At 42.8% G+C, this 144179-nt stretch overlaps 5 protein-coding genes across 8 annotated transcripts; 3 read left to right on the top strand and 2 right to left on the bottom strand.

The window, feature by feature from the left end:
• The first annotated feature begins 13898 nt into the window (after nucleotides 1–13898).
• pom121 (POM121 transmembrane nucleoporin) lies at nucleotides 13899–22687 on the top strand. 2 transcript variants are annotated; one of them, XM_046325106.1, is made up of 13 exons: nucleotides 13899–14031; nucleotides 15585–15800; nucleotides 16002–16169; nucleotides 16301–16381; nucleotides 16571–16742; nucleotides 17003–17094; nucleotides 17200–17279; nucleotides 17425–17537; nucleotides 17632–17731; nucleotides 17818–18093; nucleotides 18210–19649; nucleotides 19864–19971; nucleotides 20126–22687. In XM_046325106.1, exons 2-13 carry the CDS (start codon nucleotides 15598–15600, stop codon nucleotides 20224–20226), a joined length of 2934 nt encoding a protein of 977 aa, XP_046181062.1. In that variant the 5' UTR covers nucleotides 13899–14031; nucleotides 15585–15597; the 3' UTR covers nucleotides 20227–22687. The 2 variants fall into 2 exon arrangements, with proteins under 2 accessions (XP_046181062.1, XP_046181054.1); XM_046325098.1 differs by lacking the exon at nucleotides 13899–14031 and adding an exon at nucleotides 14081–14839.
• Nucleotides 22688–27417: 4730 nt separating this feature from the next.
• Nucleotides 27418–31888, bottom strand: LOC123990731 (28S rRNA (cytosine-C(5))-methyltransferase-like). The gene is made up of 7 exons (XM_046291554.1): nucleotides 31850–31888; nucleotides 30900–31071; nucleotides 30558–30672; nucleotides 30295–30431; nucleotides 29993–30107; nucleotides 28164–28204; nucleotides 27418–28057 (listed from the first exon to the last, which is right to left on the bottom strand). Exons 1-7 carry the CDS (start codon nucleotides 31886–31888, stop codon nucleotides 28053–28055), a joined length of 624 nt encoding a protein of 207 aa, XP_046147510.1. The 3' UTR covers nucleotides 27418–28052.
• On the top strand, nucleotides 31850–37736 carry LOC124011629 (transducin beta-like protein 2). Its single transcript, XM_046325089.1, has 7 exons — nucleotides 31850–32512; nucleotides 33591–33706; nucleotides 35720–35904; nucleotides 36286–36437; nucleotides 36600–36726; nucleotides 36817–36969; nucleotides 37099–37736. The coding sequence occupies exons 1-7, from the start codon at nucleotides 32383–32385 to the stop codon at nucleotides 37556–37558; spliced, it is 1323 nt and encodes a 440-aa protein (XP_046181045.1). The 5' UTR covers nucleotides 31850–32382; the 3' UTR covers nucleotides 37559–37736.
• A 1821-nt stretch (nucleotides 37737–39557) lies between these two features.
• LOC123994650 (B-cell CLL/lymphoma 7 protein family member B-A-like) lies at nucleotides 39558–46558 on the top strand. Of its 2 annotated transcripts, none has more exons than XM_046297506.1 (6): nucleotides 39558–39734; nucleotides 40259–40334; nucleotides 40402–40504; nucleotides 42375–42539; nucleotides 42707–42783; nucleotides 45997–46558. In XM_046297506.1, the coding sequence occupies exons 1-6, from the start codon at nucleotides 39643–39645 to the stop codon at nucleotides 46084–46086; spliced, it is 603 nt and encodes a 200-aa protein (XP_046153462.1). In that variant the 5' UTR covers nucleotides 39558–39642; the 3' UTR covers nucleotides 46087–46558. The 2 variants fall into 2 exon arrangements, with proteins under 2 accessions (XP_046153462.1, XP_046153471.1); XM_046297515.1 differs by lacking the exon at nucleotides 39558–39734 and adding an exon at nucleotides 39974–40134.
• A 4202-nt stretch (nucleotides 46559–50760) lies between these two features.
• Nucleotides 50761–134970, bottom strand: LOC124011620. 2 transcript variants are annotated; one of them, XM_046325074.1, is made up of 22 exons: nucleotides 134694–134970; nucleotides 123734–123824; nucleotides 112919–113469; nucleotides 79865–83231; nucleotides 79702–79746; nucleotides 76108–76223; nucleotides 71508–71667; nucleotides 70720–70859; nucleotides 69282–69408; nucleotides 69008–69043; nucleotides 68706–68827; nucleotides 67794–67923; nucleotides 66680–66825; nucleotides 64188–64314; nucleotides 63958–63993; nucleotides 63724–63833; nucleotides 63383–63509; nucleotides 62041–62168; nucleotides 61654–61777; nucleotides 52256–52414; nucleotides 51873–52032; nucleotides 50761–51511 (listed from the first exon to the last, which is right to left on the bottom strand). In XM_046325074.1, exons 1-22 carry the CDS (start codon nucleotides 134807–134809, stop codon nucleotides 51411–51413), a joined length of 6219 nt encoding a protein of 2072 aa, XP_046181030.1. In that variant the 5' UTR covers nucleotides 134810–134970; the 3' UTR covers nucleotides 50761–51410. The 2 variants fall into 2 exon arrangements, 1 of the variants encoding a protein (XP_046181030.1); XR_006834598.1 differs by lacking the exons at nucleotides 50761–51511; nucleotides 51873–52032; nucleotides 62041–62168 and having other exon boundaries at nucleotides 52278–52414.
• Nucleotides 134971–144179: the final 9209 nt, after the last annotated feature.

Here is a 144179-nt window from a genome sequence, read left to right as displayed (position 1 = left end):
GGCCGTGACCGGGAGACCCATGGGGCGGCGCACAATTGGCCCAGCATCGTCCGGGTTAGGGGAGGGCTTGGCCGGCAGGGATGACCTTATCCCATCGCACACTAGCGGCTCCTGTGGCTGGCCAGGCGCAGTACACACTGACAAGGTCGCCAAGTGTACGCTGTTTCCTCCGACACATTGGTGCGGCTGGCTTCCGAGTTAAATGGGCATTGTGTCAAGAAGCTGGTTGGGTTGTGTTTCAGAAGACTCACAGCTCTCAACCTTCGCCTATCCCGAGTCCGTACGGGAGTTGCAGCGATGAGACAAGACTGTAACTACCAATTGGATACCACGAAATTGGGGAGCAAAAAATAAATAATGAATCGAATGTAATAATATAAAAATATAAAAGCATTATTCGACTTTGACATTATGGGGTATTGTGTGTAGGCCAGTGACATGAAATCTCAATTTAATCAATTTTAAATTCATACTGTAACACCATTTTTTTGGGAAAAGGGGTGTGAATACTTTCTGAAGGCACTGTATGCTTTCACTTTCCAGCTGCTAGGATAGCACCATTAAGATGGATTCAGAGAAACTTGCATAACTGACAACTGTTCATGCATGCATTTATTATCCCATGAGACAAAATAATTTGTCCCAACATCTGCTGGACTCTCTAAGGCTGGTACATAATGTGTAAAAATAGATGCAGTTAGACATTTTGTACATTGGATGTCTGAAGAGGGTATTAGCCTCAGCTGGTTATCATCACCGGGCTCTCGGATGTGCCTGGACCTCCTGCTCTATTTCAATAGCAGCAGATGGTGGGACAGGGTCTCCTAGCAACTGGGTTTCAGGGGCAACAGTATGAATGGTTGGCATTAGTGTTCCCTGACTGGTACTCTGCATCATGGTACAATGCCACAGTAGAATTCTGGGTTGCCATCCCTCCCTAATATATTATTTTGCGTGGTTTTATTAGGGATAGAAATGCTTAGTTGGGATATGTGTGCATGACTTGTTCTTGAGCCAAGATAAGAGCATTGAAAGCAATGGAAGAAAAGCATTCAAGTTGGAGTTGCATGTGAATATTCAATTACAGGTCAGTTGCTGTAATGGTAGCATCACACATTCAAATAGAACTTAATTCATACCGTATTCAACGTTAAGCTATGTAGCAGTGGAACAGGGTTACTAAAATGCCCGACGCCACTTGCTAACCACTACATCAACAAAAAATGTATATACACTGAACAAAAAGATAAAGGCAACATGTAAAGTGTTGGTTCCATGTTTCATGAGCTGAAAAAAAAAGATGAAAAATCACGGAAATGTTCCATACGCACAAAAAGCTTTATTTCTCTAAAAATGTTTTGCACTTGGCTCCTTTCCATCCACCTGACAGGTGTGGCATATCAAGAAGCTGATTAAACGGCATGATCATTGCACAGGTGCACCTTGTGCTGGCGACAATAAAAGGTCACTTTAAAATGTGCAGTTTTGTCACACAACACAATGCCACAGATGTCTTAAGTTTTGAGGGAGTGTGCAATTGGCATGATGCCTGCAGGAATGTCCACCAGAGCTGTTTCCAGAGAATTGACTGTTCATTTAACTACCATAAACATCGGTGCTGAGGAGTATTTCTGTCTGTAATACACCCTTTTGTGGGGAAAAACTAATTCTGATTGAAACTGGGGAGCCAGGCCCAGCCAGTCTCTTAGTCCCAAAGCCATAACATTACTTGCTATAGATAGGGCCATTGTACATGACTCTGAATGCACAGTGCTGGCCTTGTCACATACTCCTTCTGTATGAGAGTCCTTCATGAACAGTGAGAGCAGCGTTTCCTCTCCTGCAGCTGCTGCTCCATTTTCTTTGGTCCTGGCCTCAGGAACCACATGCTCTATTTAGTCTGCGGGGCCAATGGGTGTGGAGTGGAGTTTTTGGAAAGAGTGAACATATGTATGAAAGGGATTTGCTTGGGGGACTGGGGTTAGGGGGGGTACACTTGTAATTCAGTACAGCCTTAAGGTGTCTGTGTGTCATCTTTAATTAGCAGTGGTGAGTGGTTTTGACATTGTGTACGTGTGTTTGTAAAGCTGTAATTAGACATGTGTGAGGCTGGATACTGGTTGAGGCTGGGTTGGGTGGTGGGTTAGGGCGGGACGCCCATAGTGGTTGTGGATCGAAGAAAGAGTGGTTAGTGCTGGAAGACTCAGAGTTATTACTTTGACCCGCAGTTGCTAAAAATAACAGAGCCCTATACAGCTTTCCCTCCCAGCCACACACACTTCCTTGTGTGTTTAAACAGCAACTTAAAAGACACACAAACACCATACAAGACATACACTGGCACACACACAAAGACCGGGTTAAAACACACACACAAAGACCGGGTTAAAACACACACACAAAGACTGGGTTAAAACACACACACAAAGACCGGGTTAAAACACACACACAAAGACTGGGTTAAAACACACACACAAAGACCGGGTTAAAACACACACACAAAGACCGGGTTAAAACACACACACAAAGACCGGGTTAAAACACACACACAAAGACCGGGTTAAAACACACACACAAAGACTGGGTTAAAACACACACACAAAGACTGGGTTAAAACACACACACAAAGACTGGGTTAAAACACACACACAAAGACTGGGTTAAAACACACACACAAAGACTGGGTTAAAACACACACACAAAGACTGGGTTAAAAACACACACAAAGACACACACAAAGACTGGGTTAAAAACACACACAAAGACTGGGTTAAAAGACACACACAAAGACTGGACACACAAAGTTAAAAGACACACACAAAGACTAAAAGACACACACAAAGACTGGGTTAAAAGACACACAAAGACTGGGTTAAAAGACACACAAAGACTGGGTTAAAAGACACACAAAGACTGGGTTAAAAGACACACAAAGACTGGGTTAAAAGACACACACAAAGACTGGGTTAAAAGACACACAAAGACTGGGTTAAAAGACACACAAAGACTGGGTTAAAAGACACACAAAGACTGGGTTAAAGACACACAAAGACTGGGTTAAAAGACACACAAAGAGTTAAAACACACAAAGACTGGGTTAAAAGACACACAAAGACTGGGTTAAAAGACACACAAAGACTGGGTTAAAAGACACACAAAGACTGGGTTAAAAGACACACAAAGACACACAAAGGGTTAAAAGACACACAAAGACTGGGTTAAAAGACACACAAAGACTGGGTTAAAAGACACACATAAAGACTGGGTTAAAAGACACACAAAGACTGGGTTAAAAGACACATAAAGACTGGGTTAAAAGATACATAAAGACTGGGTTAAAAGACACAAAGACTGGGTTAAAAGACACACACAAAGACTGGGTTAAAAGACACATAAAGACTGGGTTAAAAGACACATAAAGACTGGGTTAAAAAACACATAAAGACTGGGTTAAAAGACACACAAAGACTGGGTTAAAGATACACAAAGACTGGGTTAAAAGACACATAAAGACTGGGTTAAAAGACACATAAAGACTGGGTTAAAAGATACATAAAGACTGGGTTAAAAGATACATAAAGACTGGGTTAAAAGATACATAAAGACTGGGTTAAAAGACACACACAAAGACTGGGTTAAAAGACACATAAAGACTGGGTTAAAAGATACATAAAGACTGGGTTAAAAGACACATAAAGACTGGGTTAAAAGACACAAAGACTGGGTTAAAAGATACATAAAGACTGGGTTAAAAGACACATAAAGACTGGGTTAAAAGATACATAAAGACTGGGTTAAAAGATACATAAAGACTGGGTTAAAAGACACAAAGACTGGGTTAAAAGACACAAAAGACACATAAAGACTGGGTTAAAAGATACATAAAGACTGGGTTAAAAGTTAAAATACATAAAGACTGGGTTAAAAGACACAAAGACTGGGTTAAAAGACACATAAAGACTGGGTTAAAAGATACATAAAGACTGGGTTAAAAGACACACACAAAGACTGGGTTAAAAGACATAAAGACTGGGTTAAAAGATACATAAAGACTGGGTTAAAAGACACATAAAGACTGGGTTAAAAGATACATAAAGACTGGGTTAAAAGACACACACAAAGACTGGGTTAAAAGACACATAAAGACTGGGTTAAAAGATACATAAAGACTGGGTTAAAAGACACACAAAGACTGGGTTAAAAGACACAAAGACTGGGTTAAAAGATACATAAAGACTGGGTTAAAAGACACATAAAGACTGGGTTAAAAGACACAAAGACTGGGTTAAAAGATACATAAAGACTGGGTTAAAAGACACAAAGACTGGGTTAAAAGATACATAAAGACTGGGTTAAAAGACACATAAAGACTGGGTTAAAAGATACATAAAGACTGGGTTAAAAGACACACACAAAGACTGGGTTAAAAGACACATAAAGACTGGGTTAAAAGATACATAAAGACTGGGTTAAAAGACACACACAAAGACTGGGTTAAAAGACACAAAGACTGGGTTAAAAGATACATAAAGACTGGGTTAAAAGACACATAAAGACTGGGTTAAAAGATACATAAAGACTGGGTTAAAAGACACATAAAGACTGGGTTAAAAGATACATAAAGACTGGGTTAAAAGACACATAAAGACTGGGTTAAAAGATACATAAAGACTGGGTTAAAAGATACATAAAGACTGGGTTAAAAGACACACACAAAGACTGGGTTAAAAGACACACACAAAGACTGGGTTAAAAGACACAAAGACTGGGTTAAAAGATACATAAAGACTGGGTTAAAAGACACACACAAAGACTGGGTTAAAAGACACAAAGACTGGGTTAAAAGACACAAAGACTGGGTTAAAAGACACACACAAAGACTGGGTTAAAAGACACACACAAAGACTGGGTTAAAAGACACATAAAGACTGGGTTAAAAGATACATAAAGACTGGGTTAAAAGACACACACAAAGACTGGGTTAAAAGACACAAAGACTGGGTTAAAAGACACAAAGACTGGGTTAAAAGACACACACAAAGACTGGGTTAAAAGACACACAAAGACTGGGTTAAAAGACACACACAAAGGTTAAAAGACACACACAAAGACTGGGTTAAAAGACACACACAAAGACTGGGTTAAAAGACACACACAAAGACTGGGTTAAAAGACACACACAAAGACTGGGTTAAAAGACACACACAAAGACTGGGTTAAAAGACACACAAAGACTGGGTTAAAAGACACACACAAAGACTGGGTTAAAAGACACACACAAAGACTGGGTTAAAAGACACACAAAGACTGGTTAAAAGTTAAAAGACACACAAAGACTGGGTTAAAAGACACACAAAGACTGGGTTAAAAGACACACACAAAGACTGGGTTAAAAGACACACACAAAGACTGGGACACACACAAAGACTGGGTTAAAAGACACACAAAGACTGGGTTAAAAGACACACAAAGACTGGGTTAAAAGACACACACAAAGACTGGGTTAAAAGACACACACAAAGACTGGGTTAAAAGACACACAAAGACTGAGTTAAAAGACACACAAAGACTGGGTTAAAAGACACACAAAGACTGGGTTAAAAGACACACAAAGACTGGGTTAAAAGACACACAAAGACTGGGTTAAAAGACACACATAAAGACCGGGTTAAAAGACACACAAAGACTGGGTTAAAAGACACATAAAGACTGGGTTAAAAGATACATAAAGACTGGGTTAAAAGACACACAAAGACTGGGTTAAAAGACACACATAAAGACCGGGTTAAAAGACACACATAAAGACTGGGTTAAAAGACACATAAAGACTGGGTTAAAAGATACATAAAGACTGGGTTAAAAGACACAAAGACTGGGTTAAAAGACACACACAAAGACTGGGTTAAAAGACACAAAGACTGGGTTAAAAGACACATAAAGACTGGGTTAAAAGACACATAAAGACTGGGTTAAAAGATACATAAAGACTGGGTTAAAAGATACATAAAGACTGGGTTAAAAGACACAAAGACTGGGTTAAAAGATACATAAAGACTGGGTTAAAAGACACATAAAGACTGGGTTAAAAGACACAAAGACTGGGTTAAAAGATACATAAAGACTGGGTTAAAAGACACACACAAAGACTGGGTTAAAAGACACAAAGACTGGGTTAAAAGATACATAAAGACTGGGTTAAAAGACACATAAAGACTGGGTTAAAAGATACATAAAGACTGGGTTAAAAGACACACACAAAGACTGGGTTAAAAGACACAAAGACTGGGTTAAAAGATACATAAAGACTGGGTTAAAAGATACATAAAGACTGGGTTAAAAGACACACACAAAGACTGGGTTAAAAGACACATAAAGACTGGGTTAAAAGACACATAAAGACTGGGTTAAAAGACACACACAAAGACTGGGTTAAAAGACACACACAAAGACTGGGTTAAAAGACACACACAAAGACTGGGTTAAAAGACACACACAAAGACTGGGTTAAAAGACACACACAAAGACTGGGTTAAAAGACACACACAAAGACTGGGTTAAAAGACACACACAAAGACTGGGTTAAAAGACACACACAAAGACTGGGTTAAAAGACACACACAAAGACTGGGTTAAAAGACACACACAAAGACTGGGTTAAAAGACACACACAAAGACTGGGTTAAAAGACACACAAAGACTGGGTTAAAAGACACACAAAGACTGGGTTAAAAGACACACACAAAGACTGGGTTAAAAGACACACAAAGACTGGGTTAAAAGACACACACAAAGACTGGGTTAAAAGACACACAAAGACTGGGTTAAAAGACACACACAAAGACTGGGTTAAAAGACACACAAAGACTGGGTTAAAAGACACACAAAGACTGGGTTAAAAGACACACACAAAGACTGGGTTAAAAGACACACACAAAGACTGGGTTAAAAGACACACAAAGACTGGGTTAAAAGACACACAAAGACTGGGTTAAAAGACACACAAAGACTGGGTTAAAAGACACACAAAGACTGGGTTAAAAGACACACAAAGACTGGGTTAAAAGATACATAAAGACTGGGTTAAAAGACACACAAAGACTGGGTTAAAAGACACACATAAAGACCGGGTTAAAAGACACACAAAGACTGGGTTAAAAGACACATAAAGACTGGGTTAAAAGATACATAAAGACTGGGTTAAAAGACACACAAAGACTGGGTTAAAAGACACACATAAAGACCGGGTTAAAAGACACACATAAAGACTGGGTTAAAAGACACATAAAGACTGGGTTAAAAGACACACACAAAGACTGGGTTAAAAGACACAAAGACTGGGTTAAAAGACACATAAAGACTGGGTTAAAAGACACATAAAGACTGGGTTAAAAGATACATAAAGACTGGGTTAAAAGATACATAAAGACTGGGTTAAAAGACACAAAGACTGGGTTAAAAGATACATAAAGACTGGGTTAAAAGACACATAAAGACTGGGTTAAAAGACACATAAAGACTGGGTTAAAAGATACATAAAGACTGGGTTAAAAGACACATAAAGACTGGGTTAAAAGACACATAAAGACTGGGTTAAAAGATACATAAAGACTGGGTTAAAAGATACATAAAGACTGGGTTAAAAGATACATAAAGACTGGGTTAAAAGACACATAAAGACTGGGTTAAAAGACACATAAAGACTGGGTTAAAAGATACATAAAGACCGGGTTAAAAGACACAGATGAATGAAATCAAATCCAGATCTCAATACAGTTAAAACTACGATATGTTATGAACAGAGTGCACTACGTTTTGTAGACATCACCCAAAGCCAAAGTTTCAAAAAATGTACATGTTTACAATGAGTGCATGGCCAAATTGTGTTATTGCACACCCACACTTCACAGACCAGGCGTTCCTTAACGGAAATATGCAAATACATGCTAGAATGCACCAATAGGATCTCACTTGCTCATGCTTGGCTCTGCCCAACTTCTTGCTTGTTCTGCCCACTATGCTTCATTTGCTGCCATTGAAACGATAAAGGTGAACTATTTGGTTAGTTGTAAATATCTTTGGTGCTGTATATGTGTTTTTATAAGTGAACGAGCTGCTGATATTTTAGAGAATAATTCCTTTGTTCATACAGACTTACATCGAATGCTTTGCTTCTGATAACAGGGGTGGCAGGTAGCAGGTAGCCTAGTGGTTAGAGTGTTGGGCCAGTAACCGAAAGGTTGTTAGATCGAATACCCGAGCTAACAAGGTAAAAATATGTCATTCTGCCCCTGAACAAGGCAGTTAACCCACTGTTCCTAGGCTGTCGTTGTAAATAAGAAAGTGTTCTTAACCGACTCGCCTAGTTAAATTAAGGTAAATAAATAACACACACTGAAGAAATGGGGTTGTTGAATGTTAAACAACAAATAAAGCCTGACTAACAATATGCTTCATTATAACTTATAGTAAAGATGATTATCCTGGTTGAGGCTGTCAAAGTATGACAAAGAACATCCTGCTTTACTGTACCAAGTACCAAGGACATACAATAAGTCCTCTCATCATGTTATCAACATCTGTTAATACAAACACATGGTGACTAAACCAGACTGTTATCACTGGCCCAACGCAAGTGAATGTCTATTTATTCAAAGATTTAATGCACTGTGAAACTGCACCACAGTGGCTCAAGGTCTTCTACAATTATCATTGCTTGTCCCCATAATGGCTCCAACTGCACTGGCCAACATTAGGAGAATGGATCCACAGGACATAAACAAGTCTAATTACGATTGACATGGTTGACTCTGTTCACAGGCACTGGCCCTGGCCTACACTAAGCTGATCAGTGTGCTCAGGAGGCGCTCAGGCCATCTGCTGTCTGTAAGTACACACATACACAGAGAAATACCTACAGCACGCACAAACACAGTGAGAGAGAGAAAACACATACAGTGCACACACTCAGGGTGATTTGAGGTGTCCGGCTGGCAGATGACAAGTATGTCACTGTAAAGAGTGGCCTGTTCCATTTAAATGGCATTGATGCCAGGAAGGATGCATGGCCGTTATATGGACCTGCAAGTTACCAAGGCCAGTACAGAACAGGGTAGAATCAGACAAAATAGAAGGGGGCCTTTACGTTTGGGGGGCTAGAATCGGGACCCATCAAGGCAAGAAAGGGGTAGCTGATTGGGCTGGGGGTTGGGCTGGTCTGTGTTTTGTAATTACCCTGCACTCTGTAGCAGACAGGCGGTTCATGTAAGTACCAGAGCCACAGCTCAGGGCAACCCTGCATTTAGTTTACGACCCTCTTGAATATGAAACGTATGTATGAGAGACTCTTAGAACAGACAGTGACACAAAGAATTTGACGGCAAGACTGACCAACAAAAAGAGAGAAACAAGAGAATGTTGCCTACAATTCGCACATCCTCACATCTACATATACCTTCCAACACAAAAAGAAACACACATAAAGACTGTTAAACTTTCAGACCCAAAACACCAGCACCATCCGATACACCATAAAAAAGACTCTTTGAAGACCACATGTGTTGACACAATGGTAATTGAGGAGTGAGACAAAAAGAGGGAGTAATCAGTGAAAGAGGTGGTTCCCTCACCCCCACCCCACCAGGCCCCTCCTTTAAGATTAGGATTGGTAATTGGTCTGGCCGTCCCCTCCTGTGGGTGCTGGGTGGGTGTCTGGCAGCAGAATGTTAATCCAAGCAGCCATTAACCTAGTGGTTAGCCCAGCGCCATCTGCACAGAGCTGATCATGGCTAATGAGTGAGAGCCTGGCCAATTGAGGTGGCTTTGTTCTCCGAAAGTACCAGACCAGGGGGAGAGGAAAGGGTTGTGTGTGACTGTGTGAGTGGGTGGTTGAGTGAGAGAGGGGGGTTATAGGACAACAGAGTCTCGCTCAGAGGCATCATCACCCCCATCATGTCTTTTATGTTGCCTTATTCCCCAAGCGTCATGGGCCTACTGATTTAGGGGGTAACCTCTGACCCGTGACTAAATGGAGATGAGCTTTGGGGAGAGGAAAGTGATGGGGAAGGGGGGGGGGGGGGGCGTTACACACCTGCCCCTAAAAACCTGTATTAGGACAGCTGGTACTCCATTAACCCCTAAATCAACCCTCTTCCACACACACACACACACACACACACACACACACACACACACACACACACACACACACACACACACACACACACACACACACACACACACACACACACACACACACACACACACACTAAAATGAACAGAGAGAAAGAAAGACTAAAACATTTACTTCTTTGAAAATAATAGGCATGTCATTAACACTGCATACCGAGAGCTTGCTGAAATTCACCAAACTCTCCATATTTTCGACAAATTGTACCGGTGGTATTTTAAGATCCAACAACATTGGGAACGGGAAAGAGAGGGGATTTCATTCCCAAAGGGAAAAAGTACATTTTACACAAAGATGAGATTTTCAGTGAAGAATCAAATAAAAGGGTTGAGACTGACATCTGCTGGACATATGTGGAGGTGCAGCTTTAAGAACAAAACCCCCACTATCCATGGAAGTTGGTCTGAATGACACATGCACTAAAGGCAACTATACATGGAACAAATAGTTTGACATGTTTTTAGGGTTGAATGGAAGACCATAAACAGTTGCATCACCCTGACTAGGAATCGTAGGAAATTCCTTTCCTTACGGAATGACTGGCGACTCTGGCATTGACTGACTGGCTTATTAAATAAAAGCACATTTTATTGGTCACATACACGTGTTTAGCAGATGTTATTCTGAGAAATGTGTCACATTGTCGAAGGCCAAACATGCTCTGTTTATAGCTTTGGGAGACAAACTGTGTCAACCATATATATATATTTTATTTAACCAGGAAGATCTCATTGAGATTTTAAATCTTTTTCAAGATCGTCCTGGCCAAGATAGGCAGCACCAAGTCATTGCACAATTACAGACAGACAACATGAAAAACTACAGGCAATTTAGTAAAGAAGCATAGAATTCACAGGAGTATAACAAAATCATAAAAGAGCAAATTAAAAACATTGACAGGTCAAGGAATCATCCTCAAAATCCTTCATCAATGATTTAAAAACACCAATCGGGTCAAGTTCCTCCAGTTTAAAAGCATGTTGTAAGGCGTTCCAAATTCAGTTTGGACATTTGGAACGTTGAGATCAGATTAAGATTGCCTAGTTAAATTAAGGTTACATTTTTTTTACATTTAAACGCTACATTGCAGTACCGAAATCTGTACAAAATGTTGAATTCCAGAAGGATTGTGTCATCTGGCTTGGGCTGTAGCTTTAGCTAAAACAAGGCCAAATAAAGCTGAATCGCTGAAATAATAGCCTTTGGCGAAGATGTGAAAGGAAATTCCTGTGCAGCTCTGATGTCCTTCCTGGCTGGCATTGCCGTTTCCTCTGAATACATTCCACAATCTGCCTGGCAGAAAGAGAAACACCATAACAGGGTTAATTGGCTTTGTCTGGTTGGCAAACCTCAGCACTTTTCAAACTTCTTTGCATTGTAAAGACTTCTGGATGTTTATGTGACCTCCAAAACAAAAACCATCCAGCATTTCTTACCCACTATCTGGAGGTATAAGTCAACTATATTTTTGGGGATAAATAAATCATCATGGCAATATTTCTCTTCTCTCAGAACTGGGGTTAGCTTTAGTGGGAGTGTTGACGAGGACAAGGCTGGAGATGACTGTCATAATGATTGAGTTCGAATAACAGACTGGAAGCTTCTAAAGGAGGGTGGTGCTTGGAATCATTGTTCTTCCTCTGTCAACCATGGTTACCTGCAAGGCAACACGTGCCGTCATCATTGCTTTGCACAAAAAGGGCTTCACAGGCAAGGATATTACTGCCAGTAAGATTGCACTTAAATCAACCATTTATCAGATCGTCAAGAACTTCAAGGAGAGCAGTTCAATTCTTGTAAAGAAGACTTCAGGGCGCCCAAGAAAGTCCAGCAAGCGCCAGGACCATCTCTTAAAGTTGATTCAGTTGCGGGATCACCAGTACAGAGCTTGCTCAGGAATGGCAGCAGGCAGGTGTGAGTGCATCTGCATGCACAGTGAGGTGAAGCCTTTTGGAGGATGGCCTGGTGTCAAGAAGGGCAGCAAAGGAGCCACTTCTCTCCAGGAAAAACATCAGGGACAGACTGATATTCTGCAAAAGGTACAGGGATTGGACTTCTGAGGACTGGGGTAAAGTCATTTCTCTGATGAATCCCCTTTTCGATTGTTTGGGGCATCCGGAAAAAAGCTTGTCCAGACAAGATAAGGTGAGCGCTACCATCAGTCCTGTGTCATGCCAACAGTAAAGCATCCTGAGACCATTCATGTGTGGGGTTGCTTCTCAGCCAAGGGAGTGGGCTCACTCACAATTTTGTCTAAAAACACAGCCATGAATAAAGAATGGTACCAACACATCCTCCGAGAGGTACTTCTCCCAACCATCCAGGAAGTTTGGTGACGAACAATGCCTTTTCCAGCATGACGGAGCACCTTGCCATAAGGCAAAAGTGATAACTAAGTGGCTCGGGGAACAAAACATGAATATTTTGGGTCCATGGCCAGGAAACTCCCAGACCTTAATCCCATTGAGAAATTGTGGTCAATCCTCAAGAGGCAGGTGGACAAACAAAAACCCACAAATTCTGACAAACTCCAAGCATTGATTATGCAAGAATGGGCTAACATCAATCAGGATGCAGCCCAGAAGTTAATTGACAGCATGCCAGGGCAGATTGCAGAGGTCTTGAAAAAGAAAGGTCAACACTGCAAATATTGACTCTTTGCATCAACTACATTTAATTGTCAATAAAAAGCCTTTGGCACTTATGAAATGCTTGTAATTATACTTCAGTATTCCATAGTAACATCTGACAAAAATACCTAAAGACACTGAAGCAGCAAACTTTGTGAAAAATTAATATTTGTGTCATTCTCAAAACTTTTGGCCACGACTGTACAGGTGTCATTGTTCACAAAGCAGTATGGGGGGCTGTCTAGCTCCAACCTATCCTTTCTTTTGATTGGTGTTTACATCTCATTATTGTAATCCTTTTTTGAATATTCGATGAGGGTTGTTGACGTCAACTGCATGTAGTCAATGAAGAGAGATGCTATGCTTAACTAGACTAATTTTCCCACCATTTATTTTTCCCCATAGGAAATTTTAGAAACACAAAATAAGGGCTGTGTTTTGTGTAGGTTTACCCTGGCATGATGTTTTGATAACCATGTAAATCTCTCCCGGACAAGGTGACTTTTATCAATATATTCAGCTCTATTTGCTCAGATTCGAAAATTCTAATTAGCGTAAAAGTAGACAACATGTAAGACTACACATCTCTGCAAGCTCTTGAATGTCATCTCTAACTGACCTTTGCTAACAGGTATTTTGTTAATTTAAAAGTTGCACAGGACAGTTCACAAAATTGTCCATTTAAATAAATGTAGCCAATTGATACATTACTACATTTAGTTAACATTAGATCATTAATTCTTACCTTTTCCTCGATTCGGGAGTCTCGTCTAGATCATCATTGCATTTGTAGTTCTTTATGATAGCCACATTAGAAGCTATTTAGAATTTCATTTTTAGGGGTAAATACAGTCGAATATATTGCCAAGTCAGCTTGTCGTAGAGAGATTTACATGGTTATCAAAACGTCACGCCAGGGTAAGCGTACAAGAAACACAGTCCTTATTTGAAGTGTTGTTGTTTTTACTATGGGAAAAATGAATGGTGGAAAAACGATTGGAACCATTTCATTGTTTGACCGCTGGGTTTTGTGGGTATTATGACTCATACTGTGGTACTCCATAAAGCCATTCATTTTTTTTTGTCCACACTCTCTCATTAGCCTCCAAAAACTCCTTGCTTGGTGGGAGAAACAACGTCACTTGCTGGAGGGAGACAGATCTTCCGCCGAGTTCAGCCTCTCTCCTCCTCACTGAGTTTATTCACTAATCATAAGTATGATTGGCTAAGTAATCATGATTTTTAAATTCCGGCCGGTGAAAAACCCAAGTTAGAGCAATTTATCTCGTCTGATTCTTTTAGGATTCGTGTATTTATTTTCGCAATAAAGTAATGTCAACAGTAAAACATTGTTTTTGCACAGAATATGCGCTGATTGGGGTTTGCGAATAAATTATGGAAAATGTTGACGCGCGGCATTATGGGATATCAAAGTCCTCCGGCGGCGCGGTGCCGCCATGTCTCCAAGAGAGAAGCGGTTCACAGCGTTTAGCTCTCTCGTGTTTTGTTCTATCGTAATATTCTGTCTAGTTGTGTATTATATTCCAACCTTTTTTTATATAGTTTTCATTCTTGGAGTTTGTTGCGTTGCCTGTATTTATCACAGCGGAGAATCACTCAACGCTAGGTTAGGCCCTCATCCACGCCATGGTCTGACTATTCCACCCGTGCTGCGACGCTGGTTGCCAGAGATTGCGAACGGATTACCCACAGCGGGGAGAGTCAGAAGTCGCACGGTCAAGGGTGATGTTAGGGAACCGCTAGTATTTACCGACCAAAGACGTTCCGAGAGCGCTATTTATCGGAAAGTCGCGGGACAAAGCGACTCATTTCTGTTCAGTCCTCGGGATATACTAATGGGAAGTTACATTGGGAAGGCAGAAAGTCCTCCCTCAGTTGTTGGGAGGCCGCGAGCCGATGCGAATTTGCGTGTTAACCCAAACGCACGAGAACAACTGCGCGAAATATTGGCGCGACCCAACCACGCTGTTTATACTCCGAACAAAAGACTGTCATTTGGGAGGTGAGTACTGAAATGTTTAACTTGCTAACTTTAGCATTAAAGTTCTTAGGCAAGCTAACAATGACTAGGTAGTTAGCCTAGCATTGTCAGCTAACGTAGCTAGCTGGTTTGCAGCTGTCAGTAGCCAATGTGTTAACCGTAGTTAAATAAAAGTCCGAAACAAAATTGCGCCTACGGATCATGTTGCACACATGGTGCAATTGTCACACGATTTTAAACTATTCCAATGTTGCTACGGTTCGTGTCCTAGGTCGTCATCATTAAATAGGAAAACGGCTTGTTTTTAAATGTATTGAGAAGACGTGCTGCTTCGCCGCAACACACTCGCATTCCCTCCAATATTTGAAAATGTGGGAGTTTCTATCAGCTCAATTCTCTACAAGGAAATGTTCATTCCCACCTCAGTTCGTGCTCGAGATGTATATCGTTCTTCTTTGGATGACAGTATGGCACGAGACAAACGATAACAATGTTTTGAACATGCATTATAGGAAGTTTTACAGTAAGAATCTTTTCCACTGTAATGATTTCAGCATTTACAATAGCTTTCACTATCATTTTCAAAACATTGATAGCTATTAAAGTAGCTATTTAAACAAATGGTTGGTCAGCTCAGGCTCCTGACAGATAGAATGTCCCCTATTTTGTTTAAATTCCCGTTTGTGGAATATAAAATCAGTTTATAAATGATCTACGTCAGACAGCTTCCCGCAATGACCTAATCTTGTGGTCACATTGTGTGCAGGGAGCCCCTTGGCATGATGGGCAGGTTCACCATAACTCCCCAACGCCACTACCCCCTCCAGCAGACCGGCACATCCTCTGTGGGCATCCTGCCACCTGCCCAGTGGGACAGCTTCAAAAAGAAGAACATTCTCACCTCTCGAAAATCCCCAGCAGTCCACAGTCCAGTCACAGTGAAGATTGCTAGGCCAGATCGCAACACTTCTCAATCCCCTTTGTAAGTCATATTGGCCCTGTCTTGCCACATCTTAATTTTTCTATCAACATTTTTGTAGGTCTGTTGGTGATAATGCAAGCAACTTGTACTTCTGTGATCATTCTGTGGCACATTATTTGAGTGTCCATATGCAGTTTGAAAACATCCTTAGTAGTTGGGTGGCCCTTCTGACATTTGTTTTGCAATTGATGTTGTCTGCAGCTTTGATCATTTGAACTCCCCGGGAATCCTTGGTTCTCCAGACCTGGGGGCCCCTGCAGACCCTTGCTCCAGGGAGACTGTTCTGAGCATGCTCAAAGAGAGCCGCAAGAGAGAGGTGGACAATGAAGATGACAGGAGCTTCACTGCAGGGCAAAAGAGCAAAAGGAGGTATGTGACTACCACAGGATGCAATCCCTTTGTATACAACATACTGTTCTTCTCACACTTCAGTGTCTCTCTTGGTATTGTGTGGCTCTTGAAGACTGTTTACAACGTACACCTGCTTTTTGTTCACTTAGGCGTCATGACAGCAGTGGGAGTGCTCACTCGGCATTTGAGCCACTGCTGCCCAATGGGGCTCCTACACAGCCGGTGCCCAAGTAAGTGTGAGGAATGCCTGTACAAAAAGTTTTTCTCTGTAATTAAAGTTCTGATATTACATTTGAATGCGACTTTGCTTTCATTCAGTGTGTTATATAGATATGTTTAGTTATATCTAAGTAATTAATTATTCAAATACTGTATCTCCTCTTCCAATGTCTCCTGAAATCCTGTTTCCACTCCTATAGGCCTGGTACGCTGAAGCGAGGACTGAACGCTATGACTGAGGAGTCAATGATGAAGAAGTCGCGCACCTCTTCCATCAGTTCTGTGAGCTGTGGCCTGACCCCCAGCGGCACCCTGGGCTCGGTCCGCAACTCCATCCGCAGCTCCCTCAGCTCCTCACAAGGCTTTGCTCAGGTACTTTTCATAATTTGGATGGACAGTACTCCTCTGATTGGGTATTCCTCTTGTTGGGATCGACAGCCAGGAGTTCAGTTGACAGAGCTGACCTACACAGAGCAGTATTGTCAGAAAACCGGGGGGTGGCAACTGAGTCAGTTGCTCAACTGAATGCATTGAACTGAAATGTCTTCCACATTTAACCCAACCCCTCTGAATCAGAGAGCTGTGTGTGATGCCCTTTAACCTAACCCTCACTTTCACGTTTGTTTTTCAAGCGGAAAAAGGCCTCCACCCGCAGCCTCTCCCCTCTCTCCAGCCCTGGGTCATCCCGCTCCCAGACCCCAGAGAGAGCCTCTAAAAAGCCCAGGTATTCACCCTTCTAGACATTTCTAGGTTCACATCATGTCCTGTGATGAAATGAGAACTGCCATTGTTGCATGCATTTTATGACCTTGCTTTTTCTGTCTGCCAGGGAAGAGGATGCTCGCTCCCCCAGCTCTGCATCCTCGACTAGGTCTGACAAGACCTTGATGGACCCAGCACCCACCACTGGTTAGAGCATGTTTATGATGTTATTCCAGATCAGGCTCAGTGCTTTTGGTGTTGTCCCAAAATGGACTTATGTTTTGATTATAAGTAATTGAAAATAACTGGAGCCGCCACATTAATGTTCAATGCACTATATTTCCTGTTACAGAAAAACTGACTCTAGCCCCAGAGGTCCATGTGGCGTCAGACTCTGCCGGTAGTGGGAAACGGAAACGCAAGATTCCGCTGGTGTCGAGTCGTAGAGGAGACCAAATATCTCTAGTGAGAAATTCTGCGTAATAGAACATGTACTCAAATGGGACATGTAGCTAATCATCTGACAGATGGAGTCTTAACATTGATGTTGTCTTTGCAGCCTCCACCTCCTGAGCTGGGCTACACCATCACTGTGAAAGACCTGGATCAGGAGAAAAAAGCTGCTCTCAGCCAGATCAACACAGTCCTCGAAGAGTGTGGTGCGTATTCCCAGATCACAACTTTTATAAAACAGTTTGTCAACAACAACAAAGTATGGGATATTGATGTTGTGGTCATTTTTTAGTACCAGAGAAATCTGTGCCAGCTCCAGTAGTGACCACATCTTCTCAACCTCCTGTGTCAAGCGACCCCACACCCACCCTGGCCACCCTGCTGGCCAGCCCTCTTTCCATATCGACATCTGCCAGTGTGGTGGCTCCTATCTCTGTGATCAACCTGGATCCTGTCCCCTCAAGCACAGCTGCACCTGTCACCACCACCCCCGCGGCCAACCCTCTCCTGGAGTCTCTTAAAATGATGAGGAACAACTCCCTCGCCAGTGCTGCTGCCACCACTCCAGGTCTGTTAATCACATATCAATCATTTAAAGTTGGAAGACACTTCTTTTTGGTGGTCTTTGAATGAAGATGATACTCAAAAACCTGTTTTTCACTTCTTCTTTTTTCTCCCTTCCAGCCCCGGCTGTCTCCTTGGTGAAAGTATTGATGACTCCTGCACCACTGGTGACTTCTGCTCTGCAGGCAGAGACCAGCTTGACTGCTCCTCAGCCCACACCAGCTTCTTCCTTCCAGCCTGCCCCAACCTCCCTCTCCCAGCCTGCCAGCACCATGTCCTCTGCTTTCATCCAGGTGCTGAGCCAAGTCACCAAGGCCCCCAGCAGTGTCCCCAGCCTGGGTGGAGCTAGCTTGTTTGGCCTGGCCAACACACTGAAAGCCCCTTCCTCCTCACTGGCCCCCACCGCCACCACAGAAACAACAAGCAGTAATAATCCCCTCCTGGCCTCTGTGTTCAAGCCCATCTTCGGGCCTGCGACCCCAGCCTCCCCAGCCACAGAGAGCACACCTGCTGTCCCAACCTTTAAGCCCATATTTGGAAGTGCCACAGCCACCAGTGCTTTTGGACAGCCAGCTGCTACCTCAGCCCCCTCCACAGCCAGCGCATCTGCTTCATTGCTCAGCGGGCTCACCAACAGCAGTACAGTGGCCCCTGCTGCCTCCCTGTTCACTGGGGTGTCCAGCAGCACCGCTCCTGCCCCAGTCCCCTCCGCAGTCCCAGCCGCCCCGCCATCTGTCAAGTCTCTGTTTGGAAACTGGAGTGCGCCGCCTGCAATGACCTCTGCCACGACCATTGCCCCTGCCACAGGAAGTACTTTCCAGTTCGGCTCCACCACAGCTCCTGCACCCACCCTCAGCTCCACTGCAGCCGCCACCACTAGCAACAACAGCTTTTCGTTTGGTGCCATGACCACCACCTCTGCTGCCACTCAACTCGCCCCCCCAGCCACCGCCCAGGGGGGATTTACCTTTGGCCAGGCTGCAGCCACCCAAAACTCTACCACCGCATCCTTCAGTGGCTTTGGCATGGCCACTGCAGTCACTACTACTGCTGCAGCACCTGCAATCCAGTCCACGTTCACGTTTGGGAAGTCATCATTCGACGCCTCCACAGCATCAGCGTTCCCTAGCGCGACTCAGGCCCCGGCTGCTGCTTCCGCAGCAGCTAATCCTTTCACATTTGGGTCAGCTGGGGCCACCCCTGCCCCCTTCGCTTTTGGTGCAGCTGCCACTACGGCAGCTTCTACATTTGGGACCGCCACTAAGCTGGCATTTGGAGCCAGCTCTACAGGTTTTGCATTTGGAAACACTGTGGCTGTCCCAGCAGCCCCTGCCTTTGGCTCTGCCACTCAGACTGCCGGCACACTCCCAGCCTCTGCCCCAACCTTCTCGTTTGGTGGTGTGTCTGCACAGCAGGCCCCCGCTACCCCTGTCCAGCCAACCACCGGAGGATTCAACTTCGGCGCAGCAATTTCAGGCACTCCGTTTGGAACACCCAACCTCACAACACAGACACCAGGCTTCAACTTCGGGGCTGCTGTTAGTGACAAGCCAGCCTTCGGTCAGTAGATTATAATATAACACACTTTTACTGATTTTTGTTTTCATCCACAACAGATTTTTATTATTTAAAATAAATCAGATGTTGGTCAATGTTGCATTTTGGTGGCAGTGAAATTTTACAGTATTGGCCAATTTTTAAAGTCCAGTTCAATCCAAAACCAATGTTTAATAGATGTATTTTATTCTACTCTAATTGTTCATTTATTGTACAGGGACGTCTACCCCTACTTTTGGCCAGAGCACAGCTGCAGGTCCTATCGCCTTTGGAAGCCCAGGAACTCCAGTCCAAGGATTCAGTGCTTTGGCACCCTCAGCATTCGGTAAGAAAATAACTAGAGCTTGATTCTGATTCTCTAGCGTTCTGCCTGAAGCGTGCAGCAAAAAGCATAGGCTGTGTTTCTTCCTGAAGCTGTAATGGTTATAGTCAACAGCCAGGTGCATCTTTATGTTGACATGTTTTTTGTTGTTGACCAGGTTCTCCATCAACTCCCTCGTTCTCCATTGGTGCTGGCTCCAAAACATCAGGGGCACGCCAGAGGCTACAGGCCCGAAGGCAGCACCCCAGGAAGAAATAGCCTAGCCAAGGCCGGTAGCGCATGGCTTGGAAGCCCTTACCCATTCAGCACCGCTATCGATGACACCCATTACACCCTCCAGAGGAGCTGAACTGCTGCTATGGCTAACACAGCTTTCCATTGTAAGCCCTGTTGTTCCCCTGGGCTGGCCTGCTTTGTGGTACAAGGCTAGCAGAGGCGCACACGGCCCTCCTAGGATGCCTACTGCTCTGACAGTGTAGCCACTCTCCCAGGGAGGATCAGAAAAGGGGATAGGAGGCAGAACGAAACAATGTATTATACTTAAAAAACAAACGACTATTGAAATCCATTTGACTTTAAGTGTAGCATATCCAATTCAAACAACCCCCCCCCCCCTGCTTTTTGAGTTTTCCCTACTAGACCTGTTTATGAGCCGTTTTTGATTTGCTAATAGAGCAGGATTTGTTCAGATCCGACGCGCTTCTCACTCACTTTGTTTTTGTATAAAATTCTAAGTAGGACTGTGTGTTAACGCCTATACAAGGGCTGAACTGTTTTTTTTTTTTGACGTATGCCCACGGTCAAAATAGGGTTGACGTCAGTATGATCTGCATGGACATATCCAGTTGTACATGGCAACCATAATGTATAGGAGATGTTGACAGTTTTTAGATAATGAATTGTGTTTATTTTACATGTAAAGTTTCAATTTGGATTCCTAATGGCTGTTTCACTCGGTTAATGAAGACTTGTATGTGGCATCTTGGCACTTAAAAGGGCAAACTAATTAGGCCTACCTGTGTTTTGAATGAGTGCTTAGTGTAGTTGTCTCAGATATGCCCTTGTATTATTGTGCAGTGTCACAGGCACTGGGAAGCATTCCTACAATGGAATTTGTTCTACTCGTTTGATCCTTAATGACAGAATAAGGTGAACAATAAAATCCTTTTGATATACATAATTTATGTTTAACTGATCTGGGGATGGCATTATGATCATGTGGAGTCCCAGGGTAGTAGTCATTCGTGTGTCGATATTGTGTTTGTGTAAATGGGCTACCCTGGACTTGCGCTAAAAACCAAAGGTCTGACCTACAAAATATTCTCTCTTCTACCACCGCTTAAGTCCTTTTCTCTACTCCTGCTATCGCCATAGTGAAGATGGGAGGTGGGGACATTCAAGACCGATCGGGGAACTGTTTGAGAATGTTAACAAAACCTTCCTCCTTCCCTTGAAGTACCGTCTGTGGATAGTATTCCGTTGGATGGAAAAAAGCAAGTTACTGCAGCTTCCATGTATCCTAACCTAGTGAATTACTTCAAGGCAGAGGACGTAAGGATGCGTTTTGAATGTGGTCAGAGCAGTTGTGCTATGGGAGGGGTGGGTATGGTGGTCCTGGCGAGCCATAGGAGATGCAGGGTTTTCGCCCAGCACTGGAACACCAGATTCAACTAGTCACAGTCTTGATTAAAGACCCTGTTTGATCAATTAAATACAGCGTTGTAAGTGTTCCCCACCAACATTGCACAGAACAATGTATGTCTTGAAAGCCAGCCCCCACCTTCACACAGAGCCCCCATAAGATCTATCATAGAGTTCTGACTGGCCATGATAGAAACATCTGGGGACTGTACCACAATACCCCTGCATTTGTATACTACCAAGACAAAGCTGAGTGCATTTATAAAATTAACTGAGCTTGGTGCTCACATGCTCCCCTCTTATGCATTGATGATGGACATACTTGCGCCTTCAGCAGTCAAACCGCTTTCCCCTCCCTTGTATGATTCCCTTCAAGTCTTTTCTGGTGTTTTTTTGCTTGTTACTGTTTTTGCCTCGGTGAGCCTGGCTTGGAGGAAATAATGTGGTGAATGGCGGCATATTGGTAGTGCCGGACATGGGTTTTATCTGCACATTCAATGGATGAGGTTAAGAGTTTTTGTTTACTTTTTAACAATTTAATGATGGATGTGTTTGGGTGTGACTATACAACTAGATTCACAAATGTGCACAGCAGGAGAGGTGTTCTTGTCATTAATGCTGGATTGAAACTCAGGACTAAAGGAACTGGAGGGGAATTGTCTTCTTTCATGTCAAACTTAACCTCTTTGTTGTGCGCAAAACATTTTACTAACGATGTAGGTTACAAAAATTACCTCGGGTGTTGAATCGGTTATTAATTGGTCCACCCCTCTTGAGACAGAACTAGGATTTTGAATACTAATTTTTAATCAGAACTTCTCCTGTTCGAGCCAGTTAGTGTTTGGAAGAGGTGTGTGTGTGTGTGTGTGTGTGTGGCATGATTTGACTAAATAGTGGCAATGAATGAACATTTTTTTTTAAACGCACAAACTTTATTTTTGTATTAAAGCAGGTTGCCTTTTAGAATTCCTTCAAGCTTGGCTCACTGGCGCAATTGGTCTATAGTTATTGAATTTAATTTGTTAATCTTTCCTCAACCGTATTGCAATGGTGGAATAAAAGCGTCTAAAAGTTTCAATTTGGAAGAGCCCCACTTTTTTTATACACGAGCGTACTGGGTATGCTAGTGTATGTGAATGCTGTTTTGTCTGATCATTGTGTACAGTACAAGCCTCTGACACATGTGAATTGTCACTTTAGAGAGCGAGACTGGCTTTGCGTGTGGCTGAGTGTATAGAAAAATACTGACGTTAATGTTTTTTTGTGCTGGGACACTCAAGTACCCTGTTCATTTTTAAAAGCATAATCTATTTCAATATGCAGCATTAACTCAAACCACAAATGGCCTGGCCACCTTTTTGTTGAAGTGTTTGTTCCCATAGATAGGGCTTAATTATTGTCTTGTTTTTTTGTTTTTTTTACCCCTTTTTCTCCCCAATTTCGCGGTATCCAATTAGTTTTTTTTTAGTAGCTACTATCTTGCCTTATCGCTACAACTCCCGTACGGGCTCCGGAGAGACGAAGGTTGAAAGGCATGCGTCCTCCGATACACAACCCAACCAAGCCGCACTGCTTCTTAACACAGCGCGCATCCAACCCGGAAGCCAGCCGCACCAATGTGTCGGAGAAAACACCGTACACCTGGCAACCTTGGTTAGCGCGCACTGCGCTGGCGCTGCAGTACAGCGCCCTTAACCACTGTGCCACCCGGGAAGGCTGTCTTGTGTTATTGTTAGGGATTTCCGGTATGTACAATTGAAAAGCACATTGAATGTAGTATAATATTTTGTACGATTTGCAATTTTCTGTTCATAATTGGACTTTTTGTGCTTTACCCATTTTAGTACAACATTGATGTCCTTCAGTAGATCACCAAATCCGCATACACATTTGTAAATTGAACATGGTCGGTCATTCAGCCTTGTGCAGAGCTGTGTAAATAAGTATAGGTGTTTTAATTGGACTTATTGTGGCCATATTTAACCGTATGGATTTAACCAAGGGCTCAGGCTATTTAATGTGTTTTATTTTTGTTGTCGAGGAGGCACCAAAATGACTTATCTGAAATGTAGACTTTTGATAATATGACAGTGTTTTTAGAGGGTTAGATGTCTTAACGGTTGCCTTGGACCTTTATATCTCTATCATTTCAGGGCAGGCCAAAATTCCATCCCACCCAAACAGACTGAAATTCCAGGTGGTCCTTTTGAAGATTCTGTGTTTAACCCATAAGTCTAAGACCTGTAAATAAAATGTTGAAGCAATTATTTTTATATCACCCCCCCAAAAAAAGTTTAATTCTGAAGTCCTTTATCTGAGCGATCTAAGATCAGGGGGAAAAAACAAGTCACATGTATTACAGTCCTTATTTTTGGTACTATACAGTCCATTTATACTTCAATTAATTTCCCCATCTAGTGTAGAGGGGACCTACAAGTGAGGCCTGTGGGAGTCCTAAAGAAAAACGACATGTTCAGGAGTTTCACCTTTTCATAGAAAGGGTCATAGTAGTTTGTATGCCAAAACCGTTCCAATGCTAGACAATTTTGTGAGAACTGTTTTTTAGATTGATGTGGGGGCGTGGACATAAACCTTTGGGGGTTTAGTCACATGTACAGGGTTGCAGGTGTGAATGTAAGGTATAGTGAATCTTTTCACTGTACATTTATTTATTTAACCTTTAACTAGGCAAGTCCAACATGCAGGACTAAGTGAAATAAAATTATGAAAATGGTAATAAACTATAGAAAAAGCATTATATACATAACTCTGATGAATCAATAATGTATTTTGGGGTGGAGGCAGGGTAAAGATTCTAGGGGTGGGGTGGAATGTCAACTGGGAGAGCAGCATGTAGGGTAAATGGTGGTGGGAGGGGTCCATAGGGGGATCAGCAGGGGAAGCAGGTAGCTGGTGGTTATTCAGCTGCCTACTCCCCCTATGGACATTCCCCCCCTCTTATAGCTCTTGCACTAAATAGACATTTTTACAGTATTATTCCCATCTCAGCGTGGAAATATAAAACACAGGAAAGTCATGTTTTTGACTGAGTTTAATTTATGACTGATGTGGCTATATCATCTACTGTATGGAGGGATGTTTGTGTGACAGTAACCACGTTTTTATCTGAGTAAAGTCACATAGGCATATATTAAAAACATGACTGCTGTGATGTAAACACACTTTCAGTACAATTACATAAATACTTAAGGCTATAATTTAACCTACAATATTTCTTAAGTTATTTTGCGCATTTTGATATTGCCTATAACATGCAACATTTCTGGTATTTGTATTATATTATACATTTTGAAAATGTAATATATTGTATATTTTGCTAATTCTAAACAAATAATAACTTGTAATTTAGTAAAATATCATAAATGGATGATGGACATCCATAAATTAATACATACCATATGAAATGTAACATACTGAATGTTCAGAATGCTCTGAGACCATGTTAGAACACGGCACAGCCAAGCTTCGATGTTGACTTGCGATAAGGCGAAATATGGCTTGTCCAAATAACAGCCACAGTTGACTACCAAGGCACCCTAAACCAGTGTCCCTTTGAAGGGTCATTCTCATTCCACTTTAGCAACATTGTTTTTCTTACTCCTCTTTCCTCCTGTTATCTGTCTGTTCCTTAGTGGTGTTAGGCTCCTCAGCCATATCCTCAGTCCCATCTTTTTCTTCCTCCTCGCTCCTCCTGATGTTTGTCTTTTCCTCAGTAGGGTTGGCTTTCTCAGCCACATCCTGAACCTCATCCTTATCTTCTGTGATCTCAGCCTCATACTTGTCCTCACTGGCAGAAGGACTACTTGGACTCATCTCAGCAGCAACTGGATTGCTACACTAGTTAAGACGAGCATTAACAATGTTGCATTTTTGTTGGTGATTAAAACTTCATGCAGCAAACAGTATAATCTAGATGTTTTTTCTATAAATATCCTCTTTCAATTAATGAGTTTCATTGAATGTGATGTAATTCAAATGGGCTCTCGAGTGGCGCAGTGGTTTAAGGCACTGCATCTTAGGGCAAGAGGTGTCACTACTCGAGGTTGACCGATTATGATTTTAACGCCGATACCGATTATTGGAGGACAAAAAAATGTTTTGCCGATTAATCGGCAGATTAAAAATTTTAAAAAACATTATTTTGTTGTAATAATGACAATTACAACAATACTGAATGAACACTTATTTTAACTTAATATAATACATAAAAATCAATTTAGCCTTATAAATAATGAAACATGTTCAATTTGGTTTAAATAATGCAAAAAAAGTGTTGGAGAAGAAAGTAAAAGTGCAATATGTTCCATGTAAGAAAGCTAACGTTTAAGTTCCTTGCTCAGAACATGAGAACATATCAAAGCTGGTGGTTCCTTTTAACATGAGTCTTCAATATTCCCAGGTAAGAAGTTTTAGGTTGTAGTTATTTTATGAATTATAGGACTATTTCTCTCTATACCCTTTGTATTTCATTTGACTATTGCATGTTCTTATAGGCACTTTAGTATTGCTAGTGTAACAGTATAGCTTCCGTACCTCTCCTCGCTCCTACCTGGGCTCGAACCAGGAACACAACGACAACAGCCACCCTCGAAGCAGCGTTACCCATGCAGAGCAAGGGGAACAACTACTCCAAGTCTCAGAGCGAGTGACATTTGAAACGCTATTAGCGCGCACCCCGCTAACTAGCTAGCCATTTCACATTGTTACAACAGCCTAATCTCGGGAGTTGATAGGCTTGAAGTCATAAACAGCGTAGCTGCTGGCAAAACGCACGAAAGTGCTGTTTGAATGAATGCTTATGAGCCTGCTGGTGCCTACCATTCCTCAGTCAGACTGCTCTATCAAATCATAGACTTAATTATCACATAATAACACACAGAAATACGAGCCTTAGGTCATTAATATGGTAGAATCCGGAAACAATCATCTCGAAAACAAGACTATTATTCTTTCAGTGAAATACAGAACCGTTCTGTATTTTATCTAACGGGTGGCATCCATTAGTCTAAATATTCCTGTTACATTGCACAACCTTCAATGTTATGTCATAATTACGTAAAATTCTGGAAAATTTGTTTGCAATGAGCCAGGCGGCCCTAACTTGCATATACGCTGACTCTGTGTGCAATGAACGCAAGAGAAGTGACACAATTTCACCTGGTTAATATTGCCTGATAACCTGGATTTATTTTAGCTAAATATGCAGATTTAAAAGTATATACTTATGTGTATTGATTTTAAGGAAGGCATTTGTGTTTATGGTTAGGTACACGTTGGAGCAACGACAGTCCTTTTTCGCAAATGCGCACTGCATCGATTATATGCAATGCAGGACACGCTAGGTAAACTAGTAATATCATCAACCATGTGTAGTTATAACTAGTGATTATGATTGATTAAGTTTAATGCTAGCTAGCAACTTACCTTGGCTTCTTACTGCATTTGCGTAACAGGCAGGCTCCTCGTGGAATGCAATGAGAGGCAGGTGGTTAGAGCGTTGGACTAGTTAACCGTAAGGTTGCAAGATTGAATCCCTGAGCTGACAAGGTAAAAATCTGTCATTCTGCCCCTGAACAAGGCAGTTAACCCACTGTTCCTAGGCCGTCATTGAAAATAAGAATGTGTTCTTAACTGACTTGCCTAGTTAAATAAAGATTAAATAAAGGTGTAAAAAAAAAAATTTGAAATCGGCCCTAATTAATCAGCCATTCCGATTAATCAGTCGACCTCTAGTCACTACAGTCCCTGTTTCGAATCCAGGCTATATCACATCCGGCTGTGATTGGGAGTCCCATAGGGCGGTGCACAATTGGTCCTGCGTCGCCAGGGTAGGCCGTCATTGTAAATAAGAATTTGTTCTTAACTGACTTGCCTAGTTAATTTTTTTTTAAAAATATGACTGCTACTCAAAGTGTTTGAGAGGCCGGCTGTTCTAGACTCTGTGCTGTTTGTCACTCCAGCAGGACCACAAAGAAGCTGTGGGTGAGGGCTTTGGTGGTGCTGGCTTGGTGACACTGCGAGGGTAGCCAGAGCAACACTCTGGCCACTTTTGGAGCAGAGGAACCAGCCTGCATTAACAAAGGGTGGAAACAGAGCTGGTGTCTCAGATCAAAGGTTGCCACAAGACAATGCTTTACTGTTCTTACAATCACAGAAACCCAGATAGGTAAAATACTTATTCAGTTCCATGATAATCTCTATTCAATTTGGGAATTGATCATTAGATTAATATTTGTTTCCTAACTGAAGCCTGGGTTCTGCTGCAGGCAGGCGGCAACCACTTGCTCATTCCTCTGTGTGAATGGAGCCGGTGGAGTCGCTGCAGACGAAGGAAGTGCCTGGCGTGGTTGAGACAGTGCAGCTGGAACACTGCCAGGGCCTTCAGACGAGGACTGTCGTGCTCCTTTTGGGATGCCGGCGTCTCATCCTGCAGGCCCACCATCCCAGAGAGAAACACACAAATATACTCATTTGGCTCAACAATGACATTGAGAGTACAAAGAAGTTACATGTTTTAGAGGTCATACATATACCTTGACTTGTGAGTCCTTCTGAGTCATTGAGGTGCATCTTTCTGGAGACATAAACAAGCCCTAAACATTGTTATTTTGTTTTGAGGACATCAGAGCAGTATACCGGTACTACAAAGCAGGGTCAATGAGTTAACCTCTAACTTAATATTCAGAAATAACTTTTTTTAAAGGATATGCTTGAAATGGGCATGGTCTAATTGATACAATTAAAAACATGTCTAAGTTTTGCTTTTAATAAACTCAGCAAAAAAAATAAACTTTTCCCTTTTTCAGGACCCTGTATTTCAAAGATAATTCGTAAAAATCTAAATAACTTCACAGATCTTCATTGTAGTGGGTTTAAACACTGTTTCTCATGCTTTTTTAATGAACCATAAACAATTCATGAACATGCACCTGTGGAATGGTCGTTAAGACACTAACAGCTTACAGACAGTAGGCAATTAAGGTTACAGTTATGAAAACTTAGGACACTAAAGAAGCCTTTCTACTGACTCTGGAAAACACCAAAAGAAAGATGCCCAGGATCCCTGCTCATCTGTCTGAACGTGCCTTAGGCATGCTGCAAGGAGGCGTGAGGACTGCAGATGTGGCCAGGGTAATAAATTGAGACGCCTAAGACAGCGCTACAGGGAGACAGGACGGACAGCTGATTGTCCTCGCAGTGGCAGACCACGTGTAACAACACCTGCACAGGATCAGTACATCCGAACATCACAACTGCCCAAGTTACACCAGGAACGCACAATCCCTCCATCAGTGCTGAGACTGTCCACAATAGGCTGATAGAGGCTGGACTGAGGGCTTGTAGGCCTGTTGTAAGGCAGGTCCTCACCAGACATCACCGGCAACAACGTCGCCTATGGGCACAAACCCACCGTCACTGTACCAGACAGGACTGGCAAAAAGTGCTCTTCACTGACGAGTCGCGGTTTTGTCTCACCAGGGGTGATGGTCGGATTTGTGTTTATCGTCGAAGGAATGAGCGTTACACCGAGGCCTGTACTCTGGAGTGGGATCGATTTGGAGGTGGAGGGTCACAGCCTCATCGGACTGAGCTTGTTGTCATTGCAGTTAATCTCAACGCTGCGCGTTACAGGGAAGAAATCCTCCTCCCTCATATGGTACCCTTCCTACAGGCTCATCCTGACATGACCCTCCAGCACGACAATGCCACCAACCATACTGCTCGTACTGTGCGTGATTTCTTGCAAGACAGCAATGTCAGTGTTGTGCCATGGCCAGTGAAGAGCCCGGATCTCAATCCCATTGAGCACGCCTGGGACCTGTTGGATCAAAGGGTGAGGGCTAGGGCCATTCCCCCCAGAAATGTCTGGGAACTTACAGGTACCTTGGTGGAAGAGTGGGGTAACATCTCACAGCAAGAACTGGCAAATCTGGTGCAGTCCAAGAGGAGGAGATGCACTTCTATAATTAATGCAGCTGGTGGCCACACCAGATACTGACTGTTACTTTTGATTTTGACCCCCCTTTTGTTCTGGGACACATTATTATATTATAGTGGACATTGTGGAGAGATGCTTGGCATCCAGGTCAAAGGCAAACCGTTTCCTTCAACACAGGCCAGAAAGGAGGTTTTGGTCAAAGGTGTGAGGTGAGACAAGTAACCCTTACAATGTGCTATGAAATCTGATCAAAAGAGCTATCATTTTGTAACCTTAACTTTTTTCAGGATTAACATCACAGGACATAAGTTTCTCTAACCAAGAATAAGTCTATTTCTGGACTATTAAACATGGTATTTAGTCCAGGAGTATGCTTAGTCTGGGTCTGGGAAATTGACCCTCCATATTTCAATCAAGCTTTACCCTTTGTTATTCATGATGGCGGAGAGGTGGTTGGTTTTGTTCCCCGGCGCTGTACAGGAGCCAGGACATGGCTGCCTGTAAGAGGGTTCACGAAGTATGCAGGGAGACAGCTGGCCTGTTGGGATATAAGGGAGACAGTAGTAGACATGCAAGTCCATGGGCCTTGTTTGAAATGCATCTTAGCTTCTTACTTTTATCAGAATAGATCTTACAAGGTAACCTCATCCAATCATGTACAGATCAGTGATGACCTCAAGGAAGGAAGGAAGGAAAGGATGGAAGGACGCATTTAGAATCCATACCTTGTACCTTGTCTTGTAGAATGATGTGGCCAGCCTTGTAGAGATTGTGGTCATGGAAGTCTGTCTTCGCAGAGACAACCAGCAGGTCTGAAAGTTGCAGGTCACCCAGATTCCCCTTCAGATTCAGGTCATTGAGCCTGGACATCAGAAACACACATTTTGGTTTTAATTTGCCTAATGTCAACCTCGATCACTAGAATGAGTCCATGCTCAGTCAATATAATTAACAGGGCATGAAGAAACATCCAAGGCTTGTCACTGACTGACTTTGTAGGCCTGTCCCAGGAAGGCGAAAGACCTCTCTCTTTAGGTAATCGATGGCGTCCTCCACCGTGGTCTTTAATATGTTCACACGCACATACCTTGGGAGCTGATAGCCTGAGGAAGTAATATTTAACATATTTCCAGTGAAGTATCCCAGACAGTGTGAATAATACAAAAAAGTTGACCAGCTGTACAGACTTCAGAAGCATGTTACTAAGCCAGTAATATTCGTGTACATACATTTCCTATCTAAGACTACTATGCCACTCCATATTTTTGCAGCTAAAATGACTTATTTTCTAAAATTTCTAACACGAGTAATAAGGATCAATCAATCCAACCTTCAGGCTGCTGGGGACTGGAGGAGAGTAGGTCCTGGTTGCAGCTGACCTTCTGATTGATCTTCATGCCGGCCAGGGCAGCCTGCAGTCTGGAGCAGTGCTTCATCATCAGAGCCTTCCAGGCCCCGCCACACTGCAGCCCCTTACCAACAACTAGGTCATACACCAGAACCTGTGTAATGGAGAGGACCAAACAAGAGGTAAGTGACCAGCCATGGTGTTGGGGCAGTGTTCTTCAATCTATGTCCATGGGGATCTGATCCACAGGGTGTGCAGCTTTTGTTCTATCCATGTTCTAGCACGCCTGAATCAATTACAGTACATAATCAGGTGTGTTCGTCTGGGTCAAAACAAATGCCTGCATATTAAATATCAGGCTTGAAGAACTATATGTTGGAGGGACTGTGATTGGTAGTCCCATAGGGCAGCGCTCAATTGGTCACTGTAAAAAATAATTTGTTCTTAACTGACTTGCCTAGTTTTGAAAAAATAAGCTTTTTGTTCAAAAAGGCAGGACGGGGGGGGGGAGAATTGTCCAATGTGTTTCACATTACCTGGTCCTTGGCAAGATACCATTTAAAAAAAAATCTTAAGTTTGTTTGAGGAGCTTTGTGGACTCAATGATCTCTTGGAGGATAGATGAAAACTTCTGTGTCTCACATCAGGGCAAACAGATGCTTGATATTCTGGTGAGGTGAGAGCATTATTGTTAACAATATTAACACCCACAGTACTGCTGTAAAGTTCATCTTTGCTGAAAATATCTTTAGCTTCTAGGCATGAACAGCAAGGTGTTGCCTGTGTTATTTGATATTTACTGGTTAGCTACGTGATAAATGTTGACAGAGCAAGGCGTTAGCTAGCTAGCTACTGTACTCAGTACACTGTAGCAAATTACCTGAAATGTACTGTCGTAAACCAGTCTATAAAGCAGCCTGCTTCCTCTCCACTTTCTCGATAATCTCGGCAGCTTTCACGTACAAAGCCATTGTTAGAAAACTAGTTTAGAGTAAGTTTTTTTATTTTTTTATTTTTACAGAGAATGTGTTTTCATTATGTACAACTACATGAATATATCTCCACGACACCCACGTTTGTGCAATATGCTTTGCTGCCAAAAAAAACAACTTTACTGCCGAATGAAAAATGTAGGTATCGATTTACGTTAGAACTCAAAGTGCCTACGACCGTGCGACAGTTACATACTGTACTGTCTTTGACCGTGCTCTGCTACTGACTTCAGAAACTGAATGAAGACGAATGTTTATGCATTTGTAAAGCAAGTTAGAGTAGTCGTTTTTGCATGTCATACAGTTAATAACTACAACAATATTTATATTTAAATACACCGATATTGCTAGCTGAGCAAAGCTGCATGCACAGCAAGTAGCTAACGTTACCTAGGCTAGCTTCTCAGAGTTTGCTAGTTAGCTTTAGTTAGCTATAATTTTAGCCAGTGCTAACGTGGCACAACTGTGCAAAGATGGAGTTTGCTGCTCTTATTGCCTTGACCGTATTAATAGGAATGCTGATAATTTTGGTCGCAATCGCTGTGGGAAAGCAGAAAGGAGAAATAAGTGATCAACTAGAGCAGAAAGAAGATGACTCGGTTGGTAAGTTGCTCCTCTTGCTTGTTTGCATGTCTTGTTGCTATGGATTGCTATTGTACTAACGTTAGCTAGCTGTCTCAAACAGGTGCAAGTTACACAATGTAATATAAGCCAGTGGCCCTTGATGACAGTTAGAATAGATATATTCATTTATAAGTATTGGCACCAGGTCAACATTCTCTACATGTCCCGAAGCCAGCCATAAACTTGTTGCTGGAAGAAAGATTGAATTAAATGGTGACCAATGCCATACAATTAGAATACTAGAAGGGACTTTAATCTTCTTATGATGGTATAAAGGGCAGTCCTTAGAGATCCTATTAAATTACTTTATTACATTAATTAGAATTCTAATTCATACTTCTGTGGGTCAGGGAGTTGGTCAACCATGGTTTGCCAGTTCTGTGATAAGATATTGTGTAAAATAATTCATTTAAAGAATGTATCTGCACTGTTTGTTAGCTAACTAGGCAGCCAGTTTTAGAATTGTTATAATTAACTGCCAATATGCCAACATTCCATTCAAACAATGCAGTCAATCATGTACCATAGACTGGCTGAAATCAGTTGATGATAAGACTTAGACAAGTTGTAAATGCAACAAATACCAATATTGTATCATATCTCCCAAAGCTTTCCAAGGAAACAAAAATGTAGACATTTATGGTCTGTTTACATATATTTTAGAGGCTATTTGTACAGCACATTGGTATAAAACCCTTATAAACTGTATTTATAATTATTTGACTATTTTAGTTTGACAATCATTATATTACACAATTTCTAATATCAAACTCCTTTTATTTTCCTGCATTAGTAATATAAGGATTATGCCTCTACTACCATTAATTCCAATTACACCGGATTTCTCTTAGACCAATATGGCTGCTGTTTTTGCCCGTCTAGCAATTTAATAGACCTAAACATTGTTTTGTTACAGAATTGTAAGATGTTGATTCAAAACATTTACCGCTTCCAGAGGAAAAAGCAACCAGAAGTTTGAACATTTTGATAATGGAAGTTACTAGAAAGTGTCATATTGAACGTCTTGTGTAACAAGATGCCAATTCATCCCCTGCAGCAGAGGAAAGTGCAGTGAAGGCTTCCACTGCCAAGAAACAGAAACAACAGCGTCCTCGCAAGGAGAAAGCCCAGCAGCAAACCTTCAGCCATCCTCTCCTGGCATCCTCCTTGAAGGTGGGCCATGCTTCACATACTGTGAAACCCATATTACGCCTTGTCAAAGATGATCTATTATATAGACAAGATAGTTGAGTGACCGCTCTAACAATGGAAATGCATGTTCTCGAAGATGGGAGGCGATCAGGTGGGACCATTCTAGCCAATGAGGGCAGATACATGTGTGAACAACAGTTTTTTTTCAAAGTTGCCAGAATGCCACATGTACCCACTTATATCAGTACATTTTGTCAAAGCCTAAACGTTACAAAACCTCTCTTCAGTCAAATAAGCCTCACGTAATTCAACACTCTCTCATAGTCCTCCATACAAAATATCCCAACTTGGTCTGCTTATCTCACGCTTTCAGATTTTGGGCAGAGTAATCCTCTCGTTTCACCTTTTCCTCTCTGGACATATTTAGGCATTTACTAGTGAATGATGTCATTGCCAAGGGTTGCTAAGAACCAACCCACAAGCCAGCTGTTTAATGCATGATAAGCTGCACCAACCAGGCACAAGTACTTGGGAGTATGGCTAGATGGTACATTGTCCTTCTCTCAGCACACAAAGCTGCAGGCTCTCTCAGCACACAAAGCTGCAGGCTGAAGTTAAATCTAGACTTGGTTTCCTCTATTGTAATCACTCCTCTTTCACCCCAGCTGCTAAACTAACCCTGATTCAGATGACCATCCTACCCATGCTAGATTATAAAGACTTAATTTATAGATCGGAAAGTAAGGGTGCTCTTCAGCGGCTAGATGTTCTTTACCATTCGGGCATCAGATTTACCACCAATGCTCCTTATAAGACACATCACTGCACTCTATACTCTTCTGTAAACTGGTAATCTCTGTATACCCGTCGCAAGACCCACAGGTTGATGCTTAAAACCCTCTTAGCCCCTCCCCCGCCTATCTGAGATATCTACTGCAGCTCTCATCCTCCACATACAACACCCGTTCTGCCAGTCACATTCTGTTAAAGGTCCCCAAAGTACACACATCCCTGGGTCACTCGTCTTTTCAGTTCGTTGCAGCTAGCAACTGGAACGAGCTGCAACAAACACTCAAACTGGACAGTTTCATCTAAATCTCTTCATTCAAAGACTCAATCATGGACACTCTTACTGACAGTTGTGGCTGCTTTTTTGTGATGTATTTTTGTCTCTACCTTCTTACCCTTTTGTGCTGTTGTCTGCGCCCAATAATGTTTGTACCATGTTTTGTGCAGCTGCCATGTTGCGTTGCTACCATGTTGTTGTCATGTTGTGTTGCTACCATGTTGTTGTTGTTGCTACCATGCTATGTTGTCATGTTGCTGCCATGCTATGTTGTCTTAGGTCTCTCTTTATGTAGTGTTGTATTGTCTCTCTTGTTGCGATGTGTGTTTTTGTTCTATATTTTTTTATCCCAGCCCCCGTCCCCGCAGAAGGCCTTTTGCCTTTTTTTAGGCCGTCATAGTTAAGAACAAATTATTATTTACAAACTTGCCAAGTTAAATAATGGTAAAATAAAAAAATGATGTAATGACAGGGGTGTGTGACGAGGTTACAGAATTATCTGATGCTTGATCATCGATTGTGTAAAAACTGATTAGAGTTTAGGTTGCTGGTTTGAGTTGGGGCAATCATGGTGGTATCTATTAAAGCACAGAGATGGAGGTTGCAGTTTAAAAGGATGATGCCCACTCATTCACAATGGTTGGAGATGATTAACTGGAAAAACAAGGAAGGGAAATAATAACAGTAAATGTTCTCCAATCAAATGATAATATAAATCAAGAAATAAGAACACACTTATCATAAACGCATCCAAAAACACGAAAGGTATTGCAAAAGACACTTCTGCAAACTGTAAAGTTTGGTCTGCACATTGATTAGTGACAGGTGAGTGTTTAACCTGGTGGATTGGCTGAAGTCCTTCCTTTGCTGGAGGGGGATTGGACAGGTGGTTGGAGGAGAGGACTGGCAGTCAGTGTAGGGGAAATTCAACAACAGCTTGGCTGACTCGTCTCTGTCTTTCTCCCCAGAGTCACAGTGGCAATGTGACGTCCCTGGACTTCAGCAGCAACGGGAAGTACCTAGCTACTTGTGCTGATGACCGCACTGTCAGGATATGGAGTACCAAGGACTTCCTGGACAGAGACCATAAATGTCTGAGGGCCAACGTAGAGCTGGACCACGCCACGCTGGTCCGCTTCAGCCCTGACTCAAAGTACACACACACCCACGCATGTCCAGAACAAAGGGTATAGATACAGTACATTTGGAAAGTATTCAGACCCCTTGACTTTTTCCACATTTTGTTATGTTACAGCCTTATTATAAATGGGATTAAATGTTTTTCCCACATCAATATACACACAATACCCCACAAAGCAAAAATTGTTTTTTAGAAACGTTAGCGAATGTATTAAATAAAAAATATTTACACAAGTATTCAGACCTTTTGCTATGAGACACCAAATTGAGCTCAGGTGCAACGTAACAAAATGTGGGAAAAGTCAAAGGGTCTGAATACTTTCCGAATGCACTGTAGATGGATAGAGAGCCTATAGTCTTTCTATACCTATTTTCACTCTGTCTTGCTTTGCAGGGCCTTCATTACTTGGCTGGCTAACGGAGATACTATTCGCATCTTCAAGATGACCAAGAAGGATGATGGTAGCTTCACTTTCAAAGCTGCCCCTGAAGACTTCCCTCAGAAACACAAGACCAATGTCATCAACATCGGCATCGCAGAGACGGGTATGACTGCTAAATGTATTCAGACTGAATGTCTAAAAGGCAGGAAGATGTGAATGTGTGATATGCTAATTTTTATGATTATTGACTGTTAGAAGTTATGAAAGAGACCCTTGTTCCAGTCTAAAATTTAATCCGTCTCCCTTTTGGTTTTCTGTGTTCCAGGCAAGTTCATCATGAGTGCCTCCACTGACACCAACATCCTCATCTGGGACCTGAAAGGAGAGGTACTGGCCTCTGTCATCACCAACCAGATGACCAACTCCTACGCTGCCATCTCACCATGTGGCAGGTCAGTACCCTAAACGAGTCTGTGCGGGTTTTATAGCTAATGTAATAGCACTCTCAGGTAGATCATTTCTGGATGGTTTTCTGTCTTGAGGTTTGTTGCCTCCTGTGGCTTCACTCCTGACGTGAAGGTGTGGGAGGTGTGCTTCGGGAAGGGTGGCGAGTTCAAAGAGGTGGCCCGCGCCTTCGACCTAAAGGGCCATTCAGCTGGAGTCCACTCCTTTGCGTTCTCTAACGACTCACGCAGGTAAGGCATGCATTGTGTGGTATCCTTTCAAAACAGTGATGCTTGATTTTCATGGAGGACATTATGATAACTTTCATAAGGAAGATTTCCCCCATTGAGGTATGTGGAACTGTCTTTCGTTTCCCCCAGAATGGCCACTGTGTCCAAGGATGGCACATGGCGACTGTGGGACACGGATGTGGAGTACAAGAAGCAACAGGACCCCTACCTACTAAAGTCAGTGCCTTGCCAGTCGTCGGAGGGAAGCCGTGTGGCCCTGTCGCCGGACGCCCGCGTGGTGGCCATCTCCAACAGCTGCAGCGTGGCCATGTACAGCACCTCCACGGGTCAGCTGGAGGAGGAGTTCCACGGAGTCCACAGCGAGGAGATCACTGATCTGAGGTTTGACATCAACAGCCGCTACCTGGTGTGCAGCGGGGACCGGGCGGTGCGTGTGTTCCACAATGCGCCGGGCTACCGTGCGGCCATCCAGGACATGCAAGCCATGCTGAAGAAGGCCCAGAACGAGGGCATGAAACAAAGGCTAAAACAGCAGATACAGGAGGCGCAGAGCGCGCTGGACACTGTGCTCACAGCACCCAAGGATTAAAGAACTAAAGCCCCCCTCCACCCTAGGCTTGGTGTGTAGACCCCTATTTCGATCTCTCTCTTCCTCCCCTTCTCTCACACACTGCCTCCACAGAATGGCATGCAATTTGACTCCTATCAGGGATGTGACATTTGCATGCTGGTTTTAATAAATAAATCATGATATGTTTCTATAGAAATATGGCTCTGTTTTGTTTTGTGAATGCTCTGCCTGCCTCGAAGTCAGGAATACTATGTTCTCTGACTTCTTGGACCAGTAATCCTACTACTATAGAAGAGCTTGCTTTGCTTTGGCAACACAAACATTTGTTGTATAATAGGACCAGTATTCAGCTGGGGTGCCTCGTGTTTCTACAGTTCCTCTGTAGAAACATACTAAACTAACAATAATTTCCATGACATCCTATCCAGGTGAAAGCTATGATCCCAATGACATTGCATGTTAAATCCACTTCAATTAGTGTTGATGAAGGGGAGGAGAAATGTTAAAGAAGGATCTTTAAGCCTTGAGACAATTGAGACATGGATTGTGTATATGTGCCATTCAGAGCGTGAATGGGCAAGACAAAAGATTGAAGTGCCTTTGAATGGGGTATGGTAGTAGGTACCAGGCGCACCAGTTTGAGTGTGTCAAGAACTGCAATCTTGCTGGGTTTTTCACGCTCAACAGTTTTTCATGTGTATAAAGAATGGTCCACGGTCTAAGGCACTGCATCTCAGGGTTAGAGGTGTCACTACAGACCCTGGTTCGATTCCAGGCTGTATCACAACCGGCTGTGATTGGGAGTCCCATAGGGCGACGCACAATTGGCCAAGCGTAGTCCAGGTTAGAGTTTGGCCGGGGATGCAGTCATTGTAAATAAGAATTTGTTCTTAATTGACTTGCCTAGATAAATTTTAAAAAATGTCTACTGTGCCCACATTGTGTCTGGATTCCCTTTTGCCTGCAACATATTCAAATGCCAGTATGCATTTGGCAAACGGTGGAAGCACCTAAATCTAACACAACAACAACTTGATGGCAGTAACCAACTACTGGTGGTCAGGGTTTCTCTTCACTCTGGATGCAAGACATCGCATACAGTGGCCGACGTCTTCAGCAATTCGCCTACAGCTCTCCATAAAACGTATGTTTTGGGAGCGAGAGGCTAGGAAATATCACTGGTGAGGAAATACGTTCCTGGTTTTAATGATTAAAAAAACATTTTTTTTTTTTTTTGCAGAAACACCAGTAATGTAAAATGCTATTAATTTACTGCTAGAATTCCTCATAGAAAACATTGAAGTGTTTTTTTATTAGTGAATGTACATATATGAAAATGTTCCATTAGCACAAGATTCATGAGGTAAAATAGTTTTTCCTCTATCCTTATTATAGTTAAGGAAACCGAGCAACAAATTCTCCCATAATAAACAAAGGTCATCAGGAATATAACAATTATAAAACTAATTTCTTTACATGTTGACAATGACAAAATAAATGCAAAACTGTTTCTGGATGATCAACATAAAAAGTACAGTTAATGTTAGTCTTTTTTTAGTTTCTTCAGGTAATGTTTCGCAGGGTAATACTTATGGATCATTTTGAAAGATACCTCTTTTGACCTTGTTAACTAGCAGGTATTTGTGTGGGGGAAAAAACTGACTTTTCAAACAGATATTATTGACAAATGTATTCCTATAAGTTGTGACATAAGGAATAGACACAATATCCCTTTGAAATAAAACACTTATGTTGTCCTGAGGGAGCAAGAAGAAACACATTTTTCCTATTGGAGAGACACGGTAGATACATTTAAATGTAGGTGTAGACGCATGACGAGATCGGAATCCATGATAAGAACAAGAAAGCTGCATGAACTGTCAAGTCTAGGCACGGCTTTCGTGATGCCAGTGTAACTACAATGTAACAAGTGACCCCAGATGGTTTCTTCATGTAAACACATGCACATTTAGTGAGGGCGTTCTGTGAGAACAAGAAGTGAATGGGTCCCGAAAGCTCGCGAGATTCGGTGGGCAGGACGGAGAGCTAGCTAAAGCTAAACAGTCTGTCGGAGGCAAATAAAACTAAAACCAAGCACAAATATGTCTGGACGCTCGGTTCGCGCTGAGACACGAAGCCGCGCTAAAGATGACATGAAGAAGGTGATGGCGGCCATTGAGAGGGTCAGAAGATGGTAAGTACAACACTATTTATTTGTGTGAAAGATCATTAAAGATTGCCGATACAGAAAGTTCAGCGACATGGAGGCGTGGTTTGAGACAGAATGACAGTGAAAGACCGAGAGCACAGCCAATGATTATCACTGTGAAGCTTTCTCCCTCGAGACAAGTGGCTTTTCAACAAGAGGCGGGACCCAAAAGTACACTTGTGTGAAGCTCGTTAGCTAGCTTGCTTATAATTGGGGAATGGACAGACAGGCTAGCAAGCGAACTGTGCAGTGACTGTCGTGTAGTAATCAGTAAGATACTAGCCAACCATAGCCAGTGAGGTATCCTCGCATATTTGTAGCAGCTTCCACTAATAGCATTGCATTCATTGGTATAAGTCCACCATATGGAAGGGATATGTAAACGGTGTGTGCAATCTGGGATCCTTGGGACGTCCCTACCCTTTATCATTTTCCATTTCAACCTCAATGGGTGCACTTGACCCTTGAACTATCTGAATGTGAAGAAGCTCACTCATTGTTTTCTACAGGGAGAAGAAATGGGTCACTGTCGGAGACACATCTTTGAGGATATTCAAATGGGTACCAGTGGTGGATACAAAAGAAGTAAGTTATTTTCTTATTTATCAACCTAAGTAGCAATGTCAGTTTGTAATGCTTTGTCTTCTTGTAGGAGAAGAGTAAGGTGGTCCCGGCTGGGGAAGTCAGGGAGCTGAATAGCTTCTCCACAGATCCAGCCTCAGAAAACACACATTCAAGTCATCTGGATTTTCATGGTGAGGATGGAGGACTGTTTTGAGTGACATACAGTGCATTTGGAAAGTATTCTATCCCCTTCCCCTTTTCCACATTTGGTACGTTACAGCCGTATTCTAAAATGAGTTCAATTATTTTCCCCTCCTCATCAATCTAGACACAATACCCCACAATGACAAAGCAAAAACAGGTTTTTGGAATTTTTTTCAAATTTCTTACAAATAACAACAGATGCCTTATTGACTTAAGTATTCAGACCCTTTGCTATGAGACTCAAAATTGAGCTCAAGTGCATCCTGTTTCTTCTCAGTTAACCTAGTGGTTAGAGCGTTGGGCCAGTAACTGAAAGGTTGCTGGATCGAATCCCTAAGCTGACAAGGTAAACATCTGTTGTTCTGCCCCTGAACAAGGCCCACTATTCCCCGGGCGCCGTGGATATCGATTTAATGCAGCACCCCACAGCTCTCTTGATTCAGATGGGTTGGGTTAAATGCGGAAGACACATTTCAGTTGAATGCATTCAGTTGTACAACTGACTAGGTATTCCCCTTTCCTTGATTGGAGTCCACCTGTGTTAATTCAATTGAATGGACATGATTTGGAAAGGCGCACACACCTGTGTATATAAGGTCCCACAGTTGACAGTGCTTGTCAGAGCAAAAACCAAGCCATGAGGTTGAATGAATTGTCCGTAGAGACTGGATTTTGTTGAAGCACAGATTTGTGGAATGGTATCAAAAAATGTCTGCAGCATTGAAGGTCCCAAAGAACACAGTGACCTCCATCATTCTAAAATGGAATAAGTTTGTAACCACTAAGACTCTTCCTAGAGCTGGCTGCCAGGCCAAACTGAGAAATCTGGGGAGAAGGGCCTTGGTCAGGGAGGTGATCAAGAACCCGATGGTCACTCTGACAGCTCCAGAGTTCCTCTGGAGATGGGAGAACCTTCCATAAGGACAACCATCTCTGCAGCACTCCACCAATCAGGACTTTATGGTAGTGTGGCCAGACGGAAGCCACTCCTCAGTAAAAGGCTCATCACAGGCCACTTGGAGTTTGCCAAAAGGCACAAGATTCTCTGGTGTGATGAAACCAAGATTAAATTTTTTGGCCTAAATGCCAAGTGCCACGTCTGGAGGAAACCTGGCACCATCCCTACGGTGAAGCATGGTGGTGGCAGCATGCTATAGGGATGTTTTTAAGTGGCAGGGACTGGGAGACTAGTCAGGATTGAGCAGAAGATGAATGGAGCAAAGTACACAGAGATCCTTGATGATAACCTGCTACAGAGCGCTACCCTTCCAACTGGTTCACCTTCCAACAGGACAACGACCCTAAGCACACAGCCAAGACAATGCAGGAGTGGCTTTGGGACTTGTCTCTGAATGTCCTTGAGTGGCCCATCCAGAGCCCAGACTTGTACCCGATTGAAGATATCTGGAGAGACCTGAAAATAGCTGTGCAGTGACGCTCCACATCCAACCTGACAGAGCTTGAGAGGATCTGCAGAGAAGAATGGGAGAAATGCCCCAAAAACAGGTGTGTTAAGCTTGTAGCATCAAACCCAAGAAGAATCGTGCCTGTAATCGCTGCCAAAGGAGTAACCGGTCTGAATACTTATGTAAATGTGATTATTATTATTTAAAAAATAAAAATGTAATTGATTTTTAATACATTTGCAAACATGTTTTTGCTTTGTCATTATGGGGTATTGTGTGTAGATTCATGAGTATTTTTAAAATAATGTTTTAAAATCCATTTTAGAATATGGCTGTAATGTAACAAAATGTGAAAAAGTCAAGTGGTCTGAATACTTTCCGAATGCACTGTATGACCTCACCATAAGCTCTTTCCATTTCCTCATATTCCCTGTACTCTCTTCCTCCCCAGATGAGAACAGTAACCAGAGCTCTCTGTCTGATGCGTACCAGCCCAAAGTGGACAGCAGCAGTAACTCTAGCCCCCAGCCTAGTGAACCTCTGAGCCCCAAGAACCTGTGTGACTTCCGCACAGATGACTCACAGCCCCCGACTCTGGGCCAGGAGATCATGGAGGGTAAGACGGACAGACAGATGTACACACACACACTTACCTCTACACGGGAACATTAACTGAAGATCTTTTTCAATTATTCTGATGTCAACTAATTAGGTCAAATATATCTTCAGATTCTTTGAGGTTTTAAGGAAATGTTTATTTATTTGACTCTTCTTTTTTTTCAGAGCCGTCATTGCCAAGTGAACTGGCTGACGAACCTCCGTTACTAATTAAAGAGGACTTGTTGCCCCTCACTACTCCGGTAAAGCGCATCTAACATCTCAATGATCATTCCACTTCGACACCACAGCTTTGTCACTCAACCGATTTACACTGAACAAAATTATAAATACAACAATTTCAAAGATTTTGCTGCGTTACAGTTCATATAAGAAAATCAGTCAATTGAAATGAACTCTGCCCTAATCTATGGATTTCACATGACTGGGAATACATATATGCGTTTGTTGATCACATATACCTTAACGATAGGGGCATTGATCAGAAAACCAGTCAGTATTTGTGGTGACCACCATTTGCCTCATGCAGCACAACACATCTCCTTCCCATAGAGTTGATCAGGCTGTTGATTGTGACCTGTGGAATGTTATCCCACTCCTCTTCAATGGCTGTGCAAAGTTGTTAGATATTGGTGGGAACTGGAACACGTAGATCCAGAGCATCCCAAACATGCTCAATGGGAGACATGTCTGGTGAGTATGTAGGCCATGGAATAATTGGGACATTTTCAGCTTCCAGGAATTGTGTACAGATCCTTGCGACATGGGGCCGTGAATTATCGTGCTGAAACTTGAGGTGATGGTGGCGGATGATTGGCACGACGATGGGCCTCAGGATCGCGTCACGATATCTCTGTGCATTCAAATTGCCATTGATAAAATGCAGTTGTGTTTGTTGTCCGTAGCTTATGCCTGCTCATACCATAACCCCATAGTGGCAGTGGGGTTATCTGTTCAATGTTGGCATCAGCAAACCGCTCGCCCACACAAAGCCATACACAGTGTCTCTAATCTGCCCGGTACAGTTGAAACAGGGATTAATCCGTGAAGAGCACACTTCTCCAGCATGCCAGTGGCCATCGAAGGTGAACATTTGCCCACTGAAGTCGGTTACGACGCCAAACCTCAGTCAAGTCAAGACCCTGGTGAGGAAAATGAGCACGCAGATGCTCTTCCCTGAGGTGGTTTCTGACAGTTTGTGCAGAATTTCTTTGGGTGTGCAAACACCGTTTCATCAGCTGTCCGGGTGGCTGGTCTCAGACCATCCAACAGGTGAAGAAGACTGATGTGGAAGTCCTGGGCTGGCATGGTTACATGTGGTCTGCGGTTGTAGGGCCTGTTGGATGTACTGACAAATTCTCTAAAATTACATTGGAGGCGGCTTATGGTAGAGAAATGAACATTCAATCCTTTGGTAACAGCTCTGGTGGACAGTCCTGCAGGCAGCATGCCAATTCCACGCTCCATCAAAACTTGAGACATCTGTGGCACATTTTAGAGGGGCCTTTTAAGGTGCACCTGTGCAATGATGATGCTGATTAATCAGCTTCTTGATGTGCCCCACTTGTCAGGTGGATGGATTATCTCGGCAAATGAGAAATGCCCTCTAACAGGGGTGTTAAATACATTTGTGCACAATTTGAGAGGAGCAAGCTTATTGTGTGGATGGAACAGTTCTGGGATCTTTTATTTCAGCTCATGGGACCAACATTTTACATGTTGCGCTTTATATTTTTGTTCAATATACACTACCATTCAACAGTTTGGGGTCACTTAGAAATGTCCTTGTTTTTGAAAGAAAGGCTACTTTTTTTTGTCCATTTAAAATAACATCAAATTGATCAGAAATACAGTGTAGACATTGTTAATGTTGTAAATTACTTTAGGAGCCCGATACGACTGACTAAAAAAATGCAGATCCACAGGTCTACAGAGGCCCATTATCAGCAACCATCACTCCTGTCTTCCAATGGAACATTGTGTTAGCTAATCCATGTTTATCATTTTACAAGGCTAATTGATCGTTAGAAAACCATTTTGCAATTATGTTAGCACAGCTGAAAACTGTTATTCTGATTAAAGAAGCAATAAAACGGGCCTTCTTTAGTTGAATATCTAGAGCATCAGCATTTGTGGGTTCAATTACAGGCTCAAAATGGCCAGAAATAAAGCACTTTCTTCTCAAACTCGTCAGTCTATTCTTGTTCTGAGAAATGAAGGCTATTCCAAGCGAGAAATTGCCAAGAAGAATTGCCATGAAGATCTCGTACAGCGATTGTGTACTGCTCCCATCACAGAACCGCGCAAACCGGCCCTAACCAGAATAGAAAGAGGATGGGAGGCCCCGGTGCTCAACTGAGCACGAGGACAAGTACATTAGTGTCTCACAAGTCCTCAATTGGCAGCTTGATTAAATTAGTATGCGCAAAACACCAGACTCGACGTCAACAGTGAAGAGGCGACTCCGGGATGCTGACCTTCCAGGCAGAGTTCCTCTGTCCAGTGTCGGTGTTCTTTTGCCCATCTTAATCTTTTCTTTTTATTGGCCAGTCTGAGATATCGCTTTTTCTTTGCAACTCTGCCTAGATGGCCAGCATCCTGGAGTCGCCACTTCACTATTGTCGTTGAGACGGGTGTTTTGCGGGTACTATTTAATGAAGCTGCCAGTTGAGGACTTGTGAGGCGTCTGTTTCTCAAACTAGACACTCTAATGTACTTGTCCTCTTGCTCAGTTGTGCACTGGGGCCTCCTACTCCTTTCTATTCTGGTTAGAGACAGTTTTTGCTGTTCTTTGATGGGAGTAGTACAGTGTTGTATGAGATCTTCAGTTTCTTGGCAATTTTTAGCATGGAATAGCCTTCATTTCTCAGAACAATAATAGACTGACGAGTTTCAGAAGAAAGGTCTTTGTTTCTGGCCATTTTGAGCCTGTAATCGAACCCACAAATGCTGATGCTCCAGATATTCAACTAGTCTGAAGGTCAGTTTTATTGTTTCTTTAATCAGAACAATAGTTTTTAGCTTTGCTAACATAATTGCAAAAGAGTTTTCTAATGATCAATTAGCCTTTTAAAATTATAAACTTGGATTAGCTAACACAACGTGCCATTGGAAGACAGGAGTGATGGTTGCTGATAATGGGCCTATGTAGATATTCCATAAAAATAAATGAAATCTGCCGTTTCCAGCTAGAATAGTCATTTACAACATTAACAATGTCTACACTGTATTTCTAATCAATTTGATGTTATTTTAATGGACAAAAAAGTTGCTTTTCTTTCAAAAACAAGGACATCTCTAAGTGACCCCAAACCTTTGAACGGTAGTGCACTTACAAGACTATTTAAAACAGCACATCAAATTCCTAGTTTGTCCAACAATCTACTCATTATACATTATGCATAAAACTGATAAAACATGGATTCAAACAAACCTGGCTGTATTTCCCCACACAGGAGGAAGAGGAGTGTTCTGGAGCTCCACCACTGAAGAGGGTGTGTTCTGAGCAGAACTCTGTCCTGCAGAGCTCCTCAATGATGAGCTAACACACTGCACATAGCATCAGACTCGGACCCAATTCACTTCAGGCACTTTGTTGAATCTCATTTTTTGATTTGGATACTATCATTTTCAATGACAGACATTTCTGGTTCATAAATTGAACAAAACATTTCAAACAAATTGAACTCTCAACTAATTTGCTGATTTTAAAATAAAAAATGCTTTGAACCAGGCCCTGCTTAGCTTTTAGTCAGCAAGTTGCACGACTGCAAGTCTATCCTCCGATGACTGCAATGGATACATTTTAAGGACCAGACATATAGAAGGACCACCATACTTGTTATGATTTTATATTGAATCTCTTTCAAAGTGATTTCATTTTCCCCTTAAAGGACCCATGAATATGTATTTTTTTATTTTATTTTTTATTTCACCTTTATTTAACCAGGTAGGCTAGTTGAGAACAAGTTCTCATTTGCAACTGCAACCTGGCCAAGATAAAGCATAGCAGTGTGAACAGACAACACAGAGTTACACATGGAGTAAACAATTAACAAGTCAATAACACAGTAGAAAAAAAGGGGGGTCTATATACAATGTGTGCAGAAGGCATGAGGAGGTAGGCGAATAATTACAATTTTGCAGATTAACACTGAAGTGATAAATGATCAGATGGTCATGTACAGGTAGAGATATTGGTGTGCAAAAGAGCAGAAAAGTAAATAAATAAAAACGGTGTGGGGATGAGGTAGGTGAAAATGGGTGGGCTATTTACCAATAGACTATGTACAGCTGCAGCGATCGGTTAGCTGCTCAGATAGCTGATGTTTGAAGTTGGTGAGGGAGATGAAAGTCTCCAACTTCAGCGATTTTTGCAATTCGTTCCAGTCACAGGCAGCAGAGTACTGGAACGAAAGGCGGCCAAATGAGGTGTTGGCTTTAGGGATGATCAGTGAGATACACCTGAAAAACATCTCAGTTGACACTATTTAGTTTCAATGGATTAACAGCGGAATACAAAACCAAAGCACTCTACCACCACTCTCCCGAGGTAGTGCAGTCTGGTAGGTTACATGTATGCCCTTTTTTTAAATGTTCTTTGATTTGGGAGATAACGTTTTCTGTCTACAAAATATAACTTTTCATGTAAACTATTTATTGCAAGGCAATGACAGAAAATGTATGAAGTAATAGTTGAATTAAGCTATGGTCAGTGGTGTAGGTTTTAAGTCTGATTGGCTCTATTTTGAATGCAGCTTCATATTGTGCCATTGACACTTGTTTACTCAATGCTAGCTGTCAGGATCTTTTGTCAGTTTTGACGATTTCTAAGTCGAGTGTTATATCCGTCCATCCAGGACACGCTGGTGTGCAAATCAAACGCACTAAGTTTAACATTGTAGAATGTTTCAAAAGTACAAGTACTGTATGTGATGTTTCTCAAGTTACTTAAATGATGCTACTAGGTCCTTATTTTTCTGTTATTTATATCTTAAAGATGATGTCTCAGTTATTTAAGAGTTAATTTGTAAAATGAACACAGATTGTCTAAAATCTGTCTTGAGTTATCGTCCTTAGTAACCCAAGGAAGCACTTGTCTTTCTCGGAGATATGTTTTATCTCATATTTTACTTGAGTGAAATTAGGAAATTTAATTTATCAGGTTAGCATGTACACTGACTATTTTATGTTATTTTGGAATGATTGTAATACTTAATAGTAACCATTTATAGTACCAGTCAAAAGTTTGGACACCTACCCATTCAAGGGTTTTTCTTAATTTGTACTATTTTCTACATTGTAGAATAATAGTGAAGACATCAAAATGATGAAATAACACATGGAATCATGTAGTAACCAAAAAAAAGTGTTAAACAAGTTTAAATATATTTTAGATTCTTCAAAGTAGCCACCCTTTGCCTTGATGACAGCCTTGCTCACTCTTTGCATTCTCTCAACCAGCTTCATGAGGTAGTCACCTGGAATGCTTTTCCAACAGTCTTGAAGGAGTTCCTACAAATGCTGAGCACTTGTTGGTTGCTTTTCCTTCACTCTGCGGTCCAACTCATTCCAAACCTTCTCAATTGGGTTGAGGTCGGGTGATTGTGGAGGCCAGGTCATCTGATGCAGCACTCCCATCACTCTCCTTCTTGGTAAAATATACCTTACACAGCCTGGAGGTGTGTTTTGGGTCATTGTCCTGTTGAAAAACAAATGATAGTCCCACTAAGCGCAAACAAGATGGAATGGCGTATCACTACAGAATGCTATGGTAGCCATGCTGGTTAGGCGTGCTTTGAATTCTAAATAAATCGCAGTGTACCCAACAAAGCAACCCCACACCATCACACCACCTCCATGCATCACGTTGGGAACCAGATTTCCACCGGTTTAATGTCCATTGCTCGTGTTTTTTGGCCAAAGCAAGTCTCTTATTCTTATTGGTGTCCTTTAGTAGTGGTTTCTTTGCAGCAGTTTGACCATGAAGGCCTGATTCACACAGTCTCATCTGAACGGTTGAGATATCTGTTACTTGAACTCTGTGAAGCATTTATTTGGGCTGCAATCTGAGGTGTAGTTAATTGCCAATTTCTGAGGCTGGTAACTAATGAACTTATCCTCTGCAGCAGAGGTAACTCTTGGTCTTCCTTTCCTGTTGCGGTCCTCATGAGAGCCAATTTCATCATAGCGGTTGATGGTTTTTGCGACTGCTTTGAACTTTGGAAGTTCTTGAAATTTTACGAATTGGCTGACCTTTATGGCTTGAAGTAATGATGGACTGTCATGTCTCTTTTGCTTATTTGAGCTGTTCTTTCCATTTAATATGGACTTAGCCCGATTTGGTAAAAGACTATCTTCTGTATACCAACCCAACCTTATCACAACACAACTGATTGGCTCAAATGCATTAAGAAGGAAAGAGATTCCACAAATGTACTTTTAAGAAGGCACACTTGTTAATTGAAAGGCATTCTAGGTGACTACCTCATGAAGCTGGTTGAGAGAATGCCAAGAGTGTGCAAAGCTGTCAAAGGCAAAGGGTGGCTACTTTAAATAATCTAAAATAGAAAATGTTTTGATTTAACACTTTTTTGGGTTACTAAATGATTCCATATGTGTTATTTCATAGTTTGTCTTAACTATTATTCTACAATGTAGAAAACAGTTTAAAAAAAGCCTGGAATGAGTAGGTGTGTCCAAACGTTTGACTGGAACTATATACACAACAAAAATATATTTATTTTTTTCTCTGACAATCGACAGCAATTACACTCAAGTTTGACAAATAGATCAGTGTGTTGCGTTGTGGTTCGCCATTTATGAAAGAAATGCTGTAATATTTGGGACTGGGCGACAAAAGTTAACTCCCACAATATCGCTAGTTATTACCAATTTGTAACAGTTATCATTTTCAGTCTTATTACTTCATTGTACTGTTAGTCTCTTGATAAGACATGATTATTTCAAGTGATGCCAGTATGTTGAATGGGCCACTAAAATTAAGGCATTTACAATCTGATGACTTCTGTATGCACATTTAAATGACCACCTTGCAGATTCATGTTGGATGTTAGGCCTATTCTGCTAATGGATTATTTTATTTTTTAAGAAGGATGTTTTGAGATGTTTGTAAGGAGTACTTTGTATTTTATTGTAATTTTCCAAGTACAAATGTATTTTATAAAGGAGTATGGATATGGAAATCTGCAGATTCTATTGTTTGAATTTCTGTTTGAATACACATATACCATGTGTTTTAGTGAAGTGTTATATTTCTTAAGAAATGTGTTGTACATCAGTTCTACGCCATAAAGGGATCTTTCCAATAGATGGAGCTAGAGTGCACACAACCAATTCCATCAGTTGACAGTCTACCTTGCTCTGGTGTGCTTACATTTTTGAAATTTAAATATTACACACAAGCATGTACGGGTAAATAAGTGATCGTGGCAAACCAGAACCAAATATTGCGTGAGCGCTGTGTTTTCGTCCATCACAAGAGATGTGTGACAAATGAATCTATGTTTACAGATCGGATAGTACTGTAAGGACTCTATTAAATCCGTATCGTGGAAGTTTAGCGTTACATTTAAAGGTAATGTTCCCAGCGTTAGTGGAGACTGCGTATGTCGGCTCAATCGGAAATTACCGTTACAGATTTAATAGAGCCCTAGATCTAATCATGTCATATTTCATCAACTGGTGGCACTACTCAAAAAGGTTCTGAGAAATTGAGCTGATTGGGAGAAAAGGATTGACAGGTACAGCATTCAATACATTTTCAGAGGATACACTCCAAAGTAATGCAAGATTAAGATAATTTAATGGCTTTAATTCTTCATGCATTACTTTGGAATTCATCTTCTGAAAATATAATGAACGCTATACCTGTCAATGATCAAAAAATGTCCATAGTTCAGTTCATGGTGCACACGCATAGGCTTTTTATGTTTCTGATGGAGATTCATCATTTGCCAGTGTGAGTCAGTAGTCAGGCGGTTTTCCCATAGGCCTGGATGACTACAGTAACTTCCACAGTAGTCACAATACAGTACAGACATTTGGCTAGGCTGATCTTACTGTGCACCTCATTGTCCTGGAAGAATACTGTATCACAGACCAACCATGTGCCATCTAACTTAAGTGTGTTTATTTAGTCAATTGTGTACAGCCAGGCACATGTATCATAATCCATTTGAATAACAACCCACAGCAAGTGAACAGATATGACATTGACCTTTAATATTAATCACAGATTTAAAACAAAACATCTTTATTAATATACCATCAGTTTGCCTGAACTGTACACTGTCATCTTATCTTTATGGACATCCATTTTTGTATTTGAATACAGCTATTCCTGAATATCATACATATATATTAAGGTTCTGTGTTTACTTCAGTGAAATAACCAGATGCTCATTTAAAACACTCCCACTGAACACATTTGTAGCGGGCCAGTGACGAACCTTGGGCTAGCGGCAGTTAGTGGTGACATGACATCATGATGTTTTAAGGACGAGGGTAGCTTACAGCAACATTTCTTGACATCAGCAAAAAAAAAACGTTCCTCTAATTTGACATTTAATTCTTCCTCTGTGAGTTCTCAACTGTCTACAAATTAAGTGCCACACTGACATGTTCAAGTAGATAAAGACAATTGGATTCTGTATCGCTACTCCGTATCAGCACTGCTGCAATGGTTTCTGGGTCCTGAGATCAAACAGAAAAAGACAGGAAATGAACACGATGCTTCTTGCTCTGTCGTCATGGACACGTGGGCCAGATAGCTGGGAGAAGTGCTCTGCCAGGATAGAAACAAACACTACATCTCCCATACTGTGCTGGGACACTTTGGCCGGACTTTTTATGAGTCTTTGAAATATTCTTCTATGTCCCAGAACTGTGTGGCCTGATCAGTGGCAAATTCATTGACGACCAGGTGGTCCCTCTTGAAACCCGTTCCACCTGAAAGACATTTCACAAATGGTTCCTTTTAGGCAATAATATTTCTTCTACTGTGTCTTGGAGACAACTGCAAATAGGTTACAACCATGCTTTTTCCCCCTAATGTATTTGTATAACTGGAAATACAGCATTTCATGATTCTGGGAATAACCAATTATATAACAATACAATTTCTAGCTCTTTTCTGAGATGGCTCTGTGAATATGGTTGTTATGATCTCAAAATAGATCCTCCACTAAGTATAGCATACGGTAGTTGAGTTCAGCAGCAGTACACAACAGAAACCTGCTCTCCACTATTACAGTAGGCTCCTCTGTGTTTATCAAAGACCATACATTATAGTGGATCTCTATGGTCTCACCTCTGAAGTCCAGCACTAGTTTGTGGTTGAGATGGGAAGAGATGGTTCCGTTGTGGTTCAGGCTCCATCTCTGGTGTGTGCGTCCATGCTCCGCCCACAGGGCCACTCTGGCCCCAACTGTTGCCTTCCCCCCGATCACTGAAAGACACGCCTTACTGGCCTACAGGCAACACACACCGTGTCAATATTACACACAGATACTGCATATTACACACACATACACACATTCTACAGTACACACACACACATGCACAGATACTTACCATAGCATAACATAGGGAAGAGGATTGCATATTTCCCAGAATATTCCCATTCTAGTTTTGCTTAAATGTTGAGACTTTACCTTTTTCTCTCCCCTAATGCACGCACAGGCACACACACACCTTGCAGCGGAGCAGCCCTCCAGTGAAGAGCCAGCGCTGGGTGTCCAGAGAGCAGGCCGGGGACAGGATCACTCCGGCTGGGGAGGAGTCGTCCTTGACACTCTCAGAGGTCAGCAGTGAGCCCAGAGCACGGCTCTTCACCTGTACATACAGCCTGGGCTGGAGGGAGATCACACAAAAAGCACACTGTACAGACTGAATGAGGATCAACAACTTTCACAGTATTTTATATAAACCCTAGGCAATGCTGCAGGGAAACTACATTGTTCACAAAAGGGAAAAACTAACTTATAACTTAAAATAACTGAAGTGGTTACCTAGCATTGGTTGTGTAGGTTTCACCATTTGTATTGTACTCAAACTACACTGAACAAAAATATAAAAGTTTGTATAAGGAAATCAGTCATTTGAAAAATTCATTAGGCCCTAATCTATGGATTTCACATGACTGGGAATACAGATATGCATCTGCACGATATAAGTAAGTAGTAAGTAAGTATATGCCATTTAGCAGACGCTTTTATCCAAAGCGACTTACAGTCATGTGTGCATACATTCCACGTATGGGTGGTCCCGGGGATCGAACCCACTACCCTGGCGTTACAAGCGCCATGCTCTACCAACTGAGCTACAGAAGAATTGCCATTGATAAAATGCAATTATGTTTGTTGTCCATATCTTATGCCTGCTCATACCATAACCCCTCCGCCACCATGCGGCACTCTGTTCACAACGTTGATATCAGCAAACCGCTCACCCACACAACGCCATACACGGTGTCTGCCATCTGCCCGGTACAGTTGAAACAGGGATTAATCTGTGATGAGCACACTTCTCCAGCATGCCAGTGGCCATCAAAGGTGAACATTTGCCCACTGATGTCGGTTGCGACGCCAAACTGCAGTCAGGTCATGACCCTGGTAAGGACAATGAGCATGCAGATGCTCTTCCCTGAGACGGGTTAACAGTTTGTGCAGAAATTCTTCAGTTGTGCAAACCCACAGACTCATCAGCTGTCAGGGTGGCTGGTCTCAAATGATCCCGCAGGTGAAGCTAGATGTGGGGGTCCTGGGCTGGCATGGTTACACGTGGTCTGCGGTTGTGAGGCCGGAGAGGTGAGGACGTAATGCCAAATTCTCAAAAACAACATTGGAGGCAGCTTATGGTAGAGAAATTAACATTCAATTCTGGCAACACGTCTGGTGGACATTCCTGCATTCAGCATGCCTACTGCACGTGGCATTGTGTTGTGTGACAAAACTGGTCTTTTATTGTCCCCAGCACAAGGTGCACCTGTGGAATGATCATGCTGTTGAATCAGCTTCTTGATATGCCACAGCTGTCAGGTGGATGGATTATCTTGGCAAAGGTGAAATGCTCACTAACAGGGATGTGAACAAATTTGTGTACAACATTTGATAGAAATAAGCTTTTTGTCCGCATGGAACATTTCTGGGATCTTTTATCTTTTATTTCACTTCATGAAAAATGGGACCAACACTTACACGTTGCGTTTTATATTTTTGTTCAGTGTACTTACTTTTGCAACAAAGTAATAATAACAGGTGCTATCCTACTGGTAGTTCCTCTAAGGACTGTGTAATGTGAAAACCACCATGTAACACAAGAGAGACAGTCCAGTCTAGAACTCTACATACTGTAGAGCTACATCAGTAATTTAGCACTGCCATCCATGTTACACCGCATAGATGCATGCATGCACACACACAGCTTCAATAATAATACTGTGCCAGTCACACAACCCACTAACACAGTTACACTACAACAGTGTTTCCCAACTCTAGTCCTCAAGTACCCCCAACAGTACAAAAACACACACAAATCGGAGGTTGTTTTATTTGGCCACCAACTTGCTAGAATCAATATTGTAAATAACCTTTGTCATTTGTCCACCAATGTAAAGCTTATGGCCAGAAACCATGGTGTCTTCTTTGACCCTGACCTAAACCTTGGTATCTTCTTTGACCCTGACCTAAACCTTGGTGTCTTCTTTGACCCTGACCTAAACCTTGGTGTCTTCTTTGACCCTGACCTAAACCTTGGTGTCTTCTTTAACCCTGACCTAAACCTTGGTGTCTTCTTTAACCCTGACCTAAACCTTGGTATCTTCTTTGACCCTGACCTAAACCTTGGTGTCTTCTTTGACCCTGACCTAAACCTTGGTGTCTTCTTTGACCCTGACCTAAACCTTGGTGTCTTCTTTAACCCTGACCTAAACCTTGGTGTCTTCTTTGGCCCTGACCTAAACCTTGGTGTCTTCTTTGACCCTGACCTAAACCTTGGTCTCTTCTTTGACCCTGACCTAAACCTTGGTGTCTTCTTTGACCCTGACCTAAACCTTGGTGTCTTCTTTGACCCTGACCTAAACCTTGGTGTCTTCTTTGACCCTGACCTAAACCTTGGTGTCTTCTTTGACCCTGACCTAAACCTTGGTGTCTTCTTTAACCCTGACCTAAACTTTGAGCTGCATGTAAAGAAGGTTGTCCAGTCCTGCTTTTATCATCTTAGAAATATAGCTAAAGTCAAGCATTTTATTTCATTCACTGATCTGGAGAAAGTTATACATGCTTTTATTTCCTCACATCTAGATTTCTTGTAACTCTTTCTATACATGACTCAGTCAGAAATCACTCCATCATCTACAGTAAGATCAAAATGGCATGGGCTACTAGTCACTTTTAGAATAGATTTTAAAATTGTAGTAATCACGTTTAAGGCAAGGCATGGTTTAGCCCATCCTATTTTTCTGATTTTTTTATCTCCCTACGAGCCAGAACATAACCTGAGATCCTCTGGCAGGGCACTGTTGACCATTCCTAAGTCTAGGTATTTTATTAGGATCCCCATTAGCTGTTGCGAAAGCAGCAGCTACTCTTCCTGGGGACCACACAAAACATGAAGCATGACATAATACAGAACATTAGCAGACAAGAACAGCTCAAGGACAAAACTACATCAATTTTAAAATGGAACACGTGGCCTAGGTTGAAAATGAAGCCTAGGTTGAAAACTAAAGGAGACCGTGCATTTACCATTCGGTCCCTAGACTTTGGAATGGTCTGCCAGAGGAGATCAGGCTTGCAGATTCAGTGCCTCTTTTTAAATTCCTGCAGAAGATACAGCTTTATAAAGATGATTTCAATGTATGATTTTAATTAGCTATCTTTTTTCATTCTCCTTTCTCCCGTCATTGTTTTTCTGTTAGTACTTTATTATTTTATGATGTGAAGTACTTTCTTAATTGTATTGAATAGCACTATACAAATAAAGTTATTATTATTATGATATTATATATTATTATTTGATGATTAGTTGACAAGTTGAATCAGGTGTGTTTGTCCCGGACTACAATCAGAATGTGTACTGTTGGAGGTACTCGAGGACTGGAGTTGGGAAACACTGCACCACCACCTCCCACATGCACAAACCCCAATGGAATGTGAACATATAGATCTAGTGTTACTCACTATTTTTGTAAGGGGGCCACTTTAGGTTGAGCCAATCATTCAGAGGGCCGCATAGATCTGTAATTTGTTATACTTTTTCTTCCAATATTATCAATTTAGAGCAAAATCAGAGCAATAGAGCACATGCAATTGATCTTATGTATAGCACATCACAAATATATACTGAATATACACTACCGGTCAAAAGATTAGCACACCTACTCATTCAAGGGTTTTTCTTTATTTTGAGGATTTTCTACATTGTAGAATAATAGTGAAGACATAAAACTATGAAATAACACATATAGAATCATGTAGTAACCAAAAAAAGTGTTAAACAACTCTAAATATATTTTATATTTGAGATTCTTCAAATAGCCACCATTTGCCTTGATGACAGCTTTGCACATTCTTGGCATTCTCTCAACCAGCTTCATGAGGTAGTCACCTGGAATGCATTTCAATTAACGGGTGTGCCTTCTTAAAATACAATCTGTAGGGGGGTAAACAGAAGATAGCCCTATTTGGTAAAAGACCAAGTACATATTATGGACCAAGCTCAAATAAGCAAAGAGAAATGTCAGTTCATCATTACTTTAAGACATGAAGGTCAGTCAATACGGAAAATTTCAAGAACTTTGAAAGTTTCTTCAAGTGCAGTCGCAAAAACCATCAAGCGTTGTGATGAAAGCACGTACCACTGCATTTAATCATGGCAAGGCAACTGGGAATATGGCCGAATACAAACAGTCTAGATATTCCCTCCATAAGGCAATCAAATAAGCAAAGTGTTAGTATAGAGAATGTGGAGTCACAATTCAACGGCTCAAACACGAGACTTATGTGGCAGGGTCTACAGACAATCACGGATTTCAAAAAGAAAACCAACTCCATCGCAGACATCGAAGTCTTGCTTCCAGACAAATTAAACAACTTCTTTGCGAGCTTTGGGGACAATACAGTGCCACCAACGCGGCCGGCTACCAAAGACTGTGGGCTCTTCTTCTCCAAGGCCGACGTGAGTAAAACATGTAAACATGTTAACCCTAGCAAGAATGCCGGCCCAGACGGCATCCCTAGCCGCGTCCTCAGAGCATGCGCAGACTAGCTGGTTGGTGTGTTTACAGACATATTCAATCAATCCCTATCCCAGTCCTCTGTCCCCACATGCTTCAAGATGGCCACCACTGTTCCTGTTCCCAAGAAAGCCAAGGTAACTTAACTAAATGACTACGCCCCATAGCACTCACTTCTTTCATCATGAAGTGCTTTGAGAGACGAGTCAATGATTATATCACCTCCACCCTACCTGTCACCATAGACCCACTTCAATTTGCTTACCGCCCGAATAGGTCCACAGACGATGCAATCGCCATCACACTGCCCTATCCCATCTGGACAAGCGGAATACCTATGTAAGAATGCTGTTCATTGACTACAGCTCAGCATTTTTTAAATATTTGTTTTATTTCACCTTTATTAAACCAGGTAGGCTAGTTGAGAACAAGTTCTCATTTACAACTGCGGCCTGGCCAAGATAAAGCAAAGCAGTGCGACACATACAACAACACAGAGTTACACATGGAATAAACACACATACAGTCAATAATACAATAGAAAAAGTAAGGCAATAAATAGGCCATAGTGGCAAAATAATTACAATATAGCAATTAAACACTGGACTGATAGATCACGCTCAGCAGAAGATAAGTGTGCAAGTAGAGTTACCGGGGTGCAAAGGAGCAAAATAAATAACAGTATGGGGATGAGGTAGTTAGATGGCCGATTTACAGATGGGCTAAGTACAGGTGCAGTGATCTGTGAGCTGCTCTGACAGCTGGTGCTTAAAGTTAGTGAGGGAGATATGAGTCTTCAGCTTCAGTGATTTTTTCAGTTTGTTCCAGTCATTGGCAGCAGAGAACTGGAAGGAAAGGTGGCCAAAGTAGGAATTGGTTTTGGGGGTGACCTGTGAAATATACCTGCTGGAGCGCGTGATACGAGTGGGTGCTGCTATGGTGACCAGTGAGCTGAGATAAGGTGGTGCTTTACCTAGCAAAGACTTAGAGATGACCTGGACCCAGTGGGTTTGGCGACAAATATGTAATGAGGGCCAGCTGACGAGAGCATACAGGTCACGGTGGTGGGTGGTATATGGGGCTTTGGTGACAAAACGGATGGCACTGTGATAGACTGCATCCAATTTGCTGAGTAGAGTGTCGGAGGCTATTTTGGAAATGACATCGCCGAAGTCAAGGATCGGTAGGATAGTCAGTTTTACGAGGGTATGTTTGGCAGCATGAGTGAAGGATGCTTTGTTGAGAAATAGGAAGCCGATTCTAGATTTAATTTTGGATTGGAGATGCTTAATGTGCGTCTGGAAGGAGAGTTTACAGTATAACCAGACACCTAGGTATTTGTAGTTGTCCACATATTCTAAGTCAGAACCGTCCAGAGTAGTGATGCTGGACGGGCGGGCAGGTGTGGGCAGTGATCGGTTGAAGAGCATGCATTTAGTTTTACTTGCATTTAAGAGCATTTGGAGGCCACAGAAGGAGAGGTATATGGCATTGAAGCTTGCCTGGAGGGTTGTTAACACAGTGTCCAAGGAGGGGCCAGAAGTATACAGAATGGTGTCGTCTGCGTAGAGGTGGATCAGAGAATCACCAGCAGCAAGAGAGACATCATTGATGTATACAGAGAAAAGAGTCGGCCCGAGAATTGAACCCTGTGGCACCCCCATAGAGACTGCCAGAGGTCAGGACAACAGGCCCTGCGATTTGACACACTGAACTCTGTTTGAGAAGTTGTTGGTGAACCAGGCGAGGGAGTCATTTGAGAAACCAAGGCTGTTGAGTCTGCGGATAAGAATGTGGTGATTGACAGAGTCGAAAGCCTTGGCCAGGTCGATGAATACAGCTGCACGGTGTTGTCTCTTATCGATGGCAGTTATGATATCGTTTAGGACTTTGAGCGTGGCTGAGATGCACCCATGACCAGCTAGGAAACCAGACTGCATAGCGGAGAAGGTACGGTGGGATTCCAAATGTTCGGTGATCTGTTTGTTAACTTGGCTTTCAAAGACCTTAGAAAGGCAGGGTAGATATAGGTATGTAGCAGTTTGGGTCTAGAGTGTCTCCTGACGAGGGGGATGACCGCTGCAGCTTTTCAATCTTTGGGGATCTCAGACGATACGAAAGAGTTTGAATAGGCTAGTAATAGGGGTTGCAACAATTTCGGCAGATAATTTTAGAAAGAGAGGGTCCAGATTGTCTAGCCCGGCTGGTTTATAGGGGTACAGATTTTGCAGCATTCAACACTAGAGTACCCTCAACTCATCATCAAGCTTGAGGCCCTGGGTCTTGACCCTACCCTGTGCAACTGGGTCCTGGACTTCCTGACGGCCACCCCCAGGTGGTGAAGGTAGGAAACAACATCTCCACTCCGCTGATCCTCAACACTGGGGCAAGAGTGCGTTCTCAGTCCCCTCATGTGCTCCCTGTTCACCCATGACTGCGTGGCCATGCACGCCTCCAACTCAATCATCAACTTTGCAGACGACACAACAGTGGTAAGCTTCATTACCAACAAAGGCGAGACAGCCTACAGGGTGGAGGTGAGGGCCTTCGGAGTGTGGTGTCAGGAAAATAGCTTCTCACTCAATGTCGGCAAAACAAAAGAGATGATTGTGGACTTCAGGAAACAGCAAAGGGAGAAAATATGTTTTGATTTGTTGAACACATTTTTGGTTACTACATGATTCCATATGTGTTATTTCAAAGTTTTGATGTCTTCACAATAATTAGTAAAAAATAAAAACCTTGAATGAGGAATCAGCAAAAAAATATACGTCCTCTCACTGTCAACTGCGTTTATTTTCAGCAAACTTAACATGTGTAAATATTTGTATAAACATAACAAGATTCAACAACTGAGACATAAACTGAACAAGTTCCATAGACATGTGACTAACAGAAATGGAATAATGTGTCCCTGAACAAAGGGGGGGTCAAAGTCAAAAGTAACAGTCAGTATCTGGTGTGGCCACCAGCTGTATTAAGTACTGCAGTGCATCTCCTCCTCATGGACTGTACCAGATTAGCCAGTTCTTGGTGTGAGATGTTACCCCACTCTTCCATCAAGGCACCTGCAAGTTCCTGGACAATTCTGGGGGGAATGGCCCTAGCCCTCACCCTTCGATCCAACAGGTCGCAGACGTGTTCAATGGGATTGAGATCCGGGCTCTTCGCTGGCCATAGCAGAACACTGACAGTCCTGTCTTGCAGGAAATCACGCACAGAACGAGCAGTATGGCTGGTGGGATTGTCATGTCAGGATGAGCCTGCAGGAAGGGTACCACATGAGGGAGGAGGATGTCTTCCCTGTATTGCATAGCATTGAGATTGCCTGCAGTGACAACAAGCTCAGTCAGATGATGCTGTGACACTCTGACCCAGACCATGATGGACCCTCCACCTCCAAATCGATCCCAGTACAGAGTACAGGCCTCAGTGTAACGCTCATTCCTTCAACGATAAACACAAATCCGACCATCACCCCTGGTGAGACAAAACCGTGACTCGTCAGTGAAGAGCACTTTTTGCCAGTCCTGTCTGGTCCAGCGACGGTGGGTTTGTGCCCATATGCGACGTTGTTGCCGGTGATGTCTGGTGAGGACCTGCCTTACAACAGGCCTACAAGCCCTCAGTCCAGCCTCGCTCAGCCTATTGCAGACAGTCTGAGCACTGATGGAGGGATTGTGCATTCCTGGTGTAATTTGGGCAGTTGTTGTTACCATCATGTACCTGACCTGCAGGTGTGATGTTCGGATGTACCGATTCTGTGCAGGTGTTGTTAAACGTGGTCTGCCACTGCGAGCACGATCAGCTGTCTGTCCGGTCTCCCTGTAGCACTGTCTTTGGCGACTCACAGTACGGACATTGCAATTTATTTCCCTGGCCACATCTGCAATCCTCATGCCTCCTTGCAGCATGCCTAAGGCACGTTCACGCATATGAGCAGGGACCCTGGGCATCTTTCTTTTGATGTTTTTCAGAGTCAGTAGAAAGTTCTCTTTAGTGTCCTAAGTTTTCATAACTGTGACCTTAATTGCCTACCGACTGTAAGCTGTCAGTGTCTTAATGACCGTTCCACAGGTGCATGTTCATTAATTGTTTATGGTTCATTGAACAAGCATTAACTGTGAAGTTATTTGGATTTTTACGAATTACCTTGAAAGACAGGGTCCTGAAAAAGGGACGTTCCTTTTTTTGCTGAGTTTATATATATATATATTTTTTTACAAATGTTAGCATTATTCTTCCACTTTGACATTAGGGTATTTTGTGTAGATCATTGACAAAAAAACACAATTAAATCCATTTTAATCCCACTTTGTAACAATAAAATGTGGAAAAATTAAAGGCGTTCGAATCTCACTGATGCCGTGCCACAGTAAAAAATACATCTGTTTGCATGATTAATGCCTAGGCAAATACATTTTCCTGTGTCCTATCTGGGTTTGGATTTCAAAACAGTTAACTTAAACTAAGTTAGCAGTGTTATTAAAAGTCTTATTGAAACATTCACTGAAGGTTTTAAGGAAGTTATTCCAAAACCTCAAAATAACCTAGAATTTCTGTTCACAAAATGTTAATAAAACTTCCCAGGAAAACTTTCAAGGAACTACAGTAAAATGTTCTCAGAAAATCCCTGCAGCATAAAAATGCATGTTCCCAGAACAGGCAACATTTTCACTTCCGTTCTCAGAACATTTAAAAAACCTTCAGTTGTACAGGTCAGGAAACATATAGCTTTATTTCCAGAACCAATAGGAAATGAAAAACATACGTTCCCACAACTTCCAAGGAACCAAATGTGCTAGATGGGAAATTACACTTAAGAGTGATTGTCAATTTTGTGTGTGTGTTTTACCTGTTTGAGGGGCCGTAAGGAGCCAATGGTGTCCCAGCCACTGTGCTCTCCCCACACAGGAAGCTCCCCTGGCTGCAGCAGCATCTGACAGCCCTTATAGTTACTGTATTCATACACCACCCACCTGCCAAAGACACACACATTCAGCTGAAACAGGGCCATATTCATTAGGGCGCAATGCAGAGAAACATCTTAAAAACGGAAAACAAAAATTAGCCTTCTTATTGGACAAGTTCAGGTCGTACCTCCCTGTTTCCCTTGTTTTCTTACTGAACATGACACATGTCTAAGGCCAAAGAAACCTAAGTTCCTTCTCTATGTAGAGTGTCTGGCAGTAATGTTAGCTGTTCAGTGACATAAGAGATGACAGGCTATCTCTCTACTCACAGTCCACTGTGGACCTGCAGAGACTGGGTGAAGAAGTCCTTCATGTGCTCTGTGGGTGTCACAACAACCATCTTGAGGCCCTCATAGGAACCCAGAGAAAACAGGCTGATGGACGGGTCGGAGAAACTCTACAGAGGTAACAGGAAGGGAAGGGAGCCATCTTAGATGAGAATGCCATTGGATTTACTTTATTTATATGTTCTGACCTTTTTCAATAAGTGCCTGCATTGAACTTTATTAGGACAAAATACACAATACATCCTTTATACCTATATTTGTAAAGCAGTCCACACCCTTTGGCTGGAGTCATACTAAGACTAGGACAAAAGTAGGACATTATGGGGAAAAGGTTGTCATTTGTGACACTCCAATGGTGGCTGAACGGAAACTACATTATTCTACACTACATTACCAAAAGTATATGGACACCGGCTTGTCGTACATCTCATTCCAAAATCATGGGAATTAATATGGAGTTGCCCCCCCCCCCTTTTGCTGCTAGAACAGCCTCCAGTCTTCTGGGAATGCTTTCCACTAGATGTTGGAACATTGCTGCGGGGACTTGCTTCCATTTAGCCACAAGAACATTAGTGAGGTCGAGCACTGATTCTGGGTGAGTAGGCCTGGCTCGCAGTCTGCTTTCCAATTCATCCCAAAGGTGTTCGATGGGGTTGAGGTCAGGGCTCTGTGCAGCCCAGTCAAGTTCTTCCACACTGATCTCAACAAACCATTTCTGTATGGACCTCGCTTGGTGCATGGGGCATTGTCATGCTGAAATAGGAAAGAACCTTCCCCAAACTGTTGCCTCAGTGTTGGAAGCACAGAATCATGTATGTCATTGTGTGCTGTTCCGTTAAGATTTCCCTTCACTGGAACTAAGGGGCCTAGCTCGAACCATGAAAAACAGCCCCAGACTATTATTTCTCCTCCACCTAACTTTACAGTGGGCACTATGTATTTGGGCAGGTAGCGTTCTCCTGGAAATGTGGCATCCTTTGACGGTGCTACTTTGAAAGTCACTGAGCTCTTCAGTAAGGCCATTCCACTGACAATTTTTACATTTAAGTCATTTAGCAGACGCTCTTATCCAGAGCGACTTACAAATTGGTGCATCCATGTTTGTCTATGGAGATTGCATGGCTATGTGCTCGATTTTATATACCTGTCAGCAATGGGTGTGGCTGAAATAGCAGAATCCACTCATTTGAAGGAGTGTTCACATACCTTTGTATATATAGTGTATTTATCACCATCTATTTACCATGGCATATAATACTGTTAAAACTGAATGTGTGCGCACATGTCTCATTTAGCTTGTTGAGGTCATGCCAGGTACACTCACATAGGGAATGGGCCTCAGTGATTTGACAGAAGTGGCCACACAGCCACAGGAAATGAGGTCGGGATAAAGGCCCTCTCCCAGGATGTACTGGTTTCCACAGCAACCCTCCTCATCAAAAAGCAGCCAGCTGGACGGGGCAAGAAGACCAGTGAGCGTGAGTAAGACAATAAGCATCATAGACATTGTTCAATGCCTCCCGTGACAACTACAATTAAAGATACATTGTGGCATGCCTACAGTAGAATACTGACAATCCATAATTAGCAACCTGTAAGTCAAAAGGGGACATAACTCCACCTCTAGGATCAATACAGATCAAATAGTAGTCCTCCAGTACTCACCTTCCCCTGATGACTCTGAAGGACATGGGGGAGGCAGAGCCACAGTGCCCTGCCTCCCCCATGTACCCCTCACTCACTCCCCTGTAGTGGGGCTGGCTGTAGGCCCACAGCTGGAGACACAAAAGCACGACTTAGTACACACTTCACGGCTGGGTATCAATTCTCAGATTGCCCCTTTCCCTAGTATCTTTTTGACAGGTGAACATAATGTTGTGTGTAATGATATATACATACCATGAACTTTGGTTCTCTGAGGCCATAAAGGTCCTGCTGTAATAATAAAAGTGTTTTGACATATTTTCCCAAGTCATATTTTCCAACATCTACACCATATATTTTCAAAGAGCCACATAGAACTACAAAGAAGAGACATAGGAGTGATTTCATCTGCATGTCACGCCTTTTGTCACTCTTATGTCAGTCTTATGGTCTATTCCTCTAATAGGCTACGATATGGAGCTCACCAATCGTATGGGTCGGATAGACTTGGCTGCTCCATGGTTGCCACCCCAGTGCAGAGTGGCAGGATGTTTGCCTTTCTCCAGTATGCACTGCTCTCCACCGAAGCATTTCTCACTGTACGCCACCCATCTGAAACAGACCAGCCCAGAGACCATCAGCACCAGAGAGGCACAGTGAATAGTGAATGACAAAGTCATGTGAAACTTTGTGAACTTTAGTTTGTTGGGATTAGGGTTTCAAAGGGAGGGTATATTATGGGAAACTACCAGAAGGTTGGTAACTTTCAAGTTTCTTCGGAATTTGAACTGATGACATCTAGTGGCCTCTTTGGGTACTTAAACCATCAATTTAGTGAATATCATTGGGGTTAATATGAGGGTTTCAGCATGAAATATCCTTTATATATTTTTTAAAAACTCTTATTTGACTATATCTTTATTGTAAATGTTTTGGTGCCAAACTGGTAGCAGTGGTGAAAAAAGTCAATAGTTGGAAGAGATGCAGAGTTAATTTCAAATTACACCTTTGTTGATTAGATACTTTTAAAATTCATTATTTAACCATATGGTCTATCCACTAGAAACTAATGGACAATATGGACAAATATTTAAAAAATGAATACAAGTTATTCAAGATAAAATTACCAAAGTTACCATAGATTACCTCTTAATTACTAAAATTACAGAAGTTTCTGGTAACTTTGGTAAATTAATGGTAGCTTTGCAATAATAGTTGGGATGCACCTCTATTAAGATGTTATTATGACTGGTCTTCTGCAAAGTTGTGGTGATTTCCATTTAACCCTTTACACTCGTGGGAATTGTCCATATGGAATTGGCCTATATTTCTTACAGAAGAAATATGAAAAGCATATGCATAAACATTGTAGCAATTGAAAGTGAACAGTTTGGAGATTATGGGAAAAATATTAGACCAAAGTTGAGGACACAACAGTTCACCTGACAAGACTAAATGCAAACATTACACTGCTGATTTATGTGCATTTTAGATTTACTGTAATTTTTGCAGCATTTGTTGATAACAAAATCTGAAAACACGCTGTATACATTCAGTAACAGCATAAGAATATTTGTGGGAAATTTGGGGTAGGTGTAACGTAAGCAAAAACAATACAAGGGTTTGAGTGAGAGGACTAACTGGTGTCTCCAAGTCAATACACACCTCTCCAAAGTGTGCACAGTTCCTACGAAACGTCAATGCACTTTTATGACAAAGAAGTCTGTTTTTGTGAGCTCTCCTAGCTGTGCTGTTGAGGAACTAAAACAAGCACACTTATAGTTGTTTTGTTTGGAACACAATCCTGCATCCCCGCCATCACACAATTACTATTGCTGTTAACGCAATTCAAAACGTCCCATTTTAAATCTCAATCTGGGTCAGGTGGGCATCATTTGAATTATTGTTCTATTGCCAACATGACTAGCTAAGTTATAAAATACGATCTTACACAGTGTTAGGTTTCACAAGGCAAATCAGAGAAATAGATGGTAATTTTGGTGTGCATAGAAAGGAGCCATGAGTGCATTCAGGTGCATGTTCCGCTGCTAATTTTCCACACAATAAACAAACATAGGCTCATTCAGTTCAGAACAACCCAGGGTATGAAGCCATGTCATCTTGTAGCTGTACATCAAACATAGTGATCATAAACTTTGACACTGTACACTGAGTGTACAAAAATGAAATAGACCGATCAGATGAATCCAGGCTATTACTATGATCCTGTATTGATGTCACTTGTTTAATCCACTTCAATCAGTGTAGATGAAGGGGAGGAGACAGGTTGAAGAAGGATTTTTAAGCCTTGAGACAATTGAGACATGGATTGTGTATGTGTGCCATTCAGTGGACGAATGGGAAAGACAAAATATTTAAGTGCCATTGAATGGGGTATGGTAGTAGGTGCCAGGTGCATCATTTTGAGTGTGTCAAGAATAGCAACGCTGCTGGGTATTTCACGCTCAACAGTTTCCTTTGTGTATCAAGAATGGTCCACAACCCAAAGGACATCCAGACAAATTGACAACAGTGAGAAGCATTGGAGTCAACATGGGCCAGCATCCCTGTGGAATGCTTTCGAAGCCTTGTAGAGTCCATGCCCTGACAATTTGAGGCTGTGCAACTCAATATTAGGAAGGTGTTCCTAATGTTTTGTACACTCAGTTTTCTGATTTGGAAAAGTGAAGTACACATTTGGACTCACGGGTGTTGGGCTTCCTTTTATAACATCCAAGCTGTATTTATTATAATCCTCAACATCCCATCTTTCAAAATACATAGAGTCCTCTTCATTTACAGCATTTCGCTAACTCAGAAATGTGCAAAAGTTTCCCAATTAGCGGGAGGGATGGGGGCAACTTCTTGTCGCATGCGGTGCTCAAGTTCAGAACGGCTGTCAGTCAAACCCCATACAGAACTGTGAAGCGCAGAGTTCCTGAATTGACCCCAACCTGGTCCTCTAATTGATACTCACACTCCACTCTTCACACAGAAGGCGGTGGTCTTTTCAGTGGCTCCATCCTTCTCCAGATCAGGGACGTCCAGATCCAAAATGTCCCTTCTCCCGGCTCCAGGAGACCCAGTTTCCTCCTGCAGTGAGACTGAAGGCTCTATGAAGTCCTAACAATGGGAACCATGCAGAAGAGCTCACTGAGTAAGACTGCTTTATAAAATAGCTACAACAACTCTTACACTAATGTAGCCTAGTACAAAAACAGAGCTTACATGAAGAAATGTAGGCTGGTTAACTGTATAGAAACTAGCACCACTGTACAAACCACTTTTATCCAAATCCTATGAAGTTTCCCTTTCTCTTGTTCTTTCATGTTCAAGTAGCCTCAAACTGAAAAACTCTACAAGCTGCATTTACATAGCTGCTGCATTTAGCTCAGGTAGTTCATTCCGTAAGCACTATCCGTAGTGGGAGCTTTACAGAATGGCTGCTGGTGGCTGGTGATTACACAACAGTGTATAGTTGATCAAAAGAGTGGTGCTGCTAACAGCCAGAGGGCACTAGGGGTGGAGGAAACTGGAATGCTAATGAACCTGCGGTATGGTAGACAGTTAGCAATTAACTCTACCTGTTTAATCCTATTAGAAGCGTAGCCTATCCTAGCCAGGAGTTCGCTGTTAGAGCGTTTCTACTAGCTAATGCTTCTGACTGATATCAGGAGGCTAAAATAGACACTTAGACAGTGGTGAGGTGATGGAAAGGGAGTGGAATGGAGGTCTGCTGGGTGTCAACTGCGTCATACCGATGGTTAATATAAAACATTTGGTCTGGTTTCAAACAAAATGACTCTGCCATGCACACACACACACACACACACACACACACACACACACACACACACACACACACACACACACACACACACACACACACACACACACACACACACACACACACACACACACACACACACACACACACACACACACACACACCCCAACACATTTCATTGACTTCCCTCATTCTTTCAAATCAATAGTATGCTTTCAGGATTTGCACAGGTACACATACCCACATATGTCACATATACTGAATGCATTGTAAATAACCATATTATTAAAATCCCGTTACTTACTGCCTGTAAGAAACGGAAAGAAAGCAGCAGAGGGTGATCGGCTCCACCCAGATCTGCACAGTCACTGTATTCTCCCTCCTCCAGTAAATACTGCCGTCCTGTGAAGTCCTCTCCAGTGTAGCCCACCCATCTGTCAAACACAGAGGTCACAGGTCAAACCACAGCTAAATACTCCTACCAACACAGCTTGAATAGGAGCCTGGGTGTCAATGATACGTTGGTGCTGATAACAGTGTCTGAGCGGTGGATATGCCACTTGAGTTAGTGCTAAGGAATGTTTGATTGATTTATTGTTTGGGTTTTTTGTGGTGTTACAATTGAAATGTTATCAGATGTCATGCGTACCAACCCTCTCTGTAACCAAACACCACACCAAAGCATGCGTACACACACACACACACACACACACACACACACACACACACACACACACACACACACACACACACACACACACACACACACACACACACACACACACACACACACACACACACACACACACACACACACACTTCCTGTTCTACATGGCATATGTTTGCACAGGGAGGTGAGCTACATTTGCTCCATATGGCAGTAGAGGGAGCATTCCTGAGGAATTACATGACCAGTAGATTGTGAAACTGTTTGCAGCAGAATGACACACCTTGTAAAAACCTCAGTACAGGTAGCATTCCAGAGTAAGTATGCAGCTTGGCATGAATGCACTTCCTTTCTCCCTACCTCACTCTGTCCCTCACTCACTCACAAAAAACAAACCTTATTTTCTCCAAACAAATTGGAATGACATTTAACTAAGAGGGTCTAGAGATGCTCATTAATCTGAGTCTATGAGTGAGTCCTCATCTGTCTCCATCAGCTGTGGATGACAGGTAGGCGCAGACAGGAGGGAGGGCATTAACATGGACTCACACTCCACCAATGACCCGTAGCGACGACGCCCCCTTCAGCCCAGCCACAGCTCCCAGACTGGGGGTGTGGCCTCCCAGCTCTCTGCCCCGCCCCTGGAAGAGGGGCTGCTCAAACACCAACATCTAAAAAAAAAACACACACAAACAAAAAACTATATCTCATGCACTTTCTAAATGAATTTACTTTCATTATCATTAATCATCATTGTGCAAATTGAAGGGATTATTTAACTGAATGAGATCGGCTGTTTACTGCAGGGGATAGTGGTTTATGCTGTACTTTCAATATTGATAATGTCTTACCTTAGGATCCAGAGGTCTCCTCACTCTGAGCCCACTCTGTCAGAAAGACACAGAACATAAGAAACCAAACCTTGATGAAAATGAGGCCCAGACGTACATATTTCTGAGACTTTGAGACATAGGATTTCTTAAATTAAATGGGCTATGGGCCAATTTGGAAATCAATATAAACTCCTTTCCGCAGTGTACAGCATTGAAATGTAATTGGGCCCAAAACTGACCACAACCAAGCAGTGTCAGCCACCTCAGTGATGCCACCGTGGTGAACCCTTACCATTCTGAGGGGTCTCAGTGACCTCACAGTGGTGACCTGGGGATGACCAACGCCAGGTGTTGTGGAGCCGCCTGCTTCCATAACCGCATAGTTCCCATGGAAACCAGGACTACAGTAGGCAAGCCAACTAAGGTGGAAAAACAAGACGAAGGCATTATCAATGAGAGGCCCAGGTAATCTAATCTCAATTGTTTGCTAAGCAGACTTTTGTGTTACAAGCATCGGGCGTCGCTGATATTGTTTTTAATTTACAGGTAAACATTGTCTATTCATGTGGCACCACATTTATGGAGGCTGCTCAGTTCATTACTTTATGCATGAAATGTATGCATGGTTGAATGCCTGATCAAACACAAATACTTCGTCCACAGTCATACTGTCAGTGTCACTAATCTCCACTACAATAGAAACCACTCATCTTCTCTGTGAGAAGAAAAATATTGTATTGAAAACCTGTAACTATGGAACAACAAAGGAAAATCCCTAACGGAAAAACATTGTTTTTCCACACAAAATTTAAGTCACAGTATAGATGGCCTGCATGCTCTTTCTCTTTGCCAATGACACAAGTGTGTGTTCAGTCTGTTGCGTGTAGAATATCCTAGTTTATTCTTTGATGATAGGCAAGACATTGCAAGACAATGCAAGTCAATAAATTGCGAGATACAGCTTTTGATTGCAGACAGATGGGCCTAATGCACAGTTCTGACTGTCTGTGGCCCTCCCCTCTCTCTCCTTCCCTCACTAGATCGCCCGGCCCGTCCTTGCCCGGCCCTAGTGGTCATACACATGTAATAGGTCCATTATTCTGCATTGTGAATTGAGGTGGAATTTTGTAATTTTTTGAATCGTTTTAATGGAAAACGGATTTAAAAAATGGCTGTTTAAATGTTAAGAAAAACTGTACATTTGTCACTTCCCTAATTGCATCATACTTTGGCAGTCAGATTCCAATCCTAACTGTGGCTTTCTTCAACTATCAATATGGGTGTGTTAGTAAATAGATTTTACAGAGTCTGGTGACAAGGTCTTTATTGAAGAGTTACCACATTAACTACCTCACTACCTCCACCCTGAAGTGAGACATTATGAAACTTAATTTTAAGTGTTAATTCTGTCACTTCTATTACCACCCATAAACATTCCTGTACCGAATGTGTGTGCTTTATAAACACACCTGGAAATAACAGTTTAAGCAGGAAACTAGAGAGCTGGAGCTCAATGACTCAGCTGAGAACAATCCACCCAAATTGGACAATATGGACGTTGGTTGGCAAGGACACATCTCCTCAATGAGTCATTCCCCCCTGTTGTTTTAGCATTGTAAGTGCTTCCTATTTCAGTCTATATAGCCTGTAGCTACTGAAGCGCCCCCTCAGACAATGGCATTGAGATCCTCTACAGTTACAGTTACCACTAACAGGATAGGCCTCCTCACCAGCCAGACTTGACAGTCAGGTTTGAGAGGTGGATAGGTCCACCACGTGTTCCCAAGCTGTCTGCTTCCGAGTTGAGACGGTCCGTGGCTCCTCCTGGCGCTCCAGCTGGAAGCAGATGGATTTCAGGACTGCAGTCATCCTGAAGGGTGAAAGAGACACAACAACATTCCCTCAATATGTGGAGAGATTCCACTACACACAGCTCTATCAATCCTTCTCTATCAGGCCCCATTATAATGACTAAGGCTGAGAAATGGGAAGATAGAGGGGGGAATTGAGAGAAAAGGGGGAGCAGAGAGAGGATAACAGAGAGACTGACAAAGTCAGAGAAGAATAGGGGAGAATGAGAGAGAGAGAGAGACAGACAGACAGAGAGGATAACAGAGAGACTGACAAAGTCAGAGAAGAATAGGGGAGAATGAGAGAGAGAGAGAGACAGACAGAGAGAGGATAACAGAGAGACTGACAAAGTCAGAGAAGAATAGGGGAGAATGAGAGAGAGAGTGAGAGAGTGAGAGAGAGAGAGAGAGAGAGAGAGAGAGAGAGAGAGAGAGAGAGAGAGAGAGAGAGAGAGAGAGAGAGAGAGAGTGAGAGAGAGAGAGAGTGAGAGAGAGAGAGAGAGAGAGAGAGAGAGAGACCCTGGCCCTCTGCCAAAGCTTCTCAGAGAGGGAGTGATAGTCAGCCCTGGTAGGTCTAAATAAATGAACCATAGTCTCCCAATAGAAATGTTGGAGGGAAATCACTAATGGCGCATGGCACTGTAATGTCATGGTTTAAATATGCCAACCTTCACTAGTCTTCTGATGGAGCCGATGGTGATTGTGGTGGGCTTGTCCTCTGTCCCCTGGCTGGCCTGCTGCTGACCTGGTTGGTGGCTCAGTACTGTCTCCCCTTCTTCCAGCAGCATCCCGGGGCCCAGGAACCCCGGCTCCAGGTATAACAGCCAGCTACGACACAAACACACTGTGTGAGCACCCTCTTCCATCTCTCCGTCGCTCTCATACACAGACTCTTTCTCTGTCTTTTTTTCTCTCCCACCCACTCAGCATAATAAGAGACGCCAGCCACCAACTGACTGCACAGAGTACACACAAACAGAGCAAGGGCATTGCCATGGAAACCAGGCCCCACCTTCCCTACTCCTTGGTGACAAAAAAAAAAAAAATGTATAAAATGACCCCATACCAGTACACACACACACCCAACACATGAACTATAACAGTTGATGATTAAATGCACATGTTGAAGAGAAGATTACAGCACTGTGCTGACAGTAATGTAAATCAATCTGGCTCTCACCAATGTTTTTTTGTGTTTAAATATTAAACGCTGCTTTACTAATGCCCCTGACCTACAGGCCCACAGCACACAGTTGGGGGCTTCAATACTTCAATATCCCTGCTGAGACCTGGCCAGAATACTGCCTTTTATCTGAGGATAAACATGGCAACAGTCGACAAATATTGTAGATCCTGAAAATAACACAGCGGTGTGATATGTGCAGTGTAAACACCACTATTGTGTGTGTGTGTGTGTCGCCAATATTCCATAAATAATCTATGTGGATGGTCAGGAACTGCATCGAAGAGGTAAGAGTCTGTCTATGTTCACTCAGACAAACAGCCAGGGCTCTCCTAAATGGTTTAGTGCCTGGTTTTACCGATTATACATCCACCATGAGAGACACAGATCAATATCTCCTAATAGGATAGGCTGCTCGGGATGACGCCCAAGGAGGGAGGAAGCATCTCACGAGAAAGTCAAATCCCTCATAATTAGCATGTAAGAGAGTCTTTTTGTGGCTCACGGCATCAATGATGAGCTTGAACTGAATTTTTTGAATGACCATCACTCTGGTTGTCCAGAATAGAGGTCGACCGATTAATCAGAATGGCCGATTAATTAGGGCTCATTTCAAGTTTTCATAACAATCGGAAATCGGTATTTTTGGGCGCCGATTTTTCGTTTATAAAAAAAAAAAAAATCATACCTTTATTTAACTAGGCAAGTCAGTTAAGAACACATTCTTATTTTCAATGACTGCCTAGGAACTGTGGGTTAACTGCCTTGTTCAGGGGCAGAACGACTGCCCAGCTCAGGGGATTCAATCTTGCAACCGCACAGTTAACTAGTCCAACGCTCTAACCATTGCACTCCACGAGTAGCCTGCCTGTTACGCAAATGCAGTAGAAGCCAAAGTCAATTGCTAACTAGCGTTAAACTTATGTTATAAAAAACAATCAATTATAATCACTAGTTATAACTACTAATCCAGTTTAGCAGGCAATATTAACCAGGTGGAATTGTGTCATTCTCTTGCGTTCATTGCACACAGAGTCAGGGTATATGCAACAGTTTGGGCTGCCTGGCTCATTGCGAACTAATTTACCAGAATTTTACGTAATTATGACATAACATTGAAGGTTGTGCAATGTAACAAGAATATTTACACTTAGGGATGCCACCCGTTAGATAAAATACCGAACGGTTTCGTATTTCACTGAAATAATAAACGTTTTGTTTTCGAAATGATAGTTTCTGGATTCGACCATATTAATGACCAAAGGCTCGCATTTCTGTGTGTTATTATGTTATAATTAAGTCTGATTTGATAGAGCAGTCTGACTGAGCAGCAGCAGGCCCGTAATCATTCATTCAAACAGCACTTTCGTGCGTTTTGCCAGCAGCTCTTCGCAAGCACAGCGCTGTTTATGACATCAAGCCTATCAGCCTAATGGCTGGTGTAACCAATGTGAAATGGCTAGCTAGTTAGCTGGGTGTGCGCTAATACTGTTTCAAATGTCACTCGCTTTTAGATTTGGAGTAGTTATTCCACTTGCGCTGCAAGGGCCGCGGCTTTTGTGGAGCGATGGGTAATGATGCTTCAAGTGTGGCTGTTGTCTATGTGTTCCTGGTTCGAGCCCAGGTAGGGGCGAGGAGGGGGACGGAAGCTATACTGTTACACTGGCAATACTATAGTGCCTATAAGAACATCCAATAGTCAAAGGTATATGAAATACAAATGGTATAGAGAGAAATAGTCCTATAAATACCATATTAACTACAACCTAAAACCTCTTACTTGGGAATATTGAAGTCTCATGTTAAAAGGAACTCATGTTCTAAGCAAGGAACTGAAACGTTAGCTTTTTTACATGGCACATATTTTACATGGCACATATTTTACATGGCACATATTTTACATGGCACACATTGCATATTGGCACATATTACTTTCTTCTCCAACACTTTGTTTTTGCATTATTTCAACCAAATTTAACATGTTTCATTCTTTATTTGAGGCTAAATTGATTTTATTGATGTATTATATTAAGTTAAAATAAGTGTTCATTCATTATTGTTGTAATTGTCATTATTACAAATAAATAAACAGAAATCGTCCGATTAATCGGTATCGGCTGTTTTGGTCCTCCAATAATTGGCATCGGTGTTGAAAAATCATAATCGGTCGACCTCTAGTCCAGAAGTGGTTCTGTCAGACCACTGCCTAGGAGTTTGTTGAGTCAGGTACTAGAAAATCTGTCAAACTTAAAAAAGTCAACCTGTAAAGTAGCCCTTGTACTGCAAATCAAAACTAGCTTGGGGAACAATAGAGATGCTAGAGTTATATTTGTTCCTCTGTGGACCGTAGAGGGAACAATAGGACCCAAGTCAGTCGGTTAACCTGAGAATTGGACGGAGGAGAATGCACACAAATACAACAATGCAGCTACAACGTGACTCACTTCCTTTCTCTCCTCCCATCTGGTCGACGGGGAGAGAGCTCCTACACAAATTGTTGGAAAGCTGCTTTGCTTTTCCCATTTTTTGCTTGGAAAGGCTGGTTTGGTGTAAATAATAAAACAGGTCTAGGGCTCTGAACGGGGGGCTGAGCCACTAGTACACAAATGGAAGGTGGGTCCATCCATAAAGCATGAGATATTGCGTAAGGCACCAAACCTTCGCTAGCATTTCCGTGCAGAGTCGAGCAAGCCTGCCCTTGCTTAAGTCATTTGACAAAAAGCACACAGCGCCAGAACATGTTCGCAAGACTGAACGTTTCTCGTTCTGCATCCATTCAATATGAGAGCAGTGTTACAGCATAGTCACACAGCTACCAAGCTCTTCTGTACGTGAACCTGCTTTGCTCCTGGCAGAGAGGCACAAAGACTTACTGTCATGTGCATTAGTTAAACCCAGTGCAGCATTATATGAATATGAACAACTAAACTTATGTATAGTAGATATTAAACCTTTTTTGTTTATCATGAAATATAGATAAAATAACCATATTTTTCGAACTGCAGTAGAAATATGATATGAAGCTGATAGTACATTGACGTATGAGAGATTCTTTAGGAATAGTATTGACTTCCATCTATCCATAGTTAGGCCCTCCAAACATGTAAGTATCTGCAATGCCCACTGCTCGTTCTCATGGTGCCAATGTAAGAACCTTAACAATGTTTTCAAATGCAGCTGTTAGTGTAAGATCTCTTGCTATGAGGAGTTCAATCAAAAGGGTCACTCAGATGGGAGCTGTGTGATGGGGTGGGTTTTATTTGGGGTTCATTTTCTAATTCATCTGTTTTTTGTTTTACTTGTAATGGTGGAATTAATTAACGTAGCATCAATTGTTGCTTCATAGGTCTGTACTATGAATGTACCGTAAAGATGATCATGTGATATGGATGTGACAAAATTTGTCATTTGTCCAATGTTGTTTATTCTGCTGATTGATTGAATACATGATAATACTTATTTTGAGAATTTAAAATGCTCATAACATCCCCATTCACCTTTAAACCAACAACGCCAAACTCAAATTTGGACAAGGCCTTGATTCCCAGTGATGACAGTGTTTGTGTGGTTTAGCTGACAGGCCTTTTTAATGGGAGCAACCAGCGATGAGTTACCCAATTACTGTCTGTCACTGCCAGCCCAGTAAATTAACCCCTCCAACACAGTTGGAAGGAACATTATGGGGTCTCAGAGGAATCAATTCCAATTCAAACAAGATGTTCTGTTCTGACATAAGTTAAAAGTCCTAAGCCTTATGTTCAGTGATAATAAGGCCCTTCTTCCATGAGAGTGCATGAGTAAGGCAGGAAGGCAAAGAGACATGGGTATAAGTCCAAAGCAGAAGATGACACTACAGAAAGGATGGCTCATTCTGACCCAAGTGGGCTATTTTACAGTTGACTTAATATAAGTTTGACAGATTTTCAACTACCTGCTTCAACAAACTCTAGGCCTTGGTCCGACAGAACCACTTCTGGAAGCCCAGAGTGTTGGTCATTCAAAGACTGATATACAACCTCATAAAGAGCATGTTTAAGGAGTAAGCAAGCTTAAAATAAATTCATTAGCTCTAAAGATCCTCTTACCATCCTCCCAGGACTCGCACTGAGGCACCCTGCGGAAACACCATCCCAGAATCCTCCTGGTCTCTGTGGATCTCCCACATCTCCCCAGAGAACTTCACACCATTGTAGATGTTCATCTGGAGAAACAGAGTAAGTCATTAGAAAACATAGAGCAACATCTGGGCTAAATATATTGTCAAATGGATACAGTCTGACAGTCAACCTCAGCAAATTGTCTTTAAACTGAATTTGATTTATTGACTCAAAACAGGGGAACCATACAATAATTAAATATCAAGGTTTTTCAAAGTTAGATCATATTTGTGTGACAACTGAACTGTGGTGGTTGGGTGTTGTTTTCATAATGATATTATTACAGAACGCTGGGTGTAAATGAACACAGTCAAGTTTTAAAAGCCTGAGGGGAAGGGTTTCCAGCATGGAGCTGGGTGCTGAGCTACGTGCAGCTGTGCAAAGAAGCACAAGATTGAACTTCACTCAACTTAGAGGCTTCCCTGTTAGTTAACACTATCAACGTTTCCCTCTACTTTGGTAATTGGGATTGAATCAATGTAATATTAGCCACTTTCAATGCAACATACCGAAACAAAAACTATGCAAGACTTTGGGCCTCTTTACACTACACTACTTTGACGACAAAAACTAGTTCCAGGAGAGATACTTGTGTCGTGTAAAGATACGGATATAGATTCAAATCTCTCTTGAATAGATGTCTCCCATAATCAGGGGTTGGAACCAAAATGATTTTCCAATTGTTTAGTTCTGAACAGAAAAATAACATTTTTTCTTCTGTTCCAATCAGCAAAAGAATGTTCTGAACTGAAAAAGTGATGGTTTATATAGTTCCTTTCTGTTCCTTTTTACATTTAGTTTGACATTAAATGACTTCACCAATCAGTGTAGGATATAGCTGCTTGCTTTGGAGGCGGTCAAGCTATAGTTGTTTACATGCATTGGACAGACAAGTGTAGGGCGCAAGATGCAATTGAAATTTTGTCAGGTGGGGAAAGAGCGAGAGAAGGTGGAGGAGGCAGCTTGGCTTGAAGCACTTGTTATGACATGCAGTATCTGAATTAGGCTCACAGAATTATACCTACAGAGGAGTGGCTTCTATGATGGAACTTTGAATGTTTTTGAACTTGGCTTAACATTGGACCAGAGCTTGCTAGATAGCTAACAAGTTTTTATGTGCAAAGCGGCACCAGAATATATATTTCATCATTAATTAATTAATACAACGTGATAACAGTATCCTTAACTTGCACTGAAAAAGTTTATCCATTCCTCTCTAATAATATATATTTTTTTAATCATGCTTGTAATGTTAGTAGGCTACAATAGCCTATGCTTTGTAGCCTACTACAAAGCATAGGGAGGGGGGGAAGGTAGCCTACACACACTGGCAAAGATTTTCAGCTGTCAGGCAGACACTGGAATAAGTTTCTAAGTGACAGAGTGAGGGCTTTGTATAGGCGCTTTGTTGCAATTTTTGTGGGACTGGGAAAAAATTCTGAAACTTAAAATAACATTATTAACTGGTTTCCATTCTTTTAAAATAACAGTTCTGTTCCCGAACTGTTCCAGGTTCTAAGTCTGTTCCTCGAAAATGTTTGTTATTTTCTGGTTTTCGGTTCTGTTCCCTGAACCGGTTCCTACCTGGTTTGAATTGCTACATTATCTTTATTTTGTTTGTCTATATACTATGGTATTTACCGTATGATAATAGCTGCACTCATACATGAAGCAGGAATGTGGCTTTGGCCACATCACATCCATGGTCAGTGTGAACAGAAGTTGCTAATCTGATGGTGAAAAGTGATAGATCTCACTAGACATATTTTACTAATATCAATCAAACCTTAGTATTTAACCTTTATTCAACCAGGAAGGGCTCATTGAGATTTTAAATCTCCTTTTCAAGAGCGTTCTAGCCAAGATAGGCAGCACCAAGTCATTACACAATTACAGACAGACAGCATGAAAAACTACAAGTAATCTAGTAAAAACCATATAATTCACAAAAGTATTAAAAAAATTAAAAAATAGCCAATTAAAAACATTGACAGGTCAGGGAATCAAAACTAACTATGCAAGAGATTTTGCAGAGCGCATCGGAGTCGGATTCTATTGCATTAAAGGCACAAATGGTCACGAGTAGATGTGCTTGTTTTGAGATCAAGCGAGAGCTGCATGTAGCCCTGTGTGCATATGTGTGCATATTTGTTCATATTTTTTGCTAGTTAGTTATTTGCGCAATTATAGCTCATTTCTGGTCAGCAATGGGGGAGTGGTTGCTTCCTACATGAGCACAAAACGTGCACATTTCTAGCCATTTTTGAAAAATGTGTCAAGTAAAGAGCTTTTTTGATGTATTTAAAATGGGCAGTGCTGTATTTTGAGACAGCAGAGGGTCTGATTCTCTGTTATAATAATAGTGATATGAGAATAATAATGCATTTTATTTTGTAAAGTGGTTTCTTTCATCAAACACAATACAACAACATTTTCAGTCACCTCATTGTCTTAAGGACAAGTGGAAAAAAAGACCAATTGAATGTAGGCCTACATTGAACACCACACATTGGTTGCTACTGTAGGCTGAATAATAGAACTGCTATTTCCATGTTCAAATTTTATGGGATGTTTTTTATACATAGTTTTTGTTAAATGGTAGCCCACTCTGGTAGGCTTAGATTATGATCAAATAGCCACAGTTGCCTACTTTGCCAATGTTAAAACTGGAATTTCAAGTGTGTACAGCCTCAGTATTCACAGTAAACGGCCGCCGGAATTTGCAAAGAATTTTCACAACGTCCATGTTTGCGCTCAGAAAACCTGAACTTTGCTCAGTACCCCAAGAAATGTGTGGGAACATTGATGTTGAGTGACTACGCCTGAGGCCCTGAGCACATTTCTGATGACAGAAAGGGAGAGAGGAAGGGGGGCCAAGGAGGAAGGAAAGAGTGTCGTTAGTCCCCTTACCAGCCCAAAAGATGCCCCAAGCGGTCATTATAGAACAAAGTCTCTTCTATAATTAACACTCTGTGTATTTTCATTTTTTTCACTCCTACCAGGCTACGAGTGTCTGCCTGCTTTCATACTGCTTTAATTGCGGCTTTGCTCCCCTTGTTTCCTCCTCGATAACAAATACTTTTCCAACGCGGCTAACAGAACAGAAAACCGTGGTTGTGCGGCTGCAAAGCAATTCCATTAGTGATTGTGTGAAACAACAATGTAGACAAAACCTTGGGCACTCAGTGCTTTGTTCACTGCCTGTACAGCCCTTGATAGCTTTCAACAACAATGAATAGCCCGTTGCATAATCACAATCTCATCTTCCTTTATGACAGGCTTTAGGAAGAGATTAAATGGAAAAGATGAGTTGCTGCACTACTTTCTGCAGCCTGAGGTATCATTAACTAATGAAAGAGAAATGTTCTGTCCAGCTCAAAGGCGGTCTGGCATCTCCAATCTATTCAGCAGCACAGCGATTAGGAGGCAGACTGCCTAAAACGTTGACAGTCATTAAGATGAGATCAGAAATTAGCACGACAGTGAGAAAGTAGAGGGCTCATGTAATGCATGTGATCTCACCAGTGTAGGCCTTGGGATGACCTTCCCATAACTCCAATTTCCCCCCTGAAATGACATCAACAGGGGTCAAATATTAACATATATTAGTTCTAAATGTCAGGGTGCATAACCATTTCTTTATATAATATTATTGAATAGAAATGTCAGATGCTGTTGAATTTACCATGTCAGTTGCTGTTGATGGACAGTTGTTATCACTGAGGCGCGGAATGAGTTTGGCATGATGTTTACTGTTGTCATCATCAGGCTCTAGCAACACTGGATGCACTGATTTCAAATACTGATACATTGGTGAATCTGCAGGTTTTTGGATCGTAATCCAAGCGGTGGAAAGATTCTTCACGTCCTTCATTGGATCCCCATCTCGAGGTCCCATAGTGAATAAATCAGCAGGAAGTGGGCCCTCCTGCTTGCTGCTTTGGTCTCCATCCATTCCCTGGCCACCCCCCCCCTTATCCTTCCCCTGACCCCTGTTGAAGAACTCCCATAGGGGGCGCCGTAGAGGAGGGGTGGAGGGCTCCTCTGAGTCTGCGTCTGTGTCGGAGTAGCCGCTGGACTGCAGGCGCTCGCTGACCGACTGCAGCAGGGACAGGATGGACAAAGAGGAGGATGAGGCTAGCTGCTCCATCCCTACACCTCCGCTCAGACTCCTCAGCTCCTCTGTGGCCGGGGGCACCATGAGGCCCCTATCCTCCTGCGACAGGCCCCCCTCTGCCTCGCTGCGAAGACTGTCCTCCTCCACGATGGGAGACAGGGAGAAGGGGTAGGCCTTGGCCCGCCGTACCGTGGGGCTCAGCATGGGGCCTGTGTCATTGACGAACACCGCATCCGTCTCCTCCTCCTCATCAATGATGGAGAAACCACTTGCCTCCATGTCATGGAAGGCAAGATGGGGGACAGGGAGGAGGGGGAGGAGAGGTTCCAGGCCTGGGGTTCTCCGGCCTCCTGTAGCATGGAGCCCAGCTAGCCTGCTGCCCAGGTCCTGGTGAAACCCTGCCATAACTGCTGCGGCTGAACCTGCACCACTGTGTCCCGGTGTCTTGTAGTCCTGACTCTGCTGCTGCAGAGAGATGTTGCATCGATACGCGCTCACCGAACTCAACTGTGACCTGTCCTCATTACTGGAGTCAGTAGCTGAATTAGACACAAGGCCCTCTGAGGTGCTCAGGTCCTTGGGGAGTCTCCTTGAGAAAGAGGGGTCCATGCTGATGGTGCCTGTTGTTCTGCAGTGGGCCTCATCTTCTTCACCCCCAGAGTCAGAGCCCTCTGAGAACACAGAGGCTAAGTAAGTCTCAACCAGTACAAAGCTTTGATCCCCACTGACCGGGATGTCATTCAGCCCATTCAGCCCAACTTTCAATGATATTTCAGGGCCGCTCTCTTGGCCGTCATCACAAAGCATTATACAGGCATCAGGCTTCTGACTTATAGCACGTCTGACTTGAGAGGGTTCTAGTGAGTTTGGGGTGTGTTTTGGTCTGGCTGACATGAGGTTTGCCTCAGAATTGCCCTTAGCTTCATATTTGGAACTTTTCCTAAGCAGATCAGGCTCAGGAAATGCTGTTTGGGTTCTCAGGTAAGTATTGTCATTCAGAGTGCTTTTGAGCTTATTGGCACTTTCCGAGTTATTGGACACAGAAGCATGACCATATTGAGCATTACCGTCTTGTTTAGGACTATGTCTATTGCTTTCGATATCATCTTTGGCTACGTGGACTGCGCCGTCTCCTACCTGTGTTTCTTTAACGCCTAGCACCTCGTTACAACCATTGTCCCCTGAAGTGCAGATCACTTGATCTTTGTTTTCATTAGTTATCCCTGAGACAGACTCATACTCAAGACCCGCTCTCATTATTTGAATAATATCTCCATTATCACCATAGAGACCTGGTTTCTCGAAGGACACTCCACCGCCCAAGAGAGGAAACACATCTTTCTGGTGCTTATTACCACTGTATTCAGATTCAATAGGATCATTTGGCTGGGAATCCTCTTCCCCTCGCGGTTGCTCATTAGCATTAGCATCCATTAGCCATTGACCTTTGACCAGTAGGTGAAGACCAGTGCCTTTGGTTCCCTCGGCACAGTGTTCTCCCTGCCTGTGGTCTGAGACACCAATGGTGGGGGCACTGCTCTCACAGGCCGGCCCAGGGCTGCTCCTGATGTCAGTGTCCGAGCCTGCGATAGACTCGTACCCTGAGGAGGGGGTGGATCTGGGGCCCTCCGATAGAGGGTTGGGGTTTAATGAGAGAGTCTGTTCTGCCGGGATGGCATCCCCCCTCTCTGAAGGCTCTACCTCCACCAGCTTATCCGTCTCGAAGGACCGATCCACGTCCTCCTCCTCCACTCTGCCTACGGGTAGGACCAGGTAATTCTCCTCACTGGCCTTCTGGAGCACTTCACCCTCCTCCAACTCAGAGGATTTGACTCTCTCCAGGGCCGCTAGAGCATTCTTCAGAATGTTATCCACCATCATTTTAGACTCCAAATGAAGCGCCTCCTCAAACAGATTGTCTGGAGGACCAACGTCCCCCTCCTCCTTCCCTGACTCAAAGCAGTGCAGTCCAGCACCCGGGCCTGTAGCTAGAGCATCCCCAGAATCTGAGTGCCTAGTTGCTGGAATGGGTCCCTGGCTTTCAGTTGCTGATAAAAGCGAGGCAGACGGTGAAATGGGATGCGGAGCCAGCTGGCCTCCATCCCCATCGGAAACAGCGGCAGGCAGATGTGTGTGCTGTGCCGGCCCCGCGGCGCCTGGCCACGCAGCAGCAAATGAAGGTGACCCAGTCTGAAAACAGTGTGCAGATACGGTTTCTATCTGCTCACTTAGCCCTGTTTCTCTGTCCCCATCTGTGTCCCTGTTCGTATCCATCTCTGCATGAGTAATTTTATCCCGTGGTTTCAGCTCTCCACTGTGGGTCTCACTGACTGCTGTACTAGTCCTGGCATCAGCAGAGTCCTCTGTGGGTGCGGGAGGGGAGCATGTGACGGAGCCAACCCCGGAGGGAGAATCCTTGGCCTGGCCTCCTACAGTAGCCAGGGTTGCCTCTCCAGATGAAGGGAAGGCACTTTGACTCACAGCCCTTTCTGCTGTCTGTGTTGTTAGTGGAATGTGACTAGACTCAGGTCCCGTTGGACACAAAACAGAGTCTGTTTCCGAAGTCCAAGCTCCTCTCTGATTGGTTTCTGAGGTTGTAGCTCCAATCTGATTTGTCGATACAGTCTGAATGTCACTTTGTTTTGAAATGGCGAGTTCTAAAGTGGAGTGTGTCACCACACCCAAGGTGCTGCCCTCTACACCTGAATTGGGGGATTCCACCTGCACCTGGTGCCTCCGCCTTATTCTGCGTTTGTCCCTCTGGCCACGGTATGTCCCGTATGTCACCACAGGCGGACAGGCCAGGGCCAGGCGCCGCTGATGCTCATCCACCGCCTCTTCAACTTCACTCAATGGGCTGCTGTCTGCCTCTGCTTTACCCTCTCGGCATCCTCCCCTGTGGCCTTCCGCCGGAGTCTCCTCCAAGGCTCTGTTCCTAATACACAGAGAGACAAGGTGAATTAGAATACAGACAAGGACACACATATTCCCTCAGTGCTGCTTTGGGTGAGGAGAAGGGGGTTAGGTGATTCATACATACACAACCGTTCAAAAGTTAGGGATCACTTAGAAATGTCCTTGTTTTTGAAACAAAAGCACATTTTTTGTCCATTAAAATAACATCAAATTGATCAAAAATACAGTGTAGACATTGTTAATGTTGTAAATGACTATTTTAGCTGGAAACGGCTGAATATTTATGGAATATCTACATGGGCGTACAGAGGCCCATTATCAGCAACCACCACTTACTCAAGCTCAAAATGGCCAGAAACAAAGCACTTTCTTCTGAAACTCGTCAGTCTACTCTTGTTCTGAGAAATTAAGGCTATTCCATGCGAGAATTTGCCAAGAAACTGAAGGTCTCGTACAAGGCTGTGTACTACTCCCTTCACAGAACAGCGCAAACGGGCTCTAACCAGAATAGAAAGAGGAGTGGGAGGCCCCAGGGCACAACTGGGCAAGAGGACAAGTACATTAGAGTGTCTAGTTTGAGAAACAGACGCCTCACAAGTCCTCAACTGGCAGCTTCATTAAATAGTACCCGCAAAACACCAGTCTCAACGTCAACAGTGAAGAGGCGACTCCGGGATGCTGGCCTTCTAGGCAGAGTTGCAAAGAAAAAGACATACTGGCTAATAAAAAGAAAAGATTAAGATGGGCAAAAGAACACAGACACTGGACAGAGGAACTCTGCCTAGAAGGCAGTGTTATTCTTTAAAAAATCAGTTATTCTTAAAAATATATATCTCCAGCTTGACTGCTAAAAAAGCCTTTCGTATAACAACGACAATGTCTAAATGGATTCTCCAAGAGGACTATAAATACAGTACATCAGTGGAGTACATCGTGGTAATCATACTCGGACCAAGGCGCAGCGTGCGTAGAGTTCCACATGTTTAATTTATGAAACTCACCAAAACAATACAGAAACAAACTAAACGTGAAGCTAATGGCGTGCTCACTGGCAACTAACCAGAAAACAAGATCCCACAAAACCCCAGTGGGAAAAGGCTGCCTAAATATGATCCCCAATCAGAGACAACGATAGACAGTTGCCTCTGATTGGGAACCATACCAGGCCAACATAGAAATACAAAAACTAGAGTACCCACCCTAGTCACACCCCGACCTAACCAAATTAGAGAATAAAAGACTCTCTATGATCAAAGCGTGACAGAAGGTCTCCAGTAGCCTCAACAGCACTCTGTAGGGTAGCACCTTGGTGTAGCCGGAGGACAGCTAGCTTCTTTCCTCCTCTGGGTACATTGACTTCAATACAAAACCTAGTAGGCTCTTGGTTCTCACCCCCTTCCATAGACTTTCACAGTAATTATGACAACTTCCGGAGGACGTCCTCCAACCTATTAGAGCTCTTGCAGCATGAACCCACATGTTGTCCACCCAATCAAAGGATCAAAGAATGAATGTAGTACTGAAAGCATAAGCTACAGCTAGCTAGCACTGCAGTGCATAACATGTGGTGATTAGTTGACTCAAAGAGAGAGAAAGACAATAGTTTAACAGTTTAAAACAAATTAATTTATTTAAAAAATGAAGGAGAAGCAAGAGAGAGCTAGAAATTGTCATTTTCTTTTTCTTCCAGTTTCACTTACTTAGCTAGCAAATGCAGCTGGCTAGTTTAGCTACTCAAACACCTGGCTCAAACAGAGGGATTCTATGCTAGCTAGCTGGCTATGACTATCCAACACAACACTAGAACTGTTCCAAGTCAAGGTAAGCTTTTGGTTTTATTAATTTAATGCCACCGTGGCCCACCGGTGTAACTGCTTACTGACTAAACACTAACATTACTGCATGATTGTAGCAGGTTTACTTACACATTAGTTCTATTAGCTATGATGACTAGGATGTTACTTTAGCTAATATGGGGACAACGATGTAGGCTGTGTGTAGCGGTTATGACATGGTTTGGCTTGGAAAGTTTTTTTTCACCTGGTCACATACAGCTGATGTGTTGTGCATTGAAGTCTACAAAGGAAGGGAAAAAGTGAGAGGAGGATGGTGCATAGAGGCGAGAAGGAATACAACATGGTGTTTACGCGTGATCATGGGTGTATTCATTCCGCCGATTCTGTTGAAAAATGTTTCTTAAACGGAAGCAAACGAAACCGGGAATAAACATACCTGAATTTGTCCAATAGAAACTCTCGTTTGCAACTGTTGGACTAATGATTACACCCTATATAAGCTAGATGCAGGCAAGAGTGTGGAAGGCGGTATTGAATGTGTCACTGTCTGTCACCTCAAATATTTCTCTCGACCTGTATGAACCTACGTTGTAAAGTTTAATTCATAGGCTAGGTTGTAAGAACATCATGATGTGTACAGGGAAAACTTGAGCATCATGTAGTAGCCTAAACCTATTGCTGTTACATTGAACTGGGTGGATGGAATATGAATGACAGTCATCCAATATGCTGTAACAGAAATAAGGCCATGCTCATGGAAAATAAATGTGTCCTCCCTCATCATAAACCGCATTGACCGCCACTGCAGTACAATGACAAGGAGCTGATTGTTAGTCTGTAGCGTTGTCTTGATGGCTTTCAGTTTTCAGACTCCAAGGCCCCAGGGGCATCAGTGCATCGTGACAGCCCCAGGATAATGTGTACAAACTGTGGCTTTGACGCATCACAAACAGGGGCCCAGATAGATTCATTTTATAGATAGTTGACTGAGCCACAAAATATTAGTCACTGTGTGTATGATGAGGTGTGTGCCACGGGAGAGGATACTTTGGGATAAAAACATGACACTGACTTTATGTGACCTACAGTATATATTATATTTCACCCATAGTTCTACCTTGTATGTTTCCTTTTGAAAAATTACAGGTCTCCAACTTGTTAAAGGATGTGAGCCAATCAAGCCACTTGAGTGTAACAACATGTTATCCAATGACTGTGCGAATCTTGTCTCTCTCTTCACCTTACCATACTGAAATAGATTCGTGGTCAGTACAGTGAAAATTGTCACATGAGTTGACGCTGGAGAAACAAAGCAGGTACAGGGAGTAAAACATTTAATAAAGAACGGACAAGGAATGAGACAGGAACAGCGTCAGAATACAAGAAAACAAAGAGAAAAAAAAACAATCCATGCAGCAGTCGGGAACAGAGCAGGGAACTGACAAATGTATAGGGGAGGAAATAAACAATGGGTGGTCCCGGGGATGAGTGCCAGTCCAGGCTACAGAAGGACCGAATATAGGGGAGGAAATAAACAAGTGATGAGTGAGTCCAGGTGAGTCCAATAACGCTGATGTGCGTGACGAGGGAAGGCAGGTGTGCGTAATGGATGAGAGGAGTGCGTGATGCAGGGCAGCCTGGCACCCTCAAGTGCCAGGGGGGGAAGAGCGGGAGCAGATGTGACACAAATTGATGTCAAAGCACTAATCAGGGTCGAGAAGGGAAACCAGGCTGGCTCATTCCTGCAACTTAGCCATGCTCCCACGTCCTGCTCACCAGCCAAATGGCTGAAACCATTCCAACCAGTGATGCTGTTCCAGCCCTGCCAGCATCTCGGACACACAGGGACAAATCAATACAAACATTTCCCCTACATGCTGTGCTGTGCTGTGTGTGTGTGTGTGTGTGTGTGTGTGTGTGTGTGTGTGTGTGTGTGTGTGTGTGTGTGTGTGTGTGTGTGTGTGTGTGTGTGTGTGTGTGTGTGTGTGTGTGTGTGTGTGTGTGTGTGTGTGTGTGTGTGTGTGTGTGTGTGTGTGTGTGTGTGTGTGTGTGTGTGTGTGTGTGTGTGTGTGAGAGGCAGAGATAGAGAGACAGAGAGAGAGCACTAAAATAAGTTACTAGTAAATGTCCTATGGTAAGGCTTTCAAAGACATTCTCAACCTTCACAAGTCAATTGCTCTTGTGTTTTTAGTCTTGAGGTAACAAAAACATTTACAGTGCCTTCAGAAATTATTCATACCTCTTGACTTATTCCGCATTATGTTGTGTTACAGCCTGAATTTAAAATGAATTAAATAGATGTTATTTCCTCAAACGTCAGCATCCACAACAGTTAAATGATAAAGTAGTTGGCAGAATAAGTGTGAAACCATCAGCCCTATCCAGCCCTATCCACCTGCCTGCATCCTCCCTCCCCACTCGGAAACCATGCCTCCCATTCTCGCTGACGATAATTATAATGCTATAACTTCTAATAGTAACTGTATCCACTGGTTAAATGGGAGAGTGAGCTTGTTGCCATCTTAGAGCTAAAAAATATTTTGCTGCAGTGCTGCCTGCCAGCAGTAATCTTCTCTGATTGATTAAGAGATTTAAGGGGCTATCATCGCTAAGTAACATAATTAGGGCTGTCCCTGACTAAAAAACATTTTGGTCAACCAAGAATCTTCCTTTCTTTGACCAATCAAAATTTTGAAATGTGTATTTTTTTCATTTATTGACGCATCCTATTTATTTTAATCAAATCAACTATATGCAATGAGCTTGTCTGATGCTTTAAGCAAACTTTGTTATTAAATAATTAAGACACAAATGACTAGAGGGAGTCTGACCGCAATTGATCTGATTGTGCCGGGCCTGCCTCAGACTTCCTGCACTGTGTTAAAAAAAAGACAGGGAGTGACTGTCTGACTAGCATCCATTGTTTCTCTCTCCTTACTGCTGCAACGAACACCACAGGACAACCACAGAACAACAGTGTGTATCAAGCTGTCCGTGTTGCTGAAGCTGCAACATAATTACAGCCATTTCTGACTGAAAAGTTATGTAACCGAAATCCCTAATTTGTTTAGGAAAAACATTCCGAATTCTCTCAACCCTTGCTCTCTTTACGTGACACATGTATGCATGGCATGCACGTGACCAATAGGGCCTGACCTTTAGCATATCATAATCACATCAATAAACTGGTTATAACAAACTCTGAACACAGTAACACATGTGACAGTAAAATGGATGCAGAGGACGTGACAAATAAACTTGAAACGGGGGAATGTTTACTGGTTGCTCAGGAGGTAAAGGGGAAGTCAGACGTGTGGAATAAATTTGACTAGTTGTGGAAAATACTGGAGATCAAGAAAAAGGTAAGGAGGAAGCACTGCATGCATATTATGTGTGCCAAACAGGTGCTGTTAGATTACAATAGGTTATAATTTTTCTGACTGGTTGGAAAAATGTAAAAACACAAAATAAATTATACGCGTACAAGATTTTTTTCTAACGTTTTAAGCTTTTATTATAGCAAAGACTAAAAACAGTTGCATTCAATCGTGAAGGAATGAACGGTTTAGGCCTATTTATTGTTTATGCTAATTAGGCCTATTCAATGGTCGCTTTGTTATTTTATTTTCAAACTAAAATGCTTGATTGCATTTCAAATCATGAATGACTCATATGCTATGTGATAACATGAACAAATAAATTATTGCTTGATACAGTAGCCTATATATGTATTGAAATACTGGCCTAAGTAAGTTACGGTATTAAGACTAAACAGGATGTGCTCTTAGGGCTACAGCTTGATGGTGGTTATACAAGGGTGCTATACTATGCCTACTAATGATAATGACATGACTTTTTATTATAATGATGATCATAATAATAATAGTAATAATAACAATAAGCAGGAGATCAAGGAAAAAGGAGGTTTATTATGATTATTATTATTATAAACATAATTTTTCTGACAATTTGGAACAGTGTAAAGACTAAATTAATTATAAACAATACCAGAGAGGCTGTTCTAACAAAAAAAAGTGTAAAGCCTTTATAAGAGCATAGCAAAGATTAAAACACATTTGTGAAATCTGACATGTGGTTGCGTGAGGCTTGGTGCTCACAGAATCAGTAGGCTATAAAACAAACTCAAACAAGCAACAGAAGCAGAATCTCTCTTATTTCTGCAGATATATATATTTTTTGTGATTTATAAAGCCAGGCACATTTAACAGTTAGGCTATTGATTATTGACCTAATTAAGTTGTAGTTTCTGCTCTCCTCACTTTTCTAAAACAATTAATAAGACAAGGGCTGTTTTCTCATCTCTTAACTCTTCTGCTGCCTCCGCCGCATTGTTCTCAACACCAATATGCTGGTTAACTTTGCTATTATGCACATAGCAATATGGTCTCGGAAAAGGCACCAATTCAACAGCGCACTGACGTGTTTCAGAACCGCCAAAAGCAACCACTATCCAACACGGGAGAAAGCGCATTTGTTATAAAATAATATTATTTTTATTTGTGTTCCTACATAGTATAACCATATATAATTTCAGTAGCATGTCTTAGACTGATGGACTGTGCCATCCCCACAGCCTCCACAATGGATCAGTCCACTCAGACAGGCGCAAATCAGACAGGTACGCCATGACTTTATTTTATTTGATAAAAAATGTTGCGTTTGCTCAACTAAAGAAATCTTGGTTGACCAACAGCCTATCGAGCAAACAATCAAGCAGTTTACTTAATTGGGTCACCCCTAAATATAACAGATGCAAAGCATTGAATATTTAAATGAATGCATTTATAAATAAATGTTGGAACATTGCCCCAGAAGCATTTAACTGCAGAGCACTCCCACATCTTATGAAGGAATGTGCCTACTGTACCTGATGTAGGGGACACAGTGAACAGTTGGGGCCAATTTCATCATAAAATGTTTCCTTGGTGTTAAATACAGTCTGTGAACAAACTTAAAATGTATAAATTGATGGTTCGGATTACGGGATGCCAAAGTCATATTTTTCCATATTCTGATCCAGTTAAAGGGTTGTTCAGATTCAGATCTGTGGACCATACTTTTTTATTAGCTAGCTCAGAATATGATCTTTCCAAAACTTGTTTATATATTATAGGGATCAGTTATTCAGGAGCCCAAATCATTTATTTATAAGTCCATCATTGGATTGTTTGGTAGTTGGGTTTCCCAAGGGAATCCATAGGCTAGGATAGCTGATCTAAATTGTAAATATTATTGTGAAATATTGATTATGGGCATGCCATTTTGATTCCAAGTTACATTGTTTTAAAATTCTGTGCCATATATAAATTGTGTGATATAGAACCAAAGTGTAGTTTACAGTTTAAGGGATATATCAGTGAAGACCACCTCTTCCTGGGCAATAGGAGACATCATATTTCTCTCTATACTCAGCCAGGGTCAGAAGAACCATGTCTAAACCAATTTAGGATGGGGCGAAATGCTAGTGCCTGGAAATACAATTAAAATTTGGTATGGATAGTCCTTCTACGTATTTCCCTCTTTGTAAATGTGTTAATTTTATCCGTGATTGTTTACCTTGCCATATACATTTAGAAACAGCACTATGAATTTGATCCCAATAGCCAGAAGGGGGCACCATGGAAAGCACTGAACTACAGAAACTTAGCTGTGGCAATATATTCATTTTGACAAATATTCTGCAGATTAAAGCAACTGGGTGAGCATCCAGCCAGAAAGGGTTGTGCCAGCTCTAAGCTCGAGACCTCCAGTGCGCCTCCACGGCCCAGTGTATCCGGTGCCCCTGCTAAGGACAATGCCTCCTGGTGAGTCCTGTGCCTGCGCCCAGAACTAAGCCTCCTGTATGCCTCCCAGCCTGGTGAGTCCTGTGCCTGCTGCCAGAACCAGGCCTCCTGTATGTCTCCCCAGCATGGTGAGTCCTGTGCCTGCTGCCAGAACCAGGCCTCCTGTATGTCTCCCCAGCCTGGTGAGCCCTGTGGCAGCTCCACGTATCAGACTGCCCATATGTCTTCTCACTCCAGTGATGATCCATGGCAAGACGCCTCCAATGATGATCCATGGCACGAAGCCTCCAGTGATGATCCATGGCACGAAGCCTCCAGTGATGAGCCATGGCACGAAGCCTCCAGTGATGAGCCATGGCACGAAGCCTCCAGTGATGAGCCATGGCAGGAAGCCTCCAGTGATGATCCATGGCACGAAGCCTCCAGTGATGATCCATGGCACGAAGCCTCCAGTGATGATCCATGGCACGAAGCCTCCAGTGAGGAGTCATGGCACAAAGCCTCCAGTGAGGAGTCATGGCACGAAGCCTCCAGTGAGGAGTCATGGCACGAAGCCTCCAACGACAGTCCCCAGTCCGGAGCCTCCAGCGACGGTCCCCAGTCCGGGGCCCGCAACAAGGGTGCCCAGTCCGGGGTCGGCGGCGAGGGTCCCCACACCAGAGGCGCCACCAAAGCGGGGTGAGCCAGAGGTGGAGCGGGGTCTACGTCCCGCACCAGAGCCACCACCGCGGATAGATGCCCACCCGGACCCTCCCCTATAGGTTCAGGTTTTGCGGCCGGAGTCCCTCCTTTTCTTTGTGGGAAGTTGTCTTTGTTTGTGGCACTATAACCTTAAGCTTCACGGGTGTTTTTGTATTGTTTATTGGTTTTGTCGACGTCATCCTAAATAAAAAGGAATATCTACGCTGACCACGCTGTGCTTTGGTCCGCTTCTTACGACGGCGTGAAAATCTGCCAAATTAATGTATTATTGTAAAAAATACATAAATCCAGCCATAGAGTATAGCCTATCTTCACCAAAATAAAAAATGAAATTTATAACATGCACAATTAGAAGCATCAAGCAAGCGTGACTAAATTCGAGCCCAGTAACTTTGCTCACCGCATCCTCCTTCGATTGTCTCCTCTGGTTGTCACGAAAAGCCCCCACCTTGGGGACAGTTGATCACATCATTGTGGAGCTGCTGATCTGCACGAAGTGAGTATGTGCCACTGGCGATGTACATTGCTGGACGTGCAAGCTGTTCTCGGCGGCGCATCATCATTTCAAACGCATTCCATCTTGGTGTTATCGGTTGGCCTACTACTTCTGGTAGTACCAGTAAAATGTAAGTTATGAATCGCAAATCACCATAGAGCTGATACACTTTGATTTCATCAATCATTTTGACTTCAATTTGGTTGTCCAAAATACTATCAGCTTGCAATGCATCTTCGTTGATGAATGCCCTGATCTCTGACCAGTCAATTGGTTCAATGACATTGTTTTGTCTATTAAATAGCTTCTAATAGACCTGAAAATGATCCATTAACCATTAATTTAACTGACTGTTTGTTTATAAGGAGGGACGTCCCAAGTTGAACCTGGACACATAAATAGTAGGAATTTGTGCTTGCTTCAACCATGACGAAATTATTTATTTGAAGTTTTTCAATAGATTTTAATATTTGTACTTATTTTTTTAAGTACATACCTTCAGTCAATGCAATGCGTTAGGAAATAAAGCAGATCACTTTCTTATTTCACCGGTCACATTGTTTTACATTATAAAGCTTACTTAGTTCCTCAGCACAGTTGAGCCAGTCATGTGTTTGTTTGTAAATAGCACAACAGGAGAAAGCGGGAGCAAGTGAGTGGATCTGTGTATTGACATGGGTCACATTTTATTTTGAAAGTCAACAGTGTAGTTTTGCTTCAATAGAGTGATCAGGGACATGCAAATATAGTTTTCCTTCACAGAAAATACATAAGTGCAGCACATTCGTCATAAAATAGCTACATTTTCATCAGATGACAACAGAAGTGCAACGCTATTTGGCTGTCAGCCACGCAAGTAAATGAGCTTACAATGAAAAAGCAATTTTCCAAATGTCGACAAAATAAAATAATCTAGAATAATCTAGGGAAAGATTATTAGGTAAACCACCCCGTTGACAACAATGTTTTGCTCCTACAGACAGTCACATGGCCATGACTTGCTATATAAAGCAGGCAGACAGGCATTGAGGCTGTTGGATTGAACATTAGAATGGGCAAAACGAGTGACCTTAGCAACTTCGAGCGTGGTATGAACATCGGTGCCAGGTGCGCCAATTCCAGTATCTCAGAAACGTCTGGCCTCCTGGGCTTTTGATGCATGACAGTGTCTAGCTTTTACTGAGAATGGAGTGACGAACAAAAAAACATCCAGTCAGCAACAGCAGTCTTGTGGGCAAAAACAGCTCGTTGATGAGAGGTTGAAGGAGAATGGCAAGAATCGTGCAAGCCTACAGGCGGACCACAAACAGGCAAATAATGGCACAGTACAACAGTGGTGTGCAGAACGGCATCTTGGAACATACAACTCGTCTGTCCTTGTCACGGATGGGCTATTGCAGCAGACGACCATACTGGGTTCCACTCCTATCAGCTAAAAGGGCAGCAGGTAGCCTAGTGGTTAGAGTGTTGGGCCAGTAACCGAAAGTTCGCTGGTTTGAATACCAGAGCCTACAAGGTGTAACATTTGTCGATGTGCCCTTGTGCCCATAAATCAAATGGCCACTCATTTGTTTTTACATTGCTGCTACGCTGTTGATTATAGTCACTTCATGCACATTGACTCAGTACCGGTACCTTTTGTATTTAGCCTCATTATTGTTATTTTATTGTGTAACTTTTTATTATTTTTACTTTAGTTTATTTGGTCAATATTTTCTAAACTCTTTCTTGAACTGCACTGTTGGTTAAGGGCTTGTAAGTAAGCATTTCACGGTAAGGTCTACACGTGTTGTATTCAGCGCATGTGACAAATAAAGTTTGATTTGATTCAAGGCACTTTACCCTAATTTGCTCTAGGGGCACTGTACTTCTATGGCTGACCCTGTTAAACAACACATTTCACTGCACCTAAACTCAGTAAAAAAAGAAACGACCTCTCACTGTCAGCTGCATTTATTTTGAGCAAACTTAACATGAAGATTTTATCTTCAACAAGAAAGACGCACAGGACATTCTCCAAACACCCGACAGGGCCAACATCCCCGTTATTTGCAAGAGGAAGAAACGCAGGTACAGGGGACACAGAGCGGGATGCCTCGTGAGGACCCGCAGAAGGCGAGTGGGAAAGCTGCCATTACTGTCAATATTACTTGCCAACGTGCAATCGTTGGACAATAAATTAGACGAGGTACGATCACGAATATCCTACCAACGGGACATCAAAAACTGTGATATCCTATGTTTCACGGAATCGTGGCTGAATGACGACATGGATATTCAGCTAGCAGGAAATACGCTGCACCGGCAAGATAGAACAGCACTCCGGTTAAATGAGGGGGCGGGGTGCAGTCTGTGCATATTTGTAAACAACAGCTGGTGCACGAAATCTGAGGAAGTCTCTAGATTTTGCTCGCCTGAAGTAGAGTATATTGTGATAAATTGCAGAAAACACTACTTGCCTAGAGAGTTTTCAGCTATACATTTTGTGGTTGTTTATTTACAACCACAGACAGATGCTGGCACTAAGACCACACTCAGTCAGCTGTATAAGGAAATCACTCACCCAGAGGCGGTGCTCCTAGTGGCCGGAGGCTTTAATGCAGGAAACTCAGATCAGATCTACCTAATTTCTATCAACATGTTAAATGTGCAACCAGAGGGGGAAAAATTCTAGATCACCTGTACTCCACACACAGAGACCCTTACAAAGCTCTCCCTCGCCCTCCATTTGGTAAATCTGATCACAACTCTATCCTCCTGATTCCTGCTTACAAGCGAAAATTAAAGCAGGAAGCACCAGTGACTCAGTCTATAAAAAAGGGGTCAGATAAAGCAGATGCTAAACTACAGGACTGTTTTGCTATCACAGACTGGAACATGTTCCCGGGATTCTTCTGATGGCATTGAGGAGTACACCACATCAGTCACTGGCTTTATCAATAAGTGCATCGAGGATGTCCCTCTCACAGTGACTGTACGTACATACTAGAGGTCGACCGATTATGATTTTTCAACGCAGATACCGATTATTGGAGGACCAAAAAAGACGATACCGATTAATCGAACAAGTTTTTTTATTTGTAATAATGACAATTACAACAATACTGAATTAACACTTATTTTAACTTAATATAAAACATCAATAAAATCAATTTAGCCTCAAATAAATAATGAAACATGTTCAATTTGGTTTAAATAATGCAAAAACAAAGTGTTGGAGAAGAAAGTAATATGTGCCATGTAAAAATGTGTGCCATGTAAAATATGTGCCATAAAAAAGCTAAGGTTTAAGTTCCTTGCTCAGAACATGAGAACATATGAGACTTCAATATTCCAAGGTAAGAGGTTTTAGGTTGTAATGAATATAGTATTTATAGGACTATTTCTCTCTATACCATTTGTATTTCATATACCTTTGACTATTGGATGTTCTTATAGGCACTATAGTATTGCCAGTGTAACAGTATAGCTTCCGTCCCCCTCCTCGCCCCTACCTGGGCTCGAACCAGGAACACATAGACAACAGCCACACTTGAAGCATCATTACCCATCGCTCCACAAAAGCCGCGGCCCTTGCAGCGCAAGGGGAATAACTACTCCAAATCTAAAAGCGAGTGACATTTGAAACAGTATTAGCGCACACCCAGTTAACTAGCTAGCCATTTCACATCGGTTACACCAGCCATTAGGCTGATAGGCTTGAAGTCATAAACAGCACTGTGCTTGCGAAGAGCTGCTGGCAAAACGCACGAAAGTGCTGTTTGAATGAATGATTACGGGCCTGCTGCTGCTCAGTCAGACTGCTCTATCAAATCAGACTTAATTATAACATAATAACACACAGAAATGCGAGCCTTTGGTCATTAATATGGTCGAATCCGGAAACTATCATTTCGAAAACAAAACGTTTATTATTTCAGTGAAATATGGAACCGTTCTGTATTTTATCTAACGGGTGGCATCACTAAGTCTATATATGCTTGTTACATTGCACAACCTTCAATGTATGTAATAATTCCGTAAAATTCTGGCAAATTAGTTCACAATGAGCCAGGCAGCCCAAACTGTTGCATATACTCTGACTCTGCGTGCAATGAACGCAAGAGAAACGACACAATTTCACCTGGTTAATATTGCCTGCTAAACTGGATCAGTAGTTATAACTAGTGATTATGATTGATTGTTTTTATAAGATAAGTTTAATGCTAGCTAGCAATTTACCTTGGCTTCCACTACATTCGCGTAACAGGCAGGCTACTCGTGGAGTGCAATGGTTAGAGCGTTGGACTAGTTAACTGTGCGGTTGCAAGATTGGAACCCCTGAGCTGACAAGGTGAAAATCTGTCGTTCTGCCCCTGAACAAGGCAGTTAACCCACAGTTCCTAGGCAGTCATTGAAAATAAGAATGTATTCTTAACTGACTAGTTAAATAAAAGTTAAATAAAAGTTTTTTTTTTATCTTTAAAAAGTAAAATTTAAAAATTATCGGAAATCAACGCCCAAAAATACCGATTTCCGATTGTTATGAAAACTTGAAATCGTCCCTAATTAATCGGTCGACCTCTAGTACATACCCCAACCTGAAGCCATGGATTACAGGCAACATTCACACTGAGCTAAAGGGCAGAGCTGCCGCTCTCAAGGTGCGGGACTCTAACCCGGAAGCTTACAAGAAATAAGGAACACTTATGTGAGAATGCTATTCATTGACTACAGCTCAGCGTTCAACACCATAGTACCCTCAAAGCTCATCACTAAGCTAAGGATCCTGGGACTAAACACCTCCCTCTGCAACTGGATCCATGACTTCCTGAAGGGCCGCCCCCAGGTGGTGAGGGTAGGTAGCAACACATCTGCCACGCTGATCCTCAACACTGTAGCCCCCCAGGGGTGCGTGCTCAGTCCCCTCCTGTACTCCCTGTTCACCCACGACTGCATGGCCAGGCACGACTCCAACACCATCATTAAGTTTGCAGACACAACAGTGGTAGGCCTGATCACAGACAACGACGAAACAACCCATATTGGAGGAGGTCAGAGACCTGGCTGGGTGCTGCCATAATAACAATCTATTCCTCAACGTAACCAAGACTAAGGAGATGATTGTGGACTACAGGAAAAGGAGGACCGAGTACGCCCCCATTCTGATCGACTGAGCTGTAGTGGAGCAGGTTGAGAGCTTCCTCTGTGTCCACATCAACAATAAACTAGAATGGTCCAAACACACCAAGACAATCGTGAAGAAGGCACGACAAAGCCTAATCACCCTCAGGAAACTGAAAAGATTTGGCATGGGTCCTCAGATCCTCAAAAGGTTCTACAGCTGCAACATCGAGAGCATCCTGACTGGTTGCATCACTGCCTGGTATGGCAATTGCTCGGCCCCCGACCGCAAGGCACTACAGAGGGTAGTGCGTACGGCCCAGTACATCACTGGGGCTAAGCTGCCTGCCATCCAGGACCTTCACACAAGGCAGTGTCAGAGGAAGGCCGTAAAAATTGTCAAAGATCCCAGCCACCCCAGTCATAGACTGTTCTCTCTACTACCGCATGGCAAGCGGTACCGGGGTGCCAAGTCTAGGACAAAAAGGCTTCTCAACAGCATTTGCATTGTATGCCCCCCCAACCCCTCTTTTACTCTGCTGCTACTCTCTGTTTATCACATATGCAGTCACTTTAACTATACATTCATACCTTTTTGCACTATTGGTTAGAGCCTGTAAGTAAGCATTTCACTGTAAGGTCTACACCTGTTGTATTCGGCGCACGTGACAAATAAACTTTGATTTGATGTGTAAATATTTGTATGGACATAAGATTCAACAACTGAGACATAAACTGAGCAAGTTCCACAGACGTGACTAACAGAAATGGAATAATGTGTCCCTGAACAAAGGGGGGGGGATTAAAATCAAAAGTAACAGTCAATGCAGTTGGTGTGGTACTAAGTACTGCAGTGGATCTCCTCCTCATGGACTCCACCAGATTTGCCAGTTCTTGCTGTGAGATGTTACCACACTCTTCCATCAAGACACCTGCAAGTTCACGGACATTTTTGGGGGGAATGGCCCTAGCCCTCACCCTCTGATCCAACAGGTCCCAGACGTGCTCAATGGGATTGAGATCTGGGCTTTCGCTGGCCATGGCAGAACACTGACATTCCTGTCTTTCAGGAAATCACACACAGAACGAGCAGTATGGCTGGTGGTGTAACGCTCATTCCTTTGATGAAAAACGCAAATCCGACCATCACCCCTGGTGAGACAAAACCGCAACTCATCAGTGAAGAGCACTTTTTGCCAGTCCTGTCTGGTCCAGAGACGGTGGGTTTGTGCTCAGGTGATGTTGCTGCCGGTGATGTCTGGTGAGGACCTGCCTTACAACAGGCCTACAAAGCCCTCAGTCCAGCATCTCTCAGCCTATTACGGACAGTCTGAGTCCTGATGGAGGGTGTGACGTAGAAGTCCGTCACTGGCCGCGGGCAGCATTTGGTTCTTTAACGCACACACATATTCATCACTCCTCCCTGCGCCATTATAAGATAAGTTAACAATGTGGGTCAACACACAAATTAACTTCTGTCTTGGTGCATGCATTTCACACTTGTCAATGTTCATATTTGAGAGATACAATAATTATTATACTTATCAATGTTGTGGATGAGCGCATTGTTTGTTTGTTCTGTTCCTCTCTCTCCATCTATGTAGCTTCCGGGTATGCTGGAAAAGGACCCGAGCTAAGGGAATTGGGTTGGCTTTATAGTGCCTGTCCCAAATGGCTCATTAATGCATATGGGCATATTGAAAGATATTGTCAGTAGTGATGTAATGTTGTAAATGTTATGTTGTGATATTGTTTAAAACCGTGTTGCAATGTATATCCTTTAGTATGTTTAGTTTATGGAAAATGTAGGTTTGTATTGTTAATTGATTAATTAATTAGGGTTAATTGTTCTGAGGGGAGGGGCTAGCCCTACAAAAGGAGCCTCTCTTTCAGTCATGGAGAGGCATTTTTGGATTGAGCTGTGGATGGGGCAGCATTGTTTTTAAGCTGTCCCATAAGGTAGACGTTGATGGCAGTACTGTTGTTTTTTGTTCCGGAATCACTTGTAAATAAACACCTTTGCACAGAAGAACCTTTGCGGCTCCGCCATCTTTTTATTTTGATAGAGGTTAGGTTATCCAGTTTAGCCTTTTGGCCTACTCTATGTGACAGAGGGATTGTGCGTTCCTGGTGTAACTCGGGCAGTTGTTGTTGCCATCCTGTACCAGTCCCGCAGGTGTGATGTTCAGATGTACCGATCCTGTGCAGGTGTTATCACACGTGGTCTGCCACTGCGAGGACAATCAGCTGTCCGTTCTGTCTCCCTGTAGCGCTTATGCGTCTCACAGTACGGACATTGCAATTTTATTGCCCTGGCCACATCTGCAGTCCTCATGCCTCCTTGCAGCATGCCTAAGGCACGTTCACGCAGCTAAGCAGGGACCCTGGCATCTTTCTTTTGGTGTTTTTCAGAGTCAGTAGAAAGGCATCTTTAGTGTCCTAAGTTTTCATTACTCTAACCTTAATTGTCTTCCGTCTGTAAGTTGCTTGTGTCTTAACGACGGTTCCACAGGTGCATGTTCATTAATGAAGACCTGTGAAGTTATTTGGATTTTTACAAATTATCTTTGAAAGACAGGGTCCTGGAAAAGGGCTGTTTCATTTTCTGCTGAGTTTAAATGTGACAAATGTATTGGCTGGTCCGACGCATCCCAGTTCCTTTTGTGTCAAGACTTGGCGTATGCAGCATGAGTCCCTGGCCCCATTCTAACTGGTATCAACGGTACAGGCTGGTGGTGATGGGGTAATGATGTAGGGAATGTTTTCCTGGCACACATTAGGTCCCTTGATATCACTTGAGCAATGTTTCCATTCCCCAAAGAATGCAGGCTGTTCTGGAGGCAAAGGGGGACCCGACCCGGTAATATATGGGTGTACCTAATAAACTAACTAAAAAATGTTGTGACAAAGCCATCAGTAAAGTTGAAACTTCTATTTATTATATGGTACATAGCAATTTAATTGAAAAGGTTATTTTTATGTGCACTACGTCATCACGCACAGCCTTATCCGCAACAAGTCAATTTGATGGAAACACATATTTGGTGGGAAAATGCACATATAGTTTTATGCAGATTTATAAAACTATTCGCATGAAAATATGTCACCAACTGGATGAAAACCTAGATAATCTGTCCCTCTCATATCTCATTCTATTTATAGCTCATTGTCATTGCATATGTGTGATGAGGAGAATCCACTGGTGTTTTATAACTACTGACCCAGACAGTGCTTGCAAATCCCTTATTTAATCAGCCATTACCATGTTGCAATTAGATGCTTCCCTCTGTTACATTTCCAGTCCTACATCCCTGCAGGAGAAAAACTCTACATCAGCCATGTCATTTATTTTTATTTAATTTGGTTACCCAGCGTCAGCCACAGCTGTCTGAGTGACTACTCCATTGTCCTGTAGTTAATTGCTGTGCTATGAATATAATTGTTGCTTGGCCTACTTCTTCACCCAGTGTGTGAAAAGCAGTTTCCCCTTCAATGACAATCCCACTGCTTATCTCATCCCTCTCTCACTCACTCCTGTCCCGTACACATTTAACCAGGTAGGCTAGTTGAGAACAAGTTCTCATTTACAACTGCGACCTGGTCAAGATAAAGCAAAGCAGTGGGACACAAACAACAACACAGAGTAACACATGGAATAAACAAACATACAGTCAATAATACAATAGAAAAAGTCTATATACAGTGTGTGCAAATGAGGAAGGATAAGGGAGGTGAGGCAATAAATAGGGCACAGTGGCAAAATATTTACAATATAGCAATTAAACACTGGAGTGATAGATATGCAGAAGATGAGTGTGCAAGTAGAGATACTGGGGTGCAAAGGAGCAAAATAAATCAAATAAATAAATAAAAGTATGGGGATGAGGTAGTTGGATGGGCTATTTACAGATGGAGGGATCTGTGAGCTGCTCTGATAGCTGGTGCTTAAAACCTCTTAGAACTCCCCATCCCGGATCCGGGATCATGACTACGGCTCAAGCTCATTACCATAACGCACAATGCAAAAAAATATTCTTAGAAATATTTAACCTCCACACATTAACAAGTCCAATAGCTCAAATGGAAGATAAACACCTTGTTCATCTACCCAGCAAGTCAGATTTCTAAAATGTTTTACGGCGAAAACATAGCACATATTTATATTAGATCACCACCGAAACAAAAGACAAGCGGCGGCCATTTTGTCCCAGAAAAAATAAAATTTAAAAGTAGGATTAAAAAATAAATAATTCACTAACCTTTTGAAAATCTTCATCAGATGACAGTAATATTACATGTTACACAGTACATTTTATTTTTCAATAATATGCCATTTATATCCATAAATCTCTGTTTACAATGACGACATTTCAAAAAATGCTACTCAAATGTCCGGAGAAATGATGATAGCTCCGACAGATAACGTCAGATAACAAGCAATAAACATGACTAAATATACATGTTCTACATATACATACAAAGATACACTTCTTCTTAATGCAACCGCTGTATTACATTTATTTTTAATGTTACAGACATTGTTCACTGGGCTATACAATGAGACGGCGCTCAGATATTAGCAGTATGTCTCCTCTACGTTTGGAGTCCACAGAAACCCAAAATAACCACATAAACATTCCCTTACCTTTGATGTTCTTCCATCAGAATGCGTAGAAGGAGTCATACTTACCCAATACATTGTTTGGTTTCACGTTGTGTGTCTCTGTATTAGCATATGCTAACAGCTTCAGCTGAAATGCATCCAAAATGACTTCTGGTCCAGCACTCTTGCGCATCAAAACTTCCAATTTACATATTATATGTCGACTAAACTGGTCAAACTATGTGAAAAATCAAACTTTATGATGTTTTTAGCATGTAGAACAAAGATCAGCGCGAACAGACAAACCGGCTTCAAATGCTGGATCATGGAAAAGAACGTACTCCAAATCGGCCGCGCGCAATAGAGTGTATGTTTTTCAGAGGGACACGAGCAATTTCGCCCGCCAAACGTCGAGGGCTCGTGGGATTCTCACAATGAATGCGCCATTTGAAAGCAGCATCGCGCTGAACAAATACATACTGTTCCCAGATCGGTAGCTGCCTGGGAAGGGTGGGGGTGATGACGTCAAAGTTGACCCAACTTTTCTCTCCACAAGAGAGAGTTTGGGAGAAAGGCTGCCCTGAGAGTTCTGCTTTACATACAGACATAATTTAAACGTTTTTAGAAACTTTAGAGTGTTTCCTATTCAATAATTATTATTATATGCATATATTAGCAATTTTGGGAAAAAATATTTTCAGTTTACTATGGGCACGCACTTTCTCCAACAGGGGCAGTATAGAGCCCTAGGCTTAAGTGGTTAAAGTTAGTGAGGGAGATATGAGTCTCCAGCTTCAGTGATTTTTGCAGTTCGTTCCAGTCATTGGCAGCAGAGAACTGGAAGGAAAGGCGACCAAAGCAGGAATTGGCTTTGGGCGTGATCAGTGAAATATACCTGCTGGAGCGCATGCTACGAGTGGGTGCTGCTATGGTGACCAGTGAGCTGAGATAAGGCGGGGTTTTACCTAGCAAAGACTTATAGATGACCTGGAGCCAGTGGTTCTGGCGACGAATATGAAGCGAGGGCCAGCCAACGAGTGCATACAGGTTGCAGTGGTGGGTAGTATATGGGGCTTTGGTGACAAAACGGATGGCACTGTGATAGACTGCATCCAGTTTGGGTCTAGAGTGTCTCCACCTTTGAAGAGGGGGATGATCGCGGCAGCTTTCCAATCTTTGGAGATCGCAGAAGATATGAAAGAGAGGTTGAACAGGCTAGTAATAAGGGTTGCAACAATTTCGGCGGATAATTTTAGAAAGAGAGGTTCCAGATTGTCTAACCCGGCTGATTTGTAGGGGTCCAGATTTTGAAAGTCTTTCAGAACATCAGCTATCTGGATTTGGCTGAAGGAGAAATGGGGAGGCTTGGGCAAGTTGCTGTGGGGGATTGCCAGGTGAAAAGCATGGCCAGCCATAGAAGAATGCTTATCAAAATTGTCAATTATCGTGGATTTATCTGTGGTGACAGTGGGCAGCTGGGAGGAGGTGCTCTTATACTCCATGGACTTTACAGTGGCCCAGAACTTTTTGAGTTTGTGCTACAGGATGCACATTTCTGTTTGAAAAAGCTAGCCTTTGCTTTCCTAACTGCCTGTGTATATTGGTTCCTAACTTCCCTGAAAAGTTGCATATTGTGGGGGCTATTTGATGCTAATGCAGTACGCCACAAGGTGTTTTTGTGCTGGTCAAGGGCAGTCAAGTCTGGGGTGAACCACGGGCTATATCTGTTTCTGGTTCTACATTTTTTGAATGGGGCATGCTTATTTAAGATGGTGAGAAAAGCACTTTTAAAGAATACCCGGGCATCCTCTACTGACGGAATGGGGTCAATATCCTTACAGGATACCCGGGCCAGGTCGATTAGGAAGGCCTGCTCGCTGAAGTGTTTTAGGGAGTGTTTCACAGTGATGAGGGGTGGTCGTTTGACCGTAGACCCATTACGGACGCAGGCAATAAGGCAGTGATCGCTGAGATCCTGGTTGAAGACAGCAGAGGTGTATTTGGAGGGCAGTTTGGTTAGGATGATATCTATGAGGTTGCCTGTGTTTACAGATTTGGGGTTGTACCTGGTAGGTTCATTAATCATTTGTGTGAGATTGAGGGCATCAAGCTTAGACTATAGGATGGCCGGGGTGTTAAGCATGTCCCAGTTAAGGGCACCTAACAGCACGAGCTCTGAAGATAGATGGGGGGCAATCAATTCACATATGGCCCATGGCACAGCTGGGGGCAGAAGGTGGTCTATAGCAAGCGGCAACGGTGAGAGACTTGTTTCTGGAAAGGTGGATTTTTAAAACTAGAAGCTCAAATTGTTTGGGCACAGACCTGGATAGTACGACAGAACTCTGCAGGCAATATCTGCAGTAGATTGAAACTCCGCCCCATTGGCAGTTCTATCTTGTCGGAAAATGTTATAGTTAGGGATCGAAATTTCAGGGTTTTTGGTGGTCTTCGAAAGCCAGGATTAAGACACGGCTAGGACATCCGGGATGGCAGAGTCGAGGCGGCGGGTAGCCTAGTGGTTAGAGCTTTGGACTAGTAACCGAAAGGTTGCAAGATCAAATCTCCGAGCTGACAAGGTAAAAATCTGTCTTTCTGCCCCTAGGCTGTCCTTGAAAATAAGAATTTGTTCTTAACTGACCTGCCTAGTTAAAAAAGGGTTGTGCTAATGCAGTGAGTAAAACGAACTTAGGGAGGAGGCTTCTAATGTTAACATGCATGAAACTAAGGCTTTTACGGTTACAGAAGTCAACAAATGAGAGCGCCTGGGGAATGGGAGTGGAGCGAGGTACTGCAGGGCCTTGGTTAACCTCTACATCACCAGAGGAACAGAGTAGGATAAGGGTACGGCTAAAGGCTATAAGAACTGGTCAGCTAGTACATTTGGAACAGAGAGTAAAAGGAGAAGGTTTCTGGGCACGGTAGAATAGATTCAAGGCAGGATGTGAATACTGTGGAGGTAAACCTATGCATTGAGTGACGATAAGAGAGATATTGTCTCTAGAAACATAATTTAAACCAGGTGAGGTCACCGCATGTGTGGGAGGTAGAACTAAAGGGTGTATTGAGCAGGGCTAGAGGCTCTACAGTGAAATTATGCAATAATCACAAACCAAAACAGCAATGGACAAGGCATATTGACATTAGGGAGAGGCATGCATAGTTGAGTGATCATATGGGTCCACTGAGTAGCTTGACAGGCTGCAGACACGGTGATTCAGACAGCTAGCGGGCAGGGGCAAGCAAGCTAGCAGAAGGGCCTTAGAGGGACGTCGCGACGGAAGAAGTCTGTTGTAGCCCCCTCATGTTGTTACGTCGGCAGACCAGTCATGAAGGATCAGCAGGGCTCCGTGTGGTAAAAGGACCCAGGCCAATTGGCAAAATCGGCATAGTGGCCTAAGAATTTGTCCAATGGGCCTCTTCAGCTAACAGTCCAATATGCTCTAGACAGGTAGCAGGCTAGTAGATTGGCATTCAGGGAACGTTGCAACGAAGGACCCAGTTGAAAACCCCCCTCAGGCAGATTACGTCGGTAGTCCAGTCGTGATGGATCGGCGGGGCTCCATGTCGGCAGTAAAAGGGGTCCAGGGCAATTGGCAAAATAGGTATTGTAACCCAAGGAGTGACTGATGGACATCTTCGGCTAGCTGGGAGATGGGCCTTGCAAAAGCTAGCTCCAGACAAATTGGTAAAGTAAAGAAAATAGCAGATCCATACCACATTGGGTGAGGCGGATCTCAGGAGACTATGTTGAAGTTGAGGTAAATAAACATATAAAATATTTTTTTAAATATATGCGAAGAAAAATGATATAAAAATGATATAAAAAGATACACACGACAAGACGAGGACGAAGTCTGACTGCTACGCCATCTTGGAACAAAAAATCAAAGTCAGCTGTCTGACAACTGACCTTGAGAAATAAGTTAATCTCGAAATGAATGGTATTATTTTTATATTTTGCTTCTATTCAAACATGCCTATCTCCATTACTCATGCTCACATAACTCCAGACAGAATTCAATTCAGTCAAAGTGTTGCAGTTAACTTGGCTGATGTTCTGCTACAGATGTCCTTCTGTCAAGGCCTTGTTGAGTCATGTCGGTGATTTTAGTTCACTCCTAATTGGTAACATGGTAATCGCAAAGCCTCAGTTTATCAGCTGCACATGCAGAAACTATAACTGCTGGGTAAGATAGTTAGCAGGGAATGTATTTACTGCACATCAACAGAGTTGCAAAGGAAACTGATAGTTTGTTGATAGTGAGTAGCAAACAAATCAAATGGGTCTCAGCCAGGCAGCAAAATATCCTCACTCCAGTTGTTTATTAGTTTGTATTTCAAACGTCTGTTTTCTCATCATGACTCTCACATTCCTCTGTGATTTTCCCTAATTCTCCCCCAGGTCCCCGTGCACACTGCTTCTGTTCTTCTCTCCACTTCCCACTCTCCCTCCCTTCTGCTGAGGTCATGGTGTCTTTTGGCCTATTCCTCCCTCTCAGAGTCTGACTATTGCTTTCCTCTCTTGTTCCATAACGGGGGCAGAACAGAACTGCCTGTGGACCGCAGGGCCTCTTTGTGTCACTGTCTTTCATTTCACATCATCTGCTGAGGATGCACTATCTCAGACCATCCATCTGCCTTGCTGTCCATCCATATTGAAATCAACAGGCTTATGCATTTCTATGGGCACCTCTTGCCTGGATTTGCTTAGTTCAGTTCACATACTGTGTGGAAAGTGTAATAGTGCAGTGGTTGATGGTATAGTTCACCTGGTTCACCAACTACTTCTCAGATAAGGTCAGCACAGGTGCATCAAAGCAGGGACCGAGAGACTGAAAAACAGCTTCTATCTCAAGGCCATCAGACTGTTAAACAGCCATCACTAACATTGCTGCCAACATACTGACTCATCTCTAGCCCCTTTAATAATGAAAAATGTATGTAATAAATGTATCACTAGCCACTTTAACTTCTTGATGACAGTGGGGCAATATTGAGTAGCTTGGATGAATAAGGTGCCCAGAGTAAACTACCTGAGACAAATCCAACCAGGAAGAGGGAAATCTGAGGTTTGTAGTTTCATTTAAGTGATTGCCTATCGAATATATATATTTTTATTTTATTTTACTAGGCAAGTCAGTTAAGAACACATTCTTATTTTCAATGACGGCCTGGGAACAGTTAACCGCCTGTTCAGGGGCAGAACGACAGATTTACCTTGTCAGCTCGGGGGTTTGAACTCACAACCTTCCAGTTACTAGTCCAACACTCTAACCACTAGGCTACGCTGCCGCCCTGTGTCTATGGGGCCAGATTGCACTTCCCAAGGCTTCCAGCAGATGTCAACAATCTTTAGAAAATTGTTTGAGGCTTCTATTGTCGAATAAGAGCTGTTTCAACAAGTGGACACGGCTGAGGCCAATCAGTTGTTAACTGTACGGTCACGCGAGCGCGCCGTTCCTTCTTTTTCCTCTGTAATGAATACGCCATTGTCCGGTTGGAATATTATTGAAGATTTAGTATAAAAAGACCCTAAGGATTGATTGTAAACATCGTTTGACATGTTTATACAAACTGTAATGGAACTCTTTTGACTTTTCGTCTGGATTTTGCACTTGCGCATTGTGCCTTTGGAACAGTGAACTAAACGCGCGAACAAAACTGAGTTATTTGAATATAAATATGAACGTCATCGAACAAAACTAACATTTCTTGGGGAAGTGGGAGTCCTGGGAAAGCATTCCGATGAGGATCAGCAAAGGTAAGTGAAGATTTATAATGCTATTTATGACTTTTGCAGACTCCACAACTTGGCGGATAACTGTATGGCTTGCTTTTGTGGCTGAACGCTGTTCTCAGATTATTGAATATTGTGCTTTTGCCGTAAAGCTTTTTTGAAATCTGACACAGCGGTTGCATTAAGAACAAAATTATCTTTAATTCTATGTAAAACATGTATCTTTCATCAAAGTTTATGATGAGTATTTCTGTTATTTGATGTGGCTCTGCAATTTCTCTGGATGTTTTGTAGGTATTTCTGAACATGGCGCCAATGTAAACTGAGGTTTTTGGATATAAATATGAACTTGATCGAACAAAACATACATCTATTGTGTAATATTGAGTCCTGGGAGTGTCATCTGATGAATATCGTCAAAGGTTAGTGATTAATTTGATCTATATTTCTATATTGCTTTTTGTGACATCTCTCTTTGGTTGGAAAATGGCTGAATGCTTTCTGTGACTAGTTGCTGACCTAACATAATGATATGTTCTGCTTTCCCCGAAAAGCCTTTTTGAAATCGGACACTGTGGTTGGATAAACGAGAAGTGTATCTTTAAATTGGTGTAAAATACTTGTATGGTTGAGGAACTTTAATTTTGAGATTTCTGTTGTTTTGAATTTGGCGCCCTGCAATTTCACTGGCTGTTGGCGAGGTGGGACCAGAGAGGTTAAACAATGCCACTTTATATATAATGTTAACATACCCTACATTACTCATCTCATATGTATATACTGTACTCTATACCGTCTACTGCATCTTGCCTATGCCGTTTGGCCATCTCTCATTCATGTATTTTTATGTACATATTATTTTTCATTCCTTTACACTTGTGTGTAGAAAGTAGTTGTTGTGAAATTGTTAGGTTACTTGTTAGATATTACTGCAGGGTCGGAACTAGAAGCACAAGCATTTCGTTACACTCGCATTAACATCTGTGTATGTGACAAATACACTTTGATTTGATTTGATTTTGGGTTCAGTGTGTCAAATCGGAGGGCCTGTTGTCCGGACCTCTGGCAGTCTCTATGGGGGTACCACAGGGGCCAACTCTTTTCTCTGTATATATCAATGATGTCGCTCTTGCTATGAGTGATTCCTTGATCCACCTCTACGCAGACGACACCATTCTGTATACATCTGGCCCTTCTTTGGACACTGTGTTAACTAACCTCCAAATGGGCTTCAATGCCATACAACACTCCTTCCGTGGCCTCCAACTGCTCTTAAACACTGATTTTCAGGATTTTCTATCTTCTCATTTTGTCTGTCATAGTTGAAGTGTACCTATGATGAAAATTACAGGCCTCTCCCAAGTGGGAGAACTTGCACAATTGGTGGCTGACTAAATACTTTTTTGCCCCACTGTATGTGTGTAGAAGAACATAGCATGTGTTTATGTGGTGCATAGTCATGGTTGGTCACCTCTCAGCGCTGACACACACGCACACATCAGTGTAATCTGATCTGATAGGCAGAGGGCAGAAATGTATTACAGGGCCATGGCTGGTCCAGGGACAACTCTGTCTACCTTTGTGCCAACCTAAATACCCACAGGCTAAAACCCGAACAGGCCCTGAAAACAGCATTTTAGAGGAAAATGTCAAGTCCAACATAGTCTATCCTCAGAGAGACGGAACCAATTTTTCAACGCCGATACCGATACCGATTATTGGAGGACCAAAAAAAGCCGATACCGATTAATCGTCCGCTTTTTTTATTTTGTTATTTGTAATAATGACAATTACAACAGTACTGAATTAACATTTTTTTTTTTACCCCTTTTTTCTCCCCAATTTTTCAGTTCTAACTGACTTGCCTAGTTAAATAAAAGGTGTAAAAAAATATATATATATATATATTTTTTTAATAATCGGAAATCGGCGCCCAAAAATACCGATTTCCGATTGTTATGAAAACTTGAAATCGGCCCTAATTAATCGGCCATTCCGATTAATTGGTCGACCTCTAATTTGAAGACATCCTTCCTGGCTGACATTGGCATGGACAGGGTGTTAAAATATAGCCCAGGGGCTAGACAGGGACTAGGGAGAGAGAAAGAGAAATTTGTCACAGGTTCTCCTTTACCCAAATCCAGATAGCAGATGTTCTGAAAGAGCTGCAAAACCTGGACCCGTACAAATCAGCTGGGCTTGACAATCTGGACCCGCTATTTCTGAAACTATCTGCCGCCATTGTCGCAACCCCTATTACCAGCCTGTTCAACCTCTCTTTCATATCGTCTGAGATCCCCAAGGATTGGAAAGCTGCCGCAGTCATCCCCCTCTTCAAAGGGGGAGACACCCTGGACCCAAACTGTTACAGACCTATATCCATCCTGCCCTGCCTATCTAAGGTCTTCGAAAGCCAAGTCAACAAACAGGTCACTGACCATCTCGAATCCCACCGTACCTTCTCCGCTGTGCAATCTGGTTTCCGAGCCGGTCACGGGTGCACCTCAGCCACACTCAAGGTACTAAACAATATCATAACCGCCATCGATAAAAGACAGTACTGTGCAGCCGTCTTCATCGACCTCGCCAAGGCTTTCGACTCTGTCAATCACCATATTCTTATCGGCAGACTCAACAGCCTTGGTTTTTCGGATGACTGCCTTGCCTGGTTCACCAATTGCTTTGCAGACAGAGTTCAGTGTGTCAAATCGGAGGGCATGCTGTCCGGTCCTCTGGCAGTCTCTATGGGGGTGCCACAGGGTTCAATTCTCGGGCCGACTCTTTTCTCTGTGTATATCAATGATGTTGCTCTTGCTGCGGGCGATTCCCTGATCCACCTCTACGCAGACGACACCATTCTATATACTTTCGGCCCGTCATTGGACACTGTGCTATCTAACCTCCAAACGAGCTTCAATGCCATACAGCACTCCTTCCGTGGCCTCCAACTGCTCTTAAACGCGAGTAAAACCAAATGCATGCTTTTCAACCGATCGCTGCCTGCACCCGCATGCCCGACTAGCATCACAACCCTGGATGGTTCCGACCTTGAATATGTGGACATCTATAAGTACCTAGGTGTCTGGCTAGACTGCAAACTCTCCTTCCAGACCCACATCAAACATCTACAATCGAAAATCAAATCAAGAGTCGGCTTTCTATTCCGCAACAAAGCCTCCTTCACTCACGCTGCCAAGCTTACCCTAGTAAAACTGACTATCCTACCGATCCTCGACTTCGGCGATGTCATCTACAAAATGGCTTCCAACACTCTACTCAGCAAACTGGATGCAGTCTATCACAGTGCCATCCGTTTTGTCACTAAAGCAACTTATACCACCCACCACTGCGACTTGTATGCTCTAGTCGGCTGGCCCTCACTACATATTCGTCGCCAGACCCACTGGCTCCAGGTCATCTACAAGTCCATGCTAGGTAAAGCTCCGCCTTATCTCAGTTCACTGGTCACGATGGCAACACCCATCCTTAGCACGCGCTCCAGCAGGTGTATCTCACTGATCATCCCTAAAGCCAACACATCATTTGGCCGCCTTTCGTTCCAGTACTCTGCTGCCTGTGACTGGAACGAATTGCAAAAATCGCTGAAGTTGGAGACTTTTATCTCCCTCACCAACTTCAAACATCAGCTATCCGAGCAGCTAACCGATCGCTGCAGCTGTACATAGTCTATAGGAAAATAGCCCACCCATTTTCACCTACCTCATTCCCATACTGTTTTTTATACTGTTTTTATTTATTTATTTTTCTGCTCTTTTGCACACCAATATCTCTACCTGTACATGACCATCTGATCATTTATCACTCCAGTGTTAATCTGCAAAACTGTATTATTCGCCTACCTCCTCATGCCTTTTGCACACATTGTATATAGACTGCCCATTTTTTTCTACTGTGTTATTGACTTGTTAATTGTTTATTCCATGTGTAACTCTGTGTTGTCTGTTCACACTGCTATGCTTTATCTTGGCCAGGTTGCAGTTGCAAATGAGAACTTGTTCTCAACTAGCCTACCTGGTTAAATAAAGGTGAAATAAAAATAAAATAAAAAAGACCCAGCTACCACTGTGGGCAAAACACACACACACACACACACACACACTAAAGAAATGCACATTTCAATCACTGACCAATAGTATTTAGGTTTGAGAGGAGTCTCCAGGAGACTTAAGAAGAATAGGTTGTCCCTTCTGAGTACTGACTTGATTTGTGACAGCTCGTCTGCTGCTAAATAGCACTTATCTATAAAGCACTACTATCCTGCTGTATATGCATTAGCCTCTCTTATCTTTACCACTCCCATCAGCTACTGTACCATGGAGCACTTCCAACTGATGAATGCTGACCTTGGCAACCTATCCCTCTGGATGCATTGAGTCCAGTGTAAAGACAAACCAGTTTGGGATAATGGTGAGTTTTCTCCATGGGGTCAACCTGAGGTAACTGAGGAGGATTAGGGCTAAGTAAAAGGCTCCTTCCTCTTTTAACTGACTGTGGGTTTACATAAAGATGTTAGTATTGTCCTGATATGATCCAAGAGCTCAGGTCCTCTCCTTCGGGTGGAGCAGCAACCATGAACCTAGATTGCCCAACTTCTTCATAGGCACAGATCCAAGATCAGTTTACCATCCGCCTAAATACTAACTTTAACCATTAGAGAAGAAATGCAAAACTGATTATAGATCCGTGTCTAGTGGCACTTCATCCTACTTCTGGTTTGGCAGTCACATGAAAGGCAGCACTGTCAAACAGTACGGGTGCCGCAACACAGACCTGTTGTATCCCAAACATTCTGTGACGCCTCAAGGGTTCATTTATCCCACCATGCGATGGTGTAAGGTTCCATATCGGGGCAGAGCCTGTCCGCACGCTCCTGCTCACATTGGTGACCGTCGCTGGTGCCAAGGAGTGCCAACACCCATGCCCAGGGGCACCTCCGACCTCTAGTATACATTCCAGGCCTGGCACCACTACTGCTAATAATTACCAGCAGGTCCGCTAAGGCTGCTTTTGAAGTTTGTCCCCCGTTAAGGTCAGGCTACAATGGAAGGTCTGTCCAGGGTCTTTACACTTCCTGGATGTTGTTATTGTCCCAATTCTGCTTTAAGCCGTCCAAGATACTCGTATTACTACACTGGGTCTTAGGAAATTCAAAGTGCCGTTCCGGAAACAATCCAAGAAAGGGCGAGAAACTGAGGTTTAGGATTAACAAAAATATGTCTAGTTTGTTGTTCACATACATTGAGATAAACATCTAAGGGAGTTGTAAGTTATGACTGTCCTTCAACCATTATACACATTCACGCATGCACACACACACACACACACACACACACACACACACACACACACACACACACACACACACACACACACACACACACACACACACACACACACACACACACACACACACACACACACGAAGGAAGTACAGTACTCACGGTTTCTCCAGAGTCTCTAGGTCTGTGTGTGTTGGACTCCTTGTGGATGTCGATACACTGTGTAGGTCAGACTCTCCCTCTCTCCTGTCCTCTGTCTCTATGTGTCGAGTGTCCTTTCCTCCCGTCAGACTCCCGGCGGAGTCACAGTGGTCCTGGTCCCCCTCTGCACCACATGTCATTCCTGAGAGGTCTGGCTCAATAGACACCACTGCTAATGCAGTTTCCTCCTCTTGTCCTTCTTCTCCCTCCTCTGCCTGCTGTTCCTCCTGCTGCTGGACTGCTGTGGCGGGTTCAGCCTTGAAGTGGAATAGACTCCCCAGTCTCCTGAAGAAGGCATCTAAAGGGGGAGGACGCGTGGGAGAGCCGGCTCCCGGGGGGCTCGCCGGAGAACAAGGCACAGAGTCCACTGAGGGGGGTGGGACGAGGGGCTGGTCCGATATGCTGCTGCTGCCCTCTCCTCCTTTCTCCTTTTCCTGGCTCTCTCTGTCCTCCAATGCCTCTCCCAGCACTCCTTCCCTTACATCTCCCTCTTCTTCCGTGCCTTGGAATGCCTGGAACCCCAAGACAATGACACAAAAAAAGAGAGAGAGAGAAAGAGAGGGGTGTGTGTGAAAGCAAATCAGATTAACTTTCTCAGCCGCAGGCTTGCCACTGACAAAGCAGTACACAGCAGCACCCTGGCAAAAGGGTAGAACAGGGGATGAGAGCAGAATGAGATTCCCATGAAAAGCCGGTAAACTGTCTTTCTCCCTCTTCTCTTTCCATCGATTGTGCCCTCTACAGCAACAGCAGCTAAGTGGCAGCAACTGCTCTCTAATGCAAATGTGTCTATGAAACATACAGCACTCCCCTCCCCCATAGCCCTGCCCACAATGCAGTTAACTCTCTCAGCACCGCAGCAATCCGCCAGGGTAGTAAAAGAGATGGGGCCGGTGTTTACAGCATGCTGCACATCTGTACGTCTCCGCATGAGTAATGCAGAGGGAAAAGAGCACCACATACATCCTTCTGCTGCATTTATGTCATCGCCATTGTCAACCTGAACCGTTCCTGCACAGAATACGAATCAAGGCTGTCTAATTGAACCATTCCCAGCAGGTAAAACTAGTGGAAATGATGGCATGACAAAATTATGATGACATTTTTATTTGTTTTTCCCACTAGGTTAATCTTCAATTGAAAATAATATAATAATAATAATATATGCCATTTAACAGACGCTTTTATCCAAAGCGACTTACAGTCATGTGTGCATACATTCTACGTATGGGTGGTCCCGGGGATCGAACCCACTACCCTGGCGTTACAAGCGCCATGCTCTACCAACTGAGCTACAGAAGGAAAAGTCCCCCAACGTTATTACCCTATTCAAATGTTGTCTGTTTTGGCCAAATGTTGTTTGTAACATGTAGGAGGAAACTCATGGGAAACACTCACCCCACCCACATGTATATAGACATCCTTCACTCTCTGTCCATTAGTAGTCAACAATTAAAACATACACTCATGTGGTGGTTTTGTTTACTTCCTCAGCTACTGTAAATCCCTTCCTGCCTTGAGACTACAGTATCCACAAGGAGACACAAAGCAATGTGCTACTAGCTTTTAGCATGACAAATCTTAGGATGTGGGGGCTGGGGGGAAGGGGGCAGAATTAGGGTCACCAAATCAATCAGACAGCGGCTGTCAAGGTCCAGACACAATGGACCACAGAGTGAGGAGCGGATTCTCAATACTCCTCTCTTCGTTTGCTTGTAGGTGAAAGGATTGGAAAGGTTTTAACCATGTTGCTTTGTTCCTCCAGTCCTCTGAGAACATTATGAAGGAAAGGCATTCAAATGAATTCATATTAACATGTAATATTATAACCATTACATGGACATAAAGCCCATTGTCCTTCAGCATATGGGCACAATGCCTCTTCTGGGACAGCTTCAACCAGTGAACTAGCTCTGGTATCACTGTGTGTGCTTGACCCTTCACAGAGAGGCCTTAAGTGAACATCTCATTAAATTATCCTTCAGCTCATCACAAAGGATGAGAACACACAGACAGACAGGGGATGTCTCACATGGCTGGGATTGCATTTAGCACTCCACCATGTCTCACAGACTTACATCAAATAAATATCAAATGATTATTCAGCTCAAATCATATATTTTTAATACTCCCAAAAAGTGGTCTTCTATAGGTCTTGATCCTGGTCTTCTATAGGTCAAAAACATCGCCAGCCATGTAAACTTTATAGAAATAAAACTTTTTGGGCAGGCATGATTCCATGACATTGTCATTAAAGGGCACTGAGGCCAGACAATCTCTCTGAACTGATCGAGAGAATAGGCATAAATAGTCCCCAAATGTCCTTCTAATCCAGATGTAAACTTACACTCTGCCCTACGATCCCACCACCATTGAGTCCTACTGGACTCACTGTCCTACTGGACTCACTGTCTCTCCTGTCCTACTGGACTCACTGTCTCCCCTGTCCTACTGGACTCACTGTTTCCCCTGTCCTACTGGACTCACTGTCCTCCTGTCCTTCTGGACTCACTGTCTCTCCTGTCCTACTGGACTCACTGTCTCTCCTGTCCTACTGGACTCACTGTCTCTCCTGTCCTACTGGACTCACTGTTTCCCCTGTCCTACTGGACTCACTTTCTCTCCTGTCCTACTAGACTCACTGTCTCTCCTGTGCTACTAGACTCACTGTCTCTCCTGTCCTACTAGACTCACTTTCTCTCCTGTCCTACTGGACTCACTTTCTCTCCTGTCCTACTGGACTCACTGTCTCTCCTGTCCTACTAGACTCACTGTCTCTCCTGTCCTACTGGATGCACTTTCTCTCCTGTCCTACTGGACTCACTTTCTCTCCTGTCCTACTGGACTCACTGTCTCTCCTGTCCTTCTGGACTCACTTTCTCTCCTGTCCTACTAGACTCACTGTCTCTCCTGTCCTACTAGACTCACTGTCTCTCCTGTCCTACTAGACTCACTGTCCTCCTGTCCTTCTGGACTCACTTTCTCTCCTGTCCTACTGGACTCACTGTCTCTCCTGTCCTACTAGACTCACTGTCTCTCCTGTCCTACTGGATGCACTGTCTCTCCTGCCCTACTGGACTCACTGTCTTACTGGACTCACTGTCTCTCCTGTCCTACAGTAGGACAGGAGAGACAGTGAGTCCAGTAGGACAGGAGAGACAGTGAATCCAGTAAGACAGTGAGTCCAGTAGGGCAGGAGAGACAGTGCGTCCAGTAGGACAGGAGAGACAGCGAGTCTAGTGTTTTAATTGTCGCTCCTGTCCTACTGGACTCACTGTCCTCCTGTCCTACTGGACTCACTGTCTCTCTTGTCCTACTGGACTCACTGTCTCTCCTGTCCTACTGGACTCACTGTCTCTCCTGTCCTACTGGACTCACTGTCCTACTGGACTCACTGTCTCTCCTGTCCTACTAGACTCACTGTCTCTCCTGTCCTACTGGATGCACTGTCTCTCCTGTCCTTCTGGACTCACTTTTTCTCCTGTCCTACTGGACTCACTGTCTCTCCTGTCCTTCTGGACTCACTTTCTCTCCTGTCCTACTAGACTCACTTTCTCTCCTGTCCTACTAGACTCACTGTCTCTCCTGTCCTACTAGACTCACTGTCCTCCTGTCCTACTGGACTCACTGTCTCTCCTGTCCTACTGGACTCACTGTCTCTCCTGTCCTACTAGACTCACTGTCTCTCCTGTCCTACTGGATGCACTGTCTCTCCTGCCCTACTGGACTCACTGTCTTACTGGACTCACTGTCTCTCCTGTCCTACAGTAGGAAAGGAGAGACAGTGAGTCCAGTAGGACAGGAGAGACAGTGAATCCAGTAAGACAGTGAGTCCAGTAGGGCAGGAGAGACAGTGCGTCCAGTAGGACAGGAGAGACAGCGAGTCTAGTGTTTTAATTGTCTTTCCTGTCCTACTGGACTCACTGTCCTCCTGTACTCACTGTCCTCCTGTCCTACTGGACTCACTGTCTCTCTTGTCCTACTGGACTCACTGTCTCTCCTGTCCTACTGGACTCACTGTCTCTCCTGTCCTACTGGACTCACTGTCCTACTGGACTCATTGTCCTCCTGTCCTACTGGACTCACTGTCTCTCCTGTCCTACTAGACTCACTGTCTCTCCTGGCCTACTGGACTCACTGTTTTTCTCCTGTCCTACTGGACTCACTGTCTCTTCTGCCCGACTGGACTCACTGTCTCTCCTGCCCTACTGGACTCACTGTCTCTCCTGCCCTACTGGACTCACCGTCTCTCCTGCCCTACTGGACTCACTGTCTCTCCTGCCTTACTGGACTCACTGTCTTACTGGACTCACTGTCTCTCCTGTCCTACTGGACTCACTGTCTCTCCTGCCCTATTGGACTCACTGTCCTACTCGACTCACAGTCTCTCCTTTCCTACTGGACTCACCATCTCTCCTGTCCTACTGGACTCACTGTCTCTCCTGTCCTACTGGAATCACTGTCCATCCTGTCCTACTGGACTCACTGTCTCTCCTGCCCTATTGGACTCACTGTCCTACTCGACTCACAGTCTCTCCTGTCCTACTGGACTCACCATCTCTCCTGTCCTACTGGACTCACTGTCTCTCCTGTCCTACTGGAATCACTGTCCATCCTGTCTTACTGGACTCACCGTCTCTTCTGTCCTACTGGAATCACTGTCTCTCCTGTCCTACTAGACTCACTGTCTCTCCTGCCCTACTGGATTCACTGTCTTACTGGACTCACAGTCTCTCCTGTCCTACTGGACTCACAGTCTCTCCTGTCCTACTGGACTCACTGTCTCTCCTGTCCTACTGGACTCACTGTCTCTCCTGTCCTACTGAACTCACTGTCTCTCCTGTCCTACTGGAATCACTGTCTCTCCTGTCCTACTGGAATCACTGTCTCTCCTGCCCTACTGGACTCACTGTCCTACTGGACTCACTGTCTCTCCTGTCCTACTGGACTCCCATAATATTTTACTGTTCGACACGTCTTAACCCCATGTATTCTCTGTCTTGCCCCCCTCTCCCCCTCCCCCATGTACTGTCTGTCTTCTGTTTCTCAGTTTCTGTTTTTGATTTATTTGTTTGTTATTTTATTTTTTCTTTTGTTGTTGTTTTTGTAGTGTTTTGAGACAATTTCAATAAATATAAATTAATATATCGATAACTCCCTCTATTCCCTCCTATATAACTCACTCTATTCCTCCCTCTATAAATCCCTCTATAACTCCCTTTATTCCTCCCTCTATAACTCCCTCTATAACTCCCTCTATAACTCCCTCTATTCCCCCCTCTATTCCCCCCCCCCTCTATTCCTCCCTCTATTCCCCCTCTATAACCCCCTCTGTTCCCCCTCTGTTCCCCCTCTGTTCCCCCTCTGTAACTCCCTCTATTCCTTCCACTATAACTCCCTCTATTCCTTCCACTATAACTCCCTCTATTCCTTCCACTATAACTCCCTTTATTCCTCCCTCTATAACTCCCTCTATAACTCCCTCTATTCCTTCCACTATAACTCCCTCTATTCCTTCCACTATAACTCCCTCTATTCCTTCCACTATAACTCCCTCTATTCCTTCCACTATAACTCCCTCTATTCCTTCCACTATAACTCCCTCTATTCCTTCCACTATAACTCCCTTTATTCCTCCCTCTATAACTCCCTCTATAACTCCCTCTATAACTCCCTCTATAACTCCCTCTATAACTCCCTCTATAACTCCCTCTATAACTCCCTCTATAACTCCCTCTATAACTCCCTCTATTCCCCCCTCTATAACTCCCTCTATAACTCCCTCTATAACTCCCTCTATTCCCCCTCTATTCCTCCCTCTATTCCCCCTCTATAACCCCCTCTATAACCCCCTCTATAACCCCCTCTGTTCCCCCTCTGTTCCCCCTCTGTTCCCCCTCTATAACTCCCTCTATTCCTTCCACTATAACTCCCTCTATTCCTTCCACTATAACTCCCTCTATTCCCCCTCTATAACCCCCTCTATTCCCCCTCTGTTCCCCCTCTATTCCCCCTCTGTTCCCCCTCTATAACTCCCTCTATTCCTTCCACTATAACTCCCTCTATTCCTTCCACTATAACTCCCTCTATTCCTTCCACTATTTCTGTGGCGAGACGCTCCGCAGGATGTTGATGAAGGCTGAAAGGGCGGCCGGCTGTGAGCTAGGGGAGTGTGTTTTGATGAGCTCATTCTCTGCTTGTTTGGCCAGCTGACAAAGCCAACAAACTGAGGGAGAAAAGCAACCTCCTATTTTCTGTTGCTGCCGCTGACCTACTTAATATTTCCAAGAACAACCTTTACAGAGGAAGAGGGTGACAAGCCAGGAAAACTCAGCATGCTATAGCTAAGACCGAGCACAGAGCAAATTGAAAATGAGGGAAGATGCTAATGTTGCTTTGCTGTTTGACAAGAGGGGATGGTAACACTTTATTTGAAGGATCCATACATAACACATATCTAAGAAAAACAGGCATTTCATAAATGCTTAGGTCAGCGACCCCAAGCTGGTCATTGCAGTACAGCTACCGTAAGTGACAACGGAAATGTCAACTTGCTGGTCTTGACAGAAGCGTAAACATTTGTAAAATGCTTACCCACTGCTTATGAATGTGTATGGCTGTTTTATGACCTCCTTACAGTAGGTACCCTTTAAAGGGAGGTGTTTATTATTGATTAGGTTCTAGTCACAATTAGAGATGCACGATATATCAGTGAACATATCGGAATCGGTCGATGGTAGCTAAAAATAACAACATTGACATCGGCCCGATGTCTATTTTAACACAGATCTTTAAAACCGATGTCACAGCTACTGTGCATATGTAGCAGTGTGATGTTGTTCCCCTAGATTACGCACCAAGCTGCACACAAGGACCAATTCAAATAGGACAGGTCAAGAGGGGATGTTAATAATTTGATAATAAAATAATAATAATTCAGTGTATTTATTTATTTATTTACAGCTGCATAGCTAATGTTTTTCTTTGGTGTACACGCACTTTTTCATATCAATATTGTACATACATGTGATTGTTAAAGTTTTGTATGTTTTGGTTTGTCCCATCGCAGGTTATATGTATTTCCATACCCCCTTATTGCTCTCTTTTGCCTGACCTTCGGCTAGCAATGTATGTTGTCCTTGGCTCCGAAATGGTTTAATATAAAACCGTCATAATATTACACAATGTACTGTTATGCTACTATAAGTTTGTTACAATGTGGATAATATAAAGATTCATGTTAACAAGTTTCACAAAGCTCGCTAACTATGGTATCTATTGTAACTTGTGAGCACTTGGGACAGTGTTTGAGTGAGTGTCCATGTGCTTGCGCAGGTGCCTGAGAGCTAGGACTGCGCCAAGGGTTAACATAATGTGTGTTGTCTCTTCGTGTGCAGGTATGTCTTTTATTTTGTCCGAATTATGTTCCGTATCATTTTACTTGTGTTGTATGTTGTGCTGTTGTGCATTGAATGTGTGCACGCAGCACCTGTTATTTCCTTTTGGCGCTCTTTTGCCTGACCTTCAGCTAGCAAGGTGCCTGAGAGCTAGGACTGCGCCAAGGGTTAACATAATGTGTGTTGTCTCTTCGTGTGCAAGGCAAATAAAAATAATTCAACTAGCAGACCTCCAGTTGTGGCAGCGTCCTAATTAAAAGTACACAACTCAGAACGAACCACGCTACACATACCTATATAAGTAGGTACGGGACATAATAACGACAAGTAAAATGTTGCACTACACGTGCAACACAGCATTCCTAACCTAGTCCACAATGTCTGCTGTGTGGATCGAGCAGTCATTTGAGAGAGTAAGAACATTTCAGCGAGACAACTCAAAGGCGAAATCCATTAAAACCAAGATAATGGAATTCATTGCCGTTGACAATCAACCGTTCTCTGTCGTGGGTGATGTTGGCTTTCACCGACTGGTCGAACACCAGTACACACTATTGCGCTATTTTTCAGATGTTGCCCTATCGGAGTTACACAGTAGTAGCGTCACTGCTATTAGCTTCCACACATACATACTATGTAACGCCATTTGGGTCTTTGCGCGTCAAAAAGGATACAGTAGCACTGTCAGAGCTGTACAAAAAAATATGTAAACAAGCAAACACCGGCCACGAACGCTGTGTTTACAATACCGCGTTGGTAATAAAGCATCATTTGTTCGACCGCAACTTCTGGTGTAGCTAGCTTTAGCTTGGTACCTAGCTAGCACCAATACAACCAGCCTGAAAACAATGACCAGTAGAAACTGCAGTCATTTACATTATTCTTAGCAATGTTTTAGGAATCTTTGTGAGTAAGTATTAGCTAGGTTGCCACTTGTTGTTCACCTATTGAAATTGAACTGCAGTTCATGAAAATAAATTGCTAGCCAGCTACTTAACCCTGTTGCCCAAAGCTAACATTATAAGCAGCCCGCTAGCTTCATCTGGCTAGTGAGGCTCGACCGGAACGGATTATGTGTTGTGAAGCTAGCCACGGGATAAGGTACAATAGTGGAATTTGCAGTTTGACTTCAAAATAAAAGTATATCATTGACAGTGATGCAAATGAACACAAATAGTACAATTATTCCATACTTTTATTTTTAAGGCTAACCGCAAAGTGTTGCTAATCCTTATTGTGGCTAGCTTCACATAGATGGGTCCGACCACCATTAATCAATTAAGAACTGTCTTATAAATTATGGTTATTTTAGATGACACCTAGCTATATAGGTAGCTAGATAACTATAGCTACTGAAACAGATCATGTTGTGTTATTTGACATATCAAATAGTGTTATTGATGTGTATCTTTTTTGACACACTGTACACCCCGTAGGAAGGGTGCTGTATTTTCCATCCAAATAGGACACAATTTGTAGAGTTGATGCTTGTGCTAATTTTCAAGTTATCAAGTGTGGCCAACAGTGCTTGTCTAGCAACACATTCACTCAACCCTATTGTAAGGTCAACATGTTCAAATGTTTAAAAAAATGACAAAACAAGCTATATTCACAGCCTTGAGAATTCTCACTACCCCTTAATCTCTTCTGCCTCCTCTTGTCCCCATTTCCTCTCTTCAACCCCTCCTCGTCTCTCACATGGTTCCTTATTAGCTGCTAGCCTCTCTGTGTGGTCTGAAAAGACCCCTTTATTAAATGTGCTAAGAACTGGAGGACGACCAATGATTTTTCAACGCCGATACCGATTAATGGAGGACCAAAAAAAGCCTATACCGATTAATCGGCTGATTTAAAAAAAAACATTTATTTGTAATAATGACAATTACAACAATACACAAGCAACAACTCTGCAAAATGCGTCCTGTTTGGATGGCAAACACAGCACCCTTTCTAAGGGGTGTACAGTGTGGGTGTACAGTTATCGAAATGGCTTCCAGCAGACCATTCAAACAAAGACCGTATGAAGATAGGCAGAAACTGCTTCTCCAACAGAAATCCCCGATAAACACAGAGAGAAGAGACGGAAAAACGTGTGATCGAGAGGGATAGAGAACAATTGATTTGAGAGATATCCAGTGCTTGACTTGGAATGAAACTCATTTTGGATGCTGGGACTGTTTATATTTAGGTGCAAGAGCTCCAGATATATGGGGCGGCAGGGTAGCCTAGTGGTTAGAGCGTTGAACTAGTAACCGGAAGGTTGCAAAGTTCAAACCCCTGAGCTGACAAGGTACAAATCTGTCGTTCTGCCCCTGAACAGGCAGTATACCCGTCATTGAAAATAAGATTTTGTTTTTAACTGACTTGCCTGGTTAAGTAAAGGTAAAACAAAAAATAAATAAACGTGACTTTTGAGATAATATTCTATAGAGGTCTCAAATAGAAGAGCGTTTGAGGTGCTGGTACTTAGCTCCAGCGAGCTCCTGCCCAAGCCAAGCACTGGAGGTACTGTATCTCCAACTGAAAATACATCATCTAAGTGATTGATAGTTTGTATTCAGCAGTCAAAAAAGTATGCCTTATTAACTTTGAAGAACTACTAAAATTGTGATTTTGTCAGATAGGATAGGCAGCAGCACTATAGAGATGATGGCTTGGAATGAATAATAAGGGATGAGCAGTAATGGACAGTCACTACCATCATGGGACTTTTATTAAATTGTTGTATTCTGTGTTGTTACAGCATTCAACCCACATAATAAATAGTGCATTTAATTTAGAAGAACAAACAATCGAAACTGAAAACAGAGATTATTTTTTTCATAATCTATCTGAAACGTATGCCTAACGAGCACAGTACAGGGGTATTTATTTTCCCAGAAACGTGTAAGTCCTTATTTGGCTTGAGGATGTCTGGTAGAAAGATTACACAGATGGCTACAGACCGGCATTCATTTCAGCCCTACTATAAAAAGGACCACTTGAGTCTAATTACATCCAGGAGCAAATCCTGTTTCAAAGCTGGCTTTAAAAACTATGCTAGAATTATTTCTGGTTATGTGTAAATAATATACTGCCAGGGCCAGCATAATAATTTCCCAGCAGTAGGCTATGTGGAAAATATGAGCCCTAAGCCCTGACTGCAAAATCAAACCACCCTGGTTGATGGTTAGATTTCACAACACACACACCCCTTGGGCCACTTCTTATGCAATCATCATAATCCTCAGCACATGCCCTGCGCCTTCAACTGTCCTACTCAGCATCTGACAGCAGTACTGTTAGTGGTACAGGTTCTCTCTGTGTGAGCCTTGTTTACTTGTACACAGTCATGGGCACCAGGTATGGATTGACTAGTCAGCACTGCTTGATTCCATACCTTGGACAGCTCCAGGTCTTCTTGGTGCAGCGATGGTTCCCCTTCACTGGTCTCCCTGCGGAGGCTGCTGTTGACTCCATTCTGCTGGCCACTGGTGATTGGAGAGAAAATCATTCTTAGAAGAATAAACCATAGGTGCACAACATTTGTTTTATACAGCGGAAGTCGGGTTCTCCCTGGCACTCATTTGGCATTGCAGCACAGCGGTCATTGATGGAAAGGAAAGGATGAAAACAAACATACATTGCAGCAGAGCACTAGAGTTGTGTACAGTACTACTGGTATGTAGACATTACAGTACTGAGTACCACCATCTTCAACAGGACATTGTTTGACAACTGTTAGCCCCATGGTGGTCACTTTCCTCATGGAAATACTGTGCCTTCGGAAAGTCTTCAGGCCCACATTTTGTTCGGTTACAGTCTTATTCTAAAACGTATTGAATAGTTTTTTTCCCTCATCAATCTACACACAGTACCCCATAACGGCAAAACAAAAACGTTTTTTTTTTTAGAAAAAATGATATATCACATTAACAAAAGGTATTCAGACCCTTTACTCAGTACTTTGTTGAAGCACTTTTGGCAGCGATTACAGCATTGAGTCAAATAGAATAAAATGTTATTTTATTAGTCACATATGACAAGGACAACAGGTGTAGGTAGACCTTACAGTGAAATGCTTACTTACAAGCCCTTAACCAAAATGCAGGGTTTTTTTCATTTTTTTCAGCAATGCAGTTTTAAGAAAATACCTAACATAAAGTAAGAGATAAAGGTAACAAGTAATTACAGAGCATCAGTAAAATAACAATAGCGAGGCTATATACAGGGGATACCGGTACAGAGTCAATGTGCGGGGTCACCGGTGGCGAGGTAATCGAGGTAATATGTACATGTAGGTGGAGTTATTAAAGTGACTATGCATAGATAATAACAGAGAGTAGCAACAGCGTAGAAGGGGGGGGCAGTGGCAATAGTCTGGGAAGCCATTTGATTAGATGTTCAGGAGTCTTATGGCTTGGGAGTAGAAGCTGTTTAGCAGACTCCTAGACTTGGCGCTCTGGTACCGCTTGCCATGCGGTAGCAGAGAGAATAGTCTATGACTAGGGTGGCTGGAGTCTTGGACAATTTTTAGGGCCTTCCTCTGACACCACCAGGTGTAGAGATCCTGGATGGCAGGAAGCTTGGCCCCGGTGATGTACTGGGCTGTACACACTACCCTCTGTAGTGCCTTGCGGTCAGGGGCCAAGCAGTTGCCATACCAGGCAGTGAAGCAAACAGTCAGGATGCTCTTGGTGCAGCTGTAAAACCTTTTGAGGATCTGAGGACCCATGCCAAATCTTTTTAGTTTCCTGAGAGGGAAAAGGCTTTGTCGTGCCCTCTTCACGACTGTCTTGGTGTGCTTGTACCATGTTAGTTTGTTGGTCATGTGGACGCCAAGGAACATAAAGCTCTCAACCTGCTCCACAACACCTCTGCCGATGAGAATGGGAGAGTGCTCGGTCCTCCTTTTCCTGTACTCCACAATCATCTAATTTTGTCTTGATCATGTTGAGGGGGAGGTTGTTGTCCTTGCACCACACGGTCAGGTCTCGGACCTCCTCCCTATAGGCTGTCTCGTCGTTGATCAGGCCTACCTCTGTTGTGTCATCTGCAAACTTAATGATGGTGTTGGAGTCGTGCCTGGCCATTTAGTCATGAGTGAACAAGAAGTACAGGAGAGGACTGAGTACGCACCCCCGAGGGACCCCTGTGTTGATGATCAGCGTGGCGGATGTGTTGTTACTGACACTTACCACCTGGGGGCAGCCCGTCAGGAAGTCCAGGATCCAGTTGCAGAAGGAGGTGTTTAGTCCCAGGGTCCTAAGCTTAGTGATGAGCTTTGAGGGCACTATGGTGTTGAACGCTGAGATGTAGTCCATGAACAGCATTCTCACATGGGTGTTCCTTTTGTCCAGGTGTGAAAGGGCAGTGTGGAGTGCAATAGATACTGCATCATCTGTGGATCTTTTGGGGTGGTATGCCAATTGTAGTGGGTGTAGGGTTTCTGGGTTCCTGGGTGTTGATTGTGAGCCATGACCAGCCTTTCAAAGCACTTTATGGCTATAGATGTAAGTGCTACAGGTCGGTAGTCATTTAGGCAGGTTACCTTAGTGTTCTTGGGGACAGGGACTATGGTGGTCTGCTTGAAACATGTTGAAGGGAGAGGTTGAAAATGTCAGTGAAGACACCTGCCAGTTGGTCAGCGCATGCTCGGAGTGCACGTCCTGGTAATCCGCCTGGCCCTGCGGCCTTGTGAATGTTGACCTGTTTAAAGGTCTTACTCACATCGGCTGTGGAGAGCGTGATCACACAGTCGTCCGGAACAGCTGATGCTCTCATGCATGTTTCAGTGTTGCTTGCCTCGAAGCGAGCATAGAAGTGATTTTGCTTATCTGGTAGGCTCGTATCACTGGGCAGCTCTCCGCTGTGCTTCCCTTTGTAGTCTGTAATAGTTTTCAAGCCCTGCCACATCCAAAGAGTGTCGGAGCCAGTGAAGTACGATTAGACCTTTGTCCTATATTGACCCGTTGCCTGTTTGATGGTTCGTCGGAGGGCATAACGAGATTTCTTATAAGCCTCCGGGCTAGAGTCCCGCTCCTTGAAAGTGGCACCTCAACGCTTTAGCTCAGTGCGAATGTTCCCTGTAATCCATGGCTTCTGGTTGAGGTAGGTACGTACAGTCACTGTGGGAACATCAATGAACTTATTGATAAAGCCAGTGACTGATGTGGTGTATTCCTCAATGGCACCGGAAGAATCCCTGAACATGTTCCAGTCTGTGATAGCAAAGCAGTCCTGTAGTTTAGCATCTGCTTCATCTGACCACTTTTTTATAGACCGAGTCACTGGTGCTTCCTGCTTTAATTTAGCTTGTAAGCAGGAATCAGGAGGATAGAGTTATGCTCAGATTTGCCAAATGGGGGGCGAGGGAGAGCTTTGCACGCGTCTCTGTGTGTGGAGTAAAGGTGGTCTAGAATGTTTTCTGTCTGGTTTCACATTTAACATACTGACAGAAATTAGGTAAAACTGATTTAAGCTTCACTGCATTAAAGTCCCCAGCCACTAGAAGCGCTGCCTCTGGATGAGCGTTTTCCTGTTTTCTCATGGAAGTATACAGCTCATTGTGCAGTCTTAGTGCCAGCATCGGTCTGTGGTTGTATGTAGACAGCTACGAAAAATACAGATAAAAACTCTCTAGGTAGATAGTGTGGTCTACAGCTTATCATGAGACACTCTACCTCAGGCAAGCAACACCTTGACTTCTTAGATATTGTGCACCAGCTGTTGTTTACAAATATACATACGCCACCACCCCGTGTCTTACCAGAGGTTGCTGTTCTATCCTGCCGATAGAGTGTATAACCCGCCAGCCGTATGTTATTAATATCATCGTTCAGCCACGACTCGGTGAAACATAACGTATCACTGTTTTAAAGTCCCGTTGGTAGGATATATACGTGCTCTTGGTTCATCCCATTTATTTTCCAGCGATTGAACGTTATCTAACTGTAAGGATGGCAAAGGCAGATTAGCCACTAGGAAATCGGTTAATGATTTCAGTTTCTTTCTCCGGGGATGAGGGCCTGTTCGTGTGTTTGGACTATATCCTTCCCGTCCAACTCATTGCAGAAATGTTTTTTTTTCCAATTCGAGGTGAGTAATCACTGTTCTGTTGTCCAGAAGCTCTTTTCGGTCATAAGACACGATAGCAGCAACATTATGTACAAAATAAGTTACAAACAATGTGAAAAAACACAATAGCACGATTGGTTAAGAGCCAATAAAATGGCAGCCATCCTCTTCGGCACCATCAAACAGTCCAGTCTTCTTGGGTATGACGCTACAATTTTGGCACACCTGTATTTTGAGACTTTCTCCCATTCTTCTCTGCAGAACCTCTCAAGCTCTGTCTGGTAGGATGGGGAGCGTTGCTGCACAGCCATGTTCAGGTCTCTCCAGAGATATTCGGGTTCAAGTCCCGGCTCTGGCTGGGACATTCAAGTACATTCAGAGACTTGTCCCGAAGCCACTCCTGTGTTGTCTTGGCTGTGTGCTTAGGGTTGTTATCCTGTTGGAAGGTGAGCAAGTTTTCATCAAGGATCTCTCTGTACCTTCCTACATTCATCTTTGCATCGATCCTGACAAGTCTTCCAGTCCCTGCTGCTGAAAAAACATCACCACAGCATAATGCTGCCATCACCATGCTTCACCGTAAGGATGGTGCCAGGTTTCCTCCAAAGGTGACGCTTGGCATTCAGACCAAAGAGTTCAACTTGGTTTCATCAGATCAGAGAATCTTGTTTCTCATGGTCTAAGAGTCTTTAACCTCTTACGTCCACCCGACACGCAGGCGTCCCATCTAGACATCTGGAAATGCAAATGCGCTACGCTAAATGCTAATAGCACTCGTTAAAACACACATGCAGTGTACTGAATTAAAGCTACACTCGTTGTGAATCCAGCCAACAAGTCAGATTTTTAAAATGCTTTTCGGCGAAAGCATGAGAAGCTATTATCTGATAGCATGCAACACCCCAAAAGACCCGCAGGGGACGTAAACAAAATAATTAGCATAGTCGGCGCTACACAAAACGCAGAAATAAAATATAAAACATTCATTACCTTTGACGATCTTCTTTGTTGGCACTCCTAGATGTCCCATAAACATCACTATTGGGTCTTTTTTTCGATTAAATCGGTCCATATATAGCCTAGATATCGATCTATGAAGACTGTGTGAGCAAGGAAAAACAGCGTTTTATAACGCAATGTCATTTTTTTTAAATTAAAAAAGTTGACGATAAACTTTCACAAAACACTTCAAAATACTTTTGCAATGCAACTTTAGGTATTAGTAAACGTTAATAATCTATCAAATTGATCACGGGGCGATGTATATTCAATAGCTTCACGTCTTCAAATCATGTTCAGAAATTTCTACTCCAAAACATCCGGTCGGAGACCGGAAGAAACGGGCTGTCTCTTGTTCGTTTGACCAAGAAACAAAGCCTAGGCAACTGACAAGACTGGTGACATCGTGTGGAAGCTGTAGGAATTGCAATCTCGGCTCCAGGTAATGTGGTTTCCATTCAACAATATATGCAAGTGGCGCATTGATATATTTTCCAATTTTCAGTGATCAGATTTTCCTGCGCTTTTCGATGAAACGCATGTTCTGTTATAGTCACAGCCGTGACTTAACCAGTTTTAGAAACGTCTGAGTGTTTTCTATCCACACATACTAATCATATTCATATACTATATTCCTGGCATGAGTAGCAGGGCGCTGTAATGTTGCGCGATTTTTAACAGAATGTTCGAAAAAGTAGGGGGTAGGATCAACAGGTTAAGTGCCATTAGGCAAACTCCAGTTGGGCTGTCATGTGCCTTTTACTGAGGTGTGGCTTCCGTCTGGCCACTCCACCATAAAGGCCTAATTGGTGGAGTGCTGCTGAGATGGTTGTCCTTCTGAGGTATTCTCCCATCTCCACAGAGGAACTCTAGAGCTATGTCAGAGTGACCATCGGGTTCTTGGACACCTCCCTGACCAAGGCACTTCTCCCCCGATTGCTCAGTTTGGCCGGTCGGCCAGCTCTAGGAAGAGTCTTTGTTGTTCCAAACTTCTTCCATTTAACAATGATGGCGGCCACTGTGCTATTGGGGACTTTCAATGCTGCAGAAATGTTTTGGTACCCTTTCCCAGATCTGTGCCTCAACACAATCCAGTCTCTGAGCTCTATGGACAATTCCTTTGACCTCATGTCTTGGTTTTTTTCTCTGACATAGACTGTCAACTGTGGGACCTTATATAGACAGGCATGTGCCTTTCCAAATCATCTACAATCAATTTAATTTACCACAGGTGGACTCCAATCAAGATGTAGAAACATCTCAAGGATGATCAATGGAAACAGGATGCACCTGAGGTCAATTTAGAGTCTCATAGCAATGGGTCTGAATACTTATGTAAATAAGGTATCTGATTTTTTTGTTTCTAATAAATGCGCAAACATTTATAAAAACCTGTTTTCGCTTTCTCATTATGGGCTATTGTGTGTAGATTGCCGAGGAAATGGTTTTATTTAATTCATTTTAGAATAAGGCTGTAATGTAAGAAAATGTGGAAAAAGTCAAGGGGTCGTAATACACTGCTCAAAAAAATAAAGGGAACACTTAAACAACACAATGTAACTCCAAGTCAATCACACTTCTGTGAAATCAAACTGTCCTCTTAAGGAAGCAACACTGATTGACAATACATTTCACATGCTGTTGCGCAAATGGAATAGACAACAGGTTGAAATTATAGGCAATTAGCATGACACCCTCAATAAAGGAATGGTTTTGCAGGTGGTGACCACAGACCACTTCTCAGTTCCTATGCTTCCTGGCTGATGTTTTGGTCACTTTTGAATGCTGGCGGTGCTTTCACTCTAGTGGTAGCATGAGTCTACAACCCACACAAGTGGCTCAGGTAGTGCAGCTCATCCAGGATGGCACATCAATGAGAGCTGTGGCAAGAAGGTTTGCTGTGTCTGTCAGCGTAGTGTCCAGAGCATGGAGGCACTACCAGGAGACAGGCCAGTACATCAGGAGACGTGGAGGAGGCCGTAGGAGGGCAACAACCCAGCAGCAGGACCGCTACCTCCGCCTTTGTGCAAGGAAGAGCAGGAGGAGCACTGCCAGAGCCCTGCAAAATGACCTCCAGCAGGCCACAAATGTGCATGTGTCTGCTCAAACGGTCAGAAACAGACTCCATGAGGGTGGTATGAGGGCCCGACGTCCACAGGTGGGGGTTGTGCTTACAGCCCAACACCGTGCAGGACTTTTGGCATTTGCCAGAGAACACCAAGATTGGCAAATTCAACCAATGGCACCCTGTGCTCTTCACAGATGAAAGCAGGTTCACACTGAGCACATGTGAAAGACGTGACAGAGTCTGGAGACGCAGTGGAGAACGTTCTGCTGCCTGCAACATCCTCCATCATGACTGGTTTGGCGGTGGGTCAGTCATGGTGTGGGGTGGCATTTCTTTGGGGGGCCGCACAGCCCTCCATGTGCTCGCCAGAGGTAGCCTGACTGCCATTAGGTACCGAGATGAGATCCTCAGACCCCTTGTGAGACCATATGCTGGTGCGGTTGCCCCTGGGTTCCTCCTAATGCAAGACAATGCTAGACCTCATGTGGCTGGAGTGTGTCAGCAGTTCCTGCAAGAGGAAGGCATTGATGCTATGGACTGGCCCGCCCGTTCCCCAGACCTGAATCCAATTGAGCACATCTGGGACATCATGTCTCGCTCCATCCACCAACGCCACTTTGCACCACAGACTGTCCAGGAGTTGGCGGATGCTTTAGTCCAGGTCTGGGAGGAGATCCCTCAGGAGACCATCTGCCACCTCATCAGGAGCATGCCCAGGCGTTGTAGGGAGGTCATACAGGCACGTGGAGGCCACACACATTACTGAGCCTCATTTTGACTTGTTTTAAGGACATTACATAAAAAATGGATCAGCCTGTAGTGTGGTTTTCCACTTTCATTTTGAGTGTGACGCCAAATCCAGACCGCCATGGGTTGATAAATTTGATTTCCATTGATAATTTGTGTGTGATTCTGTTGTAAGCACATTCAACTATGTAAAGAAAAATATATTTAATAAGAATATTTCATTCATTCAGATCTAGGATGTGTTATTTTAGTGTTCCCTTTCTTTTTTTGAGCAGTGTACTTTCCGAAGGCACTGTATAGCTCATCTGCATCTGTGCATCTTCAGCTCAGAGAACATGAGGGATGTTATACTACACATCGGCAGAAGAATGAGGTCTAACAGGTGGGTTTATTGCCATACACCAAATAGTACTATGTTGTTGAAAATGGTGTACTCGTTGAGCCTCCCAACCAAACACACTTCTGCCGTGTTAGTTAACACAGCAATATTGACGGCACAGAGACATACAGTGCCTTCACACCCCTTTAATTTTTCCATATTTTGTGTTACAGCCTGAATTTAAAATGGAATTTAAAATTAATTGAATTGAGATTTTTTTTGTCACTGGCATACACACAATACCACATAATGTAAAAGTGGAATTGTTTTTCTACATTTTTACAAATGAAAAGCTGAAATGTCTTGAGTCAGTAAGTATTCAACTCTTTGGTTACGACAAGCATACATTTAAAAAATTGGTTAACAACTCACATAATAGGTTGCATGGACTCAATGTGTGTGCAATAAGTATTTAACATGATTTTTGAATGACTACCACATCTCTGTACCCCATACAAACAATTTATCTGTAAGGTCCCTGAGCCGAGCAGTAAATTTTAAACATTGATTCAACTACAAAGACCAGGAAGGATTTCCAATGCCTCGCAAAGAAGGGCACCTATTGGTAGATGGGTAAAACATTTAAAAGCAGACATTGAATATCACTTTGAGCACTTTGGGTGGTGTATCAATACAACGCCGCCACTACAAAGATACAGGCGTCCTTCTTAATTCAGTTTCCTGAGAGGATGGAAACCGCTCAGGGATTTCACCATGAGGAGAAAACTCAGTTAAGAGTTTAATGGCTGTGAGGACAGATCAACAAAATTGTAGTTACTCCACATAACTAACCTAAATGACAGAGTGAAAATAAGGAAGCCTGTACAGAATAAAAATATAATCATCTTACACTAGAGTATTTTGTGTAAAAAAATTGTACAATGAAATCAATTTTAATCCCACTTTGTAACACAACAAAATGTGGAAAAAGTGAAGCGGTGTGAATACTTTCTGAAGGCTCTATAAGTACAGTGCCTTGCGAAAGTACTCGGCCCCCTTGAACTTAGCGACCTTTTGCCACATTTCAGGCTTCAAACATAAAGATTTAAAACTGTATTTTCTGTGAAGAATCAACAACAAGTGGGACACAATCATGAAGTGGAACGACATTTATTAGATATTTCAAACTTTTTTAACAAATCAAAAACTGAAAAATTGGGTGTGCAAAATTATTCAGCCCCCTTAAGTTAATACTTCGTAGTGCCGCCTTTTGCTGCGATTACAGCTGTAAGTCGCTTGGGGTATGTCTCTATCAGTTTTGCACATCGAGAAATTGAATTTTTTTCCCATTCCTCCTTGCAAAACAGCTTGAGCTCAGTGAGGTTGGATGGAGAGCATTTGTGAACAGCAGTTTTCAGTTCTTTCCACAGATTCTCGATTGGATTCAGGTCTGGACTTTGACTTGGCCATTCTAACACCTGGATATGTTTATTTTTGAACCATTCCATTGTAGATTTAGCTTTATGTTTTGGATCATTGTCTTGTTGGAAGACAAATCTCCGTCCCAGTCTCAGGTCTTTTGCAGACTCCATCAGGTTCTTTCAGAATGGTCCTGTATTTGGCTCCATCCATCTTCCCATCAATTTTAACCATCTTCCCTGTCCCTGCTGAAGAAAAGCAGGCCCAAACCATGATGCTGCCACCACCATGTTTGACAGTGGGGATGGTGTGTTCAGGGTGATGAGCTGTGTTGCTTTTACGCCAAACATAACGTTTTGCATTCTGGCCAAAAAGTTCAATTTTGGTTTCATCTGACCAGAGCACCTTCTTCCACATGTTTGGTGTGTCTCCCAGGTGGCTTGTGGCAAACTTTAAACAACACTTTTTATGGATATCTTTAAGAAATGGCTTTCTTCTTGCCACTCTTCCATAAAGGCCAGATTTGTGCAATATATGACTGATTGTTGTCCTATGGACAGAGTCTCCCACCTCAGCTGTAGATCTCTCCAGTTCATCCAGAATGATCATGGGCCTCTTGGCTGCATCTCTGATCAGTCTTCTCCTTGTATGAGCTGACAGTTTAGAGGGACGGCCAGGTCTTGGTAGATTTGCAGTGGTCTGATACTCCTTCCATTTCAATATTATTGCTTGCACAGTGCTCCTTGGGATGTTTAAAGCTTGGGAAATCTTTTTGTATCCAAATCCGGTTTTAAACTTTTTCACAACAGTATCTCGGACCTGCCTGGTGTGTTCCTTGTTCTTCATGATGCTCTCTGCGCTTTTAACGGACCTCTGAGACTATCACAGTGCAGGTGCATTTATACGGAGACTTGATTACACACAGGTGGGTTGTATTTATCATCATTAGTCATTTATGTCAACATTGGATCATTCAGAGATCCTCACTAAAGTTTGCTGCACTGCAAGTAAAGGGGCTCAATAATTTTGCACGCCCAATTTTTCAGTTTTTGAATTGTTAAAAAAGTTTGAAATATCCCATTAATGTCGTTCCACTTCAGGTGCAGCAATACGGTAGAGTATATACACACCCTCTGACAACTGAACTGTTTCGTACAGCGTTTTGCCATATAAAGAACGTTATCATTCCATAACACAAAAGTAGCCTACGCGTTTAAAATACAATGCTTATTATTCAAGTTTATTACGGCCCTACTATATCAGAGCAGGCAAAAACGATCATGTTTGTTCTATGGCTACCATTGTAGCTGTGTGAAGAGGGTTACTATAAACCACTCAATTGTTTTCTCCACTGTGACAGATGGTTAGATTTGTGCCAGTTCTCGCACTCGCCACTGCCTGGCACGTTACGTTAACGATCATAATGCTGTTTACTTTGACATTAATAGCAAATGAATATGGTTACATTGTAGAGATATGTATCTACTTCGCTGCTGATAGAAAACAGAATGATAATGTTAGTTAATCGAGAGAACGGTTAACTAAGCCTACAATATAGATGGAAAATATAACAGATTGCGACCACTGTCTCTGCTGCTCGGGTCAAATCTCTGGCCTTCGTGCTTCACATCATATTCAAGCGCGGTTTTGATACAATCTTGCAATAACTACAATTAAAACCATGACACTGATGTATTGTTATTGTTACAATGTTAACCGCGTGGTTCATACCTGATGTCGCTTTCCTCTGTTTTCTCAGGGTCCTGCGATTTACTTGTTTGAAAAAGTCTGGAAAAGTTTCGGGCGATATCCTCCTGCCATGAACTTTGTCGTTTCATGTTTGACATAACGGTCCTGGAAAAAGTCACATCTGGACAAGGAGTTGAATATCTTCGAGTCCCTGAGGTGACCTCGATAAAAATGTGTGAAACTATAGTTTCGTCAATTCCTTCATGTCTCGTCTCCTTATGGCCATAATTCTGCGCTCTGCTCCAGTCCAACCCCTACAGCGCTGTAGCATAGGACATGGGGGAGGAGCTAGGGTACTTAGCATATTCAAATGATGTGTAATCTTTCGTCATACAGGAGAGGTAGCATGGTCCAAGCTATGTCCCACTTTGCGTATTCCCTAATTGCCATATGTCCATATTCCCACGGTACTCAAATCCTTTATGGTGATTATTAGTGACTGACTATGGCCTATATGTGGTAGACTATTTTGCATTTTAACATATTTCGTCTCTTACTTTATCAAATGTAATATTTGATTTATTACATTTGAAATTATTTATGATATGTTTATTGTCAGTTTCAGCATAAAAGCACAGAGGAAATGTATGATAAGATACTACATTTAGTCCTACAGTTAATTAAAATTAAAACCATACTTGAGCACCATACTGTACAGTATTCTCATATCAAGTAGCTGAAGTGTGTCCTATGGATGTATTGTAGATTATGCCTTTGCATTCTGAAGGATATGAAACGACCAAATAAACTGAACAAAAATACAAACATAACATGTACAGTGTTGGTCCCATGTTTCATGAGCTGAAATAAAAGATCCCAGAAATGTTCCATACGCTCAAAAATCGTATTTCTTTCAAATGTTTTGCACATTTGTTTACATTCCTGTTACTGAGCATTTCTCCTTTGCCAAAATAATCCATACAACTGACAGGTGTGGTGTATCAAGAAGCCGATTAAACAGCATGATCAATACACGGGTGCATCTTGTGCTGGAGACAATAAAAGGCCACTCTCAAATGTGCAGTTTTGTCACAACACAATGTCATAGATGTCTCAAGTGTTGAAGGAGCGTGCAATTGGCATGCGGGATCGTCTGAGACCAACCACCCGGACATCTGATGAAACTGTGGGTTTGCACAACCAAATCATTTTTGCACTATCTGTCAGAAACTATCTCAGGGAAGCTCATCTATGTGCTCGTCATCCTCACCAGGGTCTTGCCCTGCTTGCAGTTTGGCGCCGTAGCCAACTTCAGTTGGCAAATGCTCACCTTCGATGTCCGCTGGCACGCTGGAGAAATGTGCTCTTCACGGATGAATCCTGGTTTCAACTGTACCGCACAGACGGCAGACAGATGCCGTGATGAGATCCTGAAACCCATTGCTGTGCCATTCATCCGCCGCTATCACTTCATGTTTCAGCACAATAATGCACAGCCCCATGTCACAAGAATCTGTACACAATTCCAGGAGGCTGAAAATGTTTCTTCTATGTGAAGGAGATGTGTTGCTCTGAATGAGTCAAATGGTGGTCACACCAGATAATCACTGGTTTTCTGATCCAGGCACCTACTCTTTCTAAAGGTTTCTGTGACCAACAGATGCATATCTGTATTCCCAGGCCTAATGAATTTATATAAATTAACTGATTTCCTTATATAAACCGTAACTCTTTGAAATTGTTGCATGTTTTGTTTATATTTTTCTTTGGTGTATTTACTTATTAGTAACATAAAGACTGCGCGAAAAGAAGGAAGCATGTACATAATAAAATATTTGAATGTTTGCAATAAGACATTAAAGTAATGACGAAAAAGATAGCAAAGAAATGTACTTTTTATTCTAAATACAAAGCATTATGTTTGGGGCAAATCAAACACAACACATTGTAGGATTTCGCCACAACATCACTGAGTACCACTCTTCATATTTTTATCATGGTGGTGGATGCATCATGTTATGGGTATGCTTGTTATCGGCAAGGACTAGGGACATTTTTTAGGATAAAAAGAAACGGAGTAGAGCTAAGCACAGGCAAAATCCTATGGGAAAACTTGGTTCCACACTGGAAGACAGGAAGACAAATTCACCTTTCAGCAGGACAATTACCTCAAACACAAGGCCAATATACACCTTAGCTGCTGACCAAGACAACTTTGAATGTTCCTGGGTGGCCTAGTTACAGTTTTTACTTTAATCAGCTTGAAACTCTATGGAAAGACTTAAAAACGTCTGTCTAAAAAAATGATCAACAACCAAAAGAATTGAGAATTCTTTAAAGAATAATGGGCAAGTATTGTACAATCCAGATTTACCCAGAACAACTCACAGCTGTAATCGCTACCAAAAGGGTTCTAACATGTATTGTCTCTAGAGGTTGAATACCTATCTAATCGAGATTTATTAGTGTTTTATTTTCCATATATATATATTTTTTTTTCACAATGTTAGAATTTTTCTTCTACTTTGGCGTTAGAGTATTTTGCGTAGATCGTTGACAAAAAAATGAAAATGTAATCCATTTTAATCCCACTTTGTAACATCACAAAATGTGGAAAAAGTCAATGAATACTTTCTGAAGGCACTGTATGTGGCCACATTATTATAGGATGACTTGGGAGAATGATGATCCGCAACAGACAGCGAAAATCAGCATCAGAAGTAAAAATACAGAGACTGGTTACTGTGCCTTTCTAGACCTTATAAACTGTCGAGTAGGACCACAACTGATCCAAATGGAATGCCTGCAGCAATACAATTTGCAGCAATACATTCTCCCCTTAGCACTGACACTGGCCCTACATAGCGCAAACTGTCAAACCACTGCTGTTGGGTAAGATTAGGTTGTACCTACTACACATTGATTTAAAAGACATGCACACACCGCACTTCCCGCTATGGTTAACATTAGAAGCTGGGGAGGGTAAACTCATCCTAGTTTTGAAGGGAATTGTTAACTATTGCTCCCCATGCTGTGTTGTTGAATAGAGACATATTTTAGAGAAGAGCTCCCCCTTCTGCCTTCCATGCAGACTTACAATTGATGTGTGTGTGTGTGTGTGTGTGTGTGTGTGTGTGTGTGTGTGTGTGTGTGTGTGTGTGTGTGTGTGTGTGTGTGTGTGTGTGTGTGTGTGTGTGTGTGTGTGTGTGTGAGAGAGAGAGTGGGGGAGTAAACTGTGATTTTGTTATGTTATTAAATTAGCAGTGGACGTTATATGATTATTAATCGCCCGTGGACAAATAAAACGGCGAGAATCTGTAGTTCCTGGTTTGGGTTTTTCATCAATGGTTATGCTTTATCTGAAAATGTGGTCCGAGGAGCCGTATGGATGGTGTGATGCCAATTCGTTGCCTTGGGAGGCACAGAGGCCAAATTGACCTCTGTACTGCATCGCTGTACGCCTCTCAAATGTTGTAACAACGTGGAGAGCTCTGTATATCTCAGCATTGACATGATTGGTTGACGGCAGGTGAGGATGTGAGGTCCTGTATAAACAAACTCACTTCCTTGACAACTTCCTTCACAGCAGCTCATGGACAGGTAGCGACTGGAATGAGCTGTAAAAAAACATTCAAACTGGACTGTTTCTATCTCCATCTCTCCATTTAAAGACTCAATCGTGGACACTCTTATTGACAGTTGTGGCCTCTTTGCGTGATGTATTGTTGTCTCTATCTTGCCTTTTGTGCTGTTCTCTTTGCCCAGTAATGTTTGTACCATGCTTTGTTTTAATATGTTTCTGCCATGCTATGTTGTTGTCTTAGGTCTCTCTTTATGTACTGTTGTGGTTTCTTGTTGTGGTCTTGTTGTGATGTGTGTTTTGTACTATATTTTTAATCCCAGCTTCCATCCCCGCAGGAAGCCTTTTGGTAGCCCGTCATGGTATATAATAATTTGTTCTTAATTAACTGACTTGCCTAGTTAAATAAATAAAAACAGCTCTGCGCTGCTCGGCGAAGCACAACAAGTATAAATGCCCTGATTTATGCAGAGGCCAAGGAAATAAAACATGGATTATTTTTGCACGTGCTACAGATGGCTATATCAGTCTGCTAATACAGTACCAGTAAAGGCCCAGTGCACTACTTTTGGGGAAAAATCAACTGTAAACATTTTTTTTATATATATATATATATTTTTCACCTTTATTTAACCAGGTAGGCAAGTTCTACACAAGCAAAGCAGTTCTACACATACAACAACACAGAGTTACACATGGAGTAAAACAAACATACAGTCAATAATACAATAGAAAAATAAGTATTTTTACAATGTGAACAAATGTGGTGAGATATGGGAGGTAAAGGCAAAAGAAAGGCCACGGTGGTGAAGTAAATACAATATAGCAAGTAAAACACTGTAATGGTAGATTTGCAGTGCAAGACTGTGCAAAGTAGAAATAGAAATAATGGGGTGCAAAGGAGCAAAATAAATAAGTACAGTAGGGGAAGAGGTAGTTGTTTGGGCTAAATTATAGATGGGCTATGTACAGGTGCAGTAATCTGTGAGCTGCTCTGACAGCTGGTGCTTAAAGCTAGTGAGGGAGATAAGTGTTTCCAGTTTCAGAGATTTTTGTAGTTCGTTCCAGTCATTGGCAGCAGAGAACTAGAAGGAGAGGCGGCCAAAGGAGAAATTGGTTTTGGGGGTAACCAGAGAGATATACCTGCTGGAGCGCGTGCTACAGATGGGTGCTGCTATGGTGACCAGCAAGCTGAGATAAGGGGGGACTTTACCTAGCAGGGTCTTGTAGATGACCTGGAGCCAGTGGGTTTGGCGATGAGTATGAAGAGAGGGCCAGCCATCGAGAGCGTACAGGTCGCAGTGGTGGGTAGTATATGGGGCTTTGGTGACAAAATGGGTGGCACTGTGATAGACTGCATCCAATTGATTGAGTAGGGTATTGGAGGCTATTTTGTAAATGACATTGCCAAAATCGAGGATCAGTAGGATGGTCAGTTTTACAAGGGTATGTTTGACAGCATGAGTGAAGGATGCTTTGTGGCAAAATAGGAAGCCAATTCTAGATTTAACTTTGGATTGGAAATGTTTTATGTGAGTCTGGAAGGAGAGTTTACAGTCTAACCAGACACCTAGGTATTTGTAGTTGTCCACATATTCTAAGTCAGAGCCGTCCAGAGTAGTGATACTGGACGGGCGGGCAGGTACAGACAGCGATCGGTTGAAAAGCATGCATTTAGTTTTACTTGTATTTAAGAGCAGTTGGAGGCCACGGAAGGAGAGTTGTAAGGCGTTGAAGCTCGTCTGGAGGGTTGTTAATACAGTGTCCAAAGAAGGGCCAGACGTATACAGAATGGTGCATGTGCCCAGCCCGCCCCAGGAGTCACAAGAGTGCAAAGGTACAAGGTGATCCCGGCCGGGCCAGATCCTCCCTTAACCCGGTCCAGTCCAGGAGACCCAGTGCAATGCACATGGGACACTGCTCTGAAAATCAAAGACTTGTGAAGGTGCAGTGCACCTTTTCCTTATTGAATTCCAGCCTTGGTAAAACGATTAAATCATCTTAATTTATAAAAACCAAAACAAATGTATTCTACAATGAATCATAGTTTAACATAGTTAATTTTGTGGAGTTGAACAGGTAACAATTGCATGAGAGCGTGTGGCATAAAAAAACACAGAGGGCAAAACACCCTAGACTAGGGTGTTGAGAACCGGTTAAGTCATACTACACACAAATACTACACAGATTTTACGCAGATAATCATTGTAATTTCTTGCAGACATTTTTTGAAATAAAACATGGGTGTCTATTTTCTTTTAAGAACAGAATGTCGGTTTGGAATGGTTTGTAACAGCGTGTAATTGGACCCACATTTATTAATAGGAACCAGAAAATGAGCCTGACAGCTATATCCCCCTCACTTACGGTTATAGGAAACAGATCTGGTGTAATTTAATTATCTGTTTATTTTAACCTTAATAAATCTTAATGGCGGGGCTTGTTCTCCGAGCTAGGAGTCTGGGCAGCAGGCACCATGTATTTATTGTAAGTGGGCGAGAGGACCCAAATTAGACCAAGAGCTAGTCCTGCTGAGAGGAAGGCGGAGAGGGCTTGGGTATGGATATAGACCTGTTATTGTTATCTTTACATGTTGGGGGTGTAGTCTGAGCAATGGTAAATCCCTCCTGTTGGATCTCTGCTTTGTGCTAGGAGTCTTCTGACAGATAGCCTAACAGATGGCTGAACACTCTTTCACTACATTCTCTTTCTCTATTTCAGTACACTGTCTGCTGGTCTTTATCCGTGCCAACCCAAGGTACTATTTGCAGGTGGTAGAAATGAGATGCAAAAAAAAGAGGTAAAGAAAGAATGGAGCAATTCTATTGCTAACACAGACGTTGCTAAGAATTTTCTGCAAAATACAATTTTCTAAATTTCAGGGCCAAATCAACTGAAATCAAATGAAATGGTATTTGTCACATGATTTGTAAACAACAGGTGTAGACTATTGGTTAACTATTTAACTAACTGTTTTAGCAGTCTTATTTATTGCTTGGGGGTAGAAGCTGTTCAGGGTCCTATTGGTTCCAGACTCAATTCAATTATTTGGATTTGATATTACTTCAAACTGATTTGGCCATCTTTTTTAAAATTGTATTTTTACATTTCATGGTTACCCAAATCACTTCCATTTATTTTTGCTAGTTGTGGCTAAATTAAGCTGAAGTATGTAGTGGCTGTTTAAAGAAAACCAATCCATGGATTACAGTTTCTCCTAGCCAATAGACTACTTTCAGGGTGACATAACATTAAGTTGTAAAATACTGAACTTCCTCTTTAATCACCACCAGTATTAAACATTGACAAAAAACTGTGGTTTCTTACATTGTAATTGTGTTACATTGTTACGAGCACCAATGTTAGCTAGTGTGATCATGGAAGCATGTGATCAAAACTGAAATGGGATTTTGATCAAAGTTATAAAAATGTATAAGAACGAGAATTGCTTAAGCAACCATGACAGTCACTGCAATTATACCACCATTCAAACAAATTCAAAAACTTAATCGCTGGGTTTGATTATATTTAGGCTGTCTATTCATCATTCAACGCAGTCCAGACGTACAGTGAGTATATTTGCACTTACTATACACTCTCAATGAACCTATTAAAAGTCTGAACACTCTTGAACACCATACAGATATACTTACAAAAACGGAGTGTTTATGAGGGAAAGTAGGTGAGAGGGGCTGTCAAGAAATACTGTTCATATACTGTAGCTGCACAATGAAAACCACTATTTGATTGATCACTTGAAACAACTATTTTCTGTAATTGAAGTCTAAGCATGCGTGTGCGTGTGCTTGCGTGCGTGCACACGCATGTGTGCCTGTATGTGTGTGTACATGTGTTTATGCACATATCTGTGATTTAGTTTTTGGGTTGCTTTGCCTGACGATGACATCTGTTGTATGGCGCACACAATGCCGGAAGCCATATGTCTGCCATCGGTAGGAGAGCAGGGTCTAGGGGCCACCTAACTGGCTAAGAACTATTAGTCCCCAGGGTCCAGGGGCCCCAGGATAAAAGGGAGGCTGCAATATTATAGATGCAGAACTACATTTTCCAGAGCAAGTCTTCCATCCCATAGAGAGTATTGATAGGAGGGTCTGGCTTTCATCAGAACTAATACCCCAGCTCTCCGCAAAGAAAGGAACACTGTTAAATGTTATACCAGTGACAATTAGCTATTGTTTTTCTTCAGCAATCAGTGTGTGTTTGTGTGTGTGTGCGCACATGCATGTCCATGTATGACTGTCTATGTGTGTGGAAGGAGCTAATGAAAACATTCTTTAATTTCAGGATCTGGCCTTTTCCATTTTCTCTTCTAATTCGGGGAGAGGACCAATTTATTCAGTTCTGGTTGCCGTCGTCTTCTCTTCTGTCAGAGCCTGAGTTATTTGGACACTAGACTGTGGAGTCTGGATTTACCTGTGCGATGGTGTGTCTGTGTATGTCTCTGTGTGTATGTTAATAGACTGTGGTCTGTGAAAACACACTCCCCATCTGCAGGGTTAAGCAAGGCTAATTGGACAAGGCATTGCACAGGTGATGGGTCAGAGGTAAATGGCTAGCGCTGGATTCACACATGATTTCCACGACTTGTAAGGAGGGTGACGTTGTCCACAGAGAGGCTACCACCTCTTACATGGTGAGATAGGGTACATCGACATCCCTGAAAGAGAGAAAGAAAGAGAGAGCTTGTGTGAGAGAGAGTAATACACAATAGAGAGAGAGATTTGCACCTAGCGACACCTAACAGAAGCCAGCTGGCCTGCCCCAACTAACCCAACCCTCAATGCAACCTGCAGTCATGACTCAAAACACACATGAAAGAGGCTACAATATGAGACAGGTATAAAACTGAACTTCCATACATTTCTCATTTCATTCCATCCCTTGAAATAATGAATGACTCCAGTTAATGCCACTCTTTATGTGGAAATAATTTTGTATGGAATATCATGTATTAATATCATTTGAAAAATGTAACAAGCACCTAGTTATCGGTCATAAACACGTGCATTGCAACATTTGGCACAAACCACTTAAGGTTCATCAAACGACCCTACATGACAAGTCTAAATGGTTAAAAAACAAACCATGACCACTTCCATGGCTGCATAAACAGCCACAGAGTTCTTTAGCACAGAGGCCTAGGAAGGAATGACATAGCCCATTAGCGAGTCATTAGGATTAATAGATGGGTAAATGCAAAGCTTACGGGGCTTGTGATTAACCACTTTACAGAGCCATGTTTAGCTTATTTTACTCACTCACAGCAGCCATGTGCTCGCAGAGCTGGAGGGCAGCAAAAGCAACATCCCGGATGCCAGAACGACAAAACCATTAAGACGGACATCTCATGCAAAGAGAGCGAGAGAGTTTTTAATCTGATGAGACACAAAGGTGAGACATGGTGACCTTACAACCCCCTCAAGGAGATATAGAGGTTGAAACTGAATCAAAAAGATTATATTGACAATCAGACATGTTTGTCACCCACAGACCTTATTTTCAGATTGTTCCCCCCTGCACAGTTACATCAAATATGTCAGATGCTTATCCAGGGGTTGGGAAAGGGGGATACCTAGTCAGATGTCCAACTGAATGTATTCAACTGAAATGTGTCTACCGCATTTAAGTTTCACATAATCTAATTATGTTAGATCTATAAACCTTCTATATACAGTACCAGTCAAAAGTATGGACACACCTACTCATTCAAGGGTTTTTCTTTATTTTTACTGTTTTCTAAATTGTATGATAATAGTGAAGACATCAAAACTATTAAATTACACATATGAAATCATGTAGTAACTAAAAAAGTGTTAAACAAATCAAAATATATTTTACATTTGAGATTCTTAAAAGTAGCCACCCTTTGCCTCGAAGATAGCTTTGCACACTCTTCGCATTCTCTCAACCAGCTTCACTTGTCTGGA

This window comes from Oncorhynchus gorbuscha, linkage group LG02 (assembly GCF_021184085.1).
Source record: "Oncorhynchus gorbuscha isolate QuinsamMale2020 ecotype Even-year linkage group LG02, OgorEven_v1.0, whole genome shotgun sequence".
In the NCBI taxonomy this organism is placed as follows: Eukaryota; Metazoa; Chordata; class Actinopteri; order Salmoniformes; family Salmonidae; genus Oncorhynchus; species Oncorhynchus gorbuscha.
Note: the sequence above shows the minus strand (reverse complement) of the source record. Positions and strands in the feature narration are given on the sequence as shown.

Bases quoted from the DNA above. Each gene is read 5' to 3' on its own strand.
- pom121 (XM_046325098.1), top strand. From the start codon at position 14,274: ATGTCTCCAAGAGAGAAGCGGTTCACAGCGTTTAGCTCTCTCGTGTTT. The intron at 17,280-17,424 runs GTTAGAGCATGT...TTCCTGTTACAG, and splicing joins GGACCCAGCACCCACCACTG to AAAAACTGACTCTAGCCCCA. The intron at 19,972-20,125 runs GTAAGAAAATAA...GTTGTTGACCAG, and splicing joins TTTGGCACCCTCAGCATTCG to GTTCTCCATCAACTCCCTCG.
- LOC123990731 (XM_046291554.1), bottom strand. From the start codon at position 31,888: ATGGCTTTGTACGTGAAAGCTGCCGAGATTATCGAGAAA. The intron at 31,072-31,849 runs GTGGAGAGGAAG...TCCATTACACAG, and splicing joins CTGCCGAGATTATCGAGAAA to GTTCTGGTGTATGACCTAGT. The intron at 30,432-30,557 runs GTCAGTGACAAG...TCTGATGTCCAG, and splicing joins GGGACAGGCCTACAAAGTCA to GCTCAATGACCTGAATCTGA.
- LOC124011629 (XM_046325089.1), top strand. From the start codon at position 32,383: ATGGAGTTTGCTGCTCTTATTGCCTTGACCGTATTAATAGGAATGCTG. The intron at 35,905-36,285 runs GTACACACACAC...CTTGCTTTGCAG, and splicing joins CGCTTCAGCCCTGACTCAAA to GGCCTTCATTACTTGGCTGG. The intron at 36,438-36,599 runs GTATGACTGCTA...TCTGTGTTCCAG, and splicing joins CATCGGCATCGCAGAGACGG to GCAAGTTCATCATGAGTGCC.
- LOC123994650 (XM_046297506.1), top strand. From the start codon at position 39,643: ATGTCTGGACGCTCGGTTCGCGCTGAGACACGAAGCCGCGCTAAAGAT. The intron at 40,335-40,401 runs GTAAGTTATTTT...GTCTTCTTGTAG, and splicing joins CAGTGGTGGATACAAAAGAA to GAGAAGAGTAAGGTGGTCCC. The intron at 40,505-42,374 runs GTGAGGATGGAG...CTTCCTCCCCAG, and splicing joins AAGTCATCTGGATTTTCATG to ATGAGAACAGTAACCAGAGC.
- LOC124011620 (XM_046325074.1), bottom strand. From the start codon at position 134,809: ATGTCAAACATGAAACGACAAAGTTCATGGCAGGAGGATATCGCCCGA. The intron at 70,860-71,507 runs GTTGGCATATTT...TTCACCCTTCAG, and splicing joins CCATCAGAAGACTAGTGAAG to GATGACTGCAGTCCTGAAAT. The intron at 63,834-63,957 runs GTATGTATATAT...TTGTGTCTCCAG, and splicing joins TCAGAGAACCAAAGTTCATG to CTGTGGGCCTACAGCCAGCC.